Source organism: Gallinula chloropus (genome assembly GCF_964237585.1).
Source record: "Gallinula chloropus genome assembly, chromosome: 4".
NCBI lineage: Eukaryota > Metazoa > Chordata > Aves > Gruiformes > Rallidae > Gallinula > Gallinula chloropus.
This window is the reverse complement of record NC_140088.1, coordinates 41,442,290-41,586,468: the sequence shown is the minus strand read 5'-3', so window position 1 is coordinate 41,586,468 and position 144,179 is coordinate 41,442,290.

Sequence of the window (144,179 nt, the reverse complement as noted above, 5' to 3'; positions counted from 1 at the left end):
CATCATGAAACAGTTTATTCAGAAACATCAACCTATATATCGAAAGTTATGCAGTATGCTGATACCAAAGATGTCATTTTGACCCCCTAGCAGCTCATGCATAATACTTGCATTTGGATAAACACTTCAGACTACACAGTGTCTTTTCATTTTATATTATTAGTAATACAACAGATTCTAGTTTTGACAGAAACCACAAAATGCTCTCACAGGTCAAATAATAATTATTTTTTTCTTTTTTAGGGAAAAACTATTTACTTTCTTGTTTCCTTCCTACTTGTATATAAACGTATTAAATAACAGAGAAATTACATTAGATTGAAATGAACTATTTGTTCTGTCAACATGCTTTAACTTACACACTTAGCTTGTTTCAGTGTTGATCTACTTTCAAGTGACTTGGTTAAGAAAAAACATATAATGAGGTTTAACATTAATTAATTCAGCAACCAGAAATGAAGTATGCTCAGCATCAGTGGAGAGTTTTTCTTTTACTGTATAAGCCACTAAATCAGCTCAAAACTTAAAATTGAGCTCTGTAAGCCTGTCAATTTTCCAGCACTGATAGAAAAGCTGCAATTTAGCTGGCTATATTTCTGATGAAGAAATCAAAGTAGAATAAAGTTTGGTCTTTCACAGGTGTGTTGGGCCTACAGAAATAAAATTTCATCCCTGGCATCAAAGTAATCAGAATTTTTTTTAGATCAGAAGTGGAAATTTAACTGAACCATAAAGTTCTGGTTTGAAATAATTTGGTTTTTAATCTTAGCAATTTCTCTTCCCTGGGTACATTCTCTACACTTAGTCCTGATTGATAAATTGACAAAATTATAAAAAAGCATGATTTCAGACAAAGCCAAAATTATCATTACCTGCTGCCTGCTAGAATGCATATCCTCAGCCAGTGTGAATAGGAATACCAAAGACTGCCCTTGTTGAACTGAAACATTTACATATGAAGCTTAATATCCCTGTCACTTCAGATAAATTAGGTAAGTTATAAGTTTGAAAATACAATACCTGTCTTCTGAAGCATGTAAATTTGTTTGAACTTGTATCAGATAATGAATTGAAAAAGTGTGTATTTGCATACCATCACACTCACACTGAAAATATGGCCAAGAATGCTGTATCAACACCGGTTACAAAGAAGGACAATTACCACAGGAGAAGAAAAAAACTACTACCCACTTGGTACACCTGGTCGCAGATTTAGTTCTTTCCCAGACTTCTCCGGCTAGCTCATATCAGTTTCATGGGGTACCCAGGAAGACCTAATCTAGCCTCTGTCAGTCATACTTCCAGTGCAAGATATGCTCTTCGGGTGTTTACTTTTATGCCACATCTTGTGTCATTATTTTGAGAGGTTTTTTTGGCTTTGTGCTTTAAAACTAGATCAACACTGTTCCACAAAAATATTCCAGTAACACGTTCATACACATTTATGTGCAGATGAACATCTTTTCGAGATATTCTCACCTATCAGACAGAGTTGTTTTTCAAAGTTTCAGTTAAGTAAATTGAATATTTTCACCCAAGGCTTAAGAGTATCTCTTTCTGTCAGTGTCTTCTAAGCCCCAGGTATGAATTCATTATGATCTCCAAAGCTACTAATTTTGCTGTCCACAAACAAAGGATTATACTTGCTGGTGGAGAGTAAGCAGCAGGAGCAAATGAACAACTTTCTTTTCATGCAATTATCACTAATAACAAATACCTATGCAGAAGGGCTAGATGATTCAGAGGATTTTAAATCACAATTATGTTACTAAGAGGACTGATTTTATGTCTGTAGTGACAGAACTCATTAATACCTCAAAACTCACAAGAAGAATGTGAAATTATTTTCCTCTACTTTTTAGTTGAGAAATGTCCATATTTGAAAATTGAACTAACACACCCAGCAAAAATACACAAGTTGCCCTTTTTAGCATCCTTGAAACATTGACATAACTTGTACATTCTAAAAATAGCTCCTTTAGGAAGGGGCAGGTATAAAATATTTCATAGAAATTCATTTTGCTCTACTTGAGCCATCCTTAGTTTCAGAAAGAAGAGTGCTTCAGAATTGGGAACAGATAACAAGAAAGCAAGAGTTTCCAGTATCTAAAAAGAACTGGTTTTTAAAATAATTACTAAACGAGTATGATTAAAATTTGTCAGCTTCTCTTGTAAAAGTAAATATTGATTTAAAAAAAACTTTTCCAAAAACTTTGTCAATTTATATAAACAAACTGAAACATCTGAGACACAATCCCTTACACATACACTCTAATTACAATGTATAAACACTTAAAGATCCACAAAAGAGTAGCAGGCTTCCAACAGTGCTGTGAAGGCAGTTATGTCCTGTATAATTTAGTCCATTTTAGATGTATTCTGAAAACAGAATATCTCAGTTATGCAAAGTGTGGATGACAACATGGGAAGAAACCAAAGGAGTATTCAGCTGAGTTCTAAACATATATAAGGTGAAGAATGGCAATGGAAGAGAAAATTCATTAAAAGTAGAGCTAAAATTTAATGAAATTTTCACTATGAAAAGTTCAAAGCATTTTCCAAATTTCCTTTGCAATTAGTCTTTTCTCATCTTTCTAAGGGTACTAGTTCTGTTGTCCATATCTGGTCACATAAAACTTGCTTTCTCACTTGAAAGAGGTACTGAAGATAACAGTACCTCTGCTTCAATATTAGACCCAAGTTGAAAACTGCAACTCTTCTGATGCAAGAAAAATGAGTCAAAGTAGTCAAAGTAGATAAAACAGACCTACTATCAGCTGGAATTCAGTTCAGAGATCCAGTTTCCAATCCTGTTTGGCTTCTGATGTATCTTAAGACTTAATTTTCTTTGCTGAAGTTTGCTTTGGAACACCATGGAGATGGCACCTATTACAATAGAGATGTCATGAGACAATGAGACATGAAGTTCTGTATTTAGAAGTGCTAAAGAAATTCAGGGTGCTCATATATGCCATTTATGTAATTAAACTGAGTATGTCTGTGGTGTTAATAGAATAGCAGCAGATAAGATACTTTTATCAAGTAATGCCATAATCCAGATAGTTGATGGTCATTTGCCATATAGATTTATGTAAACACTTTCAGTTACATCAAAGTATTTCACAGAACGATTTCACTTGGAAGAGACCTTCAGTATCATCAGGTTCAACCATCTATCCAGCCCTACTATCCAGCCCTACCTCCAACACTAGATCATGTCATCAGGTACAACATTCTTTTAAACACCTCCAGGATGGTGACTCAAGCACCTTCTTGGGCAGCCTGTTCAAATATCTAACAACACCACTTTCAGTCTGGACAGCATGTTTAACACCACAGTGCTCTCTGACAAATTGTACCTGCCCTGAAGGTTGATAACTTTCTTGACGATTAAATCACAGAAGGGCAGGGGTTGGAAGGGAACTCTGGAGATCAACTCCAACCCCCCCCCCCCCCGCCAGAGCAGAATCACCTAGAGCAGGCTGCACAGGACAGCATGCAGGCAGGTCTTGAGTATCTCCAGAGCAGGAGACTCCACAAGCTCTATGGGCAGCCTGTGCCAGCATTCTGTCACCCTCACAGCGAAGGTTTGTCTCATATGGAGAAGGAATTGCATGTGTTCTAGCTTGTGCTCATTGCCCCTCATCCCATCCCCGGGCACCACGGAGAAAGATCCTACCCCCATTCTCTAGACACGTGCTTTATGACTGTTGATGAGACACCCACACACACATCAACCTTCTCCGGGCTCCCTCCACCTCTCCTCACACAGAAGATGCTCAGGTCCTCCAACCTCCCTGCCAGCCCTCCGCGGGTCCCTTCGCTCTTTCCCGGGTTCCCCTGGCTCCGGGAGCCCCGATCCGCCGTAACCCAGCGCCCAGCCGCAGGGCTCACCACGCCGGCGCCGCGCTCCTCGCCCACCGAGCGCTACCTTCGCTTACACAGCTTTCAAAGCTCCCTCGGTTGCTCCTGGCAACGCTCCCACCTATGCCAGCCTCACGCAGGCAACGTCCGCATCCCTCACAATAGGTACGGGTCCCTAGTGGGTCTTTAGGCTGTTGCTCGGGCCCTTACCCGCTTCCAGCTAGCCCTCGGCCGCAGGAGCGGCCCTTGCCGCCGCTGTGTTGATTTTTAACATGCAAAACGTAAGAAGGCTTAACGCAAAGGCCTTCCACAGAATCATAGAATGACATGGGTTGGAAGGGACCCCAAGGATAATAGGGTTCCATCCCCCTGCCACAGGCAGGGCCACCAACCTCCAGGCCTGGATCTACACAAGGTTACCCAGGGCCCCATCCAACCTGGTCCTCAACAACCCCAGGGACAGGGCATCCACAATCTTTCTGGGCAGCCTGTTCCAGCCCCTCACCACTCTCTCTGTGAAAAACTTCTCCCTAATACCTAATTTAAACCTTTCTTCGTTTAGCTTTAATCCATTCCCCCTTGTCTTGCCATTGTCTACCCGTTCTGAGTACTCAGCCCCACAGCAAGCAGGGGGACCACCCAGGCAGAAATAGCAGATGATCTGGCTCAAACTCTATCGAGTTAGCAATTAGCACAGCTTTCTCGGTCAGGGCAGTTTTTGTTTTTTCTAATTGCAAGGATTTCATGAGAATATCCAGGGGAATAAAACTCCCTGCTCCCATTAGAAATCAATACCAGCAGAAATACTGTTAGCAAGGAGCCTTTCAACGAAACCAACGCATAAAAAAACCTCAAAACCCCACACAACTTGTTAAGTTTCAAGGACTGTGTTCTCTCAGAGCCTAGCCTGATCATGATACACTGATAAAGTCATGAGCTACCAGTGACAGTGTCCCCTTATTATTTTTCAGGAGAATGTGGCTTGCCAGATTAACATTCACCATCCACCCAAACTTGTCCTAATCGCTCCTTAATTTAAACAGATTTAAACTTGGTCATTATCCATTCGCTGCATCTGCACTGGATAGAAATGACGAGTGGGGAGTGGAGAATGCCTGGCGAGTTCATGCATATTCAGCAAGTCGATGAATATGTAATACAGCTTGTAATAATACCGAAGTAATTCTTCCATTATGAACTCAATCCAATTCTACTATTTGATTTCAGAAATGGATTTTGAACACAGGCCTGTTTGACTAATCGGATCCTCATTTTCCTATTCTTCTCTATTTAAATGCTGACTGACATAGTTGTGTTTGGGAAGGCAGTGATTTCATTACACCAACAGAGGGAACTGCCATTCCAGCAAAGTGACAAGAGCCAAATTGGCCAGAGGAACGTATTCCTTCCTGCTCTGAAGAGATCCACAGGAGAAATTTAAGCGAAATGTCACCTCTCAAACAATGACGACAGGATTACAAAAACCTAATTAGCTGTTTCATTAGCTGAATCCTATCTGTGTTGACAGCAAACAATGGGTATTCGGAAGCTGTCCATCCATATTTAATACAGGCCCTGACACAGAGTTACTAGGTCTAATGTATTCTCTGCTCTCTGTCTGTTTGCAGAGTGACTTCAAGGAGGTATTTCTCTTGATTTGTAAGAAATGGTAAAGATTTAAAGGTGTAATGCATCTCTAGGATCACACATTGCCTACATCCTGCTGGAACAGTCTTCATTTCCTACTTTCCTACATCATTTAATTGATTGCACTTCTTTTTCAGTCTGCTTGGGCAGGAGCACCCTAAAAAGCTTCAGTGCTAAATAAACATACTCAAATCTCCTAATAAACAAATCTAATTAAGATTAATTGAACTGTTGGAGGTAAATGAAGATAGCATCCACAAGAGACTATTCATTTTTGAATTAATAGGGTAGAGTAGGAACCCCCTTCCTTTCCCATATCAATTTCATTAATTACTTTTCTATAATAAAAATCTGTATTAACCCATTATAAAAAAATTACTGTTGGAAACAAGCACTGAACTTGCAGGATGAAATAGGGATATTTCACATGGATAGATAGATAGATAGATAGATAGATAGATAGATAGATAGATAGATAGATAGATAGATAGGGCTCTCCCCACTTTGGACTGTGGCTGTTTACCTCCCTTACTTAGGCTCCCAGATACTCCAGAACTTGTTTTATCTAGTTCAATTTGTGGTTGTAGTGTAGTACCTTTCCAGACTGACAATATAGGCTCAAGTATTTCAGGCCAACACCTATTGCTGTATCAACGTTATTTTCTATTCAGAGCACTTAGTGGTGCCAATACCACCAGCAAAAGATAGTTCTGATATACCAACTTGAGTCACTTAATCTGCTTACACCATAGGCAAACTGGCATGCAAAACTAAACAAAAAGAGGAAAAAAACACCCCAATTATCTTTCTATCCACAATAAAGTAGAAAACCAGGGAAAGATACTACCGTAATCTTCGTAAAATGCACTTTTGTATTTGAATAACACCTTCCAATTGAGAATGTAAAAGCATATTATAACATCACACGATCAAGTATTTTCTAAGATGAACATAATTTACCCAGCAGTGGAGATCATGAGATGATCCACCTTGGCTGTTCTCTTCTTACCTGACCCAGAGAGACAATAATCAAGGTTGGGTTTGTTGGGGTTTTTTTTGGAGATCCAAGAAAAACTCAGGTATGGAAAACTGAAGATAACCAGCTCAAGTTGCAGGGCTACTAATGCTACTAAGGCATTTGAAATAAATCCCAGCAGAAAAAGTAGCTACTGGTCTAAAAGGAGTACTGTGAACTGAAGTTAAATCCCTAACCTTGCAGTAAGAATATTTCACCAAACAATAGCAACACAGGAAAGGTTGGACAATATGCATTTTGATTAATTTCATTTTTATTGTTTCCTTCCTTCATTAAGTTCTATAAGCTTCTTGGAAATAAACATACTCATTGAAGAGACGGTATAGTGAACACTCCTGCAGCAACAGCAAGGTTTTAGAAGTGATGTGGCTGTCTGCATTTGCATTCATTTTGCTATTATTTTCTCACAAGTGCAGAATAACTTGGTATTGAAAAATAAATTCAGTACGTCTTAAAGAACAGACATATAATAAACAAGGAGCTGAAGAAAGAAAATGTATGGTTTCTTCTTAGTGTAATAAAAGAACCTTGCCATTACAAACAAAATCCAGATTTTTTCTTATCAATACTCTGAGGAATCTGAGGTAAAACCAAAACTGATCAGGAAATAGAAGGAGGGCATTTAGATAATATCTTAGAAAAGCCTTCTCGGAAGGATCTGGTTATAAGAAAAGGCCCAAAACAGCAAAACAAAACACCCCAGAAATTTGAATTTAATCTCTGTCATCAAATGAAAGCAGCACCTCAGGAAAGTAGTTTAACACTTAATAAGCTGAAGCGTGGTGCTAGCTCAGTGTCATACACATAGGAAAGAATTTGATCTGCCCTAATAGGTGAGATATGTGCATCTGTGCTAGGTATAGCAATCTACAGAAAACTTCCCTTCTGCCCCTTGATCCCAACCTCAGATTCAAAGCTGCATTCTATGAAGTTTAAAGACAACTACCATTTCCAACCAGAGGAGATTAAAATGAACCAACCAGAAAGAAATCAGAATCAGACAGCAGTGAAGCTGGCTTTGTCTTCATTTCCTAGCAGGCCTCCTTCAACCAAAGTCCAAAAATAACTGAGCCCTAAGAAAACAGGTCCCATAGAACTCCTTGCAGGAGGTCCCACAATGCCTCAGTTTAAAGGGGCAGTCACTCCTACCTTGCTATATAACAGAAATTGGATGGTTTAGTAATAAGCAGTGAAAGACAAGAATGACTTGGACAGAGGTGAGTAGCACAGTGCATGTGTGAGAAATGGCAACCACCCTATGCTTTTAGGTGGGATAGACTGTTCTGAACACACCATCATCTAGCTTGAAAAAGAACCTTAACTAACACATCTTAGAGATGGAAACAATTTTATAAGTACTGCTACTACTGGATAAGTTAAAACTGGCAGTGAAGTGGGAGACAGGTGGAGCCACGGGTATGTCAAGATACTGACAGCAGCCAAGAAGGCTCCGAGACAGCAAACTAATTATGGGGTTTTTAGTGTATTTCATGGAGACAAAACTGTCCCACCTGGCTGTTCTGATGACTTGTCACCATGATATTCATGTTATGTTTGACAACAGTTTTACCTTCTTTCCTCTGTAGAGATTTAGCAAATACTAAGAAAAAAAGTTTGTGAGAGTCACACAAATTCTCAGCCTTTTTTTTTTTTTTTTGCCATTATGGTGTCTTCTTATGCAAGGCAGTAATTTGTTTTACCTCACCCTTGAATGTGATTTTGGATTGTGGAATCCATTTTCCTGCTTTAGGGAATATAGTTTATAAAACTGTTTTAAACAAGTACACTTCCATTACAGATAGTCTACTGTCTTTCCTTTGCAGTTGCCTCTTTGGGGTTTTTTCCCCATGTAAATGGGAAGTGGGGATTTTCATGAGGATTTCTAGGACGTGAAGCTCAACATGTAGTCTCAAGAATTCTCAACAACATCTAGTACTTGCAATCCACACAGACATCAAAATCTAACCAAATTGTTTCTTAATGTCTTTAATGTAATCTTTAATGTAATCTCCTGTAGCTCTTTAACCCTGTCCAGCCCCTAGGGACAATGCAGTCGCTCGCTCATTTCTCCACCCCTGTGGTGGGATGATGAGGAACTTTAGAAGAAAAAGGAAAAACTTGTGGGTTTGGACAAAGAAAATTTAATAGGACAGGAAAAGGAGGAGGAAATAATATCAGCAATGCTTATAAAAATATACAAAGCTGGTGATATATAATGCAATTTTCTCCCTGCACAGAGTTCAGTGCACATCCCATCCCCGAGCACTGGACTCTCCTCCCTGGCCAGGCCCATTTATATACTGAGCATGACTCGTATGGTATGGAATATCCATTTGGCTAGTTTGAGTCAGCTGTTGATCCAGCTCATTAACTCATCTGGCTATACAGGGTAACTAGAAGTGAGAACTCTGTTTTGGAAAGAAAACCAGATAGAGCAGACAGACCTTAAATGCATGAACTCTGAGTCTGTATGAACTCATCCTCAAAAAACTCTACTGTGAAACTTTGCTATGCTGAAATCTTAGGCAGAGAGCTTAACAGAAACCAGTCCAAGGAAGATAGAGAAATATAGATTCAGCACTGATTTATGTGCCCAGGAGTGAAATGTCATACCCAGTTTTAAGCATTTTTGGCTCTCTGAACTGAATCTAAAGATAAAGGCTTTCTCTAAAGATTTAGTGAGAGTTATACTATTTTGAATGATGATTCAAAACAGAGGGTGCATGAAACAATGGATTGCCTGGGGGCTAAACATACTGCAAAACTCATGGAGCGAGGCAGATAGCAAGCAAAGGGTGTGTGTTTAGGGCACTGATGTGGGATCCTCAGTTTTGGCTGTCGACAACAAAGTTGTTCATCTTTTTTGTGCAGTAACAGTTGTCAGTGTTCAGGCTGGGAAAGGGAACGTGAACAGATTTGGATCCCTAAAAGCAGTTTAGTGACACTTACTGAGAACTTCCCCTGAATTACGAGGAGTCATCTTTCTGTTAATCAGCAGGGCTTATTAGTAATAGTGCAGTGCCACAGAAATACAGTTAGAGAAAACTGGGACTGAGTAATGCATTTTGTTGTGAAAGTCCCTTCTGCTGAAAAAGAGTTTAAATAAAAAGATTTCCCTTTAAAATTAACTTTAAATAAACACAGGTTTAAAAAACCAACAGGAAACCATACCTGAATATGTTATTTAATACAGTATACATTTTTTTGTTTTCTCAACACCCTGAGGCAGACATTGGCTAGATTTGTGCAATGTCCTTCATACTAAAAACCAGTCACAGAGAGAAGGACAAACCTGTCATAGATGGGACACAAATTAGAGATCCCAACCAAAAGCCTTATCCATCATTATCTGTTATATTTTTATTCCAGTAAAAAATTGAAACCTACTGTTTTCTTTCAGACTGATTTACAGGATGTCACCATGCCCAAAAGAACTCCTCCTGTTTATGACATCAGTTGTCCTGGTTTCAGCTGGGATAGAGTTAATTTTCTCCCTAGTAGCTGGTGTAGTGCTGTGTTTTGTATTTAAGATGAGAATAACGTAGATAACACACGGATGTTTTAGTTGTTGCCAAGCAGTCAGGGATTTTTCAGTTGTTCATATGGCTTTGCTAATGAGGAGGTGGGGCACCCAGGAAGCTGGGAGGGGCCACAGCCAGGACAGCTGACCAGAAGTGACCGAAGGGATATTTCATGCCCTATGACATCATGCTCTGCATATAACTGAGGGTTGACTGTGATGCACGGTTGCTAGGGAACTTACTGAGCCTTGGTTTCAGGTGGTGTTAATTGTGCAGTTCATCACTTGATGTGTGCATTATATCATCATCTTCCAATCCTGTCCTTTTAAACTATCTCCACCTACAAGTCTTGCTTTTTCAGGTGGTTATTTTTTTTCCCCAGTTCTCTCACCCATCCCACTGCAGGGAGGAGGGAAGGGAGTGAATGGCTCTGTGGTTATTTTAGCCGTGGGCAGGTTAAATCACACCACCTTGATTGGACATTTTTTGAGTGACATGGTGGTGTGACCTTATGATGCAAAATAGCCAGCATACAGGGTAAAGAGTTCCCAAGGACACAGTAATGCCTACAGGCTCTACGTCCTCACAGAAAATGCCAGTAACTTTTCCATGTATCCACAGAATGCAATCCATTCTCTGCAAGAGAATAATTACAAAAGGAAAATGATGCTGTTCTACTATAGGGAAAGTCTGCACTAAAAGAGTAAGTCTTTACTTGCCATGTTCTGCCATTTCTTAGTCCTTTGTAAAACCTCATCACAGGCACCATGTATATCAAGTAGATCTCATAGTAAAGCATTCTAATTTTTGCAGGGGGGATCTGTAACCAAGAGAAGACTCTTGGTTAAGAAACCAGCCTGTGCTGGAGATGTGACTAACATCGTCCAGTTATAAGCATCTTTCAGGATTTTATCTGCCTCTAATTCAATTTTTTCAGTTATTCCCCAGGCTTTTAGTAGCCAACACATAAGCATATTCTCTCTTAGCATGTAACTCTTGAATATTTCTGTCCCACTTGACAGTCAGTTTAAAGCAGAGTGAGGGAGAGAGGTTTAAAAAATAAGTGGAAAATAGAATATTGATCTACCATGGGAAGAAAAAAAATTTAAAAAAGAAAATCACTCTTTTCACAGTCGAGTCGTCAAACCAAGCTGGAAAGTTCCAAAGCATTTCTAGAGAGAAGCAGAATTAATTCAATTTCAGATACCCAGAAGCACATACAAATGATACAGCTAATAATATGGTTCTCTTTCTGCCTGTAATAGTACTTCACTTGGGCTCTGTACCCCACGAAAATGAAGAAATTCACTCAGTGGAATGAGTTGTGATGTCAGCATTCTCATCTGTTGTCTTGTTAACTGCAGACTTGAGGTCAGAAAGTACTCTTCTCTTTGTTAGAAAGAAAAGTAACAAAAAATCCCAAAGGAGTCTGATACACTCTGCAAAAGGTTATCAGAGAAGTAGAGCTATCAGTCAGGGTGTTTGAAATGAAGAGTGAAATGGAATTAGTATTCCCCACAAATGTTTCACTTCATAATGAAATTAGCAGCTCAAGGTTTAAGGAGTGAATTCAAATAGATATACTCAGCCTGTGCAGACTTCATAATATTTCATTGCTTCCTTTTATTTAGGAGATAATAATTAAATGTGATTTGAAACTGAATGTGATAAAGTACAGCTTAGAGGTATTTCATGATTCTTAACAAAAATAAGTAGATCCTCTGATATTATTTGAAACCACACTGCTATAACCTCTGTTAAACTTTAAAAAAACCCCAAAACAAAAAACCAAGAAGAATTGAAAGATGGATTTGTCTGTTTTACTGGAATCCAGAATGGAGCTCTCTTTAAAGGGATATAGTCTATTTTTATGGCTTTAGCTGTTTGGGTAAATCTCATTCCATGCTGCTTCTACTTTTCACTAAATGAAGATTTGCTAAAGAAACAGCTTCCAATGGCTTTTTTTTTTTTTTTTGTGACAAAAATGTAACGTGAAAATTAAATCTGAGGGAACTGAAGGAAAATGTCAGTGCGCTCAAGTGACATAGGATGGAAAAGTAAGTTTAGTTAGTAGGACATTTGGATCACTTCTAACACCACAGCACAACAGGACAATTGAAATTGTTCCAAAACTATCTTGAGTGCATTGCTATCAATGCTGTTTGGATGCTGGGGTTCATTGACAGAGGAGGGAAGGAGGAAGGACCTGCTGGCAGAAGAGCCACACGGCTCTGAAATCAATAGTTGACCATGGGCACAACAGCGACAGATCTCTCAGCTGCCTGATATTTCATGAAATACAACAAGGAAGAAAGTAGAAAGGAATACAACAAGCTGTGTTTATGTATAAATACATAATTTAAAACCAACCCTCAATAGACTATTTCTCTAGATTAATTAGGTCTGATAGAAACAATAGCCCATAGCTGCTGGTAAAGTTCAGATTTCTTCACAGACATATTTTTATGAACATTTTTTTTTTCTTCTAAATTGTATGAGAACAGTATGGTCCTCCTTTACTGAAGCTCCTGTATCTGTTTCTTTTTCTTAAAAAAAACCACTCTCCTTTATTCAGTGATAACAAGAGTCATACTGGGGAAGAGACACTGCCATCCAGATCTTTGGAATGAAAAGCAACAGGCCTTGACAGTGATATTTTTAATTCATGCTGCTAAATTGAGGACTAGAGTTCATTCTTTTTTTCTATTTCTAATTCTTTCTTTCAGCTGCCATATATTCTAAAGAACATAAAGACAAAGTTAGAGTTTGCCTTTTTAATAAAAATAACTACTCTCTTTACTAAGTTTTCTCCTTAGAAAAGAGTGGCTACCGTAGCTCTTTCTCTTGTAATGAGATCAAGGCAGACTGACAGAAAGGTGAGCAATGCATGTGTTTTTTGTGGGGCAGAGTTGGTACCTGGTTACAAGGCTATTACAGCCTTTTTGGAAAGTACCTGTGCGTATCTATCACATTCCTAGGACTGCTGCAAAGTTATGTAGAGACTTTCTATTGTGTGAACTACATGTCTAGTGACTGACAAGTCAGTGGCTTGGCTATGTGGATTCAAGCTCTTGTTGGGATATAGCATAGCTGTAAATTCTCGATTCAGACTTCCAGGAACATTACTAAATTGTAAGAAAGAACTGCAAGAAAGGATAAATTCTATCCATGAAAGATATGGAAGGTAAAACCAAGAAGGCAGAAAAAAAGTTACCAGCCTTAGAGGCAAAATCAGAGATTAGGCAGAGAGCAGCTCAGCATTGTCAAGGCACAACCTGATCTATGATGTAAAGAAGGCTTTCTCTTCTCCACCTGACCAATGACCACGTGGCCAGAGATTCATTAGGGGTCTTACTGGGGTGCTGAACATTTAATGACTAGAAGCTTGCTAGCTGTAGCTACATGATGTGTTGTATAAGCCTGTAAATGTTCAGTATTTTTAAATTATGTACATCTTGTACATGGTTTTGTACATGCCCAACAGTAGCCTAAAGGGGGATGTTTGCAATCTGGCTATTTAGGTCTTTCTTTTGTACATGAAATTTGGTACTGCAGGTTCAAAGAGAACTAAACAGCTTGTTAGGAACATGTGGAGACAATGCAACTAAATTAAAGACATAAAACTACCTGGTAACTAGGGCTGGAGAACTCAGTGGAAGAATGTGTTGGTAGTTCTCCCAAAGTGAGTTCAAAGTTAGAAGAGTTGATCAATGCTGAACCTGAAACAATAAATCCTATTGTATCAGATTAAGTTGGGTTCAAAAAGTATTTTATACAGATACCCCCACCCCACAATGTGTGTCTTCACCATATTATTTAGCTTCTGAAGTATCTCAGACTCCACTGAACCTGGTTTGTCAAATAAACTCCTGGCACAGTCTATATTGGAGACAGGACAATTAAACAGCTCTAAAATAAAGGTAAGTAAAGAGAGAAATGTAAAAAACATTCTTCAGAGTATCACATGGAAGCCAGGTCTCTGGTGGAAAGCTTAAGGCAAAGGTAACAATAAACAGGCAGTTACCTACCAGGGTGTGATCTTGTCTTTGACAAGCTTTGTAGAAAGGTGTCTGTTTCCTTCGTTGTTTCATTGTGGCAGGTTAATTCCATTTCTAATGGATACAATCAGGGTACATGGCTAATCTTTCAGTTCATCAATAAAAGGGTTCAAATAGGTATTTCAACCAGCTTTTTTTTCTCAAAAGATAACGCACATTGTTGTTGGCTGATTTTTTTTCGATAGATTACTTGCATCTGATTCTACTTAAGTAAGTAAAGCATGCATTTTGCAAAGGAGAGCATGGTATTACAGCCAAAGAGATTCCTGTTGAAATTCGTCATCAAATTGAAACTAGTGTTACTTTAGAAACTTACTTAAAAATAAGGTACATGAACAATAGGACAAAGCCTCAGTCTTCTGAGCCTTCCGACTTCAGTCAACAAAGACAGATTTCGACATTATTTAGGCAAAATTCTTCTTTACGCATTTTGTAATCTCCAATGGAAGAATAAATGCAAACAGGCCAGTAAATATGTTTTTAAGCAGTATTTCAATTACATATTTATTGTGCTCCTGAGAGATTGAAATGGCTGGCTTGGAGCTGTCCCACTCTGTTATGCAAAGCTATTTTTAAATGTATTTTATGAAATAGCAGAACTATAGGAGTAAGAGGTGGAAAATATCTATTGGGTCATCCTGCCTATCCTCTGCCTAGACAGGATTGTTCCTACAAATATTACTAGTCATAGGCAAAACAAACCAAAGGATATTCAAATCTTTCCTTCTCTGAATGTACATGTAGCTTCTGACCATGATCCCTCTGCTTAAGACCATTCTAAACATTATTTTAAAATTAGCCATTATCCAAATAAAAAGGAAACTTTTAAGCATTTAAAAACAGAGTTTAAAGGCAGAGTGGCAAATAAAACATGAGACTAATAGACTGGGGTTTTTCTATCCCCCCTCCCCACACAACTGTCTTCTAGCTGGTAACCTTTAATTACTCAAAATTCGTAGACGGCTAGAGCCTGCTGAAGGGCTCGTATATCAGCTCCTTCTTCCACCATTACTACAGGTCTAAAGTATCTATGAAGTACTAGGGCAAAGCACTAGAAAACTACTTTGGGTGTAACTTCAGCTCTTCTGGCTGCTGTTGTGCAGCAGGTTTTGTCCCTTCTTAAATTTGTTATCACAAGGGCATTACCACCATCACTGATCGGGTCAAGTTTTGGCCAGTGTGACAATGGCTTCATCAGACATTGGGGAAGTTCCTGACACCTTCTTACAGAACCCAGGCCTCCAGCCTTCCCAGTAGAAAACCATGCCATGAAAAAGCAATACACTATTAAATTTAAGGCTTTCCTCCCTTGAAAAGTTTAATCATATAACACATTTCTATAGGTCTTTCTTTCTGTAGAGGTTTCTCTTTCCTCCTCCTGAAATATGAAAATATTTCATACCCTACAGTATGAAATATTTTAATACATTTTTGCTCTGATTTCTTTATGTTACTCAATATATCAAAATTTATGTGCATCTATTTATGGTTCTTGATGACTTACCAAAACATTTAGAACAATAAAACTTAATGTCATGTAAGACATTCTACATTTTATCAGAGAAATTTTATTTTACAGGGTGATAAATTTCCATTCAGGTAGACCAATCCTGGATGTCAGTTGACTTCATCAGGAGGTTTAATGCAAGAAAGTATGGCCACCGTGATTACGAAAAAACCCATCTAAAAAATAAATGTTTTTTACTCTTGTTGCTGTCTTCCAAGGTTACTCATTCTTTTTCATTAACAATGGGAAAATATTGCCATTTTCTATTTAGGATTAATTTCATACCTATGATTAGAAGGTGATGAAAATACCATAAAACAAAAATAACATTCAAATTTAGAAAAAAATATCTTTTGCAGAATGGAGTAGCTCTTATTAGCAGGAAAAATCAAGTACTAAAGCAAGAGCATAAGTTATCTACTGAACAGACTGTAAGCAAGCTATAAAATGCACAGGCGGACAAATCTTATCTGCAGATTTCCACATAATTCAGTGTATATTTTAATCATTTGTATTCTTTATTTCCTCCTGTACAAACAAAAGTGTACATAAGTGTATCTATAAATTGTGAGATCCCCTTCTCAAAGTTTGTGTAGTGCCTAAGATGGTGAGCATTGGAAAAAAAAATCATTAAAGGATTTTTTTTTTCTTCCAAGTGTAAGCGCTGGTATCCAATTGTAGGAACTTCCCTTAGAATCCGCTCAACTTTATTGTGCAGAGAAAAATGGGGAAAAAATAGCTGCCCGTGGATGCATGTGGCCAACAGAATACGACAGGGTAGAAGTAGGTTTTGGCTATCTGGCTGCCCAGTGAGTTTGTAAAAAGGTTAGAAAGCCTCAGAGCCTATGGGCTAAACTAGTTTGACTTAGACATAACTGGACTAACTTGCCTACCTGAATATGTCAGCTGTGTATCTGCACAAGTGTTTAATCCAGACTGTAAAATCTGCCTAAGCTGCTGAGTGTTTATCCCTCACTGAGTGTTTATCCCCCAAGTGTTTATCCCTCACTGAGTGTCATGTTACCATAATTAAAGTTTCAGGAATATATGAGCTAGTGGATATAGTACTGTATATTACAGTCAGAAATCTGACTTTGTTTTTACATCCTTCAAGGCACGTATGTGGTTTGGTGTTCGGTGACTGGTTAATTCTAGGGTGGATAATTATTGATGGATGTTTAAACCTAGGGCTAGAACTAGGAAGCTTGCTTGTAACACTTTCTTCCCCACTGCCATCCTCTTCTACCTGCATCCGGCTTTACAACGCCTATTAAAAATGCTACAGAGAGTAACAACTTCAGTCCAGAATTGTGTTATATGAATAAAACAGATTTCTTTCATTTAAAGAGAAAGATAAAAGAAAAGTATCTGTCCTTTCTACTACATTCCAGACTGGCTATTTCCAGCTTTTTTTTCTTTTTTTAATAATTATCTCATCCTAATAGGACTTGTCTAATGGATTTCTGTCCTTTCGGAAAACATGAATATGTGTGCACAAGTACAATCACATACACAAAACAGTTTCTACACACACCTTTCTTTCTGATGTTTGTTATGAGGGCTGGTGGAGAGAAGAGCATAAGCAAATGTATTGATGAAGGAAAAGTAAAAGAACTCCAACAAGAGCCCATGACCTGACTTTGATCTCTGAAATGGAGAATAATCATGATGAGCATCTGCCACCCTTCCTATTTTTTCCCTTTCTATGGTCTGTTCTTTATCTGTATCACCTTGATCAAGAAAGGGTAAATTTAGAGCTGACTATAAATCAGTAAAGGATTTATTGTGGAAAAGAGGCAGGAGTATAGTAGGGAACAAAATCTGTTTGTTTCCCAAATGCTTTCTAAAATTAAGTTTTAATTGATTTGAGGCTTAGTTAAATAAACTGGCATTTAGCCTGCTGTACTTTTGCCAGCACTTACTGCATATTACTACTGCTCACACCTCTTCAGTGCAAGTATGTAATATAAAGGTCTGCTGAGTCAGGTTTTTTGGGTTTGCCATCAGCATTGTCACTTTTCTAAAGCAGGAATGCAAGGAAATGGACTATTCTCCATGCTCAAACACAGCATTTTATCTTCATATGAAGTTCTCCAGTTGTACTAAGGCACCACAGGAAACAATAGACTTTGTCCTTTAACAATAGACTGTCTTGAACCCTTCAATTATCTTTACATCATCTGTGCATTGGGGAAATTCCCTACATACAATTTCAGATGCCATATCCATGCTAGTAAATTAAGTCCAGAATTGTTGCCAGATCAGCCGTCGCAGAACAGTTTATTCCTACACTAGCAAACACTTAGCTTTAAGTGGCCACATCAACTCTACTTGCTGCATTGCTGCCCATAATATTCTGCCTTCTCCTACCAAAAAAAATCAAACCCCCATAATATTCTGCCTTCTCCTACCAAAAAAATTCAAACCTACACTACTGAAACCTACTCTGTTCTCATTGGAAACAATGCCAGAACTCACCTCCTCTCCCTGAAGCCCCTTTTTTAACATCATGATGTCATATAATATGGAATACCCTCTGTAGTTCATTTGGGTCACCTGTCCTGGCTGTGTCCCACCCTAACTTCTCATGAAATATAACCCTATCCTAGCTCAACCCAGGACATTATTCACCCCTTATTCTATACTATATCCATCATGTCCAGATTCACGGTGTAAGCAACCACTGTATTGCTAGAAACATATCCCACCCCACCTCCAGGAACACTATCCTGGGCTTTGAAAGACAGGTTCCATAGCAACATGGCACCCCAGAAAGAATGGAGTCAGGCAACGGGACTCATTTCCAGGAGAACCCCATAGATATCTGGGCCAAAGAGCATGGCATTGAGTGTGTGTATCACATCCCCTGTCATGTACCAGCCTCAAGAAAATTGAATGGTACAGTGGACTGCTAAAGACTACACTAACCACTATCACTGGGTCCCTCAAGCATTGGGATGCACATTTAGAGAACTATGGATCATTTAAAAAAAAAAAAAAAAAACACAACAGCTTTTTGATAGCTAAAATAGTTCAGTGTTTAAAAGACATTTGAGAGAAAGGGAAAAGGTCTTCATTTCCCAAGCACATTTATATAGTAACTTTAGAAGACCATTAGCATTTTATGACCAGACAACAGTCGCCTAGCAATTTACAAAGCATTTAGTTTCTCCAGCATTACTGAAAATCTTGTTTCCTTCCCCCTCCTCCAGTTACTGACAGCCTGTTGAACTAATAAAATTAATGGAAAAAGTACCTCCCTGGAGACTGGCTCTGAAGCATTCGCTGTTCAGGGAAAACCTCCCTCGTGGAAATCTTGCTTAAGAAAAGTTAAAAAAAAATACAAACCACACCCTATTCAAATCATTCTGAAGTATCTTTTAACAGATTTTCTTATCGTACATGATGGAGATCTGATACTATACAGCCACCCTAAAAAGTATTACAATGTGTCTACATAAGGAATTCCAAGTCATAGCAATCTTACTGATTTATGAAACTTGTGAACATGGTCCAGATGTAATTCTTTACATCATTGTGATGATTCATACTAGCGCTTTATTGATATCCTAGAGCTGTAGCCTTCAACCTTACCCATTCAGATTCAAGATTTACCAGCCGTGTCATAGCATCTTGACCAAAGAAACACCAGTACAAACCCCCATTTGTTTCATTCTGTTCTAAATTACAGAAAGTAGTCAATTTCAAGCTACTTTCAACATCATATCTAACTCATTTTCATGTTTGCTTTAGTTTTTCTAAAATGAAGTTATTTTGTTTACTGAACTGTGGGGAATTAAACATGTCTCCAACTTTCTCACATGCATCAGTCACATGCAGATTTTGGTAGAAGGCAATGCTTTGGTCCAGGTAATGTGACAGACATAGGGTTATAAGGGCTTGCAGTTGCAAGGGCTACAACAGACGCTAACTGCTTAGCACGATACTTATCTTCTCCTAAGTCCTATAAAGAAAGTCGCCTTTATTCGTATAATTATTTCCTAAATATATCAACCTGCTGAAATATATTGTCTGTGTACCTCTAAAACTAGTGCATGGTATATTGGTTTTGCTTCTGCAAGTTTTCACATCTAAGTTCTGCTTTACTTTGGTGTACCACATAAAAGCAATGTTGGTTGTCACTGATATGTAAATTATATCAGTTGAGGGTTTTTTTTAACATTTTGTGAAATCAGAACAGAATCCAAAGTGTTCTACTTCAAGTGCTGGTAACTGTAACCCTTTGGATTTCAGCTTGTATCCGATTTACTCATATTCTTTTACAATGGACCAAGTAAAATGAAGTTAACAGGGGAGGTGCATTGTGCATTATTTCCAGGTTGTGATCCTCAGAGTATCTTAATATCCATAATTTAAAATATTACTAAAATGCAATGTCATTATGGTCATTAATTACCATCCGCTGCTATTCGGGATCCTTTCCCCTTTTATTCTTGTACAATTTGGAAGCAATTACATGGTTGTTAACAACAAACATGAAGAGCATTTATATCAATGACCATTTTGTATATCACTTTTAATAAAACTTTACATGGACGGCATTATTCCAATGTGAGTAATGGTCTGTAATTACATCTAAAGCATCTAAACCCACCTAATGACACTTTGTTCTCCTACTGCAAGAGGAGGAGAAAAAAAAATCTGTCACGCAAGGCAGGAAACTCTGTATTGTAAAAATCTTTTTATTTCCAGTGATACAGCTGATTCCAGGTCACTGCTGCAAATGCTTCACGATAGTTTATATTTTATATCTGGATTTCTTTAACAAATCAAGTTCCTGTAGAAGGCAGCACTGAGAATGAGACATCTTGGACCCTCATGACCCACAGAAGCAGGACTCCAGTCTCCCCCCTCACAACCATAAACAGATATGAAGCTTTAACACACACCCACGACCAAGGTCTGCAAGGAGAAACTGTACCAGCAGCACACAGTAGATGCCAACAAAAAAACCTACTAGTACTTGTATTGGTGCCCAAGTTCTCTTTTGCTCCATTTTACCAGTTGGCTGAAATAGGGCAGTCAGACATAGATGTACAATGTATATCAACTTCTGGCTATGCAGCTGGTGCCATCACAAGGGTTTTGGCATTTGGCACATTCTTTGATGGCTATAACCTTTTAGGAGGGGAGGGGAATGGAATAGGAGGGATCCACCTGTAGAAGAGGCAAGGGAATCTTTGGTTGACCACTTTGGTGAAGCAGGCTATGCACTGAAGTACTCAGGGGGCACAGTCCAAAGTGGCAGTGCTCATGCCATCACATCTAACTGGCGAATAATCCAGGACAACCAGAGCAGCAACAACTGTTCCTTAGATGCCTCTCAAGATAAGAACAAGGCAGCAAACAACCTGACAGGTATGTGTGGCTACAGTGGATGTTTTTCAAAGCCCTCCAGGGAAACCTGCGGCTTGATTACCTCTCCGATATATCTGTACACCAACTTATGCAGCACGGGGAATAAGCATAAAGAACTAGAGGTATGTGTGCAGTTGCAGGGGCATAATCTCATTGCAATTACACGGTGGGATAGCTTGAATGACTGGAATGCTGTCAGGAAAGACAGACCAGCAAGGCAAGCCCACAGTAATTACTGAATGATCTCTTCCTGTCCTTCCTCAACCCACAAGCCTTTCATTATATTTTCTCTCCCCTGTCTAGCTGAGAAGGGGAGGGATAGAGGGGCTTTGGTGGGCACCTGGTTACCAGCCATGGTCAAGACTCCATAACCATAAGGTCAGTGATCATATGAATTGAGATCTCTCTCAGCACTGAAATTCTAGTGTCCTACAGTTTGGCACCATAGATAACCAGCACGACACAGCACTAGCTCGGAGCAAATTTTAGGGTTTACCTGTTTGTCACATCAATTGGTACAAAGTTCCTCCAAGCAAAACCCATGTTCCTCAATGTAAAATCATGATGTTCTACTGTTTACCAAACTTCTGCAGTTTTCTGTTCACTAGAGCTTTACAAAAGGACAACATGGGAAATGGAAGCCAACATTCAGTATCCTTTCTAAAAAAAAGAATCACTGATAGGAAATGGAGATGCTAGCATCCTAGAAAAACATGGTAGTGCTAGCATTATTAAAGTGCACGTGAGTGTTTCTGTGCTCAGTATAGAACAGACAACTCAGAAAAACAAAATTTTTTAGGTTTTTCTCTTCAGTGCTTATCAAAGTCCAAAGATGAATTGGACAAAGGCACTACTTTTAACTAGAAATCTAGGGGGAAAACACACCCTTTTGTGAAGACATGAAATGTGCAGCTAACAATGACTGATCATAGCATGTTATGCAAAAGTCCATTTGGGCATATGATCTATCAATATAGAAACCTTTCCAAGATAAGAGACAAGGTAACAAATCCAATATACATTGGTGAGAAGAATGGAGGAAAAAAACTTAGGGCACAGTGTTGTAACTGAGAAAAGATGTGAGAAATTGGAAGCTATACATCAACAGTTCTTATCTGATGTATGTATTAGAACTTGCATAGAAAGTATCTGCACTGAAGTGTGAATTTGGTGAATTTATATCTCACATAGGAACCACAATAAATTGCTTCAGATAATACAGTGAACTAGGTCAATAAAATCTTTGTATCAATATAAATTTTCTCTGAGAGATAGAGAAACATCTTTCAGACACATTTTCATGATGTGGTTGCCACGCTGGTGAAGGCCACTTTGTCTTTGCTATATTTTCTGCCACTCAGAAAAAAGCAAAGACGTGGAAAAGATGAATATCTTAACTCAGGTGATTACAGTAATCCAGATAAAATAAAACATGCTTCTGTAAGAAATCAGAATTGTGACTAAACAAGTGGTAGAAGAAAATAATTAGGGAGAAGTTTTAGGTGGGGTTTGCTCAGCATTATCAGCAAATCTAGTAGATTGCCTCCAAGATAGTTTAGAGGCACTAGTGCTGTGAAAACAAATTTTGAAAAAATACGTTTTAAATTAATGTAGAAAAGATATGAGAGTGAAGCTGCATCACATTTTCTTCACCAAGTCTATAGCTCTGATCTCAGAAAACCAAAATTTGAATCTATATAGAATTCAGTGAATAATTTGGTCATAAAGGTGAGGCTACAAAGACTGGTCTCATGTAAATGAAGTTTGTTTGAAGTTATAATTTTCAAAGTGAGGTGTTCAGTATTTTGAATATTAAAAGTATTATCTTTGAATAAAATACTTATATGTATAACAGTATATTGTTTTTAATAGCGTTCCTCAAACAAAACAAGAACTGTGTATTGGAAAAAAGCCTTTTTTTTTTTTCTACACCCTACCACCCTGAAAACAATTGAAGCTGACCTGCCTGGGTCTGTTCCCTTTCCCAATCCAGCTAGCAAGAAATTAAGTTACTTTTACAACTGGAAAAAGAACAGACATGCACATCCACCTGTTTATTCAATGAAACAAAGTCCTCTGCAGCATTCCACAAAATTAAAAAGACAAAAGCCATTGACTACCATACTATGCATAATGCAGTGGGATTCCTTAGCTGCTGATACAATGCCTTTAATAGTATGAGAAACAGACTACTTATTTTCAGAAAGGAATTAGGATAGACTTTCCTGTCACATCATGCCAGGTGGATATTCTTCTTACTGTGAAGGTCAGCTATGCTTTCAGTGAAGTATTGTTGCAAGATCACAACCTATTCTCATTTTAGGTACTCTTCCAACGTATCATTGACAAGCTGGGAAGACATAGGGTCTCCAAGAGCTTGGAATGACTTAAGGGTTAGTAATCCTGGGCAAGTGTTAAATATTTTGATAACCTGAAAAAAGCAAGAACATTATGGATACTTGTACATATACACACATGTTCATGTGTACATCCAAACATATAAACTTACACGCTTGTTCTCCTTCATCTGATAATAGAAGGCCAAGAATTTAAGTAGTCTTGAAACACTGGGTAAGAGATAGTCTATTTCCATAAAGTGGCACTCAAACTACAGCTGCAGTTAACGTGCCTTCCATGAAAACCTGCCAGACCACAGAGAAAAGCTGATTGAAAAGTTAATTTACAAACAGAAAAGTATCATCCATCTTACTCTGTAGATACTACTACAACAGAACAAAATTCTAGTAAGGGAACACAGAAATCTCACTCACATCTTCAGAAAAAGTAGTTCTAGGCTTCAGGATTTTTTTTGTTGAGAGTTCAATACTTTACAGTGTATAAAAAGGAAAATCTTTTCTCCCTAGATCCTCAGGCTCAATGTAGTTTAAGTTTCACATTAAACAAAACTTGTTACAATTAAAGATGGAATGCAAAGTGGAGCTCCAGCTCTGCTCTCTAACTCAAGGATCACATTGCAGACACATGGTCAGGTGAAAAATTAATCACTATCATCTTTTTCAGGCTGAAGGATCTCTAAATTGATAAAGTATACACCATTCCAATAGGTTTAATATTAAAGGGAAGAAAAAAATCAACCAAAATTGTCTCAAAAATTACCTATGCTTCAGATAAGAGTACATCTTCCCGCAACAGTTTTCCATAGATGCATGAATTCTAAATCTGTTTACAATTTCTTATGAGATAAATATTACTAATGCCTTAGTACCTTGAAAGGGACCAGGAATCCTCTAGACAGTCACATTTAGAGTTGTGATTTCAGTATAGCAAGAGAGAGAGATCCCCTTCTCATGAATGTTGGGAAGTCAGTGGGGGAAAGAAACAATTGAATTGCCAAACACATGGACAATCAGAATCTCTTTCCAGAAATGAATATCTGCTGTATGCTTTCCTGCAAGAAGAGGACTGTCAGAAATAGCTTGGCTGTTAAGTGCTGCCATTATGCAGTATTGTATGTAACAACTGAGTACTGTTGATTTACCATCAGTTCTTTTCAGCTGAGAAACTGCTAACAGGTTATGGATCTGCCAGTGTTTGTTGATGGCCAAATTCCTTAATCCACTTAAGTGTGTCCTAAAATTGTGCGAGGTGACATTGACACACAAGCTTACAGCTTGCCATCAGTCTACACTCTCCTCTTGAAATATGCTTCATGTGGTTTATTAGTCATCTCTACTGCTGGCGATCAAGTCCTCTTTGATATAGAAATGTTAATATAACCCTAATGTTAAAAAGGCAACTGCAGAAAGTCACCATTTTTTGTGAACATCACTTTTTTCCCTTCATTTGTGCCTTCCCCTTTCTGTAGTTATCTGAAAGCTTCTACGCAGACTGGAGGCTGAAGGATGGGAATGCAGGGTAACTGGGGAAAGAAGGGAACAACAGCACAGGACGCTGGAATAGAAGGGGAGGGATGACAGAAAGCAGAGATTATTGCTGCTGAAGAGCATAGGGAAGGATACTGAGCATAGCTAGCACATCTGGACCAGATGGTAATCATACAAAACATGAACTTAGCACCAATTGGATGTTTTATAATCAGAATTATCTGAAGTAGTTTGTAATCAGGATTTGACCACCATTACTCTCATTTGAAGGTGATTAACCTGGACTTTGCACTCGTTTTAAATATTCTGACATTTTTCTTTCACAAAGAAGCTACACAGAATTACTACACCATATTCAGTGTACAAACAATATAATTCATGATCGCATTTGTATTTTTCCCCTCAGAGGAAGCCTTTATTATCTACCCTACAAAATACATTGCATCTCCTAAACGAGCTAAAAAAGAACATAAATCCAGAAAATTAATTTTTCGTCTGAAATAGAAAATGACAGTTAATGAGTGATATTAGGCCACATTACCCACATGTTTCTAAACTATGGAATATTTATAAAAGTTATGTTTAAACATGAGCAAGCTAGGACTCACGTAGTTGAAAGAGAATCCGATTTACCTGTTTGTCACCTACACATTTTTTAAGTAAATTGTGAGAACTGCATGTTGTGTAATTGCTATTTTATAGGCACTTTAAGAGCTTAGAGTTGAATAAAGAAGTTTGTTAGCGTACCTTTAGTCTCAGTATTAGACAAGTCTGTGAACTTGCAAACTGATGTGATTAAACAAGCTCCACAGTTGCTAAAATCTAGCAACCCCAAGATCAATCCATAAAGCATTTTAAGGCATCATGAACAAATTTGGTCCTAGGTTTATTCACTTTATGGCCTGTAAGTTTTCCTATGGACTTCAAGGTGAAACCCTAGCCAAGCCACTGGCACAACTTCAATTAATTACAGTACAGTCAGAATTTACCTACTGTGCTGTCCTGGGCTGCACTCAGAGTTAATTTGCCATCCTGCTAATTTGCTCATAGAGTTAATTTTCTTTCCAGCAGCTGGGGTAGCACCATGTTTGGGAGATGGGATGAGAGCAGTGCTGGTAAAACACTGATGATTTAGTTGTTGCTAAGCAGTCAAGGGCTTTTCAGCTTCTCCTATATCCCTGTCAATGAGAAGGTGGGGGGGCACCCATGAAATTGAGAGATGACACAGCCAGGACAGGTGACCCAGACTAACCAAAGTGGGTATTCCACACCATGACATCATACTCAATATAAAGCGGGGCTGGTGGGGGAGTGACAGTGCAGCTCCATGATGCATGGCTTGGGGACAGCTCTGAGCTGTACGGTCTGAGTTGTGCAGTTCGGCAAGAAACTGCTCTGTGTCACCAGTCCTGTATGTTTTGCTTTCAGTCCTGTTGTTGTTATTTCTCCCTCCCTGTGCTGTCCCAGTAGACTGTCCTTATCCCCATCGATGAGGTTTGCCTTTGTCTTCCCATATTTTCTTTCCCTATCTCTTTGTGTACCTCCCACTACAGAAGGGGAAGGGAGCAAGTGCCTGCGTGATGCTCAGTTGACAGCACAACATATGCAAAAGCTAAATATGAGAAAGGCTTTGTAGATAAGCATCTTAAACTCACAAGTATCATAATCTTTGTTTTCATAGATAGAGGATAAAATCTGAACTTCATTAAAGCCACCTGCAAAATCCCTACCGATGGTTCCTGAAAAGAGAAGGTTTTATGACCTGTCAGATGTTTCTCAGGTTATGTCCAAGACCTTTGTTTATCAATGACAGTGAACAGACAGAGTGACATTTGCAGCACTCCCTAACAGACACACAAAGAACAGTTAGTGCTCCTGGAGTGAGATTCTTCTGATTTCTTCAGATACCTCAAGTGGAGCTTGACAGAACTAGTAGTCAGGACTCAATGGGGAGAAATAGCTTTTTCCCAATGTAGTTTTTTCAACCTGAGGTAAGCATCTAAAGCATTGCTAATTTGTGCATCTGCACACTCCCTGGTTCCCAGAGCAGTCAGATTCGCTTCAAAACAACAGAACAGGCACTGTGTCACCACTTGTCTACTCAGACAAGTGACTCCATAAGCTTTGATTCATTTTCTATGATACACACAAGTTTTCCACTTTAACATTCTCCAATACTTGTCTACAAAGCCCGTAACTGAACTCTACCTTTAATCACACAACATGGACGTGTCTTCTCACATTGTCCCTTTTTTATGGCCTCAGGTCTCTTCTCCTGCCCCTAGCAGTTACTGCCCTTTCTTAAACATATTTGAGCTGCCCTATGTGATCCTCTGAGTGCTGGAAACTTTCACATGCAATGACTTGTTTTTATTTATCTCAGGCAGGAGCTAGTTGTGGACTGGCTCAGGGCAGTTCACAGCCTTTCCCCCACGGAAGGCACCCTACAGAGTCCACTATTGAAACCCTGCTATTAATACCCAATACATTCCATGCTTCACATCACTGTGAAACAGATTATTCAACACTTAGAATATCTATCCATCATAAGTTCTCTTCACATCCTCACAAAGCTTAAGGTACATGTATTATAAAACCTTCCCTTCCTGTCAGACAGCAGTGATATCCGTACTACATGCACATACAGGCAGTCAAATTCTGCTCCTGGCCCCAGTAAACAGGTTATCAGGGTTTACCCCATTTTATTCACTGCTCAGAAACTCCATTCCCTCACACCTGTAGATCAGGCTGTAAGCATTAACACTGTAACCTTGAACAAAGGCTGAAAGGTCCCACCAAGCCCTTGATGGTAGTTCTGCTGTGCTTGTTTGAGCAACGCAAACTCTGGTATGTACAAATAGATGGGAGGCCCAAGAAACCTCGAGCTATGGTTGTGTAACAGAACAGAATGTATGGCTAGCAAGAACAGGACAGGGGACATCAGACTAACAAGAAGGAATACAGAGGCCTCCAATAAGAGTTTATTCAAGGACAAAATTCCACAATCATGACTGAGACATCCCAGAGGGATGAAGTTAGACAAGCAGACCCTCAGGGACTTGAAGCACGTGTGCAATGGAGATGCAAGTATCATAAATATTTCCAGGAAATAGACTAAATACAGATGTCCGTTCCAGGAAATCTGATGTGTATGTAAGTGACAATGAATATACAAACCATGATGTGTACAAAAATGCCTGTCTCTTATTAATTGGCATGCCTGTTAGGTTGGAGTAATCCAGCACTTCCAAAGGAAATGCCTGCTTTCTACAGCTCCCAGAGTGAGTCTTAGGGAGTTTCTTAACCAATTTTTCTGGTAAAATGATGACGTCTCAGCATTAGGATGGCTGCTCCCTCCAGAGTCTCTAAACTACATTTTTAACTCCCAGCCCAGGCCATGCCCAGGCCGGCGATCACCTGTGTTCACCACATGCTGCTGTCACATGTGGTCTGGCATGGGTTCCTCATGGCAGTGCCGCTCCTGTGCACAGAGCTCCCCGTCACCTCAGCAACACCCCTGGGATTTGCCTCTATCAACAGACCTCAAGCAGCCATTATGACCCTTTATAGAATAAGCTCACACGAGACTCCATGCACTCCTTTCATTGATCAGGTTTTCAGTGGTGGTAGTTGCTCTCAATCCCTCAGGAACAGCTTGAACCAGACAAGGGTAGGTCATGGGCTCAGTGCTCTTAAAAGCCTCTTCCAACCTAGTCATTCTGTGATTCTATGGCTCCCCAGCTCAAGGTGGCCATCAGTCCCACTGCCTGAACACCACAGCTTGTAGCTGGTGAAAGACATAAGTGAGACCACATCCTAAGGGTGAACAGTGGCCAGGACTGCCATCAGAAATGTCTCCCATTCCCCATGTGCCTGCCAAGTAACCCAGGAGAAAAACGTAGCAGCCTGTACACATCCAAGAACCTTCTGCCACTCCTGCTGTTTGGCTTGACCTACCTAAGCTGTGTCAGGGCATCTCTGTACAATATGCTGCCTGTATTATTATTCTACCAACACTGAAGTATGGCCGTTTATTTTTAATATAACTTTAAATAAACCATAGCAACTTTATCTATATTTCTAGCAGTGATTCCTAGATTTTTTTCTGAAGTGCAGTTGCTAGTGTTACATGTTATTAACATTTTTACAGTCACTTTGCAATCAAAAGTAGATGGTTTACTGAACAGTGACTTACCCAGAAACATGTATTCACATCTCCTGCTGATAATCTAGAAGAAAAGATACCAGCTAAATATTTGATCTGAAGTTATTTTCTTCCCATTTTAATCCCCCCAACTGGCTGCCACTCAAATTTATCTCAATGCAGGGGAGAAAACAGAAATAGAGAAGCTTCTTTCGATAGCAACCTGAAAGAATCATCTTTGGAGCATTGCACAGGGCTACAGAAGAAAAAGAGCAGAGCTAGCGGGGAAATTAAGCTGTGATAGTTTTTGAGGAATCCCAGTGAAGATGCAGTGTCTTTGGAAACAGAGTTCATAGCTTAGAGAGTTGAAAGGAGTTTTGTTATCAGTATAGAGCGCTGAGAGACCAATACACCTAAGCATTCAATTAAAAAGTATGCAGGTGAATGGCCAGAGGATCTATGAAGGTGAATGCCTCTGTTCTACTTTAAACCACAGATGAGGATGCATTGAACAAAGAAGGAAGACAATGCATATACTGATCAGTTTTCTACACAATTCACAGGGGCAGTTTGGTGCTGACCTGTTTAAGGAGGTCATTATGGAATATTTTACCTTCTTTTCATCTATTACTGTTAGATATCAAGGATGCCATAATCTGACAGCTATTGTTCTAAAGAATAAAATTGCATTTTTCACTAGTATGTGAAAGTACTAGACTTGATGCAGTTTATAAGTGTCACACAAATGAAACCACAGCCTTGTTCCAGAATGACACCCTAGTGTCTTTTGAAATCATCTCTCACAGGCACGTGAAACAAAGTGGGCTTTTATTCTGAAGTTCTTTCTCCCTTTTAATTGACATTTAACTCTCCAATAACTTCACCCAAGCATACACGAAAGAGAACAGTATGTCTTTTAAGAATTTTTAAGTGCAATGCCATGCACTTAAAATTAAGAGCTTAGGAATAATGAACTGACAAAAAACTATGACTACGCCTTAGTTCTCAAGCATTGTGACAGTTTAACCTTAGCTAGACACCAGCTGTCCACCAACCAACTCTATCGCTCCCCTCCTCAACAGGACAGATGGGAGGAAACATAAGATGGAAAAAAACTAGCCCCAAAATCATGAGTTTAATACAGTAAAATTTAAATATTATTCTCTACTGACCATCAAGAGGCAATGTCCAGTCACTTCCTGGAAAGCAGGGCTTCAGAACGCATAGCTGCTGCTCCAGAAGACAAATGTACAAATAAATGCTCCCACTTCCTTCCTTCTCTCAGCTACTTACTGTTGAAAAGACATCACATGGAATACAATATGCATTCAGTCAATTTTGATCAGCTCTTCTGGCTGATCAGCTGTCCCCTCCCAAGATCTCACCCACCCCAGCCTACTGCTGATGGGGGGAGAAAGGTTGGAGAGACAGCCTTGATGTGCCAGTACTGGTCAGTAACAGCCAAAGAAACTGGTGTTTCAACTCCTTGCTAGCCACCCATGCACAGCCCTATGAGGGCTGCTTGGTGGAAAAAATGACTTAATCTCAGCCAGACCCAATAAAAGTATCCTGGTCCTCATCTTTTGTCAGGGTAAAGATCAAAGTGGAGAGATGGGGTATGGAGCAGGAAGGGATTACTTACTGCCAACATCGTAAAGACATGATTTTGCATTTTCCTTTTTTTTTTTGTTATTTTAAAGTCTCTCTCAGCAAGTCAGTGATCTAAGGCAGTTGACCAAGGGTTAGGTTTGAGTTGCTGTAATTTACTAGATGGAACTTTCTTATGCAAGTACATACTTATTTGCATGAGGAACTGTCTCCTGATAAGCTAAAATTGAAAATGTACAAAGAGGAATGTGTTGACAAATGAGTTGAAATTACTTCTGACATAGCAAGAATGTAAAAAATACATTCCATATCTCTCATAACATGTTATAGGAGGGAATAAGAGTCCAGAACCTGTCTGACATTGTCTTTCTGATGGGTGGACGATATTTGCTGTGTATAAAATAATGCTTGGCACTGATAAGTTACATTAATAAATTCTCTAATTCAGACATATTACCATTCCTATACCCTAAATTTGGCAAAGCCAGTGTACACCAGTAGGTCGAGACTCAAATTCTGCATGCAAACCTCCTACTCTGGAAATCTGAGGTTTGAACCAGAGATGTACTGAGTTTTGGCTCTCATAGTGTTTACAGAGCTTGCTTTCAAAATGGCCACATGAGAGTAATTGACAAACAAAGAGACACAGGTTTGAGATGCTATTTTAGAGTAATTTAAAACCTGTTCTTTCAGTTATGTAAGTAAAACATGAAATGTACCTTTTGTGCATATTGGAAAATAAATGTTGTAGTTGATTTTACATGAGTAATTTAATATGCACAAAGAACACACCTTAAGACATCTCAGAATTTGTAGCATATATATCTTTTGAACAGAAAAATAAAAGATAAAACTGTGTATTCCAGTTCTTCATAAAAATTCCAGTTTGTATCAGCACAGATAGTTTTCAAATGTACAATTAATATCTATTAACATTTTCAGGTGTTCTGGTTTTATCTAGTAGAGAGTTAATCTTTACGAGGAACCAGGACAGGTGACCCAAACAGGCCAAAGGGGTATTCCATACCATGTGACATCATACTCACTATAAAAGGGGTCTAGTCAAGGAGGGGCAGTTTGACACAGCTCTGGGATGGTCTGAATGTGGGCTCAGTGTCTGGTCAGTCATTGGGTCAGTAAATTGCCTTGTGTTATCACTTGTTTTGTATAATATGTTGTAAATCCTGTTGTTATTTGCCTCTTCCTGTGCTGTCCTTATCCGAACACACAATTTTTGCTTCTGTCTTCTCATTCTTCACCTAATCACACCAGGAAAGGGGTGAACGAGCCAGTCATATAGTACTCAGCTGCCACAACATAAGGTAAAAATTTACAAATAAAATTCTGAAAATTTATTTTTACTAATTTCTTTACAACAACAGATTGTTTCCTAGTATTTCAGGATAAACATCGCTTCTAAATTACAGTATCAAATAATAGATTTCTAGAACATAAGTTAGAAGATATCGCCTTTATCTATAAATAACTATGCTTAGAATCTGGTACCATTCCATTATTTTACTTTTATAATGGACTTTTATAAAGATGATAAAAAGCTTGCCTTTGTTCACACGTTAGTATACATTATACATAGAGAATGTACAGATACTGTATACAGAGTTGACTGAAGACCTGCACAGATTTGGTTTTGGAAAGTTATATAAAGGGGGAAAAACTGAAGACATATGACCAGCTCAATGTTATGTATGTGCATATATATTTGATTATTTTGAAGGCTCTGCTATGTGTTCCCACAATTACTGGGAGAATAACTAGAAACTGCCATGCAGATTTGCCCTGTTACAGTTTTCTTATATTTGGAATGGTTTATTATTTTCTTGAGATATGTTTCTGACATGTTTGCCCTTAAACTATACGTATCGCCTTCTTCCTACTCCTTCAATACACTTATAGCAGAAGGCAGAGCTCCACACAGTAAGAGACTGTCTCAAGATCTTTAATTGGCTTCAGTTTCAGCTAACTGACTGCTGAATAAAAGAGGTCCCTCCCATCAATTTTTTTTGTTTGTTTGAAACAAATATATTGTATTAGTGTTCTGGCTGGAGAAGCCTAATGTACCTTGAAATAAGTTATGATGAAATAATGAATTGAAGTTAGAATGCTGCAGGTCAGGGAAGTTTATAGAGGTTAGTACATTGTGGAGGATGAAAGGTAAAATAAAGTCATAAGTCTCTGGGGATTATAGATATTGCTTCTGCTGGAACTGCAAGGATTTTATAATAATAAAACTCCCCACCCCCCACCTCAAATTAAAATAAGTCCTGTCTCTCTGCTTCTAACAGCTAGCAGGGATTCCTTCAGTTTCTATGGCAATACTTCCTGTTAAGTATATATCTAATCAGCTTTTGTCTCCCTAACACAGATTCCAAACCTGATTTTGAATCACAAACTAATTTCCCACTGCTTATTTAAAAGATTGCCCTCCTTTCTAAGAACATAGATGTTGATCTTCCTATAATTCAATGGAGGGAAAGAAAAAAATAAAAGGGAATTGTGATACATGGTAATATTCCAAAACTTGAATAATCCTAATTGAAAGCGATGAGCCCAAATCCCTAATCTCCGAGGCACAGAAAAATATTAAGACCAGCTATTACTGAACTCATCATCAAATCACCTTGATCCTAACAAAGGGTTTAATATTTGCTTTCCCTGCAATAATCTATGGAGTGATTCTAGGGAATGATCTCAGGATCATACTTGTTTATGTTGTGTTCATGCACATAAAAGCTTGGCAGAGTCCTAAATGTTGATGGTCAAGTTTGACTAGTCCGTGCTTTAACAGATCTGCTTTTATATCTTACAAAGCCTGATGCAACTTAAAGCACATTTTTCGAAACAATTTTTCTTTTTGCTTGTTAAAGTGTAGCCTACAAGTGTCAGCAAGATTATTTTTAACAGCTAGCTACTTACAAATCAACACAGTCATAACTTTTAACTAAACCCACAGTGAAAGAGCTGGTGGATACGTACAACACAGAGAACCAAACATTAGAAAGAAACCAAGCAATCATTGAAATATTGAACGGCATCAAATGATTAAGGCTTATGCTTCCCTGCATGTACAGTCAACGTGTTTGCACTGCCACACAGCAGAAGTATACTTGCATTTCTTGCTTTTATAGGACTTGAAGGAATTATGCCTCATTAAACCCTTCTGGATGCATTTGTGGTCTCACTTAAGAAAACACACCCATCTCGAAATAACTTTCTAGCATGTGACCTGTTCATCTTCCCAGTTCCTCTTTGTGTCTTGCTTTTCTTCCCTCCTTCCTTTTTCTTTAATTTAAATTTAATATTTGAACTTATCTGGGGCATTTTCACTCAGTCCACGTGTGGATATTGTGGAATTTCATATACCACACCAAATCTCTGTTACTACTTTCCATGTTTAAATGTGTGTATAATTGGCCAAACCTAGTCCCATGGATAAGCTCAGAGTGTGACAACCTCGCAGTTTGTCCTATTTTGAAATTTAAATTGATCACCTCTTGCCTCCTGAGAAATAAGCAATGGACACAGATCCAAATGAAATCAAAATGAAGGCTAAAGTATTTATCTGCTCACTACTATGGTTGGTATCAGGGCATTGGTTTCATTCTGTTTTGCTTATCTTAACCAGCATCCTTTTTTTATCACCTTCTATGTAGAGAGATGCACCAAATTAAACACCCAACAACTGCACTTGTCGCCCTGGAAGCGTCATGGTTACCAGCATGCTAAATCCCCAGTGAGTTCCCCTGCCAAATTGAATAGACCCAGCAAGACACTAAGTTGTGCACCTCACACACACACACACACACACAGATACACCCTACTGCTAGCAGGGGAATCTCCTTATGTTGCTATACTATGGTTCACTGATAGCATCCTGCTCCTGACACTGCCTGTGTTATGGGTGGGATTAAGTAAATCACAGCCCCCATGGGAGTTGGATAATGGGGTGCATTTCAGGTCTGGATTTCCCAGTAGGAAGGTCACTGCTGGCCCAGAATGGTCAGGCAGAAAGTCATGTCAGCTTCCGCCACACTGCTGATCGCAGTTACCTGTCTCAGGCATCACTGGCCAAGGTCCCTGGGTGGTCCCCAGTATTTGTTTCTATGCAGCTATCTGTTTTTCCCCCACTTTCAGGATCTTTTCTCCGGCCAGAATCTTCACCACCTTTATGTTCCCTTCTCACAAAGGCTACTTCATTTAAAGAATTCTTCCACCACTTGTTCTTTTCAGAACACCAAGCCCTCCTTTTTGCCAGCCTGAGTAATCTGTATGGAGAAGCAAAACGTGCACAGCTTCCTGTCACGTCTCTAACTGAAGGGTTCAGGACATGAAACTGTTGTTTAGATCTGGTGTTCAGATCAGATGCTAATGTTTGCAGTTTAAATTATTTTTTCCCCTATAGCAAGTATAACCTAGGAAGTTGTGACAGGAAAAAACTCAAACAAATCAGAAGTCAAGTAAGCACCTGGTATTAGCAAATCTAGTCTTTTTATACTAAGATTTAAGCTGCAGTAATTGACCTTAAACGATGACCTTGCTTCTCTGGAGCTTTTGAAACCAGAAATCTTGCTTAACTATATCTTCACATATAATTTTGAACACTTTCTGTTCTATAATTTAGTTATTTTATCAGATAGAGTGATGGAATGCCAAGACTTATCCTGATGGACATATTTTAGATACATCTTTTTCACACTGCTTTCATATATCTGTATCCTTTAATACTCTCTTGTAAATAATTACTTGTGGAAGGACTACACCCTCCTTTTCAAAGTGAAAGAATCAAGACTTTGTGTCACACTAGGTTTGCATTTTATATGCCTTCATTTCATTCTAACAAGGGATGCTAACATTGTTACAAATGGGTCAAAATCTTGTCTCTGAACACCATAATCATATGGCAACTTAAATCTTTCTGTAACATCAAAATCCCAAACTTTGGTGGAAAAAAAGTCTGTAGAATTGAAATACTTGTAAGCATGTTATTGTAAGATATCTCACCATAGGAGTGGTTGTGGAGGGGGCACTGTTCTGCCTCTCGAGTTGCGTCTGTAATAATGAAATCCAGAATATTAAGTCAAATGCACTGATTCAGTTCTTTTCTATCAACAGTGCTCTCTTCAACTCAGCTGATGCACCAAAGGGGACTAAAGTTTTTGCCTCAACCAGATGGACTGAACAAATTGCTAGATCTTGTTAACTGACTAAAGGTTTGGTATACATCATAGTAGCCAACGGTCTTTTCCTAGTGACTGAACAGAATAATATGAAAGAATGAATCCCTCTCTGGTCAACTAAGTCAGTGGGAAAACAGCCATTTTTTGCAGCTTCACCACAAGCACAGTATTTGGAGGTGGCAACTTGTTTTCCAGGGCTGCAGTTTTGCTGCCTTACTCAACCTTTTAACGGTCTCGGTTTAGCTGTGTCTCTTCACAGAGAAAATAGCTTTATCTGAGTTGTATTTCTGAGGGTAACAGACACAGAGGAATGTAGGCAGGGTTACCAAAAAAAATCACATGAGCAAGACCCGCTGACCAGATGTGATATGGAGCTTCAGTGTCATCCAATCTAGCACCATGCTTAAAGTGAACTATACTTTAAACTGGCGAGAGGTTGATCTCTAAAATAACTGCTTATGTCTTGTCAGGCCATCCCAGAACAGCATCCCTTGAATTTTCTATATGAAACAGCTACACTTTCTGCAGAGTGAGTTGAAGAGTATTAGATGTCCTCCTAATAACACTGTAATGAGGTGTAATTGACTGCAGCACGGGGGGAGCAGCAGCACTGTCATTCCTTTGCAGCCAATGCTTATAGTGATCGTAGGCAAAGAGCAGATATGATTACTGGGGCAGGCCTTTTGCTTTCTACTCTAATTGGACAGACTGACCCAGTTGGAAAGCAGTAAGAATCAAGACCCTTTCATCCAGAACTCAAACCAAACCCTTCTTTTGAAAGAGTTTCCCTAAGGAGAGTATCCACACCACCCACACACCCCTCAGGAAGGGAAGGTAAAGTTCTGACTCCCCTCTTAAAAGACGAAGTAGACAAGAATAAAACCAATTACAGTTGTGTAAGGAATTGCTCTGAATGACATTTATGAATTTTGTCCAAAGAATTGATGGGTGCCTGAATGAAATAGCCATGAACCCTACAAATTAATGTTACAGAAATACCACTGAGTATAAGGGGTCTGGTTTTCACACTAACCTTATATAGATATTTCTGGGATGATTTTATTGGATTAATTTCTAGTTTGCTTCAGTATGATGAGATATCAGAATCAGGCATAGAAATTTTTACCTGTTCTCAGTAAGTTACAAAGCAGGTGGCCCTGACTGCAAGTTAAATGGTGAAGCATGAGTGGATTAACATCAAAACATTTTTCTTTCTTCCTTTCTAACTGAAATTGCTTTCAGCTTGCTGAATTTCTAATGCTTCCTCTGGTGATCACTTCCTCAGTCTGCCATTCCCTCTTTTCTCTCATCTGCTCAGCTCTGATGATCATGCACCATGCAGAGGTATGAGCTATATTTTTAGATGCAGAGACATAATTGATTTTTCCCCTTCAGTTGCTGTGAGGAGTAACTAGATACTTTGTCACTTTTAAGTCTAGAAAGTTAGTATTTCTTTACCTTCATTCCATTTCATCATACATCTGTGAGGATTGTGCTGAAAGGATGTATGAATCCCTCCTGCTGAGCCAACAGGCTAGCTTTTAATTGGCTTTTATAAATAATTTTCCAGGTGTTTGAAATTGTAGAAAAAAGTCTAAAATAATATAAAGGGGATGTTGATTCCTTTTCATCTCCCCCCAATAATTTTACAAATATGCTTAGTTGAGTTTGATTTCTCAGAACAAGTCTGATTAAGTCCTTGTATTGATATTTTCAATTAATGAACATGGAGGAATTATTATCTATTAAAACATGCAGATGGAGTAAACACTGTCCTGTTTGTTAAAGGCAATATGAAAATGAAACCTAATTGCTCTCACGTGCTACTAAAATAAGTTTTATAGTGCTTAGAAGTTACAAGCCTATTGGCAGTGCTGCTACTCCTACTTAAAATCATCAAAATATATTCCTTGACTCTTCATGCTCTGTAAACACCACATCTATGTTTCTATTCCTTTAATACAACAATGCATAAGTGTTAGAGGGTTTTTTAATCTGCTTTTGTAAACTCTAACTGTTCTCCATCATTAACTAGCAAAATCGTATACTGTACACTGGAAAAATCAATCCTAAGAATTTCTGGATATTTTCTTCAGCAAGCAATTTACTGATTTGTTTTTTCCTTATCAGTCATGCCCAAATTCCAATGATTGTGTAAGCCTAAACAAGTCCCCTGAAAATAACAAGACCATAGTTCTTGCACTCAAGTACAACACAGACCTAAACCAACCCAAACCACTCTAGTCATGCAGCATGAAAGCTACATATTAAATACTGACTTTTCCTGCTATGAGTACCCTGTTCTTTGTTTTCAATGAGAACATTACATGTTAAACTACTGAGACTTGAGAACCTTGAATATTTCTATTTAACCCACTACAGATTTAAGCCTAAACAATGGGACGAAGCTGTTTGAATGAAATTGCCTGTATCTAGAACAGTGCATCTTCACAATGGAAGTGCCATTTCTGTTTAATATGCTTAGTTTTATACCATACCACACTTAGTGTATCTATAACAAGAGGAGCTTTTCTACTTGCTCTGTTGTCTTTCTAACACAGGATTCAACTGTTTGGAAAAATTAAATGCTCATAGAAATTTCAAGTATCTCAATAGAAAAATATGGAGAACTATGAGCTTTGGGCTACGTATTTAAACATTTCAGATTATAAAGTTACATTCACTTAATATACTCATGAAGCTGCTGGTTTTGTCCTGTGGTAGCTAATCAGCTTTCTAATCCATTATTGCCATTAGCAGCATCAGCTGCAACATCACTTTGTACCAGTTAACAAAAAAAAAAAATCACTTGGAAAGCAGAAGGGAAAGTAAGAGGGCATCTAGTAGCAGAGGTGGGTTATATCATCATTATTAGTACTACTCTATTATACAAGATAATGGATTTCATAATTCCCCAAATATTTCCCCAGAGCATGTTAGTAAACGTCCATGAGGAACATTTTCTCAGACCATTGGTTGTCAGCATTAAAAGGAATTTTAACGTAATTGTGTTTGCTTCTCTTTAGTTAGCACCATTAACCGAGATGTACTGTCACTTTTTTCTTAACTTGAAACCATTTGTCTAACTATTCATGTTAAAAACCAACCAAACAAAATCCCAACTGAAACCAAGTAACTTTAAGGAAAAGCAGAGATAGTGCTAGAAGACTGCCTGGCTGACTCACAGAAGTGCTCATGTAAGTGAAACCAGCTGCTGAGAAGCCAGAGAACATTCATGTCAGAACTATCATCAGTCACGACAGACAAATCTGCAAAAATGAAGTTTCAGATGACTAAAGAAAATTTTGAACTTCTGAAATATTCTAAAATTCTCCTTCTGAACTATATGTTGGTTTACTGAAGGGTAATATTACTGCCTCAAGGAAAATGGTGCTAATAACTATTTATTCTCATAGTGTAGTCTCATATTTTCCTGGCCACCAACATACATTTGTGTTGGGTTTTTTTATGTCATGAGGAGATTTTTTTCTACAAAAGCAAGCAGCACAGCCTTTCTTCTATCTCTGGTGATCAGACTAATAGGGTCAAGAGCGATAACCAAGCCCTTGGGTTACTAATTAATATTTCCAATAGTCATGAGCAAGCCTGGAAGATTTAATGCTGCATGGTATATACTAAAAGTATATAGCATTTTCCTCACAAATGCTTTCAGCTTCTTTGCACCCTAGGTACAATTTGTAATCTTCATGCTCTTTCTTCCTTATTGAGCTTAATCATCCAGCAAGCAACATGTTTTGTAATTCAAACTAAACATGCCTCAACCAAGGCAGAACAAAGATTAAAACCAATAGCTAAGCACACATTCAGATACTTTACTGAACTGCAGCCAGAGCTTCAAACAGATGATTTACACCCGATTGAACCCTTTAGTTTCTTTTTGACCCTGGCCATGTCACTGTCTGTATGTTGTATGATTTAAAAAAAAAATAATAATTCTTGATTTTTGGGCAGTAAAGAATTTTATTGACCCATATTCAGCTTACGTTCTCCTACTGGTTTTCTGCTGGTAAGGATTTCTCTTTATCCATATGAAACATTAAGAATTTGGAAGTTGTCAGTGTCATCTTCAAAAAAAAAATTAAAATCATGTAATAGGAAATAGCTATTGGCTGCCTATGTACTATTTTCCTTTCCTTCTCATTCCTTCCCCTTTTATGGATAAATGAGCTCTGATACAACAGGGTGAAATAACTGTAAAAATTAAGTCATTTGGAACTCAGTATTAAATTCTGAGCAAACACAGGTAAGCACAGTCGGTGTCTTTGTATCAGGTCTCTTCTTACCAGCCTGCCCAGATTTAACATGATCAGAACCTTCCAGCTTCCTTTAAAGAAAAAAAAGCCAAAACACTGTGGCACTTCTGATTGAGTGTTTCTCCATGACTGGTGCTGAAGAGCACTGAAAGAGAAGCTAATCTTCAGTAGGATTGTCACAGTCATATTGCACTTGAGGAAATTGTAATATTTCTGTCATAATCTTGCCATTTCCTGTTGAAAATGGGGAAGAAACTTGAAACAAGAGCAGAAACTCAATTTTTAGAAATAGTAATATTACAAAGTTACTTGCATTGATATTCATATGTTTGTGAATTATATGTCTTGCATGAAAAACGCACTTAAAGCCGTCTCTGAGAACAGTACTTAACATACTGACTGAGATTAGCTTTCCTTCTCAAAGAGGAATTGACACACGAGGCAGTTTAATAGTTTTATTGTTAATTCAAAAGCATCTGCCCAGACCTTACGGCTTGTTTGGTCCCAAATTTAGAACAACTTCCATTAAGTTTACTAACTACTTTAAGGAGGAACACCATTTTCAGGCGCTTCTGTTTTTCATTATATCAGAAAGCTGTCCAACATAAAACCTTAAGTCAGATATGAATATGAACAAAGTATCAGGAATAAATGTAAAAACAACTTCATTCCACACTTCCATCCTTTTTCTTCTTCCTTTTAAAAAACAAAGTCATACTATTTGAACTCAGCCTGCCAGTCACGTTAAAAATGCAAATCTTTCTACAGGTCCCTAAATGATGTAGCCATCACACCATAACAAAAAACACTTTTCCAAAGTGTCCAGTTATCTATAAGTGGTGCTGAATACAGATCCTGAGGCTGAATAGCTTGACAGAAAGTAGAAAAATAGACAAAATTGATTGTTCATGCCAATACCCTTAATTATAAGTTGTCTTCATTTTTAATGTGTTCACAGTCTATTGGCCTATTCTTGGATATAGAATAATAAAGACTGCAGTTATGAGAACTCATACCTATAGATCTTAGTTTACATGGTTGGTTTTTTTTCCCCTTTAGCTCTGTATACAGATTGTGCAGATGTGTTCCTTTACCACAGCATAAAACTGAAGATCACCTTGTTAAAGTTACAGTTTCCATGGAGAACTAAGATTTTTGTGATTTTAAAACTACCACCAGCATCCCTGGTGATCATTACTGCTACAAACACAACTGAATCTCTCTGAAATGCACCTTAATCCCTGGGAGACCTCCTCATCTTCATGAGGAAAAGTCAGACACCTTGACATCTCTCAGCAGGAGAGTGCATCTAAAGGATTTCCTCCCTGTGGGATTTTTTTGTTTGTTATTTGTTATCAGAAATAATTTCCTCAGCTGGAGGATAACAACAGTATTATGAGGATGTCTGTGTTTGTATCCTGTCTCTAAAATTGCCATTTCTCTCTCTTTTTCCCTGATAAACAAAGGTGCTCGAAAGTACTGACAGACATAAAAGGTGTAGATGAGGAAACAACATTTAGCTTGAAGCATGTAGATGTTTCCCAGTCATCCTGACTTAATGAGCAATCATTTATAGGATTTTTGTTCTGGGACTAGTTTAATTCAGGTTATATATTGAATTAGTGAATAAAATCTATAATTATTTTACAGATTTTACTCTTGTCCAGTAATGAATCATCAAACATTTTCTTCCTGTTACTGAACTCTCCCAGCCCATTCTCCTGAGTGTGCTCACTAGGTCAGGGCTTGGACCCACTCTGGTGCTTGATATGCAAAACAGAACAAAAAGCTGCATTTGCTGGATAATTTGCTCACGTATCAGCCTATTCCAAACTAGCCCTTCCTGTCCTTTCCTCGACAAAAAACTTCAGTTCATTTAGCCCTCAGTTTGATGCGTGGTTCAAATATATTATTTCATTGTATAGAGTTTTCCTCAAGAGAGCGGCAGCGACTCATGACTGCTCCTGAGTCACTGTATTTTCTAGCAACAGATGAAGAACTCTGGTGAATAAAACCTGACTATATTTGCTATCCAGATATGGCCAATCCTTAATTTGTAAGGAAAATACAGTAAGCCAGAGTAGCTTCTGCCTATTGAAATAGTCTAAGCCCTTCCAAAAGACAATAGAATCAGGTTGGCAAAACTGGGGATGGTATAAACCAAAGCAGACATCCGTATTAAGAAACCAACAGCAAATCCATTCCCTAATCCTGAATAATGATACCAGCCATTATCACTACTGTTGGAAGAAGGATTTTTTTTTCTGTACTTTTACTGATACATATATATTTAATACTTTTCTCCATTCCCCAACCAAGAAAAGAAAAACTTGACAAGCCCTGCAATAAAGATATGTCAGAGACAACGTCAATCAGGGAACAAGCCAATTTCTCTGAACATTGTTAGCTTCATTTTTCAAATGTGATAAGAGTCATATAGATACTAGCTCCTGCATACCTTTAGAATACTTCATTTTAATTTAGCTAGGACTACATAGAAGAGTTGCTAAAGATATGTGGTAATGCAAGTATTAACATATACATACTGTTTGTTACTGCATGTCACATTTAGTGTGGCAGAAACGTACTCCTGAACATGTGTTTTAATATTGTTTTACAAGCCACAAAAAAAAAAATCCCTCTTTTTTACCACTACAACTTACATTTACTGGACATTCAAAAATAAGTATTGAAAATTCTTCACACTTTTGAGAGTGAGAACCACTCATGGGCAGTTGTAAGGATTAATCACCCATTATCATAGATTAGGAAATGCTGTAGAATAAATCATGGAAGAATACAACCCACCCTGGAGGGGTAGAATTAATGAGTCTCAGTCTTTTTTCTTTTTGTTCCCCATGAATTTTTAGGGGGCAAATTTGGTTGAAATGTTTGTGTCCCCCTAACTCTGAATTTTCTACAGCTTTGAGAATTCCTATCTTAGTATTCAAAAGCTTTTCCAAAACCACCTGGAGTAATTGACTTTAGAAAATGCACCTGATAAACTAGGCTTTAATCTTATATTTTTTTCCCCTATTAGCAGAATAAAACATTAAATTTGTCATTTTAGGGAACAACTTCCTTCCCATATCCTTTTACATTTATTTGATGAAAATAACTCTAGAAAAGTCTGTCATGCTGTTCTTCTGTTCACCAGAGAAACTAGATGTGGAAGTCAACATGTATTAAGTAGCAATATATGCTAATATTAAATGACTGCAAACTGCTGATATGCCTTCACTTATTATCTCTCTGGGACATCTGTCAATATTAATACGGTAAGTGATTAAGCAATCATCCTTAGTAAATAAGTATCAGATCCAAACTCATCACCCTTCAAGCAATTAAATGGAAGCTTAGGGATAGATTAACATACTATTATTTTTAATTACATTATTTATGCCCACTTTATGAAAATTAATAGGTGATTAGAAAAGAAACAGCAAGAATGGGCTTAAATTCTTTGGGACATTCTTTTGTTTTATTTGCCATTATAATCCCTTCAGAACCAAGAGAGACTCTCCAGTTGTTTTGTCATAAGCCCTACATTAAGTCAACTCATTTTACCTAGCAGTTAGAAAAGAGAGCTATTTGGCTTTGTTTTCTACTCTACCACAGATTTCCTGAATGACTTTAGGTGACCCAGTCACTATCAGTATCTCTTATCTATGCAGCTGGGAAGTGTATGTAGGAATCAGCAGTATAGTGCTGTGGTTTAACCCAGCAGGCAGCTGAAACAACCACACGGCCATTCACTCACACCCCAACAGTGGATTGATGGGGGGGGGGGGGGGGGGGGGGGTGTGCGTGGGGGTGGGGGTGGTGGAGAACAGGAAAAAGGTAAAACTCCTGGACTAAGATAAAACTTAAGACAGAATAACTGGATGATGATGATAACAGCTTCTTGTGCACTTCCTGTTGAAGGCTCCTCACTGGCAGGGCTTGGAAAGCTGACTTAATTGTAAATTGTTTAGCAAAAATAAGACATTAGGGTATTATCAACATTATTTTCATACTAAAACAAAACCACAGCACTATACCAGCTATTAGAAGAAAATTAAGCCTATATGTCCTGGTTTTGGTTGGGGTAAAGTAGCACACAGACAATGGAGATCACTCAGTTCTCACTCAGATATATATTTGGTGCTTTGTCCCTCAAAGTAAGAGTACATCATGGGATATCATGACAAGCCTCCTATTTCAACTTGAAACATTATATGCAAAGTAACTGGCAACTTGAGCCAACATATATCACATAGAAAAGGACAACTTTTTAAGCAGAAGGTGCTTTATTATAGTCCAGTCATATAACAGCAAATTAAGATATCGAAGGTGCTTCAAATGCATTGGTCCCTTGATGTCCTATCCAAGAGAGTCCAGCTGCTTGTTCTCAATTTCATATATATTGCAAAGTAAACAGGTTATAATATGAACTGAACTTCAGAGATAACCAGCAGGTACACTTTGGGCTGTCATCATTAAATGAAATGTCTATCTGTTTTTAAGAAATTTTAGCTAGAAGTAACATTTAAATTTTACTTATTAAATTTTACCTATTAAAGTAGCTATAGCACATAAGCTGCTGTGGTTCCTGTCCAGGATTTCCTCCAACTTTTGTATCTAAACCAAATGAGTTTAACTAAATGCCTATTGCAATTGCTGACCAGCACTGGAGAAAGATACAGTGCATAGCTGCCAGTATAATCTATGTGTTAGTTCTGATCCTAAACACGCTGGCTTAACACTGTCTTTTGTGGGGAAGACTGGCTTTAAAACAAAGAACTTGCTTTAGCAGTAATTGTCAGCATGTACTGATGCCTTGGTTTCCATACAAAACATAGGCTAGGACAAGTTAGTACCACCTTCACTACTACCACCAGCACACCACTTAACTCAGAAGATGAAGGAATCCAGGACCTGTTGTTGCTTGGAAGATGTTTCATGGCAGGGTTAGCATGTGCCATATGCTAGTTGTGGGATCAGGAGAGTGAGTGGTGGGTTTAAAACAGAGAAAGAAGAGGCAGGAGCAACTGTAGCTGCTTGTCAGAAACAAAGGTTGAGTCACATCTTGTCTGCTCACATGTGCCTTACATGTTGGAGAGCAGTACTTTTCAAATTGGATTTGGGGACTTTGCAAGGGAGATGGAAAACAGCAAAGGAAAGGGAAAGCATAACAAGATAGGGTTGGTGAGAACTGACAGTACCACCTCTCTGTAACTTTAAATATTCCAGTTCTGCTGGTAATCCTCTACTGCTGTAATCCTCTAAACTTTGGCATCAAGTATGCAAGATTTGTTTCTATAGCTATAGTGTCAGTAAGCCTCACTACTCTGTTTTATTATATTGAGAATCTGAAGAAACATCTGAAGTTTATGACAAGTTTGGACAACGTAAACTGCAGGGTAATAGCTTAAAAATACTCTATTTGGTGTATTCGGGCATGTCAAGCAGCGTGTGACTAACATGAGGTTGTGAGAGAGTGGTTGAGAAATAAGATATCAGGGACTAAGTGGGGGGAGTTTTCAATCATGCTTGGAAATATGACATCCCTTCTCAGACAGGCAATTTCTCATTAAGTGTTTTTGTCATTCCCCAAGCATTAACACACCTGTTAAGAAAATGGCACTTGCCCTGAGGATAAAATAGAATGCTTGGAACAGCAAAGGCAGGAAGACTTCTTAGTGCCAGTGGAGATGGCTGTAAATTTTGAAAAAAATAAACATCTGTAAACAAATGTTTTTCTAATGAGGCAAAAGCCAGTATTGATGCAAAGATACCTACTTACAGCAGATTGAAAAGTTTTATCTTTTTGAAGATACCCCTGGCAATATTCAAGGCCAGGGTGGATGACGCCTGATATAGTGATGAGTGTCCCTGTCCATGGCAGGGGTTTGGAACTATATGAACTTTGAGGTCCCTTACAACCCAAACCATTCTGTGATTTTTAGTTAAGCATTTACTATGCTTTATAACAACTATATTGTGATTTATATGATTTAATAATTATTGTTTAAAATAAATGCTGAATTGCATTATTATTTGAGATGCTTCTACTCCTAACATATGCACATAATAGATTCTACTTACACAGAAAAGCTACATTAAAGAGATACAAACCCTTCAATTTCTTCAGTATGGAGATTTCAATTACAGTGAAGGAGACAGAGCAAGAGGAGTCCATTATACCTCAGGCATTCTCAGACCTGGGCAGTAATACAGATTCTGGAGGAGGTGAGTTCATTATGCCTAGCGCTGGATCTACAAACCTCAAAGTTTCAATCATTCAGGAATGATACTACTATAACTCACCCTGAGGATTCAGCTACACGTGATCCAAAGCCTGCCTTTTTTAAAACAGAACTATCTGACCTTGGCTTGTTAAGCTGTAAGAAGGAACAAAAGCTAATACTATGCAAGATAAGACAGAAGCAGAGATGGCAATAGTTAGTAACATAGAACTGAGAAAAGCATCAGTATAAGACAGTATAAAAGCCTAGGAAAAGAGCATTCAGTTGGATGCAGCAAGGCAGCAGCAGTGAGCAGAGAAAATCCCTTCACCTCCTGCCTTACCAGAAGAGACTTTAGCATGTGTGCTTTATGAACATGCAAATATTTAACCTGGTAGTATCATATTACTTACTAGCTTCTGTGACTATGAGTTAATAATTGCTGTGTGCTCCTAAACTGCATGCTATGCTAGCAAGTTTTCTTTATGTACAGTAAAGAGTGCCTAGAGAGGCCCTGTGGAAAGGTTATGTCATGGTTCAGACTTACCTCTGCATTATAGGGTTTTCAAAAATTCCCAATTTAGCTGCCTATTTCTATTACAGATTGATTAACCTTGGATATCTGACACTCCTATATTCCTTCAAAAAAAGGATCTCAGGATATGTGCTTAATACACTTAACTGTGGGGATTTTTCCCCAATTATCCTAAAGATTGCAAATGCTCATTCAACTTAAGTAGCACATCCATTTTAGAGATGAAGGAACTGCTCTCAGAAGAATGAGACTGAACGAATTTGATCTGGTTTTAGCATTTTTTGAGAATTAGGCCTTAAGAGACCTGGAGAAAGGTCAGTAGCTGGACTAAGAATATCAATCAGAAAATCTTTTATTAGATCCAGTGATCTGCAGTCACAAGTGACTCTTTCATAAACTATTATAGTAACTTTAAAAATGTCTTGGTCATAGCCTTTACTGGAAATCTGTTCAAAAAAGCTATGCTTATCATAATTAAAACCCTTTAATTCTCATCCTAAATTTATTCATAGACATTTGTTTTTATGCCAAAATTAAATTTCTTTTTTAAATTCAGTAGCTCTTCCCTTCTCTGTTTATTCTCCTGATGAATCAATGGAGAGCAATCAGTTCCTTCTCAACTCTCATTTTTCTAGACTAAACAAGCCAATCTCTGCTTTCTTTTTTTTTCTTTTAAATAAGCTTTACTTTCTTGGTCATCTTAGTTGCACCTCATAACATGGCTTCAAATTAAAATCTCCCTTGAACATGCATAAGGAAAACATTGCAGAGGTGTACAATAGTTTGGAACTTTAGGTATAAGAAAGTTATTGCTATGTGAACCATTTTCTCTTCTATTCCCCAAAAATATTTTGCATTATCAGCCACAGGAATCACTCAGGGAGATGAAGATTCATTTTATGTATATAGCAATCCATACACTATTATTGTTAAACCTGTTTTTTGGGAAGTTGATAAGGATGCGCATGCGGAGTCCACCTCCTTCTATGGCACTAAAACATACATTGGATGTAAGCCAGCTCCAGTGCATGTGGTTTACTTGTGTTCACATGTTTTCTATCTCAAAATGACATTTGAGTTCAGCTCGAGGGCTGTCTACTTATTAGTGTGCACTCTGATCCTCATCAGGGTCTTGCCTGGAAGTTCAGAAAAAAAAAGAACAATAACTTTGTCTATCCAAGAAAGTTTCAATTTGGGTTAAGACTGGAAAAAGAAACTTCCCCCCATAAGGACAGTCAAGCATTTGAACAGGTTTCCCAGGGAGGCTGTGCAATCTGCATCCCTGGAGACTTTGAAGAGCAGACTGAAGAAAGCCCTAACTTGTTCGGATTTCAGAGCTGATCTTGCTTTGAGCACTAAGTCGGGCTAGTGTGCCTGCAAGGTGTACATTAGGAGTCAGGAAAAGTTGCTGTCAGAGACTGCAGGTCTGATCATCCATTTATGATGGCATTAGAAGTTTTCTGAAGCAAGTGAACAGCCATAAGTCAGCTGAAGACCCAGATCAAAACAGAAGTCTTTTAAGTGTTCACATTCTATTATCTGATTTTTTTTGCAAGCACTCAGGTCCTAGAATGCTGAAGTGGAAGCCTCATGTCTGTCACAGGGGAAGATAAACTATACTCACATATCTAGAAATCAAACAATTCAACAATAATTTGCAAAAGGTTTATTCCTAACCCACTTGAATGAGAAAACTATATTTCTACACATGCACCAGGTCTTCACATATTTTAACACTATATTAGAGTAATATGAAAACTAAGTTAGAAAACAGTGGACATCTTTCTTGTTCCACAGAACCTGGAAGAGTTTTACGCTTATAACCAAATTGTATAGACTTAACCTCAGGCATTTTATAGCTCTCCTAGTTACGTATAAGTGTTGGCATTTCTGTGTGTTGTTTTTTTCTGGAACAAAATATTTAGAATTCATAAGTGTATGAATCATAACATTTATATAGCACTTCTGGAGCAGATGCCACAAAAAGCTTAATTAAATATAAGAGCATAAAATTAAAAGGCAAAGCAAATGACTAAACTTTAAAGAATGATTTAAACCCACAACTGAGAGCCCTGAAACAAAGATGCAGTGTGACATGAATATCACACAAGCAAGTCACAGGAATAAATAGTAGAGTAATAGCATGATAAATATTATAAGCAATTATTAATATGCAACATCTTTTAAGTACAAGCACTCTACAACACTTTAAAACTTCTCTGAATGGGTATGAACCATTTCAAATTCTATTGAAATGCACTTCGTAATATATGTTTTTGATTTGCCAACTCCTTTAGCTGCAGTTATTTATGATGATACTTTATACCATCGTGGTGAATCTAATCTACTATACTTTTGAAAAATGAGACATCAAGGTACCATCTGCTATTGGAAGTCTACTGTAAAGTGGGGATATACAGCTAATTATCCTCACAATTATAACACATGCAATTTAGCATAAAGTAGAATAGCAAGGTCTTCAAATCCATTTGTTTAAAGAAAAAGATTGCATCTGAGGAGCTAATGTGAACTGTTTCAGCCTAACAGTTTCAAAAGATCAGAATCTTAACCCCTTAAAAACAACATGAATAAATGGAATAAAGAAAAAAAATTCCTGCCTAACAGTAGCTACTTATATTTATCCCAAACGTCAATTGGAGTTTCTCAGCTATCAGTGTGGATGGGCATATTTCTATTAGATGGCCATCAGGAGCTCACTGAGATGGAATAGTACAGTGTTCTCCCTTCAAATCTTTTCAGTGAAAGCTAAGATAACTTTCACAGTCTTCATGCCAACTTCATTATTTTCATTTATTTGCCATTTCTGTGTAGTTGAACTTAATTTTTCCAGTGTTGGCGAGGAAGTAACCAGCAAAAAATATTTGAAGTGTTCTTGATGGAAAGTTTCCACCTCAATAATGATTATCGCAGCTACCATTGATTAAGTGACCTATTCGGGAAGAAGTTCTTTACTGAAAGGGTTGTCAGGCATTAGAACAGGCTGCCCAGGGGAATGGTGGAGTCACCTTCCCTGGAGGTATTTAAGAGACACATAGATGTGCTTGAGGATGTGGTCTAGAGGTGGTTTCCAGATTATTACTGAAGGTTCAAAAAAATCTAAAATAGCACAGACTTATCCAAAATTTAGTTTCATATCTATTCTATAAAACTTGATTGTGAACTTTTCCACCATGCAAAATTTGTGAATTGGAATCAAGGCAATTTTAATATATGAAGTACGAGGAAGAAAAAAAAAAATTGAGTACAAGTAAGCATAAACAACATGTCTTCCAGCTTCTATTTCTAACCATGTGATTGTTGCAAGTTTTGACTCAGAAAAAGACCTAGAGTTCCTTGAATCATGGCTGCAGCAAGGCATTTCACAGAAATGCAATGGAGGGGGGAGGAAACAGGCATGCATTTGTTTGCCAAAAAGGATACAGTATGTGTCAACTTAAAATGGAAAAAACCAAACCCAGAGTAAAATGCCCTAATTATGTCACTATATTATCTGTGTTCCAAGTGACACATATGGCTCTTCAGAGATCTGAAAGCATAGAACACTTTTGTTTCCTGACTAGCAGTTTAATATGTTATATGTCATACTCCCTGTTTTCTTGATAGTCATTTTGAGAGCAATTTGGATTTGCTGAAAGAAAGATCACAGCAATACACAAATGATTCCATTTTAGTACAATAGAAGGGGAGGTGAGAGGAAGTCATGAGCTTAGAGATAGCAGTAAGAACATGGATGCTTCTGCCAATAATTTCAGTCTTGTCCATTATGAAATATCCTGACACACATGGTGCTGCTCTGTGTCTGCACAGCTTCCTCTAAGTGAAGTTTAACCCCATCCTCCATGAAGCTTTGTCAGGTAAGAACACCTGTGAAGGTACCCAGGAGCAATTTCCATAAGTGAGCAACTCAATTTTTGCTTTTTCACATGTTTACTACCGTGAGTTCAGAATTCAGGTACACAATTTCATTGTCATCTTCTCCCATTCTCTCATAACAGGGCTACTGTTAGCATAACATACAATGTCAGTACAAATAAAGATGATACAGTGACACACAAGGAATGACAGATCTCTTGTCTAAAACAGCATGTGAATAAATTACTCCTACCCTTGATAATACATTCTCCCATTGCAAAACAGTAAGACCTAAAGCAGAAGAAAATGAAAAGTCTGCCTGATGCACTCATCCCCCTCACAATTCATATCCTGAACGATGCCTTTAATAATTCTGTAGGAAAATTGCTGCCAGCTTTTCTCCATTATCAGACACACTCGTGATGAGCACAGAATTAGTTCTACAATACTTGTCTTTATGAATCAAAAGATATATTTTAAAGACATAGCTAATGATAGCTAGCATATACAATTTGGCTTTAAATGTTTATCTGGTATACTGATAAGTGTCATTCCACATTTACAGACAGAATAAGAAGCAACTAGTACTTTAACTGTAGCTCACTATGCAAAACTACAGCTAGACTGATTTACAATATAAAATTCAAATTCATAGGAAAAGTATCTGCTAACAAGGTTTTATACAGAATAGACCCATTGAGACAGATTGTGCTTTGCAGAAGACAACCAACTGCAAAGTCTAAAGTAGCTTTACTTCTCTGTTGTGCTACTTGGTTTACCAGTTTGATCACTGGGCTTACATGCACATGATACAGCATACTATCATGAATTTATACAGGAGGCTGGGCAATATATGTGCACAACACACTGGCAATGCCAGTGGTTCCCGGCCACTGGCCTCACTCAGAGATGTGGAAGTGCACTGCAAGTGAGGGGCAGTGGGGGCTCTAAGTTAATATGTTCAACCACTTTTTAGCTCAGCCCACAGTCAACCAGACGTTTCTCCACCACTCTCCCAAAACTTATATAAATAACACTAACAGACCTAGCAACTCAGTCTTACCATGACTACTGCTACAGTTTGTAGTAGGAGGAATCTGTTGTCCAAGGAAAAGAGGTAGACAGAACAAAGTAACAATGATAATGCAGGCTGGAAGCAAGTTTGAGCGCAGGAATGTTATCCAGACTGCAACAAGCAAACTTTAGGCAGTAAGGCACTCAGTGTACAGCAAAGAGGTTGTCAAGCACTTGAATGGGCCATCCAGGGAAGCAATTGAGTCACTATGCCAGGACTTATTTAGGACACATATAAATGCCATCATCCCAGGACTATTTAAAACATGCATAAATGAGGTGCTCAGGAACACAATTTAGTGGTGGAGCTAGCAGTGTTAGGTTAACAGTTGGCTTTCATGACCCTTAAGGTCTTTTCAAACCAAAACAACGCTATGATTCTATTAGACTTTCAGCACAACTACGTAGCTTTTTACTTAGGGTTGTTGGAACTAACAGTTTCACTCTTGAAAAAGCCTGTAATTCATGATACCAGCCATGGCAACGGCTAACAAACATGAAGAATTTTTACTCAGACCCTAGTAATGATGTAACAGCTTAGAGATGACAAAGCAGAGGCTGAGCACAAAATACTCTGCCAGGTTTATGAAAAGAATTTGCTAGTCTTCACAAAGCTCTCATCAGGTGTCAACAGAGAAAAGTGTCAAGCGTCCTAATGAACTATGGACAGCTGTAGTTCTGTAGAATCCAAAGCTAAAGGCAATTAAATTACTTCTAAATCAGAGGAAAAATGTGAAGGACTGGCTCTCTTCTCTGCAGTAATTACCACATCAGTGTTTTAACGTGTTTTGTTATAGTACATAAGACAAAGGGTATAGTGCCTATACAAATTCCTTTCTGAAGAACTGTTTAAGCTTTTCCATTCATATGAAAATGTAATGATATCCCAAAGATTGAGGTCAATCCAGGCATTCAAGAAGCTAGGCTTCCAGTAAGCAAAAGTAAGCTTCCTATCAAGTCTTCAACACTTAACAAAAATCACGCATACTCAGCTATTCAGGGAAAAAAGTTAAGTCTGTCACCATATCCTATAGTCACTGCTGACCTCTTCACCTTCATTTTCTACTTCTCCTTTCCAGCTTACATCAGGAAATCCGATTGCATCACTAACCATATGTTAATTTTTAATCAGTTTAAATTATATATAGCAATCACTGACCCATACAGGCATTTCAAACACGATTAACCAATTATTTTCTGGTAGAAGATTGAAGGGCATAAGAAACTACCGTCCTGATTTTGTATCAAACACCACCTGCAAATATCAGACTATATTCTGCCTCAGGCAATAAATCACACCAAACAGCCTAAAACTGCAATTAACCACACTTTGTACCATTAAATACCAAACAAGCATCAAGCAAAAACCTCTGTCAAAAACAGACATAAAAAGGCAAATATTTGCTCTACATCACACACAACCAATACAACAGGCAGAATAACTTAAATAATGCCTGTGTCTCATTTAACACTGTGGTACATCTGACCCAAACAGCAGCTGAGCACCATGTGCCACTCGTTCATTCCCAGAGGAGAGACAAACAGAGCCTCCATGAGGTGGGATAAGGACATTTTACCACCAAAATCACCATGGAAGGGGAAGAATATCAGCAAATTCCACTCATATCCTGTGATAACACAGCATACCTTACCAACCAGATGGTAACACAGAGTGCTGTACCACAAAAAGCCCAACCTGATAATCCAACCAAATTTAGCCTGCCCTAGAGGGGCACTCCCTTTTATGGGGAGTGATATCAGGTGGTGTGGGAACAGCCTGAGCTGACTCAGCCCACCTGGGCTAGATCAGCTCACCTGGGATGCTGCTTGGTGTTAGAAAAGACAAAAGGTCCTAAAAACAGTACTTAAGGTAGACAAGTAGTGAAGCAGTAATTTATTATACATTCTTGCAAGAGCGGGTGACCCGACAAAGTAGGCACACTTTTGGTCAGAGCTTGCAGCCTTTTTATACCATACATCTATACATATTCATCACCTGTCCCTCTTCGTATTAAGATGAGTTCCAAGAGGGGGTTTCCATAAACTCCTCCCAATTGCGTCTGCACATTGTCCTGTGGTAGTGGTCGTCGGTCTCAGCGATGAAGGCTCCCGAGTCTTCCTCAGGTTGAACCTTTCACCTCCTTCCTCTGTTTAACTATGGATTTTACAGGCTCAACCCAGGCGCCCCATCCACAGCAGTACACAATATAATACACATGGCATGTCTGGGACATTCCCGCTTCCATTGGTGAAGAAAATTAGAATGTATGAGTCCTTTTGTCTGGGACAACTGCTTACTGGCAAGTAGTTGTCTTTATCTTAACTTTCCCCGGCAACTGACATGGCCTAGGGCTGAAGGAAGTCAAAGCTCCATACAGGTTTCAGATTGCACATGTTAATTTTGTAGCCTCTGAAAAGGTTTGTTCACTCCTGATCAAAATGATCAGATTTATCGAGACCCCACATCGTTTTGGCCGTTTTTCCTGTTTGCCTTGATGTACAATCAACATGGTTGAAGCCTGTTCGTTGAGCCTGATTTTCTTAAGTTCCAGCCCATGTCCTCAGTCACGATTTAACCCCTTATCTCATTGCCCAGGATCATCTGTATCTTTTGGCAGAGCTATATACTCAAATTGAACCCTTGAGAACAGTATTCCCCCTTATTTTATGTGCTATCCTAAATTCTCTACACAGGATTCCTGATGAGGCAGCCTAAGTCCTTTAAGTCAGTAAAGAATACAATAACATTTTTCAGTTTGCAAAAGCCACATTTCTTAGCACTTTCCACATTGGGCCCTGGCTGGGACCAGGACAAACACTGTGAAAAACTGTGTACCGATGGAAAGAAGAGTTACAAAGCCCTGCTGTGATATTTCAGCAGTGCAGGGGGAGTGGAACTATACTTAGACATTAGAGATCTTATAAACTGTATAATGACTTAAGCCCTCAGGTGCACTAAGTGATACTGGCAAGCCAGATGTCATAGGATCATGAACATAGAATATCCTGAGCTGGAAGTGACCCATAAGAAGTATCAAATCCAACTCCTGGCTCCACGCAGAGCCATCCAAGTCGGAGCATGAGACTGAGCACATTGTCCAGACGCTTGAACTCAGTCAGGCTGGGTGCTGTGACCACTTCCCTGGGGAGCCTGTCCTGGTGCCTGACCACCCTCTCAGTAAAGAACCTTTTCCTAATATCCAGCCGAAACCTCCCTTGTCACAGCTCCATACCATTCCCTCGCGTCCTATCACTGGTCACCAAAGAGAGGAGATCAGCGCCTGCCCCTTCATTCCCCCTTGTCAGGAAGCCATAGACCACAGCCATAGATAATGTCACATTACTCCATACACACCCAACCAGCACTGTCACCATCTGAGGTTCAGGGAAAACTGCAGGGATTTTATCAGCAAAAGCTAAATTAAATTCAATGCAGAAATAACTTCAAGCAATGTTCCAACATCACTTACAGTACTGAATCAAGGACTGTCTGCACTTTTGGGGTTTTATGACACAACAAATAGGATACGAAGGGAACTAAGTATTCTTCTCTGAATAAATTAAATAGGAATAATAGAAAAGCATTCACCTGCAGCAGACATGGTAACACACATTATGTGTGCCTTTTATAGATCCAAAAAAGTTTGATATTTGCTGTGAGAAATAATAGCAGCTTAGTTCTGGAAATAAAATAAAAAATAGTTCAGTGAGCAGTATCTTTTTCTCCTAAGAATATTCATGGCCAAAATAATTTACCTGCACCATCCTTTTCTGAGCAGGTGGACATCTGAGAGAGAAAGCAAATATATTATCATATAATCATATAGCACCTCACCACCACTTTTGATAAATTAAAATGAGGGAAGAGATTCAGTAAGATTAAAAGACAACATTTAATACTTGCGTGTTCAATGTGTATGGTCTCCTGTGCAGAAGTGTTACAGGTTCCTTCAGCAAGCTATATTATAATCATATGATCAGAGATTATATTATAATGCACAACTACAAAATAGGCAAATATGGTTCATTCTGGTTTTTAACATGAGAGTCTCATTTCAACATTAGAAGATTTCTATTTTTAAGTGTAATTATTACATTAGCTAGTATGCAAAAAAGCAAGAAAAGACTGCCAGGTGTTCTCAATTCTAAAAATGTTAAAAGCCATGATTTTGCAGAAGAATGAGAGAGATTGTCCTGTTCCCAAAATTCCAGAGTAGCACAAAAGCACCCTGGACTTCTTAGAACCTCCATGGAAAGAGTTGGGTTTCAAAACTCTTTCCTCCTAACACATTTCCTTTTTGGCATTGCTGCATATTGGTTTTTACATGAAAACTGCTACCAGGCTTTGTCTCAGACATCGTTCTTTTCAGATTACTTGGACCAAACTGTATCCATTGCCTGTTGTCATTTTTTCACAGAATATGCACAGTTTAGGTTAGTTCTGGTACTTAACCTGAAGTAGTAAAGATGAACAATAAAATACCCATGGTACAGATGTCGCCATTGCAAGTCAGGCCGCATGGAAAAATGTTACAGAATCACAGAATCATAGGGCTTGGAAGGGACCTCGAGAGATTATCGAGTCCAACGCCCCTGCCAAAGCAGGGTCCCTAGGACAGATTGCACAGGCAGGTGTCCGAACAGGTCTTGAATATTTCCAGAGAAGGAGACTCGACATCCCCCTGGGCAGCCTGTCCCAGAGTTCTGTCACCCTCACCGTGAAAAAGTTCTTCTGCAGATTGGTGTGGAACTCCCTGTGCTCCAACTGCCCCTTGTTCTGTCTCCACAGACAATTGAAAAAAGGCTATTCTAACATAATAGCACATGTAGTGTAGTTAGTTATTTCATGCAAGGGACACCAAAATATGCCTTAAAAGAGAATTATATCTTCAAAATGTAGATTTCTGTAGTTTCTTTTTGGTTTTTTTTTAACCCACTTTGTCTTCTTTTCCTCAATACGTGTATTTTTTACCCCAGTGCTAATGCACTGACTGTCAAAATGGTTCTGCCTAAACCTAGGCTATAAATATAAGCAATACCAGATCCTGTGGTTTGTTTGAAAAAAGCTGATAGGAAGAAAGAAATGTTAACTTGGGTGTCTGCATACAATTCAAGTTCCATAATGAAAAGATAACCATTCCAAAGTAAGCTTAGGAAGTGAAATACTGATGTATATTATGAGTTCTGAGGAAACTACAGTTTGTCATAATACTCTATTGTGTAGTGCTTGATGTGAGCATTGTTGAATATTAAGTTAAAATTGACAAAGATTACCATGTACAGATAGAGTCCACTGAGTATTGAGATAAGAAAACTATATACAGTCTTCAAATGGAAAACTCAATAGACCATATTAAGACTGAGAATGTGAAAAAAGGAAGGCAATAGCGTTTTTCTATTACAAATATAGGAATGAAAAATGTATTAAATACCCTGCATATCTGATTTCTTAAAGAAAATGTCATTGTCTGAACGGCTTTTTCAAAGAAAAGAGAACAAGCAAGTCAATCTTGCAAAATGACAGAGTGACTTAGATATTTTTTTGCTTTTACTACAGGCCTATTTCAGTGCACTACTATCTCCATCCAAACAGTGCTTTATGGATCTAGAGCACATGATGTCTGTTTTCCGTGGAACACAAAAAATCATTTACTTTCATCTGACTTGCTAACTGCTGCAGCATCAACTGAAAAAAAGTAAGACCTGACTATAGCATAGCTGTGTAGTAATTAGACATTTTAGCTGAGAGGTTGGGTGCATTTTTCATACTGTAATTCAAAGATACAAATTTGCATAGCAACGTCACTGCTTTTTTAAAACACTACTCTTTAAGAAAATGTTTCTCACAGGCTTTTAGTGACAAGTGTTACAGAATAGTTTGATTTGTCATTCTGTGCAGTCAGGCAGTGCTGTGTAGAAATTAACTTTGTGGTGTCACAATGAGAAACAGCCAAGTGTGGAACCATAAATATTGGAAGATGGTCTTTTGAAATGAGTAACAACTATAAACTTGTATTTCTAAAAATGTTTTCTTTCCTTTCTAGTTGTTCCACCCCATTTGAAGGACAAATATGAAAGGTTGTACAATTTTTGCAACACTGTTCTTTGATTTTAAGAATGATCATACAATACCTGAACCTTAAGAAGGACAGTTGTGACCTAACTTAAATTTCAACTTCTTGAATGCAGAGATCACCCAAAACATAGGCAAATAGAGAGACTTAAAAAACAGATGTCGTATCATTTCAGGTTGTTCTAAAAACCATAAACAGCATGTAGTAATGAAAATGAAGTGTTTCATACTATATTCAGATCATTGTGGTTACTGAATATGGCAGTAAAAGAGAGAAAAATAGAGTACTACCATTAATTCAAACTGCTTGTCTTCAAGAAAGATGATGATCTCTATGTTTCAGTCACAGTACTTGTAAACGCTTTCTAGGAACACTGTTGGTTGAATGGTGCCTCTGACGAAGTGGTGCACATTGAGACCAAAACCACATATGCCACTACAAAAGCACTGACAACCTAAAGGACTTGACTCTGTAGAAACTAAATAATTCCTGTGAGTGCGTTCTTAATTTTAACTTCATATTTAGTGGAACAATGGCTACCGATTATATGAAGCTTTGGCTCAGACTGCTTTTCTTTAAGTGAAAAGAAAAACATACGTGCCCCTTTATTTCTTTTTTCCTTTCATCTGTCAAGGATCTGGAGCACTTCTCTGTCTTAAAGAGTGATGATTTTCAGAAACCCTATGCTCTCTAGCTGAAAATAACTTTTTATACAAAGGGAAGAGTCATTCTGTGCTCACTGACACACAGAGAAGCATACAAGGACGTGTGAACTAAAAATAATATTATATCTGTATTTATGAACTATACAAAGGGCAGAAGTAATTATGGAAAGTTGTACTTTTATATAATGCAACACACCACTAACTTACTGAAAGTGGACTTTTTAGGTCAGCTGGAGACACCACTTCTCTGGAAGCTCTGTTGGTCAGAGATTGGAGGGAAATCATGTATTCCCAAAATACGCCACCAAATATATCTTACTAAACACTGAGACTGCAGTAAAGAGTGACTTAAAATACATATGTAGTTGTATACATATGCTGTACATAAATAGTCAGAACATTCCTATGAGTTAACTTGTTTTGGGGCCTATTTAATTCATAAAAGAACATAGACATAGGAATCTCCCTTCTTGTAATACAGTCAGTTGACAAATCTAAATGACACTTCAGTGAATTAACTTTTGTTCATCATCACAGAATTACAGAATCACAGAATGTTAGGGGTTGGAAAGGACCTTAAAGATCATCTAGTCCAATCCACCTGCCAGAGCAGGATCACCTAGATTAGGTCACACAAAAACATGTCCAGGTGGATTTTTAATGTCTCCAGAGGAGACTCTACAAGCTCTCTGGGCAGCCTGTCCCAGGGCTCTGTCACCATCACAGTGAAAAAGTTTTTGTCTTATATTCACATGGAACTTCCTATGCTCATGGTGAAAAAAAGGAGAGCTCATCGGTATAGATAGAAAAAAGTGAACTTTGTGGACATAGTTGTCTTTGAGAAGTTTTAAACTTTGAAGTTTTAAATGCAGTACTCCACCAGTCTAGTCTAACAGCACAATATTTTCATTAAGTGTTTTGTACATTTCACATTTTCCCAAGCCAGACACATGCAAATAGGTAAGACTTGTATAAAGCAAGCTTATCAGCCTCTTGCTTGACTATTTTATTATTTGTTGTTTATCTCATAGTACAGTAACTGTAACCAGTGGAAGTGGAAGAACAGTGATGGTGAGGTCCCACTAAACACTGAGTTTGGTTAATTCCTAGAAGTATCACAGAGATACAACCAGTAGTCCAAGATTTGGACTAAGGGCTCTCTGTAGAGAGACAAATTGACATTGGCTCTTAAATACATGTCTTCAATCTGCATATCTAGAAAATATATTGTATTCAGGAATTAGACTGGACTAATTTATAATTCATGATATCATTCATTTTACAAATATCTCTCTATATGTAATCAAGCTTCTTCCCTGTTTCTAGAATCCCATTATGAAATAACTTTAATCATACAAATTCAAGAATAAATGTTCGTGAATGTTTAATAATAAGTACCAAGATTCCATCTTTAAATAAATGCTGACAGGTGAAATTCAAAAGGGTCTTTAAGTAAGTCACACTTTTATGAAAGTACCATTCAAACTGTACAATAAATATCTGACATTTTTTTTCTTCAGTGTCACTACTTGGCATAAAGAATTTATAATTCTTAAGAATGGTAAAGTCCTTAAAACAATTTGTCATTTTATACACAAAAGACATGTTTCCTGTAACTTAAGACTGCTGGTTGCTGGTGTCTCCAACCCAAAAAGAATTCAGTGTTATAAAAAAGAGAAAAAGTCTCTACTGCAATGTATTTTATTCAATAGCACATAAATTAAAATAAATATCAAACCAAGACTCTCAGTACAACTCTGACTGCAGTTCTGAGAGAGTCTTCCATACCATTTTTCTCCTCAGGACTTAATGTAAGAGTTTGTGTCCCTTCAGCAGAAAGTCTTGGCTACTCTTGAGGAGTAAGGCCCTACATTTAGACTGAAAAAAAAAAAAAAAAGCAATAGAAAGATGTATGAATATGCACACTGAAATATGTAGTCTACCTATTGACTGTTCCTTTTCCCAAAGCATTACTCAAGATACTTCCAATGACTGAAAAATTTTGGTGTTGGGCATTGCTTACATCACATCCTCAGTTCAGTTAGGATAGAGTTAATTTCCTTTCCAGCAGCTGGGGTAGCTCTGTGTTTGGGAGTTGGGATGAGAGCAGTGCTGGTAACACACTGATGTTTTCGTTGTTGCTAAGCAGTCAAGGACTTTGCAGCTTCTCACACTGTCCTGCTCAGGAGGTGGAGGGCACCCAGGAAGCTGGGAGGGGACACAGTCAGGACAGGTGACCCAAACTAACCAAAGGGGGTATTCCACACCATGACATCATGCTCAGCATAAAGGGGGGCTGGTGGTGGAAGGGTGCTCAGCAGTTTGGTGAGAAACTGCACTGTGTGTCACCAGTTCTGCATATTTTCCTGTACGTCCTGTTACTGTTATTTCTTCCTCTCTTTGCTGTTCCAGTAAACTGTCCTTACCCCAGCCTATGAGGTTATGAGGTTTGTATTTGTCTTCCAGATGTTGTTCCCCGCCGCGGACCCGGGATGGAGGCATGGGGGAGTGAGCAAACAACTGTGTAGTGCTCAGCTCCCATCTGGGGCTAAACCGCAACGCATCATTATTAAGACAATCCAGTTGCCCTTTTAAAATTCAATTTATTCTTATTTATGCTGATACAATAGTGTATTTGAGCTCAGTATGTAAGGAAATAACTTTTCTTTTCAAATGCTGATTAGTCTGATTCTGATCTAATTTGTGAGAGATGAAGTTAGTATCATTCCAGCAAACAACTGATATCTGAATTAGGCCTTAAATGAAAAAGATTAAATCAACTTTTAATCTTAGCTGCCTAAAATAGGTACCATAAATAGATTGACTTACATTCATATTTTTATAATCATAGTGTTGATTTTTTTCTCTTGTTACCAGGTTTGAAGCAGCTGATCCCACTGACAGGAAGGATAAGTGCTGCTGACTAAAGACAAAAAGCAACAAGAGGCAAAAAAAACCAAAAAAGATTTGCTATAGTTATCCAAACTTAAATTTCAGCATGGTTTAGAGGAAGATGGAAGTGGAAAGATAAAGATCTAGACGGCATTCAGGTAAACCATTTCATCTTTTTGCTCTTTGCACTGCTTTTGAACTATTTAGGAGTGATTCCACTGTCACTGAAAATTACTCTTGACTAGAACATTAAAATACTGAAATTAATCTCTCTTCAATTTTAAATTATTCCCTCAGTAAATCAGTGCAGGACTAGTGTTTGTTGCAATAAATGAACTGAACATGTCCAACATTTTTATCAGGTTTGAATAAGGCAGATGTTGACAGGATTGAGAGCTTAAAATGTTTCAGTGAATTACTTTTCAAGGATACTCAGTTTGATGGTTATTAACCTTGGATTCTAAATTTAAGCTCCTTTATACCCTTTTACAGACACATTAGCATTAGATCATTTTTGCTTTGCGTTTGAAGATTAACAGGTTAATGACAGTCTATGTATTCAAATGAATAAGCTACAACCTTCCCACTCCTCAGACCCAGCAGAAATAGGAAACAGAAGGTGAAGGTCCACTGCCTACCATGCTCTGGATCTCAGTGTGGTAGTCCATCCCTTTGCAGACTGGACCAAAAAAAGTGCAACTGGATTAGAGAATTTATTTTTTTTTACAGCCATATCTATATCCCACAGATACCAATATAGGAAGTCATCTAGGCTATTAAATATTCTGAACATACATGAGCCTATTTTGAACCTTGATTTTATATCTGATAAGAACAAAAATAAGACTGGTTCTCAGATTAGAATATTTGTTTGTATTATTCTTTTCCAAGTGTTCTTACCTGTATACCTGTTCCTACAAGTCAGTAAGAGAACTCTCAAAGTTCATGCACATAACACATCCTTATTTTTCAGCTTTCCTGCTTGACTTCTTGTCATTATGAGAAGTTAAGCCATTTTTCCTTTTTCAGCTTCAGCAAGGGCTTTGTTCAGTCCATAGGACTTCTTCACACACATGCACACCAGCCCCATTCCCCAAATAAAAAAGTACACAGAACAAAACACATTTCCTCAAGCACCACTGAAAAGTAGTCAGCATAATCTGAAGCTGCTTCAGCTAACATCCACAATGGCTAATTAACTTATTTTTCTGCTCCATGCTTATTTTCCTAAAGCTAATTTCCCCTTTATAATGCAATGCTTCTTTAGTTCATTGAATTTAGTTCAGAGTAGGCTGACCTGAGAAGAGTTGCAGACTTATCACAATTGCTCTGTGTTGACTCTAATACTTTGTTATACACAGCTTAATCTCCCCTGAAATTACAGTCTTTCTGAAAAATAAAATGTCTAGTTGCCCATAAAACAGTTTCAAAATAATTACTCAACTTTAACCATCTATAGGGCAAATTTTATATTTCACCATGGATTTTTAACCCTTCCAAGCACAGTCTATGTACCCTCTTTTATTAGCATTGACATTAAAACCTCATCCTCCCTGCCACAAGTGGGTGGGGAGGAAAGTGAAAAAACCTAGTTAGTTAAGATAAAGACAGTTCAATTGGGTAACAAAGATAATAATATAAATATTAATGTTAGCAATAGCAGTAACAATAATAAAAATAACTATAAGCAATAATAATAATACAAGTGATGCACGATTGCACCACATGCAGAAGGAAAATAAAAAAATCCAATATACAGTCTGTTTTCAAGCAGTGAATCTGCTTCCTAGCTAGCTTCTTCAGTTATACACAAAGAATGATATTATATACTGGGAATATTTCTTTGACCAGTTTAGGTCAGATATTGTAGCTGTGCTCTTCCAGTTTCTTGTGCACCTGGCAGCGTATGAGAAATTGAAAAGTCCTTGACTTGGTGTAGACACAACAACTACCTGGCAACAATTAAAACACCAGTGTTATCAATATTATTCTCACACTGAATCCAATGCACAGCACAGTACCAGCTACTGCAAAGAAAAATTAACTCTATCTCAGCTAAAACCAGGCCAGTGGATCAAGAATAAACTAAAGAGTTAAGAGCAAGCAGAATATTTTTGCATAAAATAAGCAGGATTCACAGACCACTGTTTGAAAAGCACTAATTAAAAATTGTATTCAGGACTTCCTTTCACATTTCATGAAGGTAATGAGCATATCGCTCTTCCTTCTGCTAATGATATATTCTGATCATCCTCTTTCTTTCTGTTTGTGGGTGGCAGTGAAGCACGTCTAGCTTTTTTCCACGGTTTTTATTTTGTATTATTTTAGTGACTGACATATGCTAAAATTAATTGGTTTAGTTATTTTTTAATTTAATCCTTCTTGAAGCATAATTCAGACATTTCTCAATTAAAAATGTTTTCTTATAAGTACATGGTCTCAGTTTGGGCTCTGGCACAGATGTCACTGAAATACTACACACGATTCTAGGAAGTATATTAGTCCTTAAGTTCATCTGAACGATCACAGAGCCCTTTTTATCATATGAACCTAATTTCAGGATACTGAAGAAAAATCTTAGAAGTACAGAATAAAAAATAAGAACTAAGTTAGTACTTGTAGTTAAAATATCATAGTGACAATACAATTTGAAACATGGTTTATTTTGAGTTAAATCATCAGGTTTAGAAAAATATCTTAAAAATTTGGATCAAGTAACTCATGACAAACTCTCATGGTTTTTGTAATGGCACAGCAAGCTTTTTAGAATAGGTGATAGTCCCAGAAGCCACACTAAATCCACTTCAAATATTGCAGATGAGATGCATTGAGACCCTTGTTTTAGTTCGGCAAAGAATACTCTGAAAGAGTTGCAAAGGTATGTACAGACTTATCAGTAATTTATGCCAATAAGAGCTTGTTAGAGAAATTCTTGATGTTGAATCATTAATTTCAACTTCCCATTAATGCAGGCATATTTTCAAAGCTTTGTCCAGTTTTATTTTAATGACTCATTTGATGCAATATACATCTGTTACCTTGGGGCTATTCTATATTCCCCAGCTAAGACATTTGACATCTTAGACACTGAGACCTTTTCCTTGCATTGCATGTAATTCTTTCTTACCATTACCCTTAGTTTAACATCAGTAGAATCTAAGCAGTTTCTTTTTCTTTGGTATGTAGATCTTCTTTAATAATTTGTAGATTCTTGGTTAAAAGCACCCTGCATCCTGACAGATCAAGGTACCTGCTTCTTCCTTCTTCCCTCAGCCTCCTATGATCCATGATTATTCTCATGGCTACTGTGACAGTTCGATTTCAAGACACTCATCAACCAGCCAGATGCAAACATACCATTTCCTCTGAGGTAGCAGAAGTGTACAGCAAAGAAATCCTCTGCCACAGGCATCAATTCAAATGCCTGTTGCTCTGAGAACCTGTCTTTCCCTTAGAGATATCCCTATCCCTAGGTGAACCCCACACCTTCCAGAGATTTTCCAGAGCTCTCAACTTCCATCTGAAGAGATGTGAAGGTGGTACCTTTCATCTTTCTGACTTAAGCTGTATCAGTAACCTCTACTCCCACCCCCCATATAGAGAGAGGCTGATAGATGTCAGGGAAAAAACTTTAAGATGGCACACTCACATCCTGGCCAGGAGCCCCGTGCAACCACAGGAATCTCTTTCATCACATGCTCCTGAAATCCAAAGCAAACTTACCTTTTCCCCTCCCTAAACAATTTTCCCATGTGCCACCCTAATCTTTCTGGACAGGCTTTTTTTCCAATATCTTTCCTAGAGCTGCATTTTCCTTCCTAATACAGTCCCAAAGTTCGGAGTCTGGAAAAATCCTTCCTGAACTCCCAATATTCAGATGAGATTGTAATGGGCTTAGAAAGGACAAATAGCCTCACTACAGTTTTCAAATATATTTCTTCACAGCTTCTTCATTTAGACAAGTTAAAAACATTTTTGTATGATATAATTTGATTCCTCCTGATCTGTAATCATCCATAACTGCTCTTTGCTGAATTTCTTCTCTGCTAATGTTTCTCAAAATGTTCAAAATGGAAAAGAACATTCCAGATGCTGTCTGACTAAGTACCTATTTCATGATGATTGCATTTTAAGTAGCATCCAAGAGACATTACCATTTCAGGACGGCTTTTAGAAACCTTTATATTGCCATCTGAATATAGCAAAGGAGGTAGTTTTCAGAGGCAATCATATCTGACACTAAATATCAACTGTGCAAAGACAGAAATGGAGTAGTTTGAATTACTTACTGAAATGAAGCACAGAAATATTTGAATTGGCTTTGAGAAGCATTTGACTAGTCCAGCCTACAGAAATCTTTTTTTCTGTGTCTTTTGGTATCGAGTGTTGAAATTAGAATTGAAGTAATCACATCAGCTGTACACAGCTTCATCTGAAAGGTGCAAGTAGACTCAAATGGAGTTCATAAAATAATAGTTTGACTTGGAAGAGACCTTTAAAGGTGATCTAGTCCAAATCCCCCTGCAATGACCAGGGACCTCTTCAACTAGATCAGGTTGCTCAGAGTCCTGTCTCCGGGCAACCTGTTCAGTGTTTTGGCACCCTCACTGTAAAACATATCTTCCTTATATCTAGTATAAATCTAACATCTTTTACTTTCAAACCATCAGCCCCTCGTCCTATTGCAACAGACCCTGCTAAAAAGTCTGTCCCCATCTTTCTTATAAGCCTCCTTCAAGTACTGAAAGGTCACAATAAGGTGTCCCAGGAGCCTTCTTTTCTCCAGGCTGAACAAGCCCAACTCTCTCAGCCTGTCTTCATAGGAGAGCTTCTCCAGCCCTCTTTTTTTCATGGCCCTCCTCTGGACTTGCTCCAACAGCTCCACGTCTTCCCTGTGCTGATGACTGCAGAGCAGAACACAGTACTCCAGGTGGGGTCTCAACAGAGTGGAGTAGAGGGACAGAAACACCTCCTTCAAACTGCTGATCACACTTCTTTTTACATAGCCCTGGACACAGCTGGCTTTCTGGACTGCAGGTGCATATTGTTGGCTCATGTCCAGCTTTTCATCCATCAGTATCCCCTAGTCCTTGGCACTGCAGTTCTCAATCCCTTCATCTCCCAGCCTGTATTGATACCAGGGGTACCACCAAGCCGTGGACTGGACCTCACACTTTGCATTGATAAATCTCAAGAGGTTGATATGGGCCCATTTTTTGAGCATGTTCAGGTCCCTCTGGATGGCATCCCATCCTTCAGGTCAACCACACCACTCATCACGGTGTCTTCTGCAATCTTGCTGAGGGCTGATTCAGTCCCATTATTCACTATATATGAATTCTTCAGAAGAAAATGGGTGTGCAAAGTTTTACCATCAAGAACTGTAGTAAGATATAGGCAAAAGTAACTGAACATCTATCCATTTGAACTTAGTTGCAATTGATTATTTGATTGACTATGCTTTTAAAATATATAGCTCTAATTTTGATTAAAGTTGATTGTACTGTAAAGATAAAAAACTCATTGTAATTAAATTAGCATATACACAGCTCCTGCTTTTGGCAGACTTAAGCACATATTCTTAAGAAGTTGCTAAAGAACATATTTCCCTTAATGGTCTTTAGAAATTACAGTGTGGAAAATTTGCTTGCTTTTGGCAATGGTGTAAAACACATAACAGAGTCATTCCTAAAAAACTGCATCTGTGCCCAAAACAGCCACCTAAATTTTCTAAATATAACGGCTGTTCTAGTACCTCTGCCTTCCCTACGTCCTTACTCCTATAACCATGTAGATATTTACTCCCTAAAACAAATTTAAGGCAAGACTTGAGACATGCCTCTTCCAGAGGTTAATAAATCTTACTTAGAAGACTTAAATCTTAATCCACCCAGTACTGGCTGTGATATGAGAGATGTGTCTGACCTGAAACTGACCCTTCTGATAAGCATTTAATCCAAATAACTAAATTAAAAAAACTGCAGTTTTTACAAAATAGCATGTTAGTTAGGAAAATAAAACAAGAAACCAACACTGGAAAAATCTTTAAGGAGTTGGGTTAATCTGCCTTTTATTGAAAATGTTTGGAAGACCTGAAAGTCATTACTATGGTGTCAGCACTAATGCAAGCATAACTCCTTTGATATTTTTAACTGCATTTCCTCGTACCTTAGCATTCTCACTGAAAGTCTAAACCAGGCCTAGGCAGTAGAAGATAGATCCTTTTTAGACACCTATTTTTAAAGTACAGACATGCTACAGAAAAAATCCTCTTATTTATAACAAGGAAAAGCCTTGTTAGCCATTGCTGGAGTGGTTAGATACCTTTCACTTTCTCTAAAAATATTACTGGGTCCTGAAAATTAAGTAAACCACATATCTAGAGATTGATACCTGAAATTTTCTCAATGATTAATATTTTCTAAAACACTGATATGATATTCAAATTACTAAATCTGAAAGTGTATTGTAGAAAAGTATTGCTACAAACTTTTCTGACACTATTTTCTGATTGTCTATCAGTGTGAAAGATGGGGTTTTAGGATAGATAGATTTTTCAATCTAATCCAGAAGAGTATTAATTCATCAATATTGAAATTCGGCAGTTAAGTCATGGGATAGCCACATTACGGTATGACTTGAGTGTCCAATTGCACATCAGAATGACAGTGACATTAAAATTATTCTATAGTTTAAATGCTAAATTTCCCATTTAATTGTTGATCTACTGTTAAGGATATCACTCTCAGATTTTCTTAAAAACTGGTTTTCTGGAAGAAACTGTGTTCTTAAACTTACTTTCATACATTAATAACATCTAAAAAATTAACTGGTAAAGGCAGCAGTGCTTCTCTGTTCACAGACTTCTGTATTTGTTAGATAATTTATTCATGGTAAATTATTTGATGAAGCGAAAGTCATCTTTTTGCTGCAGTACGCTACATATACCATGCTTACCAGTAAAAATCTCCAAAGTCTTTGATATGACACTTTTCAGACACGTTATTGTTTGTAAATATCTAAAACCACTGAAAAAATGAAAATAAAAGTGTGAAACAGGCATTCAGTCGATGCCATTCAGAAACATACCAAAGAAAAGAATTTTGATTAAATTAAGTTTGCAAACTCTGCAGCCCAGAATAACATTCTTGTCCCTCTCTCCTGGGAAGCTTCTCTACATGCTATTATACAAACAAGGGACACACATGATTTTCCACAGTAGTTAGAGGCAACAGAGGCAATCAGATCATCTACTCTGACATCTAGTATATAGTGGGACATCAAAATCCAGGAAGTTGTTCTAAACTGAATCTAGTTAATTGAGTCAGGGTACTTCAGTCCTGTATGAATGCAACAATTAGATAACAGAATAGATGAAGGTACCAATGCCCTGAAGTGATGGGCACTGATCAGGCATCCTCATGACATCAATTTTGCAGTAGAGGGGGGAAAAGTGTCAGCCACAATTAAACTAGTCACCAAAAAAAAACCCACAAAAAACAAACTCAATTGCTTGGAACTAAAATGGACAACCACTACTTATGTTCAAAATACTAACTGTCCATAATTTGCCACCAGCTGCAGTCAGGAAAAAAAGGAATAATAAAAAAAAAAAACAACCAAGGATAAATTCTCCTAAATGATTCACAAACTTGCTATTGGAGTATGTTGATTAGGCAACTTCCCTTCCTCCTCAAGGTCTAGGGTAGGAACAACAACCCATGATAGAATTCACAGCTGTCTTCAAGGACAGGCATGACTGCACCAGTTTTATTTGTCCACCTTCATCTTCTCTCTTTTGTCTCTAAGTAGAACATTGATATCTCTAAAAACATGTTTCTGAAGAAATTCTAAGTATTGACAAGGCTTGCCATCTGCCTTATAATTTGGGACAGTATTTTATTTCCTTTGCTCTCAGAAACCATGTATTTAATTTTGGCTTTTCATGAACAGTTCTAACTATTCTAACTATTCTCTTCAGCAAAGTTGAACAGTGCTATCAAGTAGTCTTCCCAAGATCAGGTCACTTTGAAAAAATAACCTGATTATCTCTCAGTCTTCTACTCAGGAAGCTGAATTTAAGGTCAAATAACCAATATCTCAAATGCTGAGGCTATTGAGGTGGCTTTTCTCTACACATTGCATTTTGAGACTGTCGGTAAAAATAGAAAGGAGATCCTCCTTCCCATCATATGCTATAATTAAAATAAGACATAGATATGTAGTGTATTTCATGTCATACATCTCAACATTAATTTATTTGTTCCAGATATATATATGATGAAATAATAACACCATGACAGTTAAATGTAAGCAAGTCATTGATACTTAAAAGCAACAGCTGTATTAAACAACAGCAATAACAAATGTCAGCAGATGATTAAAGTAGTGCTGAAAGATATAGAAAAGAAAATTTTGAGTATTTAATTAAATCTAGCTGTAGTTTCAAATAAAATAATTTCTGTGCTCTGAAAAACATAATTTGACAGTAGTAAAGGCTTTAGGATAAAAATCAGATTTCCCATCACTAAACTCAAGTGAACTATAGATCGATGAGATTGTTATCTTGTGATCAAATAGTATTACTGCTTTACTACTGTGAAGACATTATGTCATTCATCAGGCATCTCTTACTGCCTTAATTGAATAACTTAACGTAGTGTTGGTCAGATTTCCTTCTCATTTTAGTGATGTCATTTTAAGTAAGGTAAATAACAGTAAATCTGAAAAAAAATAAAGTAACAAAACAAGGTTAGAACAGTAGCTATGTAACATTCCTAAGGACACTATTCCAAGCAGCGTTAAAAGTAGTCTACTTCTTGCCATGTCTTTCAGCTCTAGAAAACAAACTGCTACTGCCCTGCCCAGTGAATTAACATAGATATTAGTAAAACTACAAACCCAGCATATATTACACTTGAAACAGGCCTTCAGATGTAGTGCAATGGCTTTATAGCCTAGGAAAAAGTGCCTGAAGCGATCTGTTCTCAGCATCTTGAAAAATTTCTTCATCTCTGACAAGTAATTCTGGGGCATTTCACGAGTAGATTTCTTGTACAAATGTCCCTGCAGTGGTGATCATTTTCAGCAGAAGTTATCTTGATTCAGCATATAAAATCTTTCCAAGACACACAGCCAATGAATGCTTACATTAATAGAGACCAACAGTTTACATTTTACCCCCTGTTTAATTCACCTGATAACAGGGGAAGCATTTTTTACCTTCCAGATTACTGAATCTATTCCTATTATTTTTATATTACTATTATTATTATTCAGATTATGGAATCTATTTCTATTATCAGTGGTGACTTAGAGCATGATGGGCTTGCTCATTAGACACGTTCTTGATATCACAGGTAGTACCTACTTGCATCAGCTTATCATTTCAATGATTTTCAGCAGATGTGAACAGAAGCAGAGGGGTAAGCCACAACGTGCACCCTGAAGAGGATTTTATGGGGAATTTTTTCAAAGATGTGAAAGCTTCCTTACGTTATTCTTATTTGGACCTCACAAAATATTTTTTTTTCTCTGAAACATCCTTTTCAATGAGTGTTGGAGTAGACTTGGTATATATAGTCAGAACTGTTGTAAACACTGATGTTTTCTGAGTAGGACACACAAGAAAAAAATAATCAAGGTGAATCAGTTGCACTGACAGAGCAACAACCCATCAAGAAATATTTACGAATACTACTTCCAGAGTCTGCAGAACTTACTAACAACTTGGCTGGCACAAAAACATTTTATATGCAAACAAGCAAGAATAAAAGAGAATCTGAATGACCTTTGTGCCGTTCATCACTGAATTTCAGAGAACTGGTAAGCAAACATCACATCAAATGATCCTTAGATAGAAGTTTGAGAAGAAGTCTATATACTATAGATGCATTGTGTAGCTCAGTGTGGGAGTAGCAGCTGGAATCTTAAAAGAATAACATAAAACTTGCTATTGCAGTTTATTACAGAGGCAGGTTCTTTCTTTCCTACTTAAACCACTGCTAGTTTCATTACTTTTGATTCTGAGGTAAACTGTTGAGAAGAAATCAGTGTCATTGCCCCCTGTTTGATTAACTCTTCTTCAGTGGCCTCCAGGTTTAACACCAGTTTTATTTTTTACTGGATAACTTTATTGAATGTCATGGCACAGAGCTAAAGCCATTGGCTGAAAGAAACAACACCTGCAACAATCTGTATGGAGAAAATAACTCCAGAGGGTTTGTAGAAACCTGCTTACATTGCTTCAAATTATTCAGGAAAAAAACAATTTTAGAACATCCTATCACCCTATGGAGGGAGTTTTATTGGAGTCAGGCAGAATGAGCTAATAGCATCTACTCAGGAGTTAATAACAAAAAAAACATCATTTACTACTGCAGTCCTCATACCTGTGTGTACCTCTAATGCAAATTGATAAAAATTCTTTCCTGGCACATGAAAACATTCTAAGCTTCAATACTGGCAGAAGCCAAAGGTGTGTCACCACACATTTTTGAAACAAGAAGCTTCTCAAGAAATTACAGAAATAATTCAGTGCCCTTTCAAATCAATTTTGCAGTCAAACAATCAGAAGACCTGACTTCCTACCTACCATTACAGCATGACATTACTCGCAAATCACATGCAAGAAACTTCTGAAATTTAGATTTTATGAGAAATTCACAAAATTACAGGCTGTTGCCATTGATATAGCACATAAAACTCAAGGAATGAATACTGAATTGCAAATTAAGTGTTTGCATTAGTATATCAGTGCATATTAATATAATAGTCTCAAGGGTTTCCAGAAACTAAAGCAAGTGGGGAAAAATGATATTACAAGGACAGATTAAGACAGAGGAAGCAATAGATTAAGGACTAGTATCAGAAGAAGGTTCTATTGCATCAATATTTTCCTAGTTTGCTCTGTGAAATGTATTTCTTCAATCTAACAGATTTACACAGGAGTAAAGGGTGGTAATGCAGATTAGCATCTGAATGCCTCTGTGCCTACAAGAACATATGGTATTTGCTCAATATGCCATTCTAATCTCCATAAAATGAGGGAGAGGCAAAGGGAGAAAGGGAGGAAAAAAATCGCCAGATAATCAGTTCTGTCTTTCCTAGTTAAGGGCATAAAGTGGAACTCCATCTGCCTTGAGCAAGTAGCCAAAGAGCCAAAAATTTGCTTTTGTGAGTCTTTACTCTCTGAAGTGATGGAGAAAACCACAATAGACAAGCAGCTCCATTTAGGCTGACAGAAGCTCATCATGCTTTGCTAAATTACATTTCTTCTCTTAACAGCATTGGAATTAGCCAGCAGCCTGTGCAGCTGACATAGCTAGCACAGTAGGATCACCATTTTATGAGTGGAAAAAGTGTACTTGAAAGTTTATTAGCAGGTCTTAAGAGTAGTGCCTGAACACCTGCTCCTTATATTGAGTTTTATATATTTAAGAGTGTTCACCAACTGAGCAGCTAATATTGATTTTGATGCTCTATTACGGATTCAGAAACCTGAACATAAATTTTGAAGAAATTTTTTTCTAACCCTTATTTAAACTATATTTACATGAAAATGACAATATACTGCTTAATAAGCAAAGTGGGTTTATGACACAAAATACATTACACAAGCGTGTGTTGCTCATGTATATTACGCATCAATGTAATGTTTAAACATCTATACCTTTATATTGTACCACTAGCAACCTTGTTGCTTCAAGAAATTTTAAAATTCTTAACAAAGAACTGTGAAGATCTGCCAACATGGTTGGTATGGACAAAATTAGGTGTTGGGAGATGTGAAGTGAGACAGCTTTATTCATGCAGTAGGATGAGGTGGGCGATATTGTTTCCTAGTTTTTATGGCTATCCCATTGCATCACTAATTTTTTATTTTATGTGCAAGAATAATTGTCAGTTGACATGCTTATTTTCTCCATGCAAAGCACAAATGTGCTATAAGGAATGCCCCTCAAACACCTTTCCCTGAACTGAACCCTTTTAAAGATCCAGCTCAGATATATTAAATGTCAATAGCCTGGATTTTTCTTCTTTGACTTAGTTTTTAACTTGGCTCAAGCCTTGCGCTTTCTGCAAGCCCTGTGGCCTGTAGGGTGCAATTGAGGATGACAGTTTACTGGAGAGGGGGATGTTAAGTCCAGAGATGTTTCCAGACTGTTGCTTAACGCCTGTGTCCTTCTGGAGTTCCTCCAGCTCTAAATCCATTTGCATTCTGGCTGTCACTTTCCTGACGATTCAACCATTTTCTGAGTTTCTTCCAGAGGCAAGAAAGTCTTTTGTCTACAACGCGATTTATACCTGAAGCTCCTCATGTGACATACAAAATATTAAGAATAATATTAGCTGCACTGAAGTGCAGGATCCTGAAAGCATCTGAGCAGCAATCTCGATAAATTGGAAGTTTATTAAAGCAAGCTTGTATATGACAAAAAGTTAGTTTAAACTATGCTCTGCCTAATACCTGCCTCTGATGATGCCTCTCAAACGCCTCTCATTTACTGCCTCTCTCAAAAACCAGAGAGCTGTTCACTTGGATTAGTAGCTAAAACTCTGGACAAGGGCAGCTGAAAAGAATTCTAATGAATAATTGTAACAGTCTGCGCTTGCTGCCTGAGGTTAATTTGTTTCATCACTTCAGAGGTGAATATGCTTCAGTGCAGCCATTTTTACAAGTTGAGATTATCCCTTTGCCCTACAGCAGGCAAAGGGAAATAGGGAAAGCTCTTGGAGTCAGATGTGCAACCTTGATGTAAGCTGCTAGCCAGGATGGCTAGAGGGTAAAGCTTTGACTGGATTCAAGTGAGACAGCAACTTGTTGAGAATACAACCTAAAGGATATTATTTTTAAGAGTAAATGTGAGGAAATGCATAATCTAAGCCCTAGTTTCTTGGAGAAGTGGAAAAATGCATAAATGTATAACATTGTTCTAAACACACCCCATAATAAATACCCATGTGCAAATAAGGTAAATTTAAAGTTTGCTTTGTTTATTGCACATGTTACATTGTCAGTAATTCCCTAAGTAAAAGTGTGTAGCAGAAAATGTAGCTGAGAAATTCAGCCAGATATCTCTATTTCCTGATAGCCAAACCCAGGGCACGTCATTATGCCTTTAAAAATGCTTTCAAACCAAGATTAAAAAAAAGTGGCACATTTTAAAAATAGGCTGAAAATTTTGAATATTCCCACATTAATGAAATCAAGATGTTTACGTAAAATTTTTGGAAAAGTGTATTTTAAAAGAAAAAGGAAATAGGCTTCCAGGAAGGGTATTATTCCTTATTCTTAATTCTACAAGTTAAGTTTAAATAATTAATTTAAAATGGAAGCAACACTTCTTAATAATTATGCAGGTACACAGTGAGATTAATTTTTGCAAGGTAGTACATTGGCACTGCTCACACAGAATATTTCATCAGATAAATGCAGTGACAAAATATTTTGTAAATGTTTGGAAAGACGTATACTCATAAGATGTTTATTGAAAGAATTATTTGTAAACAGAAATAAATTGCAAGCATTACTCAGAACCTCCTGCTTCTGAGCTAGGTAATGAAGACTCAACTGAACTTTTCAGAAGGGCAGTACTTTTGCCGAATCTTATGCTTCCTCTCATTATACTATTATTTTTGTTACTCTCACTTTTTTAGCTGAGAACACCTCATTCTTTTATGCATTAGTTTGTAAAACACTAATACGATTCAGGATGAAAAACTGTACATAGCTACAAAAGATAGTTTATTACTGTAAGTTCATTTTATGGCTTCAGTGCTGGAAAATCTCACAGACTGTGATTTTTTAATCAGTTAGGGCTGTGGAGTATTTCAATTTGGAAACTGTGCAGGTAGATAGAGAGGAAGCAACTGTGCTCGTGCACTTTTGTGTTAATCACATGCACTGAACTAGGTTTTTTAGTTCTATAAAGTAGCCAAGTATTTTCTTGGCAAAATGAGGAACATACAGCTGAAGATTAGCTTGCTTGGCAGAGGAAAGAGGAACGCTCATTTTCAGCTACATAGAGGTTATGACGTGAAAATGTTTTGGGGTATTTTTTTGTATATTTAGGAGCAATGTGGTTTTGATCTGTGTGTACATTGGAGAAGACAAATGAAATAGAAGCAGACGCCCCAGGGTGACATAGTAATGATGCACTTAGAGCTCTTCCTGGCTATTACTGTATTCAGCTGCAAGGAGACCTGAAATCAAAGGTGAAATGAAATCGGACTGTGCAAACTGTGTAGCGAGCACACAAGGTGAAGCAGGCCCTTGTCAATTTATATTGCTGAGCCCATTTCATTTGGTCTATAAACAGACGTTTTACAGCTGCGATTCACATGACATCACCTTCTTTCTCTCTAAACCAACAAATAAATATCAGTCATATCCATTTTGTGCACGTACAGTGTCGAGTAGGTGCAGGTAACTGGTCCATTATTCTGTCCTGAATTTAGACTGCAGTAGTTCTGAGAACAAAACTCAGGAAAATGAAGTGCACCAACTGCTAGCCTGTGAAACTGGTCACTCATTACTATTTTTTTCCCCTTCCATTCTTTGTTAAACAACTGCAAAACTCCAGGTCAGATAGAATGTTTCTCTTGCCTTTCATCCCTTCATCTTCCTTTCTTTCATATGTTCCCTGCAACTGTAGGAAACTGTAACTGGAACTGTAAGATTGATGTGAAAAGGGAGGAACCAGGACTGACTGGGTGTGGAAGTATCATATCAGAACAAATGTCAGGGGAAGGGCTGTAGCTGCTTTGTGTATTGATGAACCTGTTCATCTTCTTAGGACACCTAGTGTAGGAGGACAGGACTATGGATAAATCTTGATGACTGACCCAAGTGGGACAGGATGACAGAGTAAAATCCCTGTGAACTCCACAGTGGTGCAAACTTTGTTCAAATCCAGCATGTTATTAACATCTGAATGAACTCCTGACCAGGATGGGATAGGTAGTGTTCTCTGTTATCCAGACCATGGGGAGAGATCCCTGTCAAACATCCTGGAGGCACGTCTCTTGGCTGGATGCCAGGTATCTGAAACACACATTTTCTAGTTCCATTGAACATGCAGATCTGATAGCAAGCATGGGAGTGAAATTGGCTTGTGTTTACAAGTGAATCTTCTCTCCAGGTTTGCTACAGTGTAGCAACATTATTTCCTATATAAACATAAACAAAGAATAGACTGGCTTTCAGATAACTAGGCGTGGAAGTGAGATAAGTGAGGGCAAATGTGAAGAAAAAAACCCCAAATCACTTTTCCTGCTTCATTTCTGTGATGTAGCAACAAACCTTTTATTTAAAAGTGGATGCTGAGCCACTGCCTTCAAGGCTGTACAGGGAATCAATTTTCTTTCTAATTTCAGTGGGTGGAGCAAGTGAATCCCAAGGATGGGAGGAAAATACAATTTCTTCTGTGGCTGAATAAAGCCAGATTTTAGACTCAGCATTCCCCAGTGAGCCGTCAGTAGGAAGCTAATAAGTACAGAACTGATTTAAAGTGTTTCACTACTCCTTATATCATGTAAAGGTACCCAATGCTCTACATAGTGTAGAGAGTCTTAACAGAGGCTTCCGATTTCCATTTTTACTTCATCCTCCTTAAAATGGGGTATTGAGTTTCTAAGTTCTTGGATCTGGCCTTCAGTATGACTGAATAGCCTATTTATACTACTTCCACATGAAAACCTTCCAGAGGGATAGCTGGCTGGGCATTTGCCAAGCCGTTTAACCTAAATCTGTGCATTGCAGCTGCCTTTAAATATATCACACTGCTTCCAAATGATAGTTCATCTGTAACTACTTGGTAAGGATTCTTGGAAAAAGCTTCTGCATGTTGGGGGTTCAACAGAAATGAATTCCTAGAGATATAAATCCTGCTAAAATGAATCAGCACATTAATAAATGGCAGGAACTGAGAAAATAGTCTCCTAAAAAGGCTCAAATAACGATCAAACTTTAGAGGTTTTCTTCTTGAATAATAATTTAACAGCAGAAGAGAATAACCTATATGGGCTTAATTATTTCCATTCACTGTCTTTATCTGTTGCCAGAAAAATTTAATTAGATCAGAATAAGACTTCCTGCTGATATGACAACTACATAACAATTTACAATGTTACTTGTAATGGCTTGAAGATAAATGACATAACAGATGCAAAGCTTATTCTACTGTACCTAGAAGTGTCCTAATGATGTCTGTTAATATTATTGTAGCTAGGATCCTTTGTCTTGTAGAAAAGGCATGTATTTTTCTTGTTAAAGCAATAATTATGGGCAAATATTGTTTAAGTAGAATTTATAAAATTTGGATTCAGTCACTCAAAAATTGAAGTGGAAAAGGAAGACATGCTTTTAGGGGTTTGGGGATCCTTTTCTCCATGTTACTGTGCTCGACAAGGTCTAACTAAATTGTAAAAAACTAATAACAAAAAATTTAAAAATGGTTTTGGGATTTCATAAACCGTACATCAGCTGATTAGAAGCTGAGAAACCGGATATATCAGAGAAGTTGAAAGGGAAATTAGAGAATCAGTTTTCTGTGTTTAAAAATTCACTCTCCCTTGTTCTAATAAGGATGGTATTTCAAAGACAGTTTGATGTAAAGATTTAGGTGAGTGATTTTTATGTTGTTAATAGATCTTTCCTTTCTGTTGCTTATTTTTACCTTTGTATTGCCCTGCTTGCCATAAGGCTTGAGTATATAATAAATTCTAACAAATTATTTTACTGATAGCAAAATTTTTGAAAAAGACACTTCTAAGCAGTAAGAGCATCACAAAAATAACCCCTAATTTAAAGTTAGTCACTGCATATTCATAACCAAGTATCATACTTATGGCACATATCCAGTTATCTACTGGAAAAACAGCAAGCAGACAAAACTCGAGAGATCCATTCAAAACCAACAAGCAAATTGGAAAAGCTCCACTGAATTCATGCATTATAAATTACTTGTTGAACTCTTATGAAGCAGATTTCAAGTATGGAGTATCATGTAAGAGTTTATGATCTTTTTGGTACCTACAGTCTTCATTACACATCTGCAGAATATCTAAGGCCAAGGCTGTGAGATTTACTTTTACACTCTTACTGGAAGTAATTTTACTCCTCCTGTGAGTTCCAACCTACTGTGAATAATGCTTTTAAGTATGCTTTTAATTAGCTGAGAGTAAGGGGAAAAGGAAGTCACCTTCTATACAGAAATTATAAACCAAACCATCACCTTGTCAAATATTTTCAGAATCTTTAACGCTTTAAAACAAAGGAAAATTCAAGCGGTGGCTGCTCTGTTGTTTTTTAGTTATCCTTACAGTGTTTAAGTAGGTATTGCAGTATATATGGTATGGGATGGATACATCAAATAATGAGAATGTTTAGTACTTTAAACAGACAATTGGAAGTGGTGTTAATTTTATTTTTGTTACTTGGTCTGCTGCTAACGAGAATTTTCCCAAAAAAATGTTAAAAGCCCTGTATTATTTGCTTGTTCTGTGCTTGAGGTTCCAGTCTTGCCATAGTTTTATTTTCATGGCTTTGGACTCACGCCACTTTGACCTTTGTTTTATTTAGTTACTTTATGTCAGGAATAATTCTAGATACTATTGCATAGGTTTCAGACAATGTATTCAGTAATTAATATGAAAAACTGAGATGTTACAGTGCTGTGCACAACATAAAGACAAAGAAAGGCCATCTGTCTCTCAGCAATGCTCTAACCTTCTGACTCCTAAGTTGTATAAAGAATTTTAAAACCCATTTCAATGGGTCATTTCATATTTTTATATATTTGGGATTTTTGTGGATTTTTTAAAATAAATGTGCATTGAAATTATGTACTATAGTTAAGGTTTCCTCTGTTTATATCTCTCAAGGTTTTAAACCAAGCCAACTTTACTGACATCCTAAAAGTACAATCACAGAACTGAAAATTGTTCAAAAGGAGTAAATTATACACACTAACTTCCAGGTGTTATACTACTTAACCAGCTGAGGATCTCAGCTGAGATATGATATACTACTTAACCAGCTGAAATATATGAGTATTCCTACTCCCACTAACTTGTTAGATTCTTATCCTGATAGGCAGACAGAGGCAGTATATTTAGCATCATCTAAAGTCACAGGACACTCACTTTCCTGATGTAAAGGTATATGATATGCTGTAGTAGAGTTCAGGTTTTACTTTGATCAGGAAGAGGCAATACAGGACAAAACACTACGTTTGTAAGCAGCAAATCAGGAAACATAGGCAAACACCCAAAAGGAAATTGGGGCAGGACCGAACTATTTAATTAGCAATATATGTTAAGTAAGAAGATTTAGTATTAGTTTTATTGTATTAAACGTTGAAAGATCAGTGTTATGTACTGAAACTCTATGGTACATGTAGAAATCATTCAAAGAATTAATCCTCAGTCTTTTCCCCAGCTTCATTACCTATTGCTTCCAACTCTACTGTTTCTACAATAAAAGCTACAATAAATGCAAACGTTCCTTCTTTTATGGAAAATGTCAGGAACTTTTAAATGATTAAACATACTTGGAACTCTCATTCAAAACTAATGCTAGAGGAATCAAAAAATAAAATAAAACAAAGATAGGTGTAAGGGAGTATTTAAATAAATGTTTCTTTTTCTGCTTAGATGACAGGTAGAATACTCTAATAAATGAACTAACAGGCTTTGCACTAATCCTGTGTCATTGCTCCGAAATGCCAGGGGACTTAAATGTTCTGGGATGCAGGATATATCCCAGGAACTGTGGTAACTGGTTATTTCATCCTTTTGCACTCCACACTCTTCTTCGTAGTGGTCAGACTTTAATTTGCCTGTTACACATTCCCATTCATACAACCATCCCAAATCCTTCCTAATGAGCTTTCAACAACTACTCACTCACAGCACCTGCTCTGCTGTTCAAGTTGCTCTAAACTTACTTTTCTCAAGGAAAAGCAAATATTCTTGATAAGAAGCAAGCTGGAACAGTAATTTTGTTTGCTTGTTTCTTTGTGGTTTTTTTATGCTCTGGACCTATGTAGTGGTTATAAAACCCTTTCAGTTTGAGCAGGAAACTTGCAGATCAGAGACCAAGTCACCAATAATGTAACTTTTGATTAAATAATGTAAATTTATATTATGAACTGCAGATAACACTAGTAAATAACAAGCTATTGAAAAGACAGACACACCAATCTAGATGCTCCAATGTGTTTGGTACAGAACAAACAATAAAAGTCCAGGGAAATCAAGCAAAGCTGCCAGCACTGTGTAATTCAGGTCACTTAATAATATTTCATTTAATCTTTCAAATGCGCAAGGGAAAAGAAGCTTTTTTCAGGTTCTTTCTCTCAGGATATTGCCAAATGTATCTTCAGGGATGAGAAATACTACTAGTATTGACACAGGGTGTCAGGTTCACTTCTGAGATTTCAAGAAAGGGGACCGGTAGGAAGATTTGCAAAGGAAGTTGCATGCAGGCAACTTTTGCAACATTAAATCTGCTGTTGGGAATTTCACTTATGTATTAGGAATGTGTATTTGTAGGTATATGTGCCACAACTACTCTGGATACGAGCAGTTCTGGGAAGGATCTACTTTGCATTCTATTCAATGCTAAACACATTATTAGCAGTTCGATAACTAAACAATGACTGTATTTCCCCAGCCCGTTTTACTTTTCACAATGAACTGATGCTCACAACACTCAAACTGTGAAAATGTTTTGGTTTTTTTATAGCTGAAGGAGTAGAGACAAGCACTACAATTTGAAAGCACAGTGATAGAGTAGTTAAGTATTGTGAAACAGTGAGCAACTCAGGATGAACAAGAGGTCTTGAGTTTTAATATTTTGCTTCAGCTTCCCTCTGAAAATGGTATTTCCATAAAAATGTGCATATACAGTTATTTAAATCTTTAGAGTTAAAATATTTTATGTACTATATCTCAGAGTTTTAAAGAATATTTTTTTTCATTCCTTGGTGTTTGAAAATCAAAAGGTCAACTTTAAATTGCCTAGTGGTTTAATGTCTCAGACTAGCTTTAATCTGAGGTTTAATTACCTTGGATTTGCCTCATAGTGATTCAGAGGACCTTCGTTTTTTCCTTCTTTATTTAGACTTTAAGACTTTTTTTTTAACCATTGCAAAATAGCCTAAAAGCAATGGTTCTGAGAATGATTTCAGAGATTAATGCCCCATGCAATCTGTGTTGAAGAATCTGTTGAAGTGAGATGAACTCAAAAGAGGATAGAATAGAGACAGGTAAAAGATCCCAATGTAATTTCCTTCGCTTTTCTGAAGTGCATATGGACTGCTTATTGTTCTCAAGCAGTTCAGTCCTGCATATTGGCTCACATGTGCACCCTGTATCATAACCTCAGAACTTCCAGCACAACTTAACTGTGCTTCATTTTGTAAAAATAAAATGGAGTAAAATAAGGGGTTTTTTTTGTTTTTTTTTTTTTTTTTATTTTAATAACTGCAAAAATGCACAGAGTATTCATATTTGAATTATAATAATTGGCTTGCTGGATAACTTGCAACATTATATTGATAAGAAACTAGATATAATTACACACATCTGTGAATTGAAACTGTTCAACCAATTTTCAGTAAGATCTTAACTTTATGTTAACACTGCTTTCACTAGATGGCACTTTGCCTCTCTTCATCACAATGCTACAACTGTTAAACTCCTTAATTCAGGCAAACACCCACTGTTTCTCATCCTCCTCATAGATACAGGTTCAGATCTCAGTATCTGTGTTTGTGGATCTTTAATGAAGTAATAAAATCTGATAATAAAGCTTTTTCAAATGAAGATGTGTATAGTGGGAAAGCTTTGCTGTGCAGCCCAGGCACACCCTGTAAAGAATGGAGGACCCATTTAAAAAAGGTTCCATATGAAAAATACTTGTAGGAAAGGCTTTTTTTCCCCTCTTCCCCTTATCACAATTATCTCATCCTTTGTGAGAAATGTAAGTGTATTTTCACTAGAGGTATTTGGACACTGATGGTATTTCTAACAAGGGTGCAAGCCAAGTAGTAGGAGTGTGACTAACTGTATAACACCCATGACATTTCCCATGTAACTTCAACTACAGACTACACTCCTCATTTCAACCTGCAGTTGGAAAAAAACCCACTGGTATGAGGCAGTCAATGCGTTCTCTGGTTGGCAAATGTATAATTAGTATGTTAAAAAGTCACCAGGAGTAGGAAGAAGTCATACCCTCCCTATCTCTTTACTTCCCTGCCTGTCCCACAGTTTCTCTCTACTTCCCCTTCATATCCTTAATTAATTGCCCACTGTGAACATGTGATAAGGTTCAGCATAAACCGTGTGAGTACAAGCTCCATATTTACTCTTTAAGGTTCACTGTTTGTCAGAAAAACAAAAGCAATCAAATCAATTAAAATAAAAGGTTAGAGTTATTTGAGTTAAAGAACCCTAGAGGTGGAAGGAGTCAGTCATAGCCATTTTTATTCTTGCTTATCTTCCAGAGATTGGTAGTTGTATGACTATTTGATTCTTCATTGTATTACTTTTAGCTATGATGCTGTAAACAACTTTCACAAACTTGCATGACTACTGGTGTCAACAGGGAGAGCTTTCTTAGCATTCCTAGTAAAATTAAATCATAACATCTATGTGGAAATAAAAAATCATACATGTTTATGAAACAGCCATTCCTTCACTTGATGGCATTTTCCAAAAAACTGAACAATTTTTTACTCTATAAGGTATATATTGTTTTCTAAACAGAGAGGAATTCCTTGGGATATTTTTATAGATTGGCATGACAATAGAAACAAACATTCCATTGTATTTTACTTATTCATATGGTAAGGCAAGCAAAAGTTTAGGTAGAGCATTGTACCACACTATTATAACTGTATGTGTGTGCATATATATATGTGCATATATATGTGCATGCTATAGAGCTTTGCAAACAATCACTAGTAAACATGTTGGCCATTTCTCTTCCGTTATATTCTTTTTACTTCCAGTGATTTTTAAAGATCTTTCTTCCCTCAAGAACTTCTTGAAACAGCAAGAACTGGGAATTAGTATCTGTATTTACCATTTAAAACATACACTTCCTCCTCCGCTCAAACAAGTCATCATTACAACATAACCACTCTAAGAATATTTGTGTTCATGTGAAATAAAATACTATTTCATAATGAAGAATAGTCTATAATAATTAACACTATACACTATAACATAAACCAAAACAAAGTGATAAACAGAGAGTGGTGAGGTGCTGGAACAAGCTCCCCAGAGAGGGTGCCCCGTCCCTGGGGGTGTTCAAGGCCAGGTTGAATGGGGCCCTGGGCAACCTTGTGTAGCTCCAGGCCTGGAGGTTGGTGGCCCTGCCTGTGGCAGGGGGGTTGGAACTCTGTGATCCTTGGGGTCCCTTCCAACCCAGACCATTCTATAAGTCTATGATTCCATGAATGTCTCTTCATTGCTTTAGTCACAGGGATTTCCTACTCGCTTCCATACAAGGAATAGTAATTCCATTTTAAAATGTTATGCTGTTCTGTCACTGCCATATGTTGGAATCTGTCGAGTGAATAAACTGTTTACCTTCCTGCTTTTTAGTCATTAGTAGCTGTATACATTTACATATATTATCGCATAAAATTAATACAGCCATCTAAAATTCTCCTGCATGAGGCACTGCCTAGGGCTGAAGTCTTCTGTGTCAAAGATACATTTGTGGTTTGTTTTGGTGTTTTTTTTCCCTAGTCTTATATTTCAAAATATCACTCTAACCACATTGCCTGTTCAGCTGCCAGATGAAGTTTATCTTGGAAGTCACCTTGGTGGCAGGAACACGTCTTTTGCTGTTTCGTGACAGTTTACTCAAATGTGTTTATTTTGAAAGCTAGCCTTCAAAAAACCCTTTCTTAGTATTTAGGAGCTGAAATTGCTAAAATTTCCATCCTCACTGGGCATATACATCCCTTTGTAGATGATTGCCCTGCAATTATATTTCCATATAAAATATCCCTGAGAAGACAGTAATGACAATAAGAATGGTCATCAGTGCAGCCCTTAGTTCAAGTTCCAGATGTTTGACCAGTAAGAGCAGGAACCTGAATATTGTAATGCTAGTGACTTACCCTGAAAACACCACATGACAGGGTTTCTTGTCAATACATTTTTAAGAAATTCGTTTATGTTTTGGAAGCCTAAAGAGCTTCATAACATATCACAGCCCTAGCAACAGAGTTCTGTGGAAAAAATAATATGCAACCATGCAATCGAGACTTCATTATAATCTGTATTTCAAGTGGGACCAGTGAAGGTTTTGCAATGGGCATTAATTCTGGCAGCTTTTGAATCATTGACATTACAACCTTAATATTTTAGGGTACTGCAAGTGTTTGTATGCATAATTTGTACAAGATGAGTGAAAATTACATATTTAATGAAATCAACTCTTTAATGGTCTCTAGTTGATACCTATCAACGATTCAATTATCATTCATGATGTTTTGGACAGTAGATAAGGCTTTCTTAAGGGTTATAGGCCCTGTTAGAGAGGAAAATTTAAAGTCATCCGGAAGTGACTGCTATTGTACATTTGTTTTCTGCAAGAGAAACTTCTTAAAATTTATGCATGAAATTGATTTTTCAAAGTAGTGAATCCAGTCTTTGACAAATTTTGTGACACAGAATGAACGTTTCAGCGGTGACTATAATCTCCTCTGGGCTAAAACTAGGTTGAGCACTTCTGAGGATGAGATTGTGGAATAATGTAAGCTGGAAAACAAGAAAGGAACTATGCTTTATGTATTTTACTAGTTTTGTGAGGGATTTTTTTTAACCCATGCATTTTTTTAATACCATATAACGTGTTATAGCACATAGTTTCACTGTCTAGCCATGTGGTGGATGACAAAAATATCCATCAGTTGTTTTAAATGATACACCTTGCATTTTAACAAGGTGCCTGCCAGTTTTTGTTTTAAGGGAAGCTGAACAGGTATTTCTTATTCACCATCTCCATAACTTTCATATCTTTCTTCACATTTTTTCCGAATTGAAGAATTCCATTATGACTGGTTTTCTCCAAATCAGTACCATTCTCTTCCCTTAGCTATCTATATTAGTTGCTTTTCTCTGTATTTTTCCTATTTCCTATTATTCCTTTTAAAATAGACTTTAAGAGGTACTAAACTTGCATAGGGGTTATAATTAACAGTATATATGGGATTTACGTAGTGTCATTTCCTTTTTTTGGTATCAACATCTTTCCTAGCAAGTCTCAATGATTTATTCTTTTGGCTAGAAATTAATGTTGCTCAGCATTTTCAGAGGACTATCCATGACTTCAAAATCCCTTTCCCGACCATCAGTATAATATTCAGCATCATCCTTGTATGTATTTCATCAGAGTGACTTTCTCCAAATGCATTCCATTCACAACAGAGTTTATCTGCCATTTCATCACTAAGTTGTGTATAGACCCAGGCAGCAGCTGATCATTACATGGCGATTCACTCACTCCTCCCCTAGGTCTCCCCTCACCCCACATGTGGTATGGGCAGGAGAATGAGAGGCAAAAAGGCAAAACATGAGAGCCGGGATATGTACAGCTTTCTAGGGCACCAAAAGGAGAGGAAAATAACAGCAATTCTTTTAACAGAATATGCAAAGTGTGTGATACACAATGCAATTTGCTCGCCACCCCAGAAAATGAGACCCCATCCCATACCTGAACACCAGCATTTCCTTCCCCTCTCCTACCCAGCCAGCACCCTTTATATACTGAGCATGACATCATATGGTATAAAATACCCTTTTGGCTAGGTTAAATCAGATATCCTGGCTGAATCCTCCCAGATTATTGTGAAAATTAACTCTATCCCAGGTGAAATCCAGGACATAAGCCTTTTAGTGTTTTGAGGTCTTTCTGCTATTCTTTGTAGTCAACTCCAGTTTTGACTGTTTTAAACTTGACAAGCATAGGTCCCAATGCAGATTTCTCTGGACAGCCTTCTACAATTTGTTTCCATCCTTTTTTTTTTTGTTAGCTTTCATCAGTTAGTAATTCACAAGGAAAGACAGTTCTCCTACTCCATGGCAGCACGGCCTGTTTGCTCTTAAATTAAGATAATTCCTTGGAAGTCAAATAGACTGTACCAACTTTTTTTCCAAACATTTTGGTAAGTTATAGAACACAGGATCACCCCATCAGACTGCTAACAAGGTTAAAATTGTTCATTAAAGTTTCTGGAGTAGCCTACCAAAATCAGAAACATCCAGCAGCTTTTGGGCAAACTGTTGCAAATGTGGCTTTCTAATAAGTTATTAATAAATATTCATAATTTAGGTGAAATATGGAAATAAGCAAAACATGATAGAATTTGGTAAAAGTCACTTCCAAACTGTGGACCAGTACAGCCAACCCTCTTTTTGATGGGATCCATACATATTCAGACATGAAGAACCTCAGGCAGGCAAGAAAACAAGAGTCAGAATCTGTGTATACCTGTATACATATCCTATTAATTAGAGCTTTTATAGAAGAGCAGAAAATTCATCTAAGATAGAGAAGATCTAAGATTGAATCAGACAGTCTGAGAGTCCATGTAAGTGTTCTGTCTACTTTGATATGAAGGAGGGATGTCTCAGTTTCCTGGGGGAAGGATGGACTTTAGTTATATACCAACAACAAAAGAGGACTAACAACTGAAAACTGGAGGAAAACTAGGTGACTAACACTGAAGTATATGTGGTTATGCCCATACAATGAGATTTCTGTCTTAGAGCTGACTGAGCTAGGTTTGAAACTGGAAACAGTATAACTGCAAACATGCTAATTAGCCTTGCAGAGGGACTGCAAGAGAGTCAGACTAACACAGCAACACTGTTTTTCTGTCCCAAGCCTCTCCACATGCACCAGTATGATACAGAAATGTATCAGCTCAGACAGTTACCTTCCGGAATACCAGAACAGACTTTCTTACCATGTCCTAGGCATCCCCTAAATTCCCTTTGTGGCCCACGATGCATGAAGATGTTTTTCAACAGTTTTTCAACTGCATTTATGCCTGGAAAATGATTTATATGAAACAAATTGCTTGAGATGTGAGATTTTGTCAGTTATTTTGGTTTAGCCATGGTCATGTGCCAAGTACTTCATGAATGCTGCTGCGTTCATCTTTCAGATTTGCTGTTATCTGGGCAGCTTCAGTTGTTTAATGCCTTGGTAGAACAACTTACATAGTAAACACTTTCCAAGGAAAGAGTCTAGCTAAGGAGGTGTGTGACACCAAACATGATAATAAAGAGACCATAACAATGTAATTATCTTTAAATATAGGAGAAATAGAAGTCTTTTTAAGGGGCAGAAAAGTACTATTTCAATCAAGTAGTAATAAACAGAGGAGATAATGAATATGAAAATATTCAGATATTTTGAGAATGGAAGTTATATTTAGACTAAATTTTAAGATTATATCATTATTCAGTAGTATTTTAAAGCCTGAGACTAATTTTCAGCCATTCTGTTTCTCAATCTTATTCTTGCCTTTACTTTGCAAATCCTGTTTGGTCAGCATGTAATATTAGTAAAAGTGGTCTTACCAATGAAACTACAGAAGAGAGGTCAGTTCCTTTTTTCCTCAGTTCAGCTGTTATTTCTGAAACACTCTGATATATGAAAGATCTGAATGTAGTATCTGGCATTCTTGATGTGTGCACGCACTTATTTTCCACTCCAGGTGGAACATACAGAGTGCTCTGTATACCTGAATTAGTCTCAAAAAGTTATAAACAAGAGATCACAGATCATAATGCAAACTATGATGATTCATAAGGGCGGACAGACAAGCAGAACACTATCTCAGTAAGAGATAAAACTTAGTGCATCACAGAGGCTTACTAAACTCTTTCATTTATAGAGATGCTATTGGAAAATCCCACTGAAGTTTAGGTAACAAATAAACCTGAAAATTTAGTTCATGGGAACTTTGTGATCCCTAAAGCAACACAACTAGAATTTAACATAATCTGAAGACGCATTAATACCTGCAAGTCTTCCTGCAGCATCAGAGAAGTTACTTGTAGGAGATATTTATGGTCAGCTATTTTTAGAATCTCCATTTGAAGAGCCAATAACTGCTTGAAAATAATTTATCTATTAGCAGATGCCAGAAGGAGGCAATGAGGGCAGGATCTACCTGATAGCACTTTATGTAACAGGTGGATGAATCAGGGAGATGGGCTTCTTCTACAGCTGTAAGTCATGACAGAGGTCTATGTAAAATTTCCATGGATTATAGACTTAACTGTCTAGCATAAAGCACAGAGAAAATTGGGCAGGGACATAATAATAGAAACAGGATGAACAAAAAAACCCAAACAGCCCCACTTGCCTAATGCAGCCATATGGCTTGTATGATTGCTAATTAGAGGTGTATCTCCTAAATTACAGACTTACAAAATAAAGGTGTTCAGCATTACTCCAAGTATGTATCTTTGCAGAACCAGTAGTGTAAGCTGGACTTTTTGGAAAACATTATTCCAGTCTTCTTTTGTATTTAAAATGAAGATACCTTTAAAATGAAGTACAGAACCCTATTATATACACAAAAATACAAGAGAATCCACAGTTCTAAAAGGGAAACAGGATAATCAAATACCTGAGTAAGAAAATGAGGCCCTTAAAATGTTTTGTTATGTTTTCCAATCTGTACAGTCAGTCATCTGCTCTCCTTTCCCTCCGCCCTGTCTCATCAGGATGTCACACATATGCAGCTGCTGCTCAATAGAGGCAATGATCCCAGCACAGGTGCTCCGGATTGTATTGCATAATCAAAACCTTTCTTTGCTTTTTCCCTGTTCCTCTCCTTGGATTTTTATTGTGTTTTACACTTCCTTGGGTATTTTTTTGGAAGGTGTAAAGAACAGAGGATTGGTATTTATGTTACTAAATGAAAACTGCTCCTTACAAAAGGGTAATAAGTTTAATATAGCACAGCTGTTTAAAGCATGTAAAAGTTGGAGCAAATAGACTATGAGCAGAAACTTAGTTTTGCAGACATGTTGTTGACTTGTTTGTAACTTGAGATGTTCTAATGTCTGTATTTTTTGACAAGACTTTTGTGGGACTTGAAAACATTTCGAAATCAGGACATGCTAAATGCAGAAAGTAGAATGTAGAAGACTGAAGGTTAAAACACTGACATCTGTGGTGAAAAATTAAATTTTGGCCCTACTGAAGTTGTGACAAAATTCCCACGAACTTCATTAGAGTCAGGAAATCAGAAAATTTTTTTCAATGTAATTAAAAAAAAATTTATGTGTAAGTTTGCATGACTCAAAGTTGCCATTAAGTATATTCAAGATAAATGTCAACTTCTATTGTCTGAAAAAAAAACCCAGATTCTGGTTCATGCTCCTTTATCAGAGAAATAAAGCCTTGGATTATATCTTCAGGTTAGGCTGTGGTATTAGAAACCCTCTGAATTTCTAAGACGTGAACAGAATAAAGGAAATCTCAACTGTATAGAAAAATCTGTATAAGGACAACGAGGAGGCTTGATATGCACAAGCTGTTTGTGGATGTCAAATGCTAGATGACAAAAACTTTGTGTTGCATATGGAAAATGCATTAGAATTGACTAAACCCTGAGCATTTAGTTGGCAGCAGATTAACAGAAAACCCCAACAAATTAGAGATTATTATGATTTACTGACAAGGAGTGCCATTTATGTAAGTAAGGAATCACAGTGAAGAGTCATGCAGAAGCTCCCCACTGTCAACACATTAACAAACAAATGCAGCGTGGAACAGTGATAAAGTTGTTTAACATCATCCAGTTAAAAAAACCTCAATCAACCAAACAAAATCCCAAAACCTAACAACAGAAACCTCAGCTTTTCAAAAGCAAACACAAAAGCAGCAATCAAGAAGACTCAAATGCAACTTGTTTTCTACTTTCCACAGTCACAAACTGAAAACAGCAGGAAACTTAACACTGAGAAAGAGCTCTGACATTGAAATGCTATATTATGAGTCGTTCTCAAATACTAAAGTACTAAGAGAGAGACTAGAGCTAAAGATTGTTATGTAAGAGTTTGGTAAAACATGACCAATGCACAAACTCATTCTACATGTGATTCAACAGATCAAAAAAATGTTTGTCCATTAAAAAAGAAGGTACAGTTCAACTAAATTAATTTAATTTAGTAATTCAGAAGAAAATTCTTGTCTTACAGCAAAGCACACACTAATATAAAGAGTCTTATTTTTAGCATTAATGAGCAATTTACTGACAACGATTATATTGGGACCAGAACTGGCCTTGCACAGCTGATAAACAGATACCAGATCCTGCTGTAAAGATGGCAGCTGTAGTATGAACGCCATGACCAGTGTATGATACGGCTGTAAGATAAGGCACACTTCCCAAGGCTCCCAAAAGCTGAAGTCTCAGGAGCGGTGAGAGTCAGGGCCTGGGTGGCACTGACAGCTCCACACAGCCCCCCCCGCACCAGGCATGGCCAGCAGGTCCTGGCTCCTGCCCCTGCAGCGTTCTCAGGCAGCTGCCCCATTATTCTGGAACAGCAAGGAGCTGTTCTGGCACTACTGCAATTGTCAGAATGTTTTCTAAAACACAGTTTAGGACCCTATGGTATCTTCCCATAACTGGACTTCCAGACAGCAACTCTAATGAGATTAATACATACAAGAGAAACAAGGTGAGTAAATCCTGTTCTCAGCTAATAGCTGGATCTCAAAAGCTCTGTCCTCAAGCTTTCATTTTCAGGTCATTCTATTAAATCACTCAAGCTATCTATATAACATGCCAGAAACTCAAGAGTCAATCAACATTATGCAAAAAAATTGCTTAGGCAACAGGGAAGGTAAGTGAGATGGGAACTGAAGTAACTCTTGTAATACATTTCCAACTTCTTACTGGCATAAGAGGAATCCAAGGCCTGAATTAGACAAAATACCCTATGCATTTAATATTCCAGAGGAAAGGTGTACTGAATAAGTAAACTGAAAACTGAAGCAGCAGCACTGATACATCTTGCCTTGTCAGCTAGCCTCATACTATTTCAGAGATTCCATTATTCTAATCCATAATGTATAATTTCTTTCGTTGCTTCAGAGCATACCAACAACTAAAACGTGTACTGTCTAATGAGTGCAGCATGACAGTGCCTAACCTTTCACATTTCTGTCTGGGTATCAGCACACTCTTCTACACAGTTCAAGAAAGCAAAATGTACAGGGAAAAAAAACCAAACATCTGCTTTTGCCTAATCTGTTATTACTCATAAAATAAAGGTCCCAGTTTTCCCAGAGTCCAGGAAGAGCAAATCTAAAGCACAGAGTTTATAGGACAGTGTTGTGCTGAGTATTGCCAAGTTTAGTTTACTTTTCACATTTACTTAGTGCTTTGTTTCCCATGAATGGACTCAGAAGAGAGTAATAAATACTCTTTCCATTTGGTAAAAAACTGTGGCAATCCCTCTCATGCCTTGTCCTTTCCACCCCTTTCTTTTATCTTTTTAATAGAGACTGTATCACACAGCCTTTTCTTTGCTTATTTGTTAGTATTTGTCTATTACTGTCCATTACGGTACCACCAGGCTTGACAGAAGAGCCTGGGGTAATGTTATCGTTCTCTAAGTAATTGCAATGTCCTCAAGGCTGTGCAGAAAAAAATTATGAAAATGATCTTTCTGCCCCATGACTTTTCATCATAAAGACTGTTAAGCAGTTATTTTCTCACAAGAGCTCCTGATGCCTTCATACTGCAACTTTTCCATAATTGACACCAGTTCAAGAGCAGCTTTATTGCACAGGAGGGGTAAAGCAAAGCTATTATTCTCAGTCTTAAAATAAGAACTGAACGATTACTTAAACTCAGATTCCTTGATCTGATGCTGCTGTTACATTTTCTGGATGTGAGTTAGTTTTACCTGAATTAATTAGATCTGCTGATCTCAGAGATAATTTTAATACATGAGATGCAATTTGAGAGAGTGCTAGCAGTCCAGTATATTTTCAACTTGTGACCAAGAGGAGCTGCCTGCCAAATGTCATGTTTATGTCCCTATAAAAAGGGATTCTAATCTTTCAAATCAGAGATAAGTACCCTAGGACTGAATGAAATGATAACTTTGGATCCTTAGTGTTATTCACTAAGTTTTTCCACCAGCTAATCTTAACTCTGAATCTGTAAATACACATATGTACAGGAGCAGCTCAGCAGCTAAAGTGCACCTAAGCTAACCAGGAATAAGAAAAATCTGGGTGTCTGGAGAGAGTTAGTACTTTTAGAGGAAGCCTCACATGCACAAATTCTTTTGACTCCTTGTGAAATGTAGTGACAGATTTCTGCTTTGTTTAAAAAATGTGACTGGAAGTGAAGCTCCTGAGCAGTACAGATGAGTTACATTCATGTTGCCAGTCAAATGCATATTTTGCATAAACTCTGAAACAGACTTCCAGGGCAAGCATAGGGGAAAGTGGATATATTAAGATGAATGAAGCTTATAATTCCAGTAACCTTGAAACGTGTAAAGATCTTGCAGTTCTCTCCAAGCTAACAGTTGTAAATTCAAGAAATTCAGAGTTCAATATACATATCAAAGAAGGGAGATGGGGGGAAGCTAATATGCAATGAATGCTAATGTATAAGCATATTCAGAGTTTGGAAAGATTAAACTAGAACCTAACAACTATTTGGTTGCTAAAGGTGAATTTTCTGATTTACAGTCCCACCAGTGGAAGTAGGGAAGATGATCCAACTTAGAAGCAGAATTCCAAAATTGTAACAATTACTCTCCTGACTCCACTGATACACTTCCTTTTGGAAACCATTTCCATGCACTCCCCTAATGTAAATTAACTTTTTGTAACCATAACTAATATTCTTTGCCTCTTTATAAAAGGATTTGTGTAGATACACACAGTGAAACAACTCAGAGTATAATTTAATTCAGAAGTTTGGAGGGATCACCAACAGACCACTTCAGAGAAGCAATTATATAAATACTTTGAGCACTGAAGCTGCATTCAAAAGCTGCTTTTTGCTTTATAGATATTTGTAAATATCATCATTACAACACCTTTGGAGATGAAAAGAACCCCAAACCAGCCCACCAAAATAAATCACAAAGTGGCTACTTCCTTATGTCCATAACTGTAGCTGTTTTTATAACAACTGTAAGTAGTCAGAATACATGATCATAATTTATTATTTTAATGAGAAGAAAGAAAAGCAATTTTAAAATTTAACATCAAAAGACTGTAGCTATAGTAAGATAGCATAAGGGGGGCAATAAAGCAATTAGACACACAGACTGATGGCTGTCAAGAATTTCTGGGGTTTGCACAACTGTTTCAATAAAAGACAAAGATAAAAAACGGGGGGCCGAGGAAGGCAGAAAGGAAGAGAGATCTATTTCAAAGCTACAATAAAACAGTCCAGACATGGTCTTCTTGCTACTTTCAGCCAACGGAAGAGGCTGAGCAGCCAGGCATGTAGATCACACCTCTCCAAAGCAACAAACCGTTTAACACTCTCATGCTCCTATGTCTCAGACATCTGTTTCACTATTAAGAAAGCTGGACGTGATGGTCCTTGAAAGATGGAATAACTCAATCTCAAACGTGTTACAGACAGAGATAAAACAGGCTGCCAACTGGCTAGGAAGAGGAGATACATTTGCCAGACTAATGTAAAAATCTCCATGTTGTTTGGGAGGCGTCAGAGGAATTGACTGCAAGTGCTCTGCTGGCAATGGGAGCAATGCAGCTAACAGTCTTTGGATTCATCATTAGATTTCTTTACTTATTTCCTTCCAGAGTCAGGACCTGCATTAACTTGCCTCCTCCCCTTGCATTTCTCAGGGTTCTCTGTGTGCTGTGGCCCCTATGCTGGGGGTTGTTAATATTACTATGAAAGTAACATTAGAAGACTGGAATTGTTGGAGTGGAAAACCACAAACCAGTAACTCATCAGGCTTCAAGCTCTGGTGTGTGGTTGCAGAAGGCATAGCAGAAAAGCTGGTGCTGGAGAGATACTCCAACGTTCTGAGGGATTTGGTTTGTTGGGATTTTTTTGTCTTGCGCATTTTAACAAATAAACATTTGTTTTGCATATTTCTACAAGAAAAGATTGATGCTTTACCAACAATATTCAATTATAGTTGGTTCAACCTACCATTCTCTCCATTTAGATACAAGCATGGTAACTGAATTGAAACACTTCTCTTTAGTCCATTGATCTATCTGAATGCAGACAACCTCTGGGAGAAATCCCTTACATTCAAAGAAAACCTAGAGTCAGCAAGCAGATGCTCATCATCGTATACTGAATGCGGTCCCCACCATCCCCTAAAAACAGGATGAAGCTTCTCGTGCCTTTCTCTAAGAACAGGTTGCTTTTCCCAATACTTGTCAAACAGGACTGCTGGCCTGCAGCAAAACTTTTACTGGGTTTATGCAGATAAACTGCATATGTGAAGTAGAGCCAACACTGTTCCTTAGAAGTCAATCTGTACATTAATAGAATGGCTAACTGTTGCAGATATGATGAGTTTGATGTGTCATAGTTGCTTTCAGTGACTGTGTGTATGATTTATGTAGAGCTGCCCCAGTGTTCAACATTTAAAAATTGTCAGCTATAATGTCAGGATGAAAGAAAAATGGAAGAGGCTGCTCTACAATCAATTTGCTGCTGGCAGAGCATATGTTAGTGACATTATGTGAGCATCATATATTAAAGTTGCCTTTCTACACATGACTTTAAGGCATATTCATGTCAGTGAGAGCAGGATCTGGAAAAATCAAGCTGTTATTTTCCACCCTTGCCTATTGACTGCAGTAAGTGCCACCGCAGAAGACGTGCTACCACCTTGTGATCGGGAGTGGAAATTGCTCAGTTCAGGTCAGAAAAGGACCACACTTTCTTATCATGGACCACCATATAAGCAGTCAGAAGAGGTCAGAGAATCCTGGTTGCAAATGAATAGACAAAGAAATATTTTACACAAGAAATTATTTAGAAAGTGGCATGGAAATTAGCTTGGTAAATTCCCTGGTTGAAATGATATTTTGAAGTCCCAGATTTAAGAGATAAAATTAAAAGGCAGGATCCGTAGTTAAATAGAGAAGTAATACCATAGCACATGACCTTTAAGTGTGACATCTTTATATGAAAGGTAGTCAGGCTGAGCATAATGAGGCTGGACATCCTTAATCAGTTAGGTCCTGATAAGATCATCCAGACTTCAGAAGAATAAGGGAGAAATTTGTAGTGTAAGGTTTAAGAATGTATTCTGTAACACAGAATGATATTCACAGAATTATGAACAAAACCAACCTATTACAATATGACACTTGTGTCCTCTGTTTCACAGATGACTTCAGAAAAAGAGGTATGGTTTCAGATGATGGCTAATTAAGCTATTCAACAAAATACCATTTTCCCCACAGAAATCAGGGATAGAAAGAAAATTAAGAACAAAAATGTCAATTTTACCTTCTTATGTTTCTCTGAAGCCAGAGATAGACTAAAACATAGTCAATTATTTACTTAAGACACATGTGATAAATTCAGGAAGTTTGCAGTGTAAACAGAAAGATGCCAAATCTTGTTTTTTGGTTGTTTTTTTCTTTTTTAATAGAAGGGGATTTTGGGTCAGAGACCTCTTTATTACACTGTAAAAGCAGCTAGAAAAGTCAGATGTAAGAAAATGGTTCACAGCTTGGACGTATGTTTTGATTAAATGCTTTGAGAAGGATTTTCTTGGTATATTTATATGCTGTCAATTTCACCACAATTTCTATGAGAAATGTCTCCTTTTGCAGAGTCTTGCTTGAACCTCAGGTTTGAAGCAATGTATGAGTGAACACTTTAAAGCGACGGTTTTATTGCGCTCTAATGTATATTTTCGAAGCAGAAGCCTGGGGATGTAGCGATTATTGCAGAACTAAATCTTTGTAACTGGTAACTATTAAAAGCACAAAAAAACCCAAAGTATAAGATGCCAGTTAACAGTACACTTCTTCATGGCTGCAAAGATGTAAAAGTACAGAACATTCATTTTTATATATATATTCACACAGGGAACAACATATTACCCAATTTTTGAATTGTTTTAATACTGTTACAAGAAGCTATTATATGTTCTACTCTGGTCCTGTAGAGTCAATAACCATTAGTGGTTGCATTGCACTGAATTAGGTACCATCCTGTTTTTTGAAAACTGGAATCTTGTTTTCATGTTCCAAGGCTGTTCTGTGACTTGAATTAAAGTGTAGTAAATATGAATGATTGATATTTCCTTCACAAGTACCCTCCTAATCTAAACTGTCCCTAGGACAGGTCGCACAGGGAGGCGTCCAGATGGGTCTTGAATATCTCCAGAGATGAAGACTCCACACCCCACCTTGGGTAGCCTGTCCCAGGGCTCCATCACCCTCACTGTGTAAAAGTTCTTCCACACGTTGGTGTGGAACTTCCTGTGCTCCAACTTGCAGCCATTGCCCCTTGTCCTGTCCCCACAGACCACTGAAAAGGGGCTGGCCATTTCCCCCTGCATCCCATACTTAAGATATTGATAAACATTAATAAGGTCCCTCCCTGTCTTCTTTTCTCAAGGCTGAACAGTCCCAGCTCACTCAGCCTTTCCTCACAGGGGAGATGCTCCAGGCCCTTAATCATCTTTGTAGCCTCCTCTGGACTCTTTCCAGGACATCCCTGTCTTATTTAAACCAGGGAGCCCAGAAGTGGACACAATACTCCAGGTGGGGCCTGACCAGGACAGAGTAGAGGGGGAGGATCACTTCCTTTGACCTGCTGGCCACACTCTTCTTGATGCCCCCCAGGATCCCATTGGCTCTCTTAGCCCCCAGGGCACACTGCTGGCTCATGGCCAACCTGCCATCTACCAGAACCCCCAGATGCTTCTCCACAGAAACATCGGATTAGATGTTTAAATTCCAATTATCCATTCTTTTATTCCTAAATCTGTCCTCCTTTTTTGCTTATGTTCTAAGGCAATTCTGGATATCCATCTGCATAGCTGTCTGTCTTGTAACACTTGCTTCCAAAAGTTCTGAGCTCTCCCATACCTAATATTAAGACTCCATTACTCACCTATATGGATTTGATCAAATATTTATTCCTGCTGTGTTTGTGTTTTGGTAGGCTGTTTTATACATTACTGATGTCACAAAATAGGGGGGAAAGGTAAGGTTTATGCAATGATATTTTTTGAGCCTCCAAAAACAATTTAGTAGAATTTTCTAAATATTTCTTAAACTTTTCTATGCATACGAAAAGTTCTAATCAAATTAAAGTGATTCTGTCAATTAGGATCTTCAAAACTTCCTGAAGAAGGGACAGAAAACCAAAGGCAATTTTTGGTTTATGAATTACAATAATTTCACCTTCTTTCTCAGGGACTTTTAAGGGAAAATAAAACAAGATTTGCTTCATTGTTATTGCTAATGACTGTTCTTACAACCTCAAGTTTCTGCTGGAATGCTGGTAGAATCTGTGTTTGTAAACCAGCTTCTATGACTCAGTGATAGAAATATGAGCTTCTCATTATGTCTTTTTTGCAAAATGGTGTTCTCTTTAGGTGGCAAAGACTTTTATGCTATTATCACCATATTTTAGTATGAAACTGGGTGGGTACCTGTGCTGGTTTTGGCTGTCTTGCATGGTTGGCAACACTGCTAATTGTCATCAATCTTTTTTAAACCAAGCAGGCCTACTGCATGTATTCCTCTAATACTGGAACATAAGAACTAATTTTAGTTTGCTGGTCTTCTCTTTAGTTGTGAAGAAACATTACAGACCTGCTTTATGATAGCCGTTGTTAGCATCCTCTTTCTGTTTAGTTAACAATTTTCCACCTTTCTGCAGAATGGTAAATGGTGCCGCGGGAGTAACTATCATCACATCACTCACTTGGGATGTTTGAACATGCCTCTTCTGAAATCTAGCACAAAGGCAAACAACACCTACAAGCTTCCCCTATGTCCAACAGAGCTGTTGCTAGCCAGCTCCAAGACGGACCGAGTACTGGCCAAAGCCAAGCCCATAAGCAATAGTGGTAGCACCTCTGGAGTAACATAGTTAAGGTGGTGGGGAAAAAAACCCAAAACAATACACCAGGAGCATTTGCAGCCAGAGAGAGGAGTGAGAAGATGTGAAAAACAACACTCATTAGTTCAAGGCCAGCAGCGTATTTGTCTTACCTCTCCTTGACCAATATGCCTGCCCATTCCTTGGCAGCAAGCACTCCTCATTAACTGCACCAGTATGCCTATCACAAGTCTGTGCACCCTGGAACTTAACTCTGAATCCATGTACCTTCTCCATGATGTTTATATGCTCTACACAAGGTATACAAATATTTTAGTAATGAGCAATAAGTGATAACAGTAGTTGTCACTTGTGAACTCTAGTCTCAAGCAGCTCTCATTGATTCCTTTGCTGCTGGTATGAGCTGAGAAAACTTAAAGCTATTCTTAACTAAGCACACAGATTTTTCTCTTCCAATTGTCCAGGGATCTTGGCTCAGTTTGAAATCAATGGACACTCTGAATGCACAATGTGAAAAAATGAAATTCAGTACTTATAATAAAATTCTGGCTGGGAAACTGTAGTGGGACAACAGCTATATTTAGTCACTGAAAAGGTGATTATATGATATTACCGTTAAAGAGATAGTTCAGAATGAGTAAATTTCACTTTAGATTCCCACACTGCAGTGTACTTCCCCTCCTAATAAAAGAGGAAATAAATACAAAAAAGCCTTGTTATAAGAGTGATTTCCAGACAAAGTAGTAATACATGGTTTTATAATAACTGTGTAATGACTACACTTACTGAAAACAGGAGGAGTAACACATTTAGTAGCAACAAAACTGCCGTGTTATCTAGTGATAACATGGTAAATACCCCATGACAATTCTTGTTATTTTCTTCTTCATTAGGTAGCACATTTTCATCATTTCCAATTAGCAGAAACACATGATTTTTGAGAATAAGAGATCTTATTTTTCAGCAGATGGCTCTGAACAGGATGCAAAGAGTTATTTTGCCTCACTTTGAAGTATTCTGGCAAATTCTGGCAGGGCACCTTTTCAGAAATTTACTTCAAACCATATATTATTCATGGGTCTATTTGTCTATGAAAAATGGGCTTTCTTATATTCAAAGGGATTTACTTCTCCAATTTTTGAAGGGAAAACAAGAGAGGGAAAAGTAAAATGCAATTCAAGCACACCAAAGTGTAGTATTACAGAAGATAGGTTACATTCAGTGCTTTTGCACTTCTAAGCTCTTTGGAGCAGATTGCTCAGTGTTACAAAGAGTATCTCACTCAACTCCCCAGTGCTTAAATTGCCTGCTGAGAACTACAGACAGGGTGGCAGCTTCCCCAGACTAGCTTGCTCAGCAGGGATTATACATTTAGGGACTATCTTCAGCACAGAAAGTCTTTATACATAAGTCCTATTGAAATAGCCAGCCTAGGATAAAAGTTCTGTTTATGAAATCCTTTGGTTTTAAAAAAAAAGTGTTTGGGCCTTCTCTATTTTTGTTATAAAGCTGAGTTTGTACCATATATCCCAGTGAAGCAAATAAATATTTGGAGTGATTTGAGGAGACCAGGATTAGGCCCTGTATATGCAGGACTTTCAGCCTGTTTAAGACTCCAGCTGTCCTGTATTTCCCTGAGCAACTGTAAAGACTCTTGCTTCACCTTGCACTTTCTGCCAAGTTAACCTGAGAGGCTAGCTTGAGGCACTGGCTGAAATAAAGGGCCGAGGGAGCTAGCTTTAAAGAAGAAAAGTTCCTCTTATCTTAAAAAAGGTGAAATCTTGATTTTAAAAACTGACTTTGGACAAGTAGCTCAGGGTTTCTGTGTGGCTGAAGCTAAATGAAAATAGCAAAGGGAGAAGGGTTGTCTGGTGTTTTTAATTAGCATGAAGACGTCTAAACAGTTTGTGAAACTGCGTACCCTATTTATAATAGATTTCTTTCTTTGGTGGGACAGGCAAGAAGTATTTTCTCTAGTATCTGCCTAAGGCTGTCTCTGAAGTGTTAAATTTGTCCAATTTCCCCATTCCTTACAGTATTTGGATTTGTACCAGTCAGATCAACTCTGCTAGCTCCAGCAGGGATAAAAATCCCAACATTGCAATAAGAGTTACTTTTCAACACTAAGCACCACTAGCCGAAGTAATGGCCTTGCTTATAAGAACTCTGTTCACAAAATTTAGATCCATATGACACAAACAAGTCCAGAATACACTCCAAAAATGATGGTAATAACAGGATGGCTATAAAATCAAACAGTGCTAATACAGACAGAAAAAGCCAAGGTAGGAAGAAAATATAGGTATCTTTTTTCCTTTCCTGGCAACAGACTTTGCTACCTTCATTTCTGTTCTTGAAAAATTATTCACTTTTTTTTTTTTTGTTACAGACATTATCTGTTATACCAGTAGGAAATGGGTAGCTTCAACAACACGTGTAAATCACTTGTACATCCAACGTCTAAGTTAAAAAGGATGACTAAACATCCTCTGTCGTGTTCCGTTTGTGAGTTGTAGGGCTAGAAATAAAAAGCAAAATTAAAGGAAAAATTAACCAACTTCAACGGGAGTTATGGCTGATACGAAGTTAGATTTGGTCTGTGTTACCATTTGCATCAAGTATCAAGGTCTTCCCTGCAGCAGTCAGGAAAGATGGGCTGGATCCAAGTAATAAAAATAATCTGTACATCTGATCTGAGTAGAAATATACAAAACCTTAATTATATGCCAGTTAAGAAGCTGACTTGTAAAATCAAATGATTTTGCACTACATACTCCTTACACTTGTTTTCCCTACCCTTTCTTTACCAGTTATGTGCACTTCTGAGTCATATAAAGAAAAATAAATCCCAATCCATTCAAAAATAGCTTCATCAGATTATATCTACTGGAGTCTGGATGTACAAAACAGCTTCACATTGTTATGCATTTCCTTCTGACAGCTTCCAAGGGAAGGAGGCATAAATAAGGCAGCCTTTTTCCCATCTTTTCTGTTTGGGAAGGAAGAGAAGGAAGATATAAAAATGGGCATCTTAAGCCTGTTTTGTCACTCTGCAGAAGCACACTTTCTTCCGGAAGTTAATTTCTCCTTTGTCCTCAGTTCATGTCTTTGGAGGTGGTTTACTTTAATTGAATCAATGCCTTCAAGTGTCTCACAGCCTGTCCTTTAATCCTTTCTTTACATAAATAAAAAGCATATAAAATGTCAGCAAAGTTTTAGCAGTTGCATTCCACACTATATTAGTGCATCACTAAACATGCAAAACTTACTGCAGAAGGAAACATTTTCAAAGTAGCTTTTTTTAGATAAATGCCATTATAATTAGAGAAACCTGCTTGTAGCTTCTATAGATGCTAAGGAAGACACCTGTAAATAAGAAAGACTTCATATCATATCATACAAAACATTTTGAAACATCTGCACTGAAATTCACATTGTCTTTCTATTCAAATTTTGTAGGACAAGATAAAATGATTCTCCTTCCATTTCTCCATCACCTGACCTATTGCTTCAGTGTTCATTGCTCCTTTCTGTATAAAAGGTCTCAAACGGCATAATTTTTCTGACTGCCATGTAGCATAAAGATAACAAAACAGATTAAGTTACCTTGTTTAAATAGTGGTAACATTATAATTGGAAGATGACTACAAGTTGATTTGACTTTATTAATTTAAATAACGCTGAAGTGTAGAAGGGACAGCACCATAAACAGAACAGTGAAGTTTGTCTCCCCTTCTCAAATGTAAAGGTATCCAGGTAAGTTATCCACGTTACTCTGTAGACTGTGAATATATACACAACAGTGTTTCACCAAATGATTCAACGTTAAGCCTAATAATTCTGATTCTGCTGGACTCTCTATAGCATGTATACATTTAGAAGGAAGTGAAAATAACTGCCAATTCAAAGCGAACACTTGACTACAGAAAGGCTTATGTTTACTTGGTTTAAAGTATCCCCATTACTCATTCATCTTCATGGTGCTTACTCTAAAGCCAGATACATCATGGTAATACTAATAAAACTAAATGTAGTCTATGCTGTTCAGAGTAATAGATAGTCTGCTGCATAACTAAAGCTCTAAGACCTGTCTGCTACTAAGTAAAGAAACAGGGAGAAGAATCTGACAGACCATAATCCACCAGACAGAATTTTCTGAGGTTTTTTTTTTTTTTTTTGTCAGAATGCATCTCTCTGTTCCAGAATAAATACTTGAAGTGGTGGTTAACTACAGGAATAAAGGAGAGTTTAATCAAACAAAATTGCAAGTGATTTACAAAAATGCATTTTCCCATCTTTTCTATAGTGGAAGAGAATTGCTGCTTTAATATTTAAGCACATGACATTTAGGAGTACATTAAAAACAACTACAATATTTCAGCTAGGAAAATGGGAATAATTAACACGATTATACACTGATATATTTTAAACATCTCAGGGCACTTAAAGATGCAGTTATCTTTTGTACTTTTGCTTTTAGCAATAGAAAAAAGAAAAAATATCAAGAAATTAAGTAAAATTCTTATTTAAGTTATCTTTGAGTAGCAAGCAGTGAGTTAGTTATGGAGCCACACGTGACAAATGGTGGACACTTAATGTTATCCAATTTATACACTTACGAATTCAGTGGAAAAATAACATGTGGTTCCACTACTGGAGACTGTATCCTAATGTATAGGGTGCTCTCTCTATGTGGTTGCTTCCTGACTTTCAATAATTTTCTTTCATAGTTATTGCTCTTTTAAGAACAGTCTTTTGTACGAATGGTAGATATCTAGTTCTCTTAATTTATTGAAAAGTTAACACTTCTAATTAAACCCTATAACAGAAATTTCTTTTCCAGACATGCCAAATGCCATTCTAATTAATTCCTTAATGAGGACTGTCCTTAATTTTGACAACCTAGATTGATTGATTTTTCTAACTACAAATCCGAAAACAGGTAAATTAAATTATACCTGCTCAATATCATACCAATAATGCTGAGATTACAGTACAGGAGTTCATGGCTCCCACTCACAAATTCAATCTGACTAAAAGACAGAACTTCTTTTCTTCTCTGCATAAAATGTGCCTGCAATACAAAGATTTACAAACACGAAACAAAACTGGTAATGCCAAAAGCCCAGTTGCCAGCCACGCCATGTATCTGTGGAATTATAACCTCACATTTGAAAGACACAGTCATGAAAGAGCCCATTATCTGTAGTATACAGTCAGTAAAATAACATTTTCTATTTGCAGTAAGAGTTGGTAATTATCACAATGATGATATGATGCCATGCAAATCAGTATTTTACACTGATTGAAAAGAAAACGTTTTGCCCCATAGCCACATTTCTTGTGTTGGTGATGTGTAACACAGACTCAAAAAGTTGTTAGGAACTGTAGGGGGAAAAAGGGGCACACAGTGTACCCCTCCCTGTTTGTGGCTTATTTGACAAAACATTTTGAAGCTTCCAGGAGTTAATTCCAGGAATTAACAAAACATTTATGGAAGTATAGCAAGTTGATATAAGTATGTAAAAAGAGGGGAAAAATAACGCATATTATTATCAGCTATTTATAAGCCACTGTCAGATCTTTGGGTTTTTATCGGGGGGTTTTTTTTTTGGTCAAAGGGTAATTTTGTATGAATTGTATTTGAGGTTATTAACAAGATAAAGTGGAAATGCATAATGGAAGGATGAGAGACTGAATAAATTGAAGAAAGAGGTTCAGACTGAGTATAAGGGGAAACTTTCACTGTGTGGAGTGTGAGAACACTGAAATATGTTGTCCAGAGAGGTTGCGTACCCTCCATCCTCGGGGGATTTCAAGGCTGGACTGGATTTAAATCCTGAGAAATCTGGTCTGACCTCATAGCTGACCCAGCTTTGAGCTGGAAGTTGGAATGGAAGACCTAAAGGTCTATTCCAGCCTGAATTATCCTATGGTTTTCATCATTAAAGCATGTCTTTTTAATTCCAGTCCTGATCTTCTGAGCATCTTCTAGTTCTTCAAGAGTAAATGTCACAAAAGTACCCTATGAAGAGAAGTTTCAGTAGTCCATATTTGGTCTATTGCAATCTCCTTATAAAACTACAAGTTTTATACTAGAGGAAGATGTATAGAGAGGCAAAAATGAAGGGAATACAATGTCTGAAAGAACTTGACAAGGACAATTCTCACTGTGGTGACAGCATAAAGGCAGAACAGTCAACAAATTTTTGTTATGAGATTATATATTAGAGGGGCGATCGGACAGACAAGTCCTGCAATGATCTTTTAAAGAAATTTTTGTACTAGTAAAACTTGTTTTGATTAAACAATAGTTACTGAATAAACAGATTTAATAGATTTATAATTCCTAGGTCATTTTTCAAATCTAGGGTTCCTACCTAATGCTAAATATATATCTATCTTTACATTAAATATTCTTTTGTTTCCTACCCTCCTGCTTTTCTTTATTACATTACATAACAACATGCATTCGTTAATTACATTAGCAATGATGAAGGTTGCAGTAAACATTAAATATGATTCATGCTTTTTTAGTGCCCAAAATTAAACATTTTCAAACATCTTACAGTTGAGGTAGTAACTGCCTTTATAAAAAATTCAAATTTCCATTTTTGGCTTCAGAAATTAATGACAAGGAAATATACTCTTTAAAAGTGCAGTATTATGTTCGGGTTTCTTTCAATTCCATACTTTTTTATTTTGTATTATTTGTGATTATAGACAGATTATTTGCACTTATATAATCAGGTATAATTGGCATGCTATAACTTGAGACAGAGACAGACAGAAAGGAGTTGATTTACACTGAATTCTTTTTGTTCTGACTTCATTGTGAATTCATTTGGTAGCATTTCTCAGGATCATTTTCAAAATTTAAAATATACAGGATGACCTTTCTTATAAATACACTTTGTCTTAGGGACGCAGATTGTCACCTTATGCTTATATGGGAGAGCATCATCCATTTTGAGTAACATGTTTTTATTTCCTGAGTACCAAACAGCTTCTACAACTCACACAGCATACCAAATCGGTGTTACCCAAAAGAAAAGAAGAAATGCAATATGAACCAAGCTTCTCTTAAGACAAGAAAATGAAGGACTTGCTGTTCATATGTGCATTTCACTGTCTGATGTGCTACACAATGAAGTACCATGAAACTTGCACTAGGAAAATTCACTAGGTAGATGAAAATCCTGCAATGATTCTGTTCCACAGTGATCACAAAATCAACCAAACCCAATCTGTGTTGGCCTCCCTAATTCCTTATTAGGGACAATCCAGACATTACCGTGGCCCAAGGCTCTTAGGACTTCCAGGGGAAGAAAATATAAGAACAGCAGTTACAAGTAGTAAAAGGGAAAGGGAGTTTAGATTACAAGCTGTGATCAGCATCATTAATTTAGTGATATTCCATGGATTTAGATTGAGGTTGACAGGCATTACAAGAGCTAAACTCCTTTCAAATTATCTGAGATTCTGTGCAAAATATTTAATACAGACCTTACCAAGAAATTTAGCTAAAAAGCTGATTTGCTGGGTACTTACCCAATGCCCAAAGCTGTAAAGGAATTATTGTGTTTGATTTTTCTTTTCCCTATATATCCCTTTAACATATTTACTGTAGATAGCTTTCTAATAATTCTAGTTTTACAAGCATATGTTGTAAAGCATAAAGCAGTGATGTATGCATAAAATTTCAGCTTTATCATTTGTAGCTGATAATTTTTTAACTTACCAATTTAATGGAGCCAGTGAACTCAACTGAAGGATGGTTAGGAGTCCAAATGGAGCCCAAAAGCACTAATCCATCAATTTTCCCCATGTCACTGTATGTATGCATGCTGTTTCCCAGCTATTTCACCCATCTGCACCTTTTCACTCTTGAGTCTTTGATCTACCTTCCAAACAAAGCATCTCAGCCCATTGGACCAAGCTGCCAGCCAACTGCAATTACAGGAACACAGCACCATGTTTGCCTCCAACTGGCACCAGATCCTGCCTGGTTTTAGAGAATTCATTATCAAATACCTTTCTTAATGCAACCTTTGTTCTTTTTCACATACTTTGTATATGCATGTTTTCTAAAACAAAAAAATATAGCAGATTTTTAAAAAACGTGTGTGCCTGTCTGCCTCTCCTCATCTAAAGTAAATTAAACCAGGATGACTTTTTTGGTGATGAACTAAAAAATACTTTTGGACAGTAAAATGGATAAGTAAGATGACTAAGAGGAACAATTAGTTTTGGAGGTGTCATAGTTTTACTCCAGCCAGTAACTGAACACCATGTAGCTGTTCATTCAATCCACCGTCCATAAAGTGATGGGAATAATGAAAAAATTGTGGATTGCGATAAAGACAGTTTAATAGGGTAGCAAAGGAGGAAGATTATGATTATGATGACAGCACAAACAATAAAACAAGTGATGCACAAGTGCAAATGTTGACTGCCTGCAGAAGGAAAATAATCTGATATCCAGTCTGTGTCTGAACAGCAATTCTGCTTCCCAGCTGGTCTCTCCACTTATATAGAGAGCATGATGTCATATAGTAGGGAATGTCTCTTTGGCCAGCCTGGGTCAGTGCTGTGCTCTCCCAGCTTTCTGTGAACATGGCAGAGCATGGGAAGCTGAAAAGTCCCTGACTTAGTATAGACACTACAACTACCTGGCAACACCTAAAACATCAGTGTTTTGTCAACATTATTCTCATACAAAATCCAAAACACAGCACTAAACTGGCTACTAGAAATAAAAATTAACATTATCTCAGCTGAAACCAGGACACAGAAGGAATTGGTTTGGCACAAGAAAAACAGATCCATGGGGCTGTGCCAGGGAGCAATGAATACAGTGGTGCCAATGAAGCTTGCAATGCTGTCATTGAAACCTGCTTGTTATCATTTATCCTCTGGTTGGACATCATCATTTATCACCATCCAATTCCTAGCAAAGCATCACATCATACTCCCAAGTTTATTTCCCACTGTACCATGTCCTGGTTTACACTCTTGCCAGAATCACTGCTTGGAAACAGACTGGGCAGCTTGATTTGGTTTTTTTCCTGCATGTGGTGAACAACTGCACTTGTGCATTACTTGTTTTATTATTTTTGTTAATTTCCTTTGTTGTCCTATTAAACTGTCTTTATATCAACCCATTACTTTCCCACACATGGTCTCCTCCCTATCCCCTTCTAGAAGCAGTGTTGAGTGAGTAGCTGCATGGTGCTTGGTTACCAGCTGGGTTAAACCACAATAATGATTATTCAGTATTGGGATTGCTGTATGCCTGCCTTCTTAATGATGGATGCAGGCTGAAAAGTTGACTGATGTGTGAAACTGATTGGCAAAATATGTCATTATTTCCAGTTTAAGTGGCATTGAGATTTCTTTAGGTCTTCCACCATTTTGCTTCAGGAGTTTCTTTACAGGCACCATTATTTATTTTTATTTATAATGAAGTTTTGGCTTAAGTCAAAAGACAGGCTGTTCTTGTCACATTCAGTAGAAAAGAACTTAAATTCAAAGAAGAAAATAAAGTTCACTCTAGGTTTCAGAGGGAACAAAGTAATACATTATACTGCTTCTCCTTCCCTTCTTACAAGTACCCGTGTATTCACCAATAGCTTCTCTGGCATTTATTGTCTCAAAACTTCTCTATTACATCTACTGAGGTGCTTCAAATAAAAATTGAAATAGCCATACTCACCTCCTATTATTAACATGGTGCCCTGGTGTCATTAGTATTCCAGTACTCGCATAAGTTATCATTATTTTCTCTTTGGATCCCATCTGACATTATTTTATACAGCTGTAGTGATACAGCATATATGTAGATTTACCAGCACTAAAATGTAGGCTACATAGTCTGCAGATACATTGAAATTAATTTATGATCTAAGAAAGAATATTTACTCAAGCAGCTGAAATTATGTTTCTCATTTATAATTGAAACACATCAGTGGAAAGACTTCAGGCAGCAATAGAACTTTATTAACTGTACTCCCTAAGTAGTAGGCTATATATGGATTTATACCACTGTATTGCAGAGGTATTTTGTATACAAGTAGTTTGGTCTTCTTGCTCATTTACCAGCCAGGTTGTTGTCATTCCTGCTCATCTAAGGTATCGTAAATTGTTTCTCATTTTACAAATAACTTTTTACCTAGAAGTATTTTTTTTTACCATGCTAGTGTGACTTGGATAACAATGGACTACATAGCACATTCTCCCTGAAACACTTAAGAGAAATATGTCTTTGTGCCTCCAAGAGTATTTTGACACAAAGGTAAAACTTCAGATTGTGCAGCACGACAAAAATGTCTGAAAAACCCCCACAGTATAAAAATACGTTTATAATCCTCTGAAAGAGTGAATGTTACGTTGAGTCATGGACATCTATGGAAGAGACCGCCAACAGAAGAATGAAAGAAAGCATACACAAAAACGTAATTATTGGCTAATGTTGGAGGAAAATTTCTGTCAAATTCTCTAAGTAGAGTTTTCTTGGTACTTAGATTTCTTAGGGTCAATACAGCAAGCATTGGCGTGCAGAGTTTGAGAGAAATTCTTCTCTAAAAAACATGGAGAAGAATACTTGCAAAAATCAAAGGCAATAATTTTGTAATATCTTTGCTTTTTATTATCAAGATAGCTGTAAAGCCACTAAACCAGTTTCTGTATTACAGTTATTGTGGCAGTTAAAAGTGAAGTTTCCCAGTACAATACTTGGGGGTATACCACCCCCCACCCAGTTTAGAAATTTCAGGTGTACAGAAGGAAGCTTTAGACAGATCTTTTCCCCCCTATGGTCTCCAAAGCACTTCCATCTCTCAGAAGGCATCCAGAGTGATTTTTGCATCAGGGGAAATAGCAGGAATCAGTATTGTCAGGAAATCTAAAAGCTGGGATACAGCTGTTGAGTTGTGTATCATAATTTCTATTTGTACAAATGCTTTTATTTTAGAGTCAGACACATTTAAAAACTGGCTTTACTGTTCCATCACTGCTGCTTGTGATGATCCCAATTGCTATTTCTTGCAACACAGCAACAACCACAAAGTCCTTGGTGACTACAGATTAGTTACAACACTTTCATTTATATTTATCCCAAAGGATAAATACCAGGCACACAGCAATGTCTTAATCTACCAGTGAATCAGACACTACTGGGGTAGAATACAGCAGATGTTTAACAGCATAAAGCAGTATTACACAACAGTTTTAAGACAGCAAGTGATAAATGTCTTATCAAAATGACACCACAGAAGGAATTTAGGAAAGCAGAATGTAATTATGCTAACTGCAGTTTATACAAGTAACTGGTGGTAATACATTATTATTGTGAAACAATTTCATAAGATCTTTAGCAGACAAGAGTGATAGGACTTCAGTTCTCTTACCTGCAAAGTCAAAATCTTGCACAATGGCCTTTAATCCAATACCACAGATAGATAACTGCTAGTATTTGAAGGGGCAATTAGTCCAGAAGAATGGTCAGAATAGTATTAAATATCTAAAAAGATAATACAGCAGAGCCTGATCACTAGAAGATTCAGAGACTAAACACTGATGTCCACACAGCTTTAGAGAAATTATTCAAGTTTCAGTGAAGTTACTGTGGATTTGTGTCACTGTATGAGACACCAGATTCTGTCACCTATGCCTGTCCCTATAAAAACTTCCTTTTTGAAATATTAACTAATTTACAGAACATCCACCTAAGCCATATCATAAACAAAATTTTAAAGTCTTTTTCCCTTCAGTGGCTTTAGAATAAAGGAAACCTCATGCCAAGGAATTGCTTATTTTTTAAACTTCTGTATAGTGTTGCTTAAGCTTTCTTAGCTGTAACACCACCAGGAGGGAAAGAGTGAGAAAAAGGATTTTTTTTTCAATTCTCTACATGACAGTTCATGGAAAGAATGTTATGGGTAAGTCTTCACAAGTTGTCGAGTTTTATCAATATACATATTCATCTTTTTCCAAAAATCTTGGCTACAAGACTCACTGTAAAATAATATCTTGCCATTTTTTGTGGTACCCTCTGGAAAAAAATCCAGAAGAGAACTAAAATTTTAAGTACTTAGAGAAATGCCATTGCTATTAAAAAAAGGATAAGAACCATGAGTTATACAAGGCTAAGCATATTAAAACAAAATAATCTATCTACACTATGGACAGCAGTGAAAATTCCTGGAGAGGAAGGAAATTTCTTTGCATCCCAGTGATCCTGACTATTGTGTCAAGGCAAATCACCAGACTAGGGAAAAACTGCTAGGGGAAAAAAATATAGTTGCTAAGGTATTATCATCATACGTTAGTGTCTGAAATTTGTGGTCACTTCATAATAAATGAAAAGAATGACACATCCTTATTTCCCCAGGAGCAATGCATGCAATGGAAGACTTTACAAAAATGTTGAGTCTGAAGCTTTACTTGAACTAAAGTGGCAATTCTTTAGCTTTCCAAATTCTACTGTGACATGTTCCTAAGAAGATGATTTTAATTTCAACACTTACTGAATCTTCAAGTTATACACTTATGAGAAAATAGTTGAAGGGTGGGTTTCCCTGTCCTGAATCCACAGTTCATCCTGATATTTGCCCATATTCAACAGTCAAATCACCGAGAACACACACAACATATGATTTCTCCCCTTACTGACTTACTTTCATTGAATGGCATAAGGATTTCTATCACTGCTCTTTTTTAAAAGTCACTTGTTAGGTTTATTAATGGTCACACTCAGAATGCCATTACATTACGCAATATACCCTTGAATAGCAAAAATAAGTCCCTGGAAGCTTCAAAGTTAAAAATAAAGGAATAATATGAAAGAGACATATACAGTTATTGTTGGTTTTTTGGGGCTTTGAGCTTCTGGTTTCTGATGGGACTTATTTGGGGGGGGGGGGGTTCATTTAACAAGAAAAATTACTACATGAAATGCATAGAAATTTCCATTTGGATGGAACTATAGTTTGCATAGCACTTTAAAAGTAATATTCGTAGTTCTTAAACTTAAAGAGTGTTTTGATGAGGATTCTTAGGCATTATTCCTGTAGATATGAAATACATACCTAATGTATGTAACTTTTGTACCTAAATTCCTAAAAAATTATTTACTGACTATGCAGAGATTTTGTAAGGGATTTGAAAGGGACTGCTTTCTAGACATATCCTATATTTTGAAGAACAACACAACTTTGTTACAAGCAAAATACTAAAGGATGTAAACATCATGGAATATCCATATAAAATTCCTTTGCCTATTCTTGTATTGTATCCTAATTTAAAATATCATTAGCTTCAGTATTTGTTTTGCCAAATGACTGACAGCTAGAAAGAAAGTACACTTTCTTAGTTCCAACAAAATAAGCCATTATTTGCATCTGAACAGGTCTAACACAAGTTCAGGTATATTAGGAATAATGTAACTCCCTGTGCTTAGTACATTTCATTCTAAGGCAAAGAATTTTAAAGTGATTAATCTGTGACCTGCCATAGAAAGAATGTGACTCCTAAGTGGCAGCCAGATGCTTTATCTTTTTAGTAAACATTCACTGTAAAACAGTGGCGGAGAATAGTCATAGACTGAAATAAGCTAACTGTGGTCATTATGATATTTCTATGTAACAGAACATTGGGTTTTTTCTTTAATTAAAAGAAGTTATAACTTCAATAGATGATGCAATAGTCCAGTATGACCCAGCTTTGCAACTCTCACTGCATCTGTGATAACTAGAAAATGTGTAGAAGCAGCCCAGGAGATCTTGTAAGGAGTCAGCCAGGAAGCCAATCATATACCCAGATGCTACACTGGAAACAGAAATTTGAGAGCTTTCCATCTGGGATCTTGCATCTGCCAAATTTGTCACATAAGTGGTCACAGCAGTTAGGTTTTGTGCTCCAGATGAGAGGGAAAAGCACCAAAGGGAGCTATTTACCACCCTGCAATCAACAGGAAAATGCTGTGCCAACTGAAAGTGTAATCATATCTAAAGCAATGTGTTAATGAGCTCTGAAAATGTTTTGTAGAATAAGAGAAGTCTCTGGCATATAGAGAAATCAAATACACTGTTCATAGACATGAAATTATATGTTAACATTTATGATTAAAAATCTTCATTAGCCATAAACTGTCTATAAAAACAATCAAATCAAGCCAATAGTAAAGCTATGCTGGATTGCTTGGCTGGATTACGTGTCTGTGCTGCTGTCTTCACAGGTAGCTCAACCATTAGTAAAAGCATTCACTCTTCTAACTCTTGCCCAAGAGAGACTAAATACAACTTGGGTTTTTATAGCTAAATTTTAGAAGGTTCGCTAATCAGTACAAAAAAAAGGACTTGAATTAAACAGAGTCCAACTCAAACTCCACAGACAAAAAATAAAAAATACACATTGCAAACCCTTGATTATTCTGGGGTAAAACTGTTAATGCTTCATAGAAAAAATTTCTCCTGTGATTAATAGCACAACAAGTAAAACTCTTCTCTTCTGAGGTGACACTGAGCTGTAAATATCTTTGGTAAGATGGAGCATTCTCTTCTTTTCCCTAGGTGGGGAAGTTGATGCCTGTCTTACAATGTTTCTGTGCAGCACTTAATACAGTAGACTTGACATCTACTACTACTACTACTACTACTAGTACTACTACTACTACTACTACTACTACTACTACTACTACTGCAAACTCCCACACCCCTCTCTCCTGAAAAGTGATCCCTATGGATTCTATGAACCAAAAGAAGAAATTGTTACCTCCAGAAGTCAGTAAAACTATCATGACCAAAAATGATAGACCATCTAGTATATTTCTAAACAATGTAATTAGAAAATACAAATGACTGATAAGAAAGTTTAATGGGATGGACACATTTGACAGATGTGGTCAGTAAAATTATATTCATGAGCAAGTGAATTGGTTGAAACTGTTTTAGAACTTCACAAGAGAAAAAAACAACCTGCAAAGCTTTGTCCTTAAAAGTGTCCTAATTCTCTGTTGGTATTCTTTAAGGAAGAGAAAGATTTTTTGAAGATATGGAGGTTCTCCTGAACTGACCCTAATAAACTATGAGGCACACTCTGATACAGCTAATGCATGCTAATGAGGAAGCCATATGAATTCCATTTGTTATTCTTGATAATGTATAGCCTTGGGAAGACAGCAAATTGGGGAAGCTACGTAGTAACAAATCATCCCACTCCTTCTGGCTGTTTCCTCCAGTAGTTCATTAATTTATATAGCAAATGTGGGAAATATCAATATATCATCAATATTAATGTAGTACCATTATGGTGTAAAATATTTATCTGGGACAGCTGGTAACGATGTGCTCTCTATCACTGTCCTTTATGTCAGTCCTCTGAGCTTGAGATAATTTTTCCTCAAATAACAATGTACTTTTTTTTTCCTCCCTAACAACATTGTCTGCCTGTGCACTGCTTCAGGTTTTGCAGAGGTACAGAATATCTTCAGAGAATAAAACACCTTCAGAAGTGAAGAGGTTACACATGCAAGTAGTACAACTGTCATAATTGCATAGTTGGTTTCTGAAAGTGTGAAGAACAATCAAGTCTTTTGTGTTTCCTCAGAACAGGGACTTCAACCTGAATTCTAGGAGCTTGACAGGCCATATTTCAGCTAGATTTCTGATCAGATGATATTAAAGGGTGATATTATCTTTTAAAATCAGACGTTCAGTTTCTTCAGACAGTTTATCAAAACACTTCCTTATTTTCCATCAAGGCTATGAAATAAATGAGTCTGAATTACAGCTTGTTCTAATGTTATTTCTTGAAGTTTCTGCTAATGAAGAAAGACAGTAACACAAAGCAAGCTGCTTATCTCATAGGGAATTACCTGTGGGACTAGCATGCTGGTTTTCTACGAGAATTTTCTTCAGAACACCAAAGAAGAGCTAAAGGGGAGATGAACAAACAAAACCAAGAAAATCTAAACATCTCCAGATTATTGAATAAATGAATTGTGAACAAGAGATCTGGCTGAATGTTGTGCCTATTATTTTTTACACAGTAAAAGCTAGACAGTCACTGATAAAATTCAAAGCGGTTAAATTTTTTTGCAATGTAGCACAATTCCAAACTCCATTGCTCAAAACAAACAGGAATCTTCCTCCTCCTTTAACACCCCAGAAGGCAATATTACATTGAACAACTCCTTTTCCACCACCTTTCAAAGTATGGGGAGCCACACTTTTAAAAGATTCACAGAAAGATGGTTGGAAGCATTTGTTGTGCTATGCAAAGCAGTAAATCATTTGCTGATTGCTAAATTATTTTTCAAGCAACAATACATGGCAACAGATCCATTATCTCATAGCAATCCTTCGTAAGAGCTAAGGACAATCCTGCAGTAGAAGATGCATAAACTCTCAGTCAGACATTTTTTAAATGTAGTTGCAAAGAGGTGCACAGTAGTAGATACCATGATTTTGAGAAAACACAGTGAAAGATTACAAATAGATCTTCATACCACAGCATAAATTAAAATTAATGTAAATGGATGTTACTTAGAAACATCACAAACTCAAAGAAAATGCATCTTTTAAAAATGTGGTAGGACAGACAGATTCAAAATCAATTATGTGCTTGGCCTTACAAAGTGAATGTATTCATACGAAAACACCCAAAGAGCTAGAAAAAATTCTGCAGATGATAGAAAAGCTGTAGTGGCACTACTCCTAAGAGAGTCTTTGCACTGTACATCACAGCATCGGAGAGGACTGTTTTGGAACTTACAGAAGAAAAAAGGAAAAGCAAGAGCAAATATACTCAGTGTGATTATGCGTGTGTGGGTTTTGGCTATTTTTTCATAGGATATTTTTCTCTCAGTAGGATCTTCTTTAACTTAAATACTTTAAGCTTTAACATAAAATCAGTGTTTACTCTGGAAAGATACTGAGACATTTTCCCTCAGGAGTCATGAAAAAACATATAGCAGACATTGAGATAAATTTTGTAGTGTCTTTTGGGAGACATTTTCTTTCTTTGTAATCTTGGGATGTTTCAGTGGAAAATATAACATGGATGAGATTGAGATTCCAGATTCTACACAAATTGTCTTTAAGGAAGTGGAAAAAAAAAGCAGTATGATCAGAGGCTTTGAATTATTTTGAAGACCTGTGCTAAGCTGAAGTGAAACTCAGAGCTTAGTAAAATAAAAATAACATATTTATCATAGAAATATTCAAATCAATATTAAAGGTGTGACTGCTGATGGAATCAATAACTTGGTTACCTACAAAGAAAAGCATCTGGGGTGAAAGAGAGGGGACTGGGTGCGAGAGGACAGTGAGGAAGATCTGTATTTAGTCCAGCTGCCAAAACCAGCAATGTTGCCACATTATTTAGACAGAACTATTGAACAGATGAAGGATTCAAATCTTAACAGACAGCTTCAAATAAAATAAGCATCAGTATAAGTTTCACTTCCAGGACTGCTTTCATTTGACCAATCAATGAGTAGTATATCTCAATTTCATCACTGGTCATCTTTCTGTGTCATTCTAGTCAGCTGTAGAATCTTAAAGACAGCTCTTGAAAGCTGATCCTGTTCCCAACGGGACAAGGCTAAAAGTCTTATTTAAAAGCTTCTTTGAAATCCTTCAAGTGTGCCTTATGCAGGCAAGCTCAGAAAGCTACTCAACTACTCTGTGTGTTAAATTCTGAGGCAATACATAGCTGGAAGAGTAAAGAAAGGAGCAACAGTGGATAAAGATTTAAAAAACAGAAGATGACATGCATTTTATGATGCAATGAGACATCTAAATTACCCAGGCATTTGTATGATCACATTTTTGCACTACATATACTGCCTTACATACTGGTAGACAAGCTAGGATCCAATGGGTTTCTAATGGATACTACTTCACATTATAGGGATTATTTCTCCGCTATCCTTAGGCTTTGCCTGGTTATTGCAGGTGAAGAGGAAAGATAGTGTACATACCATTCCTTCACCTAAAGTTTCTTGGGTTTTTTTTGCTGTGTATCAGTTGAAGTACTTGAAGCTACTTTTTCTGTCGTTAATTGCTAGCAGAAGCACTACTGTAATGCTTAAGCTCATCTTTGCCTTGAAGTCAGTGATAGGCTTATGTGAGGCTGTAAACAACAGTTAGTACTATATTCTTCTTTCCAAAGCTAACTTATTTATGGGAAATGTTAAGTATAAAATATGGATTTAAAACCTAAATGTATCTAAATAGGTATATTTAGTTTATAAACCAAATCAAGGAACAATGAAATAAAAGATTTAATGTTAGCTAAAGCATTGTACTGGGTTTGGCTGTATCCTAACCTATAAGCAAGCATTTAGCCACACACTCTGATATCTTTGATAAAGGCTCCATACCATAAGTATATCATATGGTTCTGCTGTACAAGGAGACACAGGCATTTCATAAACAGGCATTTCATAATCAACATTTTCTGGTTAAAAAGTGTTAATTATAATGTGGTTATTCTATAATAATAGATTGAAAAAGCCTTTTCTCATAAGTATTCCTACATATAAACTGATTTCTGAAATTTTCTAAGATAATGCAAAGGAAAATAAACATAGCAAAAAAACTCCCACCATTAATTCTGAATAAATATTTACCTGATGTTGATAGCATTATTTTATTAAAACTTATTTATGTTTTTTGTTAGTTTCAGTTTTCAGAAGAAAACTTATCTTTCACAGTTCTGAGTGCCTAAAATTTCCTAAAACAAATACATTTCATTAACCTGATGATTTCTTCCATTTCCTTAATAAAAAAATAGAAGACAAAACCAGAGGCTTTATAACGTATCTAGATTTCTAAAACCCTGAGTCCTAGACAATTAATTGATAAGGAAGTTAATTTCCAAATCAAGGACAATTGTAGATAATCTGCCAGCCACTTTCTTGTTTACTCTGAGAGAGTAAGTACCTGCTGCTATCTGGAAGCATCCAAGTCTTAAAACATTAGGAGATTCACAGGCTAAACTGACCATTAATTTAAACAGGAATCTTTTAAGAAATCCATATAGATCACATAACTTGCACTCATCTTCCATTTGCAGAAGACTAAACACTGTATCCATTTTTTTCCTTTACAACTCCATGCTAATGAATGTCTGTTCAACACTAAATTTGGAAATATCTGCTTACATAATAGTATTAGATATTTTAGCCAGCAAAATAAGATAAAGGTGACCATTTTAATGTTTCTCTTTGGGGAACGAGGCTCCTGACAGCAAATTCAATTCCTAGTCTCTGACAAAACATTATGGATAAACTGAGTTTCTTGTAAACCCTTTCCACAGATCTATTTTCCAGCTCCACAAAACTTCTTTAAAAACTTGGGTTTTATAAAGCCTTATTTTATCCAGGTCTGCTCAGTAGATAGTCAACACTCTTAGTCAACACTCTAGTTTTTCAGAGTTGGGAACTACAGCTACATGCTACGTGTTTCCTTCCCATAGTCAGAAAGAAGGGTACAACAGAAATACAGAACTTGAACATATCTTTGGCAATACATAAAGACTCAATCAAGACCAGTGTCTCTCATCTAATTAGCTCTGCACTGCACTTTTACTAAATGGCAGACCTCAAGAGTAAAAGATACACAAGAAACAGATTCTGAAAACCAGAAAAATAGTCATGCATATTTCAAAACAGAAAAAGAAGTTTGAATATAAGTCTTCAAAGTTATAACAACTTAATGATTCAGTGTCTTATTAGTATCTCATATCTTGGTCCACATATGATGAAGAAAATTTGCTTTCATTGAAGTCTCACTGATGTCCCTGCTTTTGGACTGGGTCATGACAAGTGGTTCAGATTCATCAGTTCCCTTTATTTTAACTGAAAGGAAACATTTAAGGTCTGTACACAAATATTAATATTAAATAGGAACCCTGAGAACAAACACACTATTTAATGTTAACACCCTCTCAATTAGATCTATTTGAGCTATGCGGCTTTATGGGGGGGCCAAGGTAGAGTTTGCATTACTGAGCAGTGTTGAGGGAAAGAAGAGACAGAGGGAGAGAGAGACACTTTGGAAGGTAAAGAGGGATCACTAGTCTTGGATCCAGCTTTGGTCCTGACAATGGGGCTGTTTGGTGTTGCCAGTGTTGTACTGATTTTGGCAATGCTGTTGTTCCATGTGAAGCGCCCCACCACATGGCTGTTTTCATGCTTTTCCCTCTCTTCATTTGTGTAAGCTCCCTCTCTTCTCTGCTTCTTACGTAAATTAGCATACATGCTTAAAAAATAAGGAGGTGGTCATGGCTTTCCTCCCCCTCTATCTTAATCTTTCATCCAGTTACTGTGTTTTTTGCTGAGCTAGTGTTCAAGCAATCCCACTTCTTGTGGTTTGCAGATTTTTTTTTCCCTTGTGGTTCACTTTCAGGGACCTTCATATCCAAAGGGTGACTAAGTTCCTCTACTACTCTAACTACTTTTAACTATACTTTGAATCCTACCATAGTTTGAATACCTGTGTGTATGATCAAAGTGCACAAGATTAGGCAAAATTAGACGGTCAGAAGCTGCTCTTTACACTAAATGCAGCACTTTGTTAGCTGTGTTAACTGATCATACAATAGACAATGGAAATGGAAACTCATCTCATATTAATTCAGTTGAGATAACTGTTTTAGAGAATCCTTCAGCACAAAGGAGATCTGAGGAAAGGAGGGTGTCTACCACATACTGCAGAGAAAGATAAGAGAAGGCAAATTCTTTTTACAGTAATGGCATAAATGCAGTGTCATTAAATACTAATAAAATGGTCTAGGAAATTCCCATCAGTGGAAATTATCCTAAATAAAAATTTGTCCTGAAATGTGCATGGACCAACTGTACTATCTGAGGGACAGAGGGCTACAGGACCTGCAGATCTCCTTCACAACCCTTCAGAGAACGTAAAAATGATGTCAACGGAAGATCTAACTAATCCCGTCTCTTCCCCTGTTTATATAAACTGCTTCATATGAACCCTCTTTTGATGAGGCCTTTCCCTTTCATTCATCAGTACTAGACCAATAAAGCAGAAAATGTCAAAGCCAGACTGTGCAGTTAACTAAAAGTGCTAGCATTCAGAAAATAAACTGCTATTTAACAGATCTATATTACTACTTTGAGACAAGTACAACTGTTTTTGTGAAAGATATGTGAGTATTAAATCAGGAATTGCCCTTGCCTAATCAAGACTATTTCAAAGGAAATATTTTAAAGCACAAGAGATCAGTAGTCCAACTGAATGCAACAGCAATGCACACATGTCACAGGAAACAAAATGGAGGAGCCAAAAGCCACTGTACAGCAGAAAAGCTATAAAGTTGCCATCACAGAAAGATGGTGGGATGAACTGAACTACTGCAATGGGTGGCTACGAAGTCCTCAGAACAGATAGGCAAGAAAGTAGGCACGGTCAGGTAGCCCTGTGTGTTAAGGAGCATTTTGATTGTTTTGAGCCTAATGATGGTCATGATGGGGTTGAGTGTTTATGGGCCATCTGTTATAGACCACCCAACCAGGATGAAGATGCAGAGACAATATTCTATAAGAAGCTGAGAGAAGTCTCACAAGGATTGCTAGTCCTTAATAATATAAGGGGATAAAAATGGGGGGGAAAAAGAAAAGGGGGTGGGGCGAGGAGGGGCAAGAGAGAGAGAAAAAAAGGGGAAGACAAAGGCAAACCTTTTGGGTCAGGAGAAAGACAGTTTGCTGGGACATCACAGGGAGGGAGAAATAACAGGAGTGGAGATACACAATGCAGTTTTTCATCTGACTGCAAAACTCTAAGCCATCCCAAAGCTGGACTGTCCCCAAGCTGCACATCCTGCAGCTGTGACACAGCTCCCCAACTAGCCACGCCCCCCATCCCCCTTCCCCTGGCCTCAAGCCCTCTTTATTCATGGTGTGGAATTCCCCCTTTAGTCTGTATGGGTCACCTGCCCTGGCTGTGTCCCCTCCCAGATTCCTGGGTGTCCCCACCTTCTCATTAACAGAGCTGTGTGAACAACTGAAAAGTCCTTGACTACTTGGCTACAACTAAAACATCAGTGTGTTATCATCATTGCTCTCATCCCAACTCCCAAACACAGCACCACCCCAGCTGCTAGAAGGAAAGTTACTCTAGCCTAGCCTAAGCCAGGACACCCAGAGGTAACAAGGGATAGGACAAGAAGAAATGGCTTCAAGTTGTAACAGGGGAGTGAAACTGGGTATTAGAAAGGGTTATCAATCACTGAAACAGGCTGCCCAGGGAAATGATGGAGTCACTATCTCTGGAGGTATTTAAAAGACAAATAGATACAGAGCTTAGGGTTGTGGTTTAATGGTGGACTTGGCAATGTTGGGTTTACAGTTGGACTTGATGATCTTAAAGTTCTTTTCCACCCAAAATGATTCTATGATTCGATTAAGCTATGAAAATTTGAAATTTGGCTTTTCTTATTGCCAGTCACTGACCTGCTGATAACCAGGCAAAGAGCATCTCATCAGTATCTCAATGCATCTAACTCTACAGTCTCTGGAAGGACTAATGCAGGAGGTGAATATCTTTTAAATGGCTGCTTTCTGTAGCAAGCACATAGAGGTCTAATTTTCTCTGTATGTCAGGATGAGTCTGAACATATATTATGATGTTTTCTGCAGAGAAAAGTACAGTATCATCTGCTAGAAAAAGCTGTACTCCTATTTTTTAGGAGCAAGTTTCTTCAGAATTTCACATCTAATTAACAGAATAAGTATTTTCAAGCACAGCATGAGCATATTTCATTTAACACTGACCAGGGTTTTGTTGTAATACAGCAAGACTGTTGTCATTGGAGTGATTATGGAATTTTCCCAAGTACAGGAATTAAAAGGAATAGTAAGAAAAGACATCTGAGGAATTTTTAACTCTGAGAATTTAATAAAGAACTCTGTCTTCAACCAAAATCTGTGTTATTTATCATTGTCAATATCATATCATTTTGTACTGATATTTTGCTCAGTCACACATAGACTGGTAGAAGGCCAGAAATCTTCACTTTATTTTCCTTCTGCAAAATAACCAAGTACAATCTCCCAACTCTTGTTTCTTAAAAAAAGATGGTGTTTTTGGAGTGTGTGGAATCTCAGAGCTCCCTTAAATTAACTTATACACACAACTAAAGCTCATCACTCGCACAATTCTTATCACTCCATTTCAGCAAAAATATTAATAAGAGATTACAGTAAGTAAGCCTTCTATACTAGCTGATTTAAGAGAAATATGGTATCAAAGACTAAACATTTAAATCCAATGTTCTTTTAATTGAGTGATGTTTGGATTTGGAGTTTAGTTCCTACATAGCATCAAGTTCTAGTATGGAAACAATCTCTTCAGAATTTGGGAAGAAAAAGCTACTTCTGGCTTTGAAAGTAGTGTCAACAGTAGGATCATGAATAGCATTTTTCTATGTAGGAATAATCCCATTTCAATAATCCTTAGATGTATAAGTAGCCAACTTTTTGGCTGTATTTCAATTACAGGTTAAATTTTGTCAGCATCAACTGGGGCTTTCTTGAAGGGCCTTTTTGAAAACTGATGATGTTTCCTGTTATGCAAGGTACTTGTCAAATTTTTAGTTATAAGTTACATAAATCTTGTCTCTACAAGCTGTTCATACCTGCTTTCAGCAGTAGCATTGCTGCACAGAAAAGTTTATGATTTTGTTGAGGGTGCTGAGTGGAAATTCTTTTCAGTATCAAATAATGAGATAGAAGCCAGCATCTATGTTAAGGATTCAAAATTCACTATCATAACTCCTTGCTTAAACCTAAGGTCAAGAAAACAGCAAAGAAAATATAGCAACAATAAAGACCAAAATACACTTAAAGCAGCATAAGCCTGTGGTGAGAAGAATTGTTTTATTTTGGGATTTGGAGTGGGAAGTCATTTTCTGTAATTAGATATTTATTGTGGGAATTCATGTTCCTGATATGAACATGCTACTAGCACATGCAAGGGAAAAACAAACCAACCCAAACTGTAAATTAAAGCAGCAATTGTAACAGTTATGTTGCAATCATTATAGGTTGTCTTCAGCTAATGTGCAATACTGCCCACAGAATACTCCTTAGGAATCCACACAAAAGAAAAACAAAGGACAAGTCTTTATCAAGATGTGGAATATTGATATCCTATACAGGCTTCCAGATAAGGCACTATTTCATCAGTGCCAAACAATAGAAGAGCATTTTCTTTTTTCACGAGGGAAGAAACCATGAGACAGTCATATGTACCTCTAACAGTCTAGTGGACCTAACAAGATGCTAACAAGAGGGAAGAGTGCTCAGTTAAACTTAACCAGTCACTATGTACAATTGCATTCGAGAAACCCAGGCTGCAGTATGTGACATTCACCTGTTTAGATTCACACATCTGGTACACACATTTTTATAACACCTGTTCTTTAGCACCATCATTTCTGACTGCTCTGGCTGCTGTCATATAGCAGCTACTCTTCATAGAATGCTAAATTTTTGTTAGTAGCACTTAAAAATGTTCTGGAGCAACTAAACTGTTTCTCTTTATTAGCCAAAAGCTGTTAGATGTTTTTAAATAATTTCCACAGAGTTTGTGAAAGTGTGGCAGCTAATTACTTATAATTTCACATCAATTTACTAATTTCCAGCCCAACAGGATGTCTCTTGTCATAGATATGCTAGGATTGGCTTTTAATAGCCTCAACCCAGCTGGCTGTTACTAGAACCTATTCATGCGTATTTCCACAAAAATGAACTTAAAAGAAAAGAATGATGGAATTTTCAAAATGGTCTTTTACAAAGAAGTATTTAATATTCTTTCCTTCACCCACCCCAGAAATGGACTAAGTATAGGACATTTGCAATAGGTAGATCTTGAAAAGCTTTGTCCTTTTTCCCACCACTCAAAAGTTTGGAAGCTTTTGCTGTACTACTGAAAATGCTGAACACCTCAGGTTTAGTCTTCAGCCTCAAAAGCCATTGGAGATGACCGTGCATTTTGACAAGGTAAATCAGAAATACAGAAGAATTAATTAGTAATGCTTTTCCAAAATAAGGACAGCAACTGAAGAGTTTTGGGTGGCTTAGCATATTTTAAATATTTGAAACTTCACTTTGAGTTTTGATTTGCTGTTTGATCCCATTCAACGAACATCTTCTTACAGAATATTAATAAAACTAATAGTCTATTTCAAAGTAGTGTTTGGAGCCCAGGACACTCACAGACTGAATTTTAAATCACAGTATTATTTTATCTGTACTAACAGGACAGCAACACTTGTTGTGTCATCATGTTAAGCTTTATATAGGTCCTAAGTGATTCACAAAGGACAACATGCATCTCCAACCAGGAAACCATTCCCAGTTTTGGGACAAATCTGAAACTATTTACAAGGTTGACCTCTTTCTTTGTCCTCTTATGTTCACCTCTCTTCTAAATACATATTGCTCAGTCTAAAATTTCAAACAGGATATTCTGTAAATTAATTAGAAGTAAAACACATATTGCATGTTGAAAATGGAAACCCCATACAAATGTAAACCTGACATCCAAGATTGCCATCAATAGTAAAATTATTGCTAATTTAGATAAGAATAGCTGTTCTTTTAAAACATTTTTCAAATTTGGGATTGTTCTTCCATGAGATTCCACTGGGATTTCTACTTGCATTTTTTGATAAGTATCAGCAGAGGTTTTTCTGCTAACACGAAAGTTTCAAGTCTTCCCATTCACAGAACTCATTTTAAGGTTTTACATTAATGTAGAATATTAAGCTAATACATAAGCCAATATATTACAACCTTTTCTGAGGTCTCATGTGAATTTAACTGTGATGTATCAGCACAGCAAAATGTGCATGCAAACTCAAAGTGGTCATGGATTTAGAACAGTTAGTTTTGTCTTCCAATTGCTTTTCTTGTCATTGTACCTGTGAGCACAAGTATGGATTTCAGATCTGAGTTCTAGTTTCCTAGAAATATTTCGATCTCAGATTCTAATTCAAACAAATCTTTGTGAATGTTTTAATAGTTACCAAAATGCTTTAAGTGTGTATTTTAGAAGTCCGCAGCTTATAGTTTGCACTTGGGCACTATACCAAACACTAAATGCATTTATTCCCTTTCTTTACAACTGCATCAAAGTCTAAGAAGGAAAAAGGAAGGGAAATAAGTAAATACTATAGTGTCAGAAAGGTTGCTTTTTGTAAAGCACACACAAAAATCAACGAAGCTGCTTTGCTCTTTTACTTTAAGATATATTAAAAAAATAATCCTCAGATACCTCAGACTAGTGTGTTGAAGAAGAACACAGATAATGTCTTCCCTAGCTTGTGCATTTGAAAAGTAATCAGTCCTGGTTCATAGCAGAGCAACTTCAGTGAGCTGTGACCTGTAAATCTATAGGCTAAGTTCTCCTGGCCCTTTCCAAATTCTATTTCCAATTCTACAGTAGGGATTATAGTAGATTTAGCCCCTGATAGACAGATAAAACCAGCAGCATGTGCAGACTACTATTTAATAGACTGGATCTAAGGCATCAGTGGCTGCTGAAATGGACTGTCAGTTAAGGTAGATGGGCGAAATAGGAGCAGGCTCCCATTGCCCCTTAAAACAATAAGGCCTCTATTCACTCCAGTCCCTAAATCAGAAGATTTCTGCCTTGTTCCTGCCTTAACATGTACTTCAAATACTAAAAGACTTAGGAATACCTGATTGCAAGAGTAGTACATATGAAGAACACTCACAAAATTTAAACTCAATATTTTAAAAGTTATTATATTGCATTTTTTCTTAACTTGAAACATTCTAATACACATTTTAATTTGAGTCTCTGGTAGTGACCTCTATTAAGAGATTCACCCCCATTGCTGTAAATGTCAGTAGTATTACTGTAATTTAGTGTTACTTTGCTTATAAAACCCCAAAACTAACTCAGCCAATCAAAGCTGAAAATAGAGTAACAAGTGACCAAACACTCCAGGAAGGATGATACAGTGTTTAGATCATGAACACTGTTTGGACTTAAATTTGATGCAAATTACTTTGACTTTTATATTTAGCAGTACCAAGAAGAGCCTTATAAACCACAGTTCTGTGGAGTACAGATCTTTGTACTAAAATATTATCTTTTATGAATTAGTAAAGCTGCATTTAATGAAAACAAGCCCATAAAGATTTTTATTCTGCCTATTATTCTTTTCAACAGAAGAGCTTAGACAAATTAATATAATTTGTCCTTTTGGGCTGAGAGATGTCTATTATGGCATCTTTGTGTGCAGCACAGAGTAAACATGAAGAATGTCTAAGAGCTAATCAGCATTGGAGAAAAATGGAAAACGGGAATAAAATCAGGACTCCAAAATACTCAGAATGCCTTCTGAGAACTCAAAGGACTGACTGGACTTTTCAGATGAGAAAAAAAAATGCTTTCACTTCCATCATTTTTCATATACATCACTTCTGATCTGATAAATATCATCTGTGTTTAATGCTACCTGATAGATACAGGATGTGCCTTCACTCACCAAAAAAACCCCCAAGCAAAACCAAGAGAACAAAAAAATCTCCGTCACAGCTACAATTGCTGTTTATGTGATAGCTTTATGATGAAAAGCTTCACTCTCCTCAGACCCCACCTGCATTGAGGTCCAGGGTTCCCAGTACAAAACAGAGATGGAGCTGTTGGAGTGAGTCCAGAGGAGCACCACCAAGATGATCAGAGTGCTGGAGCACCTCTCCTATGAAGAAAGGCCAAGAGAGTCAGATTTGTTCAGCCTGGAGGAGAGTCTAGGGAGACCTTATTGCATCCTACCAGTACCTGCAGAAAAGCGGGAGAGGAGCTGTTTGCCCAATGATAGGACAAGGGCTAATGGCCATAAGCTAAAGGAGGATAGATTTACACTAGATATTAAGACAACATTCTTCTCTATGATGTTGGGACAGGACAGGGACAGAATACCGAGAGAAGTTGTGGATACCCCCTCCATAGCAGTGTTCAAGACCAGGTTGGATGGGGCTTTGGGCAACCTTGCCTAGTGGAGGGTGTTTCCACTCATGGCAGGGGGATTGGAACTAGATGATCTTTACAGTGTCTTTCAACACAAAACCAATTTATGATTCTATGAACTTGTCATCAACAGATTTCTTTAATATGCCTCTGGAAGTCAAACGAGATTTAAAATCTAGTAGTACAAAGGCTGATGTAGTAAATGGGTTTACATAGTGTAATTTACATATATGAACACAAAAATACTTCAGGAAGACACAAACGAGAAGAGGCTTCAGGAGGTGAAGGGGATGGTGGTGATTCATTATCACTATTCACATCTCCAGGTCTCATATCGTTCAATAACTTCCCATGGCCTTCTACCTCATTTATGAATTTTCCCCCAAATCTATTCATTTACTCTCCATACATTCTTCTTTAAACCCTTTGTAGCTTCACTGCACCTTTCTTGAGATGGTGGAAAAGAAGTTATTGTATAAGGTGTTTCACAGAGTCCATTTCTACAGCTGCATAATGATGTTCTTACTTTATTTGCTATTTCTTTCCCAATAGTTTCTAGGATTCAGTTCATTCTCCTGGCTACCCTTGAGTTGGTATTATTGTAGAACTACTTATCATAACTCAAATGTCTCATTCCTGAATGGTGACAGTTAGGCTCTGAGCCAATTACTACATGTGTAACCTTAAAATCAATGGAGTGGAGTGAGGAATACTTTCTATTTAACTACATTCAATTTCCACATTGGCATTTTATTGCTTAATCACCGAGTAGTGTAAAGAAATACCACAGTTCTTCATATTTAGATTATGTCTCTACTTGCACAAAGAACTACAAGCAAATTACTCCCAAGTCCCGGCACTTTTCACATTTTTTTTTTTTTTAAAGAGTAAATAGACTCATCTATCTGTTCTGTAGCTGCTTCTACTGACCCTTAGGATGGATCAGCTTGTGCGTCATTCCTGAAGGCTAGTGAATCTCTTTGAAGTTCTTTCACCAGAAATAAGCATATGAACTGGTCATTTGAATTTTTCTTCTATACTAGCATATATATTTTATATCTAGATTAGCTGTTGGCTTCACAAACTATGCTGAAGTCTTCTTGATTTATATATTTGAAAAAAGACATTTTTAGATTTTATACGTCATCTTATTTCTTCCTCAAACTGGTTTAGGCTTGACATTAAACAGCTTAACATTTAACTTCTGAGTTTAGGACAGTCTCTTTTATTTATTTTTTTTTAATTTAGAAATTCACTGAATGATTCCTTCTCCACTTTTTTTTTTTTTTTTACTTTGCTTGATTCTTTAGCTATGCTGGATTCCTCCGGACATTTTTATTTCCTATATTCTAATACACATTTTTAAATACTCTGCACTTCACAAGGATTTCTTTCTAATGCCCTTTTAACGGTCACTTTAACAAATTTACCGTCTTTTTATAACCCTCTTTCTTCAAATTAGTCAAAATAGTAACAAATCAGAGTTCAGATCTGGATTTGCTGTGACACAGCCTATTAAAAACCAATAACAGTTAATAGAAATCCTGAGAAAAACCCAAATAAAACAGTAACTTAATTCTTCACATTTATGTTTGTTGAAACATTGCACAACTGAATGTACAAGTCTCATCATCAGCTATGTGGCTGTTGAATAGGAACATATTGATAGTGCCCATGTACTCTTTGTTCTCCATATTCTTTACATATAAACTTCCTGTTAATAAGGGGGAGAAAAATAAGATTCAGATCGTATGGGGAAATAGAGTCAGTACTTCGCTGTTATGAACTAGTGACAGTTCCAACAATTAAATATGATTTTATGATATGTCTTCTACCTTTGAATTCTAATCATGGATCTCTCAAAGACAGTATGCTGTCAAGTAACAATTCAATTAAAGAAACAAACCATTTATCATCAGTAGTCAGTAATTAAATGTCCTCTGTTGTCAACATTATCACCCACTAGGTAAAGGCAAGGTCCACTTCAACAGAGGAAAATCAGCAAAATGAGTTGCAGCAAATTTGATTAATCAGATCCTAATTACAAAGGACTAATAGAATTTTATTTTTTATTTTATTTTTAAAAAGAAGCCAGAATCAGCTACTATGAAATAACAGTATGTCCACCACTCATTTTTTAAAATTATATTCTTAGTCTTGTGTAACATCTTAGCATAAGACATTGCTAACATTTTCTTAGAATTATGTGGAAAACTTTAGACATGCACACTTCGCCTGAGGTAAAGCAAATTCCTCCCTTCACTGAATTAAAGCATTATGGATTCAGAAGAGTAATCTGTCTGGCAGTAATACCTTAAAGGGGAACAGTAGTATTTAAAATCCAGATTTTTAAAGACAATGAATTTGTATTTCAATAGCATCTTCGGATTTGCTCACCACCACTAAATACAGAAGAAACCACTCAGAGGATGGTGCAGATCCATTAGATGCAGCATCTGTGAAGGTGAACTAGCCATAGAGAAAGAATTGTTTTTCCTTTTTCACCAATCGTTGTACACCTTAAAAAGCCAAGCACATTATTATGTGCAACATATGCTCTTTTTATACCTTTATGTAAAAACAGAAATAATAAAGAAGTAACATGCAGGATTGAAGGAGCATAGTGATGCTCTCCAAGTTTGGTGTCTAGGATTTTTAGGATCCTCACAGAAATGAAGGAAAGGTTAAATTACACAGTGTAAATTAACATTCACTTCTGTTTTGCCTTTGTCTCTTCTTCAACATTAGCAATTCACTGACGTCAGAGAAGCCATTTTAGTTGGTGTATTTGAGTCATATAGCTGAAGATTTATACAGAAAAACAACAACAACAACAACATCCATATTTCCTTACATTTTTAAAGCCCCTTATCTAACTTTGCAGGTTTTATCCATCTCCAAACTTTGTTTTGTTTGAAGATAAGAATAGACAGAGACACAGAATTGAAACAAAGCAGAGTTTTTGATTAAATGACAATTGAAACTGGATGTTTATGACTAGGAACCTGTCACAAAAACAATACTTGCTCCAAAGTATCATGATTCAGCATCAGGCAGCAGCTGAGCACCACTCACTCAGCTTTCCCATGGGATGACAAACAGACAAAACCCCACAGGTTGGGATGAGGACAATTACTGACACAGTACAGAGAGGGGAACAGCAACAGAAGCCAGGACAGAATACACCCTCAGGGATAACACAGAGCACTTTACCAGCCTGAATACCACACTCCATGCTCCAAACACCCTAGAGAAGATCCACCCTTCCCCCACCAGCCCCTTTTATGGCAGAGTGATGTCAGGTGGTGTGGAAACACCCTCAGCCAGCTCAGCTCACCTGTGCTGGCTCTTGGGGGAAGTTAACTCTGTCCTTACCAGAACAGAATAATAATGACTTATTAATTCAGTTAAGTTGTATGGTCCCATATTTGCACTTTTATTCTTAGGTACTGATAACAATTTCAAGATATTGAAATAAGTTTCAAGTTAGTCTTAAATGTTGTGGTTAGTTCACATTTAATTGACATCTGTAAGAGATTAGATACCCCTATGATATTGGGGTAGAACCAAATACATTGTGATGAAGTTTTTACTTGCTCTAAACAGAAGCTCCACCTAAAGAGGACTTCGATTATATATTTTCCAAAACTCTACAAACATCTCATCAAGAACCTATTATGTAAAGGAAGACATAGTCTGGTCTTCTGTTATGGAGTATTTTCCACATTTATGGAATAATTTCCACATAATTGAATTAAAATATATAGAGTTATGATATTCCCTAAAAAAAAAGCGCTATGATATTTATTCTTGCTTACTATATTTCCAGTTTTAAATAACTACATTTTTTCTAATCTTGCATTTATTTTACACCTTATTCTTCAAGACTTAGTAAGAAAAGCCTACAATTATAAACACTGGGAAACAGATCTGATATTCCTTCCTGCTTCTATACTAATTTCCTAACTTTATTCTAATACCATGTTACATATCAAATTATAATAAACCAAGCAAAAAGCACTACAATCTGAAAAAAATCTGGCCAGATATTCATGCAGTGAAAACGGCATTGTTCAGCAGGACAACATTGCAAAATCTACCTCAGATCACTAATGAAATTTTTCTCATATACCAGTTCAGAAAAACTCTATTGTGAGAAAATGGATGTGATTTAATAACTCACTAAAGCATGAAAGGAGTTTAACATCATATAACACTTTCCTTGCAGATGCCATTATCTGAGATCTCGTCTGTACTTTTCAAATTAGCAGCCTTCCTGGATAATGTGATAAATCGTGCTCTTCCTGACAAGTCATACTCTTCTTAGTTATATTTTTTTGAAGTTCAGTTCTTCCTATATATTGTATGTTTTCGGAAATTAATTTTTCAAAGGAAGAATATGTCTTTCCCAAATACATGAATCACAAAATGATGGACTTTCAATTTTCAATGTGATACATGATGAGTAGCCAACAAAATTGCCTGTTTTGGAGTTCTAGAGTTGGATTGTCTTCTCCCTCCTTTCTCCATTCCTCTTTTTCTCCTTTTCCAACTAGTTTGTAATGTCAGCTAGTTTTATTTCCTAGCTGAAAATGACACTGGAAAGGAATGTTCAGAAAAAAGAAATTACTGTGGCTTTTTGGAAAGCAAACATATTCTTACAACTTCATAAATCTATGGAAATTCTTCTACTGAGGTAGACTATTTTATTTAATATTCTTACTATCTTTTCTTCCCAGAAGACAAGTATGTCTTACATAGCTGTCATGTATGTCATTCTTACTACAGATACCTCACTGTGGAAAGCATTTAATATTAATCACAATATCTCCCTCTCCATTAGTATAATTGTTTATCTTTCCCTCCCTCCTGTGACTGTTTATTATGCCTACACTCTGTCTACATAAGTGTTATGGGTTATAAATGTACATCTTCTGTCTTGGTAGCTATTATATGTATAATCCTTTTCCCTGTTTCCATTATGTTTATGACTGGTTGATACTTTTGACCAGAATAATCTGTCCTCTATGAATGAAGACTTAAACCCTGGACAAAATAAAAAGCCCAGATATTATTCTTGGTAAAAAAGGAAAATAAATGTCTATTTTAAACCTCTTCCACTGCAAGGGATTTCTGAAACTGAAAACAAGCGCAGTAAAGTACTGCTTGGCCTTTTAAGGTTGCCTCTGTGGAAACAAGCAAGTCGGTTCCTAGGCATGCATCCTTCCTTGGCTTATTTCAGTACTTTAGTGAATTTTTTTCCACTGATGTGGAAATTATTTCTACTGAAGACCAGATTTACGTTTTATGTTTTAAAACATTGTAAAATCTGACTTACACTTCCTGTTTCATAACATTATTAAAACAGGTGTATATATTTCTATTTTATTAAGAATATAATTGCTGGATGATGAAAGATACATTATTAATCAATACACAAGGCTCCTCTTGTAATAACTGATAATAATCACTGATTCAAGTCCAATAAGTTGAAAAGTTGTCATTATAAAGCTATATTACATAATTTTATGGTAATTTATGAAATGCTGGATTCATATAAATCTGTCAAATAATTGTTGATATTATTAAAAAGAAAAAAAAACATGTCATCACTCCCTTAGACTTAAATGTGTGCTAGCTGACATGTTATCAACAATCAAGGCTAAATAAGAAAACAAAGCGGTCAAAACTCTCAGCTTCAGAGAAGGTAAGATCTCTATAGCTACAGATGAATAGTTCTCTCAGAAAGTTTGCCAAGACTCGTAGGAACCAGAGTAATTTTAGACAGAACCACACAAGAAAATAGGACTGCTCTGACAGGACCAAAAGTCAAAGAGAACTTTTTTTTAATGCAGATGCTACTTATTCATTTTTTCTTTTTTTTTTTTTTTTATTTATTTAAAGGAATCTGAAACTGACTAGAGAGAAAATCAAGAAAGAAGAAGAAATGGTTTATAAATAACATTACCTCCAATGCTCTTTCTGAACAGGTCACTATTTCCAAATTTAGTTTCATCCTAATCTGACTTCCTGAATGGCAACCATTTCTGCAGAATACCTCAGGAAATTCCTTTTCATCGCCTTTGTGTTCTGCCTGTTGTCCTTCTCCAAAAGCTCTCTCCCACTATAAGCTGCAGACTTGCAGCTCCATCATATGAGTTGATTATTCTTTCTGTATGTCAGTCCTGTGTCTCTCAAACCTCCCTCATCAAGATGCTCAGCTATCCTCAAAAGAAGCAGCAGTTTACCCCTCGTTTCATGGGCCCTCATCTGACTTAATAATTTACCTTTTTAGAGGAATTGACCAAAGAGTACAAAAACCCCACCAACTAACCGACAAAAAAAAAAAAACCAAAAAAAAGAATCCACTCTGCTTCACACAAGCCAATTAAACTTTCAAATGCTAAGCCTTTACAGCTCTTCGAGTGGGAAGCTGTCCCACAGTCAGGCAGCAAAAATGTTCTTTTTTTTAAATTTAAATTAAATGCTTCCACTTCCATTTATATTCATACATATATATGTGTGTGTATGTGTTTCTTCTCTAATTAAGACCATACTTTATCCCTGTCCTCTTAATGCAACATTTCTTCCTTTCGCAAAGTTCACAGCTTTTCAACAACTAGGGCTGTTATCACAAAGTATGTGACTGACAGTATAAAGAAAAAGGTGGTGCAACGTGAAATGTAGTCATTGTTCCAGTAAGTAAATAAAGTAAATAAAACCTCTGTTTTTAATGTATAGTGAAAATATAAATCTAAATTAAAATTTTATTTTTTGGTTTATCTCTACTTTCTCTATTTAAGTTTGTTTTCACTATCAGGGAGAATAGATCCATAAAATATATTCATCAAACTCTTTTATTTTTCTTTGAAAATAAAACAAATTGTTATGGTTATGTCCTGGTAGTTGGTGGCTTGGAGTGTTATCTGGTGGCCATGTGCAGTACCAGCTCTGGGGGGATGGCTGAACACCTGCCTGCTAGGGCTCTCTGTTACTTCAGCTATACCTAGCTATCTCCTCCTTGATTGTGATATTTTTTAATATCTTGGGCTCTATTAAGGGACAGAAATCATACTTTCAGAAGAGGCTGTGGGGCTGGGGGAAAGAGCAGGACAGTGAGAGAAAAAAATGACTCCACCCTAACTTTTCATTGTCAGCATTGTATGATTTTTGAGACCTTTAGAATTGCATTAAAATAGCATGAAAATAATGTGCTGGATCTATTCTTTATCCTTCTATATATTACTAGTCTAAAGAAAGTGTTAAAATTGCATGTGTTTAGTCAAAAAATTTAAATAGAAATTATTCAACCCTGCTTTTGTGCTCCAATGTCAAGTCACAATGGCAATGATTAGGAAAACCAACAGGGGTAAGGTAAGGTGGAAGGAAAGCATAAACTCCAGTCTTACATTCAGGAATGAGCTTCTTCTCACTAAGGCATTGAAATAAAGAACCTGGAAATAACACTGGCATGTTCACTCCCTTATCTTAACAAAATCTCTCTGTGGTCATCTTTAACAATGTAAGTTTATACAATTATTTTCAGTTATAGAATTCTGATATACCATTACAGACAGACACATAAAGCATTTCTCAGGTACCATGGTAAGTTTTCCACACACACAAGTTAATTAAAAGTAATATCTGCCTAAGGAACTTCATAAGTATTTTGGAATCATATCTGAAAGGAAGCACAGTGCAATATCATGGCACCGCTGAGTATATGGCAACTGAGCACTGAACAGACACTGAGCATTCTATAAAAGTATTTTAACAGATTATAAAAAGTGTTACATCTCATAGCTAATTTGTCACAAGCTACAAAAAAGTAGGAGCAAAAGACAGTAATAACTTATGTACAGATGTTATTTTCATTTTAAATATTTGTTAAGAGGATGATAACAATTTCTATCTTTCATTCTATAAACAATTCTAAACAGGAAAATAAAACCTTTATAATTTACGACAATTTATTTTTCTTTTCCTGTTGCTAGAAAACTTCGATTTTTTTCTTCCTTTTGCACCATTTTATGGAGAAAAAACATGCTACAAGATAATTAGATAGCTAGATAGTTTAGTCAGGGTTTCAAAATAACAAGCATACAACACCATCTTCAGTCCTGATGACAGTAGATGTCATTATCTATGAAATAATTTCCAACAGAAGTTTAACAAATCTCTATTTTCATAAAGGAAACAGTATAATATATTAAAGTTCATATGAAAGCTGCCTCACAGTGTCTCTCATATCATGCTGTGCCATTACATACATTTTGTAACCCAGCAAAACTTGTGAATACCTATGAGTTTTATTAAACCATGTGGAAATAGCTTGGTATCTATGAAGTTTCTCTGTCCTCTTGCCCTATGCTCTGTTCAAACAAGCCAAAGTGTTAATCTTGGCTCTGACAACAGTGCAAGACTATTTATTATTCTTTTCAGGTGGAAGCTGTTGTCTGATCATTAATCATGTTTAGTTGCACCTGCAGTTATTTTTTCATATATTTAATATGCCAATTTCATTGCAGTGACTGCTCTCAGGAGGCTTATAATGGTGATTAAAACAATGTTAATTATATCGTTCGCTTCAGGATTGCTTCAATGTCAAGGTGGTCAAAGGTGATTTTGGGGAAATATCAAAGTTTCCACAAGTGTAGAAAAATATTTGTTTAGAATTTGAAAACCTTTTAAAAAATTTAATATCCAGAAGTCAGGTTATCTTTTTTTCTCCAGGACCCATTCTCCTCTCATGCCCTCTAAAAAATATACCCTTTCATTACTAACCTTTTCTTTTTTTTTCTCTTTTCTAAAGACTTTCCAATGCTTCCCACACAGTACAGGTACCACTTGTTTATAGATGTGCACGTATGTCCAAGGACATTCCGTATTTTTGTATCATTGTGTCACCCTCTCTATTTCCTCAGAAGTCTATATATTTTCCTCTTGCAAGATTCTTCACAATTTGCTGATAACATCTGAGTGTAGTCAGTGACTGATACAGTAAAATAATTGATGGCATTTGGAACACAGACATTTAGTCATGCCAGAAAAAAGATTGAGGGGGGGGAGTCTGATGTGAGAGTGTTAGTTTTACATCGCATGCTGACTTTTTCTAAGCCCAGCAGGGTCTTAAGGGATTTTTGGTTCTTTACTGAAAAGGCCTTAAATTTTTTGTCAGCCACAGAAGTCAGCACTCTTAAGGGAAGAATCACCCAGTCAGTCTAGGTCATTGCTGCAGTATATAACAGATCTCTGAAAAGTGACATTGAAACCAATGTCTGCAAACTATCTTGTTTCAAACGGGCTGTGCAGAAACACTGTTCTATACCATTCTGTAACACTGTGCAATAGAAGTGACAGTCAGCTGAGGACCTCTCAGAGCAGATTGTCCTACTCTGAAACTCAAGTGTCTGTATCTTGGGCTTCTGTAGTGGAAGCCTGAATTTTATTTCTGCTTCTAACAGACCTTCTACCCTAAGGTAGGGCTTAGGAAGTTCCTGAAAATCCACTGTCCATTACCTCAGATAAGAGCTTGTTTGAAATTGTGCCTAGAATAGATCAATATAGAAGTAACAGCAGTGAAATGTTCTTTCAGACTGGGCAGTTAGAAGGGAAATCCCACATTATTCATAACTCTAGACCTTCTGAGCAAAGAAAAGTGAATGGCTTGAAAGAAATGAATTTATTAGATCAGTAGCACAGACAGCTTTATCAGTAGTGTGCAATATAATAACAGATAATTCTTAAAAAAGGCTGTAGATAAAATGAAATTAATTTTCCTGTTCATTTACTTAGGGAAGCTGATGAGGACATTTCAGTGGACCTGACTTGGTTTCTTTTGTTTAGGTTCTTCAAGGCACAGTTTGCCTGCATAATTGACAAACTTCTCTCAATTTATGCCTCTATGAGAATAGCATTTATTAAATTGGTTATACTCAAATGTCTTTTCCTGAACTGGACAAAAGTGCAATTAATTCTTCCCTCCCACTGCCTTTTTCTGTCGGCTAACAAGCATCTGTGTCCAGCAAATGACTGCCTTCTGCAGTTATGATGATAATTGTGTTTATTCACAAAATTCTTGTGTGGCAAGGTTTTGGTAGCTAGGATGTTACAGGGGCTCCTTCTGTGAGACGTTGCTAGAAGCTTCGCCTGTGTCAGATAGAACCAATGCCAGCTGGCTCCAAGATGCTGGCCAAAGCAGAGACAGTCAGTGGCGGTGGCAGCACCTCTGGGATAACAAATTTGAGAGAGGGGAAAGGTGCTGCATAACAGCAGTCAGAACAAAAGATTGAGAATATGTGAAAGAAACAACTTTGCTGACACCACGGTGAGTGAAGAAGGAGGAGGAGGAGGTGTTCCAAGCACCGAGCACCAATTCCCCTGCAGCCTGTGGAGAAGACTGTGGTGAAACAGGCTGTCCCCTTAAGCCAATGATAGAGCAGTTATCCACCTGCAGCCCATACAGGACCCTATGCTAGAGCAGGTGGATGTGCCTGAAGGAATCTGTGATCCCATGGAGAACCCACACTAGAGCAGGCTCCTGGCAGGACCCATTTTCCCCTGCACCCCATGGAAGGGACCAACACTGGAACAGTTGATGGAGGACTGCAGCCTGTGGGAAGCATATGCTTAAAATCAGATTGTGTGCCCTGGAAAGGGAGTTAAGTCCTTCAACCTCCAAATTCCTCAGTGCTTTATATAATTAAGTCAGCAAACTGTGCTGGTTGTCTTGGAGATAAAATCTATTGGATGAGTTGGATGAATGACAGAAAAGTACAGATATGGTCACCATGGTTCAATAGTGATTTGCTCTCTGAATATGCAGCCTCGCCTTCATGTACTTCCACACACAATATGTTAAAGTTGTCTTAGGATTTAGGTGACAAGGGTGTGGATAGCTTTGACCAAACCATTGTATGAAAGATAAATAAAAGCTTTGCCTTTACCTAGTAAGGAATAGAAAAAAAAAATATAAATGAAAACCAACCAAATAAAAAACCCTCTTTGAGAAAAGAATGGATTCTAGAAATAATGTAGGGGCTGGTTCAGCAGCAGACTCAGTACTAGCATAGGTTTTCACACTGGTTTGACAAAAAAGCTCTAATGTTCACTGTCCTTGTAAGAGTTTTCACAGCACGCACTGAGCTCCTTCAGTAAGGACTATAGTAATCTTTTTGAAAATTTTAAGGGACTTTTGACATCTTTAAGGTTCTTTAATTAATATCAATTTGTTTTGGGTAAATTAAAGTGAAAGCATCCTCGTCTTTAAAGTACAGAGTCATTATTGTAAATTAGGAACAAAAGAAAACAGATCCATTTCATAGTGTGTGCATGCATGTGTCCTTTCCCCCAGAGGCTCACTGTAAAAATGTTTTGAAATTAGGTTGGGAAATAAACTGTTTCTGATGGAGATGATGTTCTGCTCCTCTTATCTCTTATCTAAACTTCTGAAGAATGGACCTTGACAGCTGATACAGATGTATTTTTAGTTCTAAAATACCGATGATTTAATACACACATTTACGCGATGTAATTCGAACCTTTGTCTTTATCAGAATTTAACTGATGGACAACTTGCTGTATCCATTCAGACACATTCCTTCCATAAAACCTCACAAACTGAAGCCAGAAATTAATTCCCCCAAGAAATGCTAAAACTGGTTATATATGGTACAATTTCATTGAAATGCCATGCTGGTGTCAAGCAATTATTATTGAAAACCTAAGGCAGGTGATTCCTGTGGTAGCTTGGGTTTGTCTCAAACACAGACAAGTTGTCGGGTTTTTTGTTTTTTTTTTAATATTTTTTGTTTGTTTGGGCTTTTTTTAAAAAAATCTTGGGAAATTCAGTCCTGTGCTGTTTAGGCTCTTATACAAACTCATAATGTAAGTGCATTCTTAGACTAAGTAGAAATTCACTTAGCATAAGTAGAATAAATGTTTGGAAGCTACAGCACAGCAAAAATAACCTAATGTACTCAATCTACTCTTAAGAGCTGGAATTGTATTTTGGATTGCACTGAAACATAATATGAAAAGAGGAAAAGTACTAAAAGTCCAATTAGTTTAGAATACATTAGTTGTCCTAAAATAAATCATCTTGACCCCTTTCTCCAGTTTTCTTACTCTACTCTCATAATTTACTGATGCAAAATTCTTCCTTCAAAACAGAAAACAGAATAAATTAAAACCTGTAGCATCTGAACATTTAATTTAGCTAATCCAGCAAATTACCTGTTAAGGAGGTTAACAGCACTTAGCAAGAAATCTCATATTATCCTTATTTATTCTCTTATTTTTAAGACTTGGCAGAGGGGTGAGGGCAATTAAGTGCTCGGATGTCCCCCATCCCCTTGAAGAAAGACAAATTTACAGTTGACTTTACAGGTACTTTTAGTGGGTAAATTCATCTCATTTGCAAACTCTCTGAGGATTTTGAGGCAATGACAGTCAACTGTCAAACCAGCGTTTAAGGAGAGATAAAAGCTACAGTTGGCTTTGGGGTCTGCTTTATTTAATATGAAATCTGTGATGATGGAACTTGGGTGAAAGGATTATATTTGGTTTTGATAAGGTACTTTAAATTTCTATAAATCCTATTGAAACAGAACTTTTTACTTGAACTTGTCAGGAAGCAGAAATATTAAGATTTTGATCAATTTCTGTGTAAGTACTTGACCTTAAATAAACATGTACTGGAGGAGGACACAATGCTACCTATGGAAGATACCTTGGTCTGCTTGCTAGTGCATTAGGGAATGAATGATTTCCAGTTCTGGGACTTTGAAGTTGGTATGGCTAGGACTCCTGGGAAAGATTATAAAATGCAGACAGCTTTCATCTGTCCTTTTGACTTCTTTGATTTCTTAACTGAAGGTAGATTTAAAACACCTTCAACACTTCCATAGTTCCTTAGGAAAATTGTAGAAGACATGACATTTCTATAGCTGCTAATTAATTTGGGAGACCTGATTACACCTGGAAGACACAGGAAATTGAAGAAAGACTTATGAAAACTCCAGGCTGGCTAAAGCCATATTGTCACTGTTCCGTTGATCTCTGTTGTGTTCCTGTTAGTAAAGAATACACCTAATCTTTGACTGTATTTCTGGCAGTATGTATACAATATTGGCAATAGTTTCAGCTTGCTTAGGATATTTTTTCTCTTCTAACAATGACATACAACATAGTCTATCTTTAATTATTCCTCATAAGTGCTTCTGATATCTGCTTGAATAAGGATTAATGTAAAGAAAAAATTTTAATTTGGGATCTTTTCATTCTTATGCAGTAAAGTACTTTGATGTTCACTTATTTCAAGTGAAACACCTCAGTAAAAGTCTGCATGCTGCCAAATATATTTCCTTGCTTGTTTTTCCTTAGCAGTGACAGAGAGTGTTAATTTATCCTAATTTGATTTTTGATGGGTTCTTACCTAATTAACACTTAAAGAGTTTTTTAAACTTAAAAAGATGTCCTGATGAAGAGAAAGAAGACTCATTACCATTTTTACGTATCAGCACAAAAGATTCCTAATGACAAAAAAATACATTTTCATATTCTTGCCTGACCTATCAAGCACTGTGATTTCCTAACCTCATTTCTCTATTTGAAAGCTTCAGTCTTGGAATCTGACACATTGCTAATGTAAGACATGTGCTTCTATTGCTCTGACTACTAATTAATCTTTGTAATTATAGCATCTTCTAACAATAATCATGATCATAAACTGGGTAATAGCAGTTAAAAGGAAAGAAGTCCCTTCATCTACATTGCAGATTAAAATACCCTTACTTGATGGAATTTTGTGAAAGAGAAATATCAATTTACAATAATGGACTTGTACTTATGAGGACTTAAATATAACTTGATGACTTTTTTTTTCTTGTTCTCTCTCTAGCTTTTTCAGGGAAAACATTAATACTTTGTTATGACAAATCAGATGGAGGAACTCCTTTAAATGGAATCCTTGACATACACTACATGACAGTATTACTTTTCTTTCTGGAGAGAATATGGCTAATTGGTTTGATATATCAGAAAAAAAAGACAGTACTAATGGTCATTTATAGATCCATTTGAAGTGGCAGATCCTTTTTATATCAAGTACTGTGTAAGCCTATCAGACTTGCTTAAGTAAATTACCTTTCCCCCCACCCCCACCTCAATGAAAAGATTATTAATGCAGGTGTTCCTGTATTTCTTTGGGAGATGGATCTGTGTCTCCATCTGTCTACATCATGTTTAGTCATTTCCATGTTTGTAAACATATATTAATGTATTATATTAGACCAGATTGGTTTTTATTCCTTACTTATAAATGTAATTAAGGTAGATTTTGGCAGTTTAAAGTTTGCTACACATTACAGCTGAAGCCAATACTTGGAAAATTGTGTACTTTTATCTATACTAATATAGTTAAGAAAGTGTAACAACCAATATTGGGTATTGTGAAGGATGTGATACAATGTATGTTGCTATAATTATTTTTGTTTGAAGCTGATATATCTCATATAACTAATCAGCTAATGTAGCTTGTTTAAATGTATTAATCTCTATTGAATTAATAAAGAAATCTAAAATATTTTGTGTATATACATAAATATGGTGATCTGGAGAAATAATTATACTGCTTTAAAATTTGTTTACAGACTAAGACCAAGGTTGTAAATACGAGTTAAGTCAGAACCACAATTTAGGATTAACTACAAATTCTGCAAAAAACCCCTTGATTTTCTGTTATCTTGTATATAAAGCTGCTAGGAAATGCTAGCATTCTTCTTTCTAACTCATGTAAAAAGTAGCCAAAGTTTTTAGTATGAGTTTCAAGATTTGATGTTTTTCATCCAGGTTTAAATTATACTAAAGTGGTGTGAAGCGCTAATGCTGTGACCAAGGAAGCAAGAAGAATGTAGGAGGGTTGTGTAAACAGTAAAATAGCTTTTATAGTATTGGACTTAGAGGATGCATCCTTCTGCATTTTCTTAGAACAAATCTAGAAGCTGTTTGCCTTTGAACGGGAAAGTCCCGTGATGGGAGAGAAAATGCAGTTATGCTGGACAGTGCTTCACCAAGGATTCAAGAACAGCCCTGCAGTCTTTGCTAACGTGCTTGCCAAGGAACTGAACAGCACCAAGGGAAGGAAGCTGATGGAAACCTGGTTATGAGATGTAGACGATGAACTGCTGGGGAACTGTGAAAAAGGAGCCATAAGTCTGTTGAGCTTTTTTGGAGCTAGCAGGTTACAGAGCGTCACGGAAAAAGCCACAAGTCATTGAAACAGCTTTGACTATTGCCACCTGTAAAAACCCTGAGGTTGCTGGAAGCAGTTAGCAGATGGAGGGAAGTGGTGGTGATGCACTGCAGAGCACACCAGTCCAGGCAGACTGGTGCAATCAAAGGAAACTGAAAGGCTGCTAAAAAGGTTGCTCTAACTGAAAATTGCTAAAAAGGGTGCTCTATTCACAAACATAGAAGCCTAAGTCCCTGAAAGGACTTTTAACAGTAATGACCCTGAACATACAGAGAAGGAAGACACTGGCTGAGTTTTCAAGTGTATAAAGACCCCCCTGAAGGATGATGGAAACCTCCAGATGGACAATATATAGTTACCCCTCAAATACTGGGGGAGTTAATGAAACAAACTCATGGTAAGACTCATATGGGACCTGAAACCAAAAATAAATGATGAGAAGTGACCATTCAAAATGCAATTATTTCTATTTTGTCAGTGTACAATTCAGCTGTCCGAAAATTTTTCTTGTGCACAGTACCTATCGTATTTTATCTCTTGAGTTGAAAAGCAGGTTTGGAATTGGCACTTCCCCATCAAAACCACCCATAAAAGTATGTTACACACTGTAAATGGTACTTATTATTTGCACTTACTGACTGAATAACAGGGCATCTGCCTCCTCTTTTCTGTGCAGCCAAGATTTGTTGCTATAGATGTAATCTATCCCTGGAGCATGTGAATTAAGGAATATTCATGAAACAGGGAAATATGTATATTTGATACATTTTCAAGCCCTATTATGCTTAATTCAGTGATAGCATCGGCAATGTTACAATTGGCTGTTTTTATATACTCCAGTAAATCTTGGAGAAAAAAAAAATAATTCTGTTCTGATTAAGATACAAAGTGAAACCATTTTGTTCCAGAACAATACTGAACAAGTCTGAATTTTTATTCCTGTTAAGAAAAAAAAAAGAGGTAGAACTATAGTTGATTATGCATTTAAACCAATTTCCTATCTCACACTCTCTGTACCTAAAATGTGATGCAATGTTTACTCTGTAAATGCAGGATATCACTACCATGAATTTATTCTGATACAGGTGAGATTTCTCAGTCTGATGTAGAAGAATCTTCATGGAATTCTTGAATTCCTCAACCAGCAGTGAGTTTTCTTGCCCAAAAAACAGTTTTCAAAATTAGATGTTTAGAAACTGATTACTAAGTGTGAGACTAAGAATATTCAAACATAGTATTAATAATAGTAGGTACTGCTGAGGTTACTAAAACCAAATAGGCAGCTGGTGTAGGATAATCCTTCTGTTATGGCTTGCAGTGATCATGCTGAAAATAGTATGCATGTATCTTAAATGGCATTAACCACAGTAGCTGCAAGCCTTCCTAATAAGGAGTAGACGTCCTCTTCAGACTGCCCTGGTACACCATTGAAAGGTAGTGCTGACCAGCAACACTGAACAATAATCGCTAGACTATACTCTTTTGAGTTAAGTTGTTAAGTTGTGGTGGGATAAGTCAAATTTACTTTGGTTTAGAGCAGTTGTATAACCAAAAATGTAATGTTATTTAAGAGTTTTGTGTTTATGGGTAAGGTCTTTCTTCATGTAAAAGGTCTTGTCTGGCAATTATTTTAGAGAGCAAATAAATGAAAACAGGTGAAGTGAATTTACTATAAGAATAAAATGTAAATACAGCTACTTGTGCATGAATACATTTTATTACTATCACTTCTACAGTTCAATCAATTTCAATTAGTTTATTATTTAAACAAAATTTTCTGTTTGCAGCTGGTGGAACACATAATTTGAAAATTGACCATTATTAATATTCTATCAGTCTTCTTCAGAGAAGCATTAAAATAGAAGTCTGTCTATTCAAGAAGCCTGAAGTTATAAGAGATATTTCAGTTAAGGGCATTGCATAATGCTAAGTAAAGGCAAAGGTTGATATTTTTAAATTTGTGCACTAGAAGCTTGTCACCTCTGCCAAAGTGAGCAAAATCCCTAATACTTAGGGATCAACATTGAGTTATATCCCAAGGAATGACTGCTTGATTGATCATCAAAAGACTTACTTGAGTCTTTATCTACGATAGGTGCGAGTGGAACCCTCATTCCTGATACTATGGCAGTTGCAGGAGGAGAACTTCATCAGCACAGGGGCCATAAAAGCAAATTACAGCTGTGCTTGAGGAGTTCAGGCATCTGTGGTACAGGACCAGTGACCATCTGAGCGGGCAGTTACTAAGTTCCAAAATCTCAGCATGTTTAAGCAAAGCACTAGCTAAGAACAAAATGACATGTGGAAAAGAGGTATCTAATTATTCAGAAGATTAAGAAATAGTAGAAAAAGAAGGAATGCT